The following is a 144,179-nucleotide window of genomic DNA, read 5'->3' as shown; positions in this document are numbered from 1 at the left end:
TCTTGTGACCTGCACGGCTCTTCCAAGGGGCATTTAAACTGTCTTGTTAAGCTTCTGCGACCTCCACCGCTCTTCCAAGAGTCATTTAAACCATATTGTTAAGCTACTGCGACCTGCACGTCTCTTCCAAGGGGCATTTAAACCGTCTTGTAAAGCTACTGCAACCTGCATGTCTCTTCCAAGGGGCATTTAAACCCTCTTATTAAGCTACTGCGACCTGTAGGTCTCTTCCAATGGGCATTTAAACCGTCTTGTTAAGCTACTGCGACCTCCACCGCTCTTCCAAGGGTCATTTAAAACATCTTGTTAAGCTACTGCGACCAGCACGTCTCTTCCAAGTGGCATTTAAACCGTCTTGTTAAGCTACTGTGACCTGCACGTTTCTACCAAGGGGCATTTAAACCGTCTTATTAAGCTACTGCGACCTGCACGTCTCTGCCAAAGGGCATTTAAACCGTCTTGTTAATCTACTGCGACCTGCACGTCCCTTCCAAGGGGCATTTAAACCATCTTGTTAAGCTCCTGCGACCTGCACGTCTCTTCCAAGGGGCATTTAAACCTTCTTGTTAAGCTGCTGTGACCTGCATGTCTCTTCCAAGGGGCATTTAAACCGTCTTGTTAAGCTACTGCGACCTCCTCCACTCTTCCAAGGGGCATTTAAACCGTCTTGGTAAGCTACTGCGACCTGCAAGCCTCTTCCAAGGGGCATTTAAACTGTCTTGTTAAGCTACTGCGACCTGCACGTCTCTTCCAAGGGGCATTTTAACAATCTTGTTAAGCTACTGCGACCTTCACTTATTTTTCAAGGGGCATTTAAACCGTCTTGTTAAGCTACTGCGACCTCCACCGCTCTTCCAAGGGGCATTAAAACCATCTTGTTAAGCTACTGCGACCTGCACGTCTTTTCCAAGGGGCATTTAAACCATCTTGGTAAGCTACTGCGACCTGCAAGCCTCTTCTAAGGGGCATTTAAACGGTCTTGTTAAGCTACTGCGACCTGCACGTCTCTTCCAAGGGGCATTTAAACCGTCTTGTTAAGCTACTGCGACCTCCACTGCTCTTCCAAGGGGCATTTAAACCATCTTATTAAGCTACTACGACCTGCAGGTCTCTTCCAATGGGCACTTAAACCGTCTTGTTAAGCTACTGCCACCTACACCGCTCTTCCAAGGGCATTTAAACCATCTTGTTAAGCTACTGCGACCTGCATGTCTCTTCCAAGTGGCATTTAAACCGTCTTGTTAAGCTACTGTGACCTGCACGTTTCTACCAAGGGGCATTTAAACCGTCTTATTAAGCTACTGCGACCTGCACGTCTCTTGCAAGGGGCATTTAAACCGTCTTATTAAGCTACTGCGACCTGCACATCTCTTCCAAGGGGCATTTAAACTGTCTTGTTAAGCTACTGCGACCTGCACGTCTCTTCCAAAGGGCATTTAAACTGTCTTGTTAAGCTACTGCGACCTGCACGTCTCTTCCAAGGGGCATTTAAACCATCTTGTTAAGCTATTGTGACCTGCATGTGTCTTCCAAGGGGCATTTAAACCGTCTTGTTAAGCTACTGCGAACTCCACCGCTCTTCCAAGGGGCATTTAAACCGTCTTCTTAAGCTACTGCGACCGGCACGTCTCTTCCAAGGGCCATTTAAACCGTCTTGGTAAGCTACTGCGACCTGCAAGCCTCTTCCAACGGGCATTTAAACTGTCTTGTTAAGCTACTGCAACCTGCACGTCTCTTCCAAGGGGCATTTAAGCAATCTTGTTAAGCTACTGCGACCTTCACGTCTTTTCAAAGGGGCATTTAAACCGTCTTGATAAGCTACTGCGACCTCCACCGCTCTTCCAAGGGGCATTTAAACCATCTTGTTAAGCTACTGCGACCTGCACGTCTTTTCCAAGGGGCATTTAAACCATCTTGGTAAGCTACTGCGACCTGCAAGCCTCTTCTAAGGGGCATTTAACCCATCTTGTTAAGCTACTGCGACCTGCACGTCTCTTCAAAAGGGCATTTAAACCGTCTTGTTAAACTACTGCGACCTGCACGTCTCTTCCAAGGGGCATTTAAACTGTCTTGTTAAGCTACTGCGACCTACACCGCTCTTCCAAGGGGCATTTAAACCGCCTTGTTAAGCTACTGCGACCTGCACGTCTCTTCCAAGGGGCATTTAAACCGTCTTGTTAAGCTACTGCGACATGCACGCCTCTTCGAAGGGGAATTTAAACCACCTTATTAAGCTACTGCGACCTGCACATCTCTTCCAAGGGGCATTTAAACTGTCTTATTAAGCTACTGCGACCTGCAAGTCTCTTCCAATGGGCATTTAAACCGTCTTGTTAAGCTACTGCGACCTCCACCGCTCTTCCAAGGGGCATTTAAACCGTCTTCTTAAGCTACTGCGACCGGCACGTCTCTTCCAAGGGCCATTTAAACCGTCTTGGTAAGCTACTGCGACCTGCAAGCCTCTTCCAACGGGCATTTAAACTGTCTTGTTAAGCTACTGCAACCTGCACGTCTCTTCCAAGGGGCATTTAAGCAATCTTGTTAAGCTACTGCGACCTTCACGTCTTTTCAAAGGGGCATTTAAACCTTCTTGTTAAGCTACTGCGACCTCCACCGCTCTTCCAAGGGGCATTTAAACCATCTTGTTAAGCTACTGCGACCTGCACGTATTTTCCAAGGGGCATTTAAACCATCTTGGTAAGCTACTGCGACCTGCAAGCCTCTTCTAAGGGGCATTTAACCCGTCTTGTTAAGCTACTGCGACCTGCACGTCTCTTCAAAAGGGCATTTAAACCGTCTTGTTAAGCTACTGCGACCTGCACGTCTCTTCCAAGGGGCAATTAAACCATCTTATTAAGCTACTGTGACCTGCACGTTTCATCCAAGGGGCATTTAAACTGTCTTATTAAGCTACTGCGTCCTGCACGTCTCTTCCAAGGGGCATTTAAACTGTCTTGTTAAGCTACTGCGACCTACACCGCTCTTCCAAGGGGCATTTAAACCGTCTTTTAAGCTACTGCGACCTACACGTCTTTTCCAAGGGGCATTTAAACTGACTTATTAAGCTACTGAGACCTGCAGGTCTCTTCCAATGGGCATTTAAACCGTCTTGTTAAGCTACTGCGACCTCCACCGCTCTGCCAAGGGGCATTTAAACCATCTTGTTAAGCTACTGCGTCCTGCACGTCTCTTCCAAGTGGCATTTAAACCATCTTGTTAAGCTACTGTGACCTGCACGTCTCTACCAAGGGGCATTTAAACCGTCTTATTAAGCTACTGCGACCAGCACGTCTCTTGCAAGGGGCATTTAAACCGTCTTATTAAGCTACTGCGACCTGCACGTCTCTTCCAAGGGGCATTTAAACTGTCTTGTTAAGCTACTGTGACCTGCACGTCTCTACCAAGGGGCATTTAAACCGTCTTATTAAGCTACTGCGACCAGCACGTCTCTTGCAAGGGGCATTTAAACCGTCTTATTAAGCTACTGCGACCTGCACGTCTCTTCCAAGGGGCATTTAAACTGTCTTGTTAAGCTACTGCGACCTGCACGTCTCTTCCAAAGGGCATTTAAACCATCTTGTTAAGCTACTGCGACCTCCACCGCTCTTCCAAGGGGCATTTAAACCATCTTGTTAAGCTACTGCGACCGGCACGTCTATTCCAAGGGCCATTTAAAACGTCTTGGTAAGCTACTGCGACCTGCAAGCCTCGTCCAAGGGGCATTTAAACTGTCTTGTTAAGCTACAGCGACCTGCACGTCTCTTCCAAGGGGCATTTAAACAATCTTGTTAAGCTACTGCGACCTTCAAGTCTTTTCCAAGGGGCATTTAAACCGTCTTGTTAAGCTACTGCGACCTCCACCGCTCTTTCAAGGGGCGTTTAAACCATCTTGTTAAGCTACTGCGACCTGCACGTCTTTTCCAAGGGGCATTTAAACCATCTTGGTAAGCTACTGCGACCTGCAAGCCTCTTCTAAGGGGCATTTAAACCGTCTTGTTAAGCTACTGCGACCTGCACGTCTCTTCAAAGGGGCATTTAAACCGTCTTGTTAAGCTACTGCGACCTGCACGTCTCTTCCAAGGGGCATTTAAACCATCTTATTAAGCTACTGTGACCTGCACGTTTCTTCCAAGGGGCATTTAAAATGTCTTGTTAAGCAACTGCGACATGCACGTCTCTTCCAAGGGCCATTTAAACTGTCTTGTTAAGCTACTGCGACCTACACCGCTCTTCCAAGGGGCATTTAAACAGTCTTTTAAGCTACTGCGACCTGCACGTCTCTTCCAAGGGGCATTTAAACCGTCTTGTTAAGCTACTGCGACCTGCACGTCTCTTCCAAGGGAAATTTAAACTGTCTTATTAAGCTCTTGTGACCTGCACGGCTCTTCCAAGGGGCATTTAAACTGTCTTGTTAAGCTTCTGCGACCTCCACCGCTCTTCCAAGAGTCATTTAAACCATATTGTTAAGCTACTGCGACCTGCACGTCTCTTCCAAGGGGCATTTAAACCGTCTTGTTAAGCTACTGCAACCTGCATGTCTCTTCCAAGGGGCATTTAAACAATCTTATTAAGCTACTGCGACCTGTAGGTCTCTTCCAATGGGCATTTAAACCGTCTTGTTAAGCTACTGCGACCTCCACCGCTCTTCCAATGGTCATTTAAAACATCTTGTTAAGCTACTGCGACCAGCACGTCTCTTCCAAGTGGCATTTAAACCGTCTTGTTAAGCTACTGTGACCTGCACGTTTCTACCAAGGGGCATTTAAACCGTCTTATTAAGCTACTGCGACCTGCACGTCTCTGCCAAAGGGCATTTAAACCGTCTTGTTAATCTACTGCGACCTGCACGTCCCTTCCAAGGGGCATTTAAACCATCTTGTTAAGCTACTGCGACCTGCACGTCTCTTCCAAGGGGCATTTAAACCTTCTTGTTAAGCTACTGTGACCTGCATGTCTCTTCCAAGGGGCATTTAAACCGTCTTGTTAAGCTACTGCGACCTCCTCCACTCTTCCAAGGGGCATTTAAACCGTCTTGGTAAGCTACTGCGACCTGCAAGCCTCTTCCAAGGGGCATTTAAACTGTCTTGTTAAGCTACTGCGACCTGCACGTCTCTTCCAAGGGGCATTTTAACAATCTTGTTAAGCTACTGCGACCTTCACTTATTTTTCAAGGGGCATTTAAACCGTCTTGTTAAGCTACTGCGACCTGCAAGCCTCTTCTAAGGGGCATTTAAACGGTCTTGTTAAGCTACTGCGACCTGCACGTCTCTTCCAAGGGGCATTTAAACCGTCTTGTTAAGCTACTGCGACCTCCACTGCTCTTCCAAGGGGCATTTAAATCATCTTATTAAGCTACTACGACCTGCAGGTCTCTTCCAATGGGCACTTAAACCGTCTTGTTAAGCTACTGCCACCTACACCGCTCTTCCAAGGGCATTTAAACCATCTTGTTAAGCTACTGCGACCTGCATGTCTCTTCCAAGTGGCATTTAAACCGTCTTGTTAAGCTACTGTGACCTGCACGTTTCTACCAAGGGGCATTTAAACCGTCTTATTAAGCTACTGCGACCTGCACGTCTCTTGCAAGGGGCATTTAAACCGTCTTATTAAGCTACTGCGACCTGCACATCTCTTCCAAGGGGCATTTAAACTGTCTTGTTAAGCTACTGCGACCTGCACGTCTCTTCCAAAGGGCATTTAAACTGTCTTGTTAAGCTACTGCGACCTGCACGTCTCTTCCAAGGGGCATTTAAACCATCTTGTTAAGCTATTGTGACCTGCATGTGTCTTCCAAGGGGCATTTAAACCGTCTTGTTAAGCTACTGCGAACTCCACCGCTCTTCCAAGGGGCATTTAAACCGTCTTCTTAAGCTACTGCGACCGGCACGTCTCTTCCAAGGGCCATTTAAACCGTCTTGGTAAGCTACTGCGACCTGCAAGCCTCTTCCAACGGGCATTTAAACTGTCTTGTTAAGCTACTGCAACCTGCACGTCTCTTCCAAGGGGCATTTAAGCAATCTTGTTAAGCTACTGCGACCTTCACGTCTTTTCAAAGGGGCATTTAAACCGTCTTGTTAAGCTACTGCGACCTCCACCGCTCTTCCAAGGGGCATTTAAACCATCTTGTTAAGCTACTGCGACCTGCACGTCTTTTCCAAGGGGCATTTAAACCATCTTGGTAAGCTACTGCGACCTGCAAGCCTCTTCTAAGGGGCATTTAACCCATCTTGTTAAGCTACTGCGACCTGCACGTCTCTTCAAAGGGGCATTTAAACCGTCTTGTTAAACTACTGCGACCTGCACGTCTCTTCCAAGGGGCATTTAAACTGTCTTGTTAAGCTACTGCGACCTACACCGCTCTTCCAAGGGGCATTTAAACCGCCTTGTTAAGCTACTGCGACCTGCACGTCTCTTCCAAGGGGCATTTAAACCGTCTTGTTAAGCTACTGCGACATGCACGCCTCTTCGAAGGGGAATTTACACCACCTTATTAAGCTACTGCGACCTGCACATCTCTTCCAAGGGGCATTTAAACTGTCTTATTAAGCTACTGCGACCTGCAAGTCTCTTCCAATGGGCATTTAAACCGTCTTGTTAAGCTACTGCGACCTCCACCACTCTTCCAAGGGGCATTTAAACCATCTTGGTAAGCTACTGCGACCTGCAAGCCTCTTCTAAGGGGCATTTAAACCTTCTTGTTAAGCTACTGCGACCTGCACGTCTCTTCACAGGGGCATTTAAACCCTCTTGTTAAGCTACTGCGACCTGCACTTCTCTTCCAAGGGGCATTTAAACCATCTTGTTAAGCTACTGCGTCCTGCACGTCTCTTCCAAGTGGCATTTAAACCATTTTGTTAAGCTACTGTGACCTGCACGTTTCTACCAAGGGGCATTTAAACCGTCTTATTAAGCTACTGCGACCAGCACGTCTCTTGCAAGGGGCATTTAAACCGTCTTATTAAGCTACTGCGACCTGCACGTCTCTTCCAAGGGGCATTTAAACTGTCTTGTTAAGCTACTGCGACCTGCACGTCTCTTCCAAAGGGCATTTAAACTGCCTTGTTAAGCTACTGCGACCTGCACGTCTCTTCCAAGGGGCATTTAAACCGTCTTGTTAAGCTACTGTGACCTGCATGTCTCTTCTAAGGGGCATTTAAACCGTCTTGTTAAGCTACTGCGACCTCCACCGCTCTTCCAAGGGGCATTTAAACCATCTTGTTAAGCTACTGCGACCGGCACGTCTATTCCAAGGGCCATTTAAAACGTCTTGGTAAGCTACTGCGACCTGCAAGCCTCGTCCAAGGGGCATTTAAACTGTCTTGTTAAGCTACTGCGACCTGCACGTCTCTTCCAAGGGGCATTTAAACAATCTTGTTAAGCTACTGCGACCTTCAAGTCTTTTCCAAGGGGCATTTAAACCATCTTGTTAAGCTACTGCGACCTGCACGTCTCTTCCAAGGGGCATTTAAACCTTCTTGTTAAGCTACTGTGACCTGCATGTCTCTTCCAAGGGGCATTTAAACCGTCTTGTTAAGCTACTGCGACCTCCACCACTCTTCCAAGGGGCATTTAAACCGTCTTGGTAAGCTACTGTGACCTGCAAGCCTCTTCCAAGGGGCATTTAAACTGTCTTGTTAAGCTACTGCGACCTGCACGTCTCTTCCAAGGGGCATTTTAACAATCTTGTTAAGCTACTGCGACCTTCACGTATTTTCCAAGGGGCATTTAAACCGTCTTGTTAAGCTACTGCGACCTCCACCGCTCTTCCAATGGGCATTAAAACCATCTTGTTAAGCTACTGCGACCTGCACGTCTTTTCCAAGGGGCATTTAAACCATCTTGGTAAGCTACTGCGACCTGCAAGCCTCTTCTAAGGGGCATTTAAACCGTCTTGTTAAGCTACTGCGACCTGCACGTCTCTTCCAAGGGGCATTTAAACCACCTTGGTAAGCTACTGCGACCTGCAAGCCTCTTCTAAGGGGCATTTAAACCGTCTTGTTAAGCTACTGCGACCTGCACGTCTCTTCAAAGGGGCATTTAAACCGTCTTGTTAAGCTACTGCGACCTGCACGTCTCTTCCAAGGGGCATTTAAACCATCTTATTAAGCTACTGTGACCTGCACGTTTCTTCCAAGGGGCATTTAAAATGTCTTGTTAAGCAACTGCGACATGGACGTCTCTTCCAAGGGGCATTTAAACTGTCTTGTTAAGCTACTGCGACCTACACCGCTCTTCCAAGGGGCATTTAAACAGTCTTTTAAGCTACTGCGACCTGCACGTCTCTTCCAAGGGGCATTTAAACCGTCTTGTTAAGCTACTGCAACCTGCACGTCTCATCCAAGGGAAATTTAAACCATCTTATTAAGCTCCTGTGACCTGCACGGCTCTTCCAAGGGGCATTTAAACTGTCTTGTTAAGCTTCTGCGACCTCCACCGCTCTTCCAAGAGTCATTTAAACCATATTGTTAAGCTACTGCGACCGGCACGTCTCTTCCAAGGGGCATTTAAACCGGCTTGTTAAGCTACTGCAACCTGCATGTCTCTTCCAAGGGGCATTTAAACTGTCTTATTAATCTACTGCGACCTGTAGGTCTCTTCCAATGGCCATTTAAACCGTCTTGTTAAGCTACTGCGACCTCCACCGCTCTTCCAAGGGGCATTTAAACCATCTTGTTAAGCTACTGCGACCAGCACGTCTCTTCCAAGTGGCATTTAAACCGTCTTGTTAAGCTACTGTGACCTGCACGTTTCTACCAAGGGGCATTTAAACCGTCTTATTAAGCTACTGCGACCTGCACGTCTCTGCCAAAGGGCATTTAAACCGTCTTGTTAATCTACTGCGACCTGCACGTCCCTTCCAAGGGGCATTTAAACCATCTTGTTAAGCTACTGCGACCTGCACGTCTCTTCCAAGGGGCATTTAAACCATCTTGTTAAGCTGCTGTGACCTGCATGTCTCTTCCAAGGGGCATTTAAACCGTCTTGTTAAGCTACTGCGACCTCCACCACTCTTCCAAGGGGCATTTAAACCGTCTTGGTAAGCTACTGCGACCTGCAAGCCTCTTCCAAGGGGCATTTAAACTGTCTTGTTAAGCTACTGCGACCTGCACGTCTATTCCAAGGGGCATTTTAACAATCTTGTTAAGCTGCTGTGACCTGCATGTCTCTTCCAAGGGGCATTTAAACCGTCTTGTTAAGCTACTGCGACCTCCACCACTCTTCCAAGGGGCATTTAAACCGTCTTGGTAAGCTACTGCGACCTGCAAGCCTCTTTCAAGGGGCATTTAAACTGTCTTGTTACGCTACTGCGACCTGCACGTCTATTCCAAGGGGCATTTTAACAATCTTGTTAAGCTACTGCGACCTTCACTTATTTTTCAAGGGGCATTTAAACCGTCTTGTTAAGCTACTGCGACCTCCACCGCTCTTCCAAGGGGCATTAAAACCATCTTGTTAAGCTACTGCGACCTGCACGTCTTTTCCAAGGGGCATTTAAACCATCTTGGTAAGCTACTGCGACCTGCAAGCCTCTTCTAAGGGGCATTTAAACGGTCTTGTTAAGCTACTGCGACCTGCACGTCTCTTCCAAGGGGCATTTAAACCGTCTTGTTAAGCTACTGCGACCTCCACTGCTCTTCCAAGGGGCATTTAAACCATCTTATTAAGCTACTACGACCTGCAGGTCTCTTCCAATGGGCACTTAAACCGTCTTGTTAAGCTACTGCGAACTACACCGCTCTTCCAAGGGCATTTAAACCATCTTGTTAAGCTACTGCGACCTGCATGTCTCTTCCAAGTGGCATTTAAACCGTCTTGTTAAGCTACTGTGACCTGCACGTTTCTACCAAGGGGCATTTAAACCGTCTTATTAAGCTACTGCGACCTGCACGTCTCTTGCAAGGGGCATTTAAACCATCTTATTAAGCTACTGCGACCTGCACATCTCTTCCAAGGGGCATTTAAACTGTCTTGTTAAGCTACTGCGACCTGCACGTCTCTTCCAAAGGGCATTTAAACTGTCTTGTTAAGCTACTGCGACCTGCACGTCTCTTCCAAGGGGCATTTAAACCATCTTGTTAAGCTATTGTGACCTGCATGTGTCTTCCAAGGGGCATTTAAACCGTCTTGTTAAGCTACTGCGACCTCCACCGCTCTTCCAAGGGGCATTTAAACCGTCTTCTTAAGCTACTGCGACCGGCACGTCTCTTCCAAGGGCCATTTAAACCGTCTTGGTAAGCTACTGCGACCTGCAAGCCTCTTCCAACGGGCATTTAAACTGTCTTGTTAAGCTACTGCAACCTGCACGTCTCTTCCAAGGGGCATTTAAGCAATCTTGTTAAGCTACTGCGACCTTCACGTCTTTTCAAAGGGGCATTTAAACCGTCTTGTTAAGCTACTGCGACCTCCACCGCTCTTCCAAGGGGCATTTAAACCATCTTGTTAAGCTACTGCGACCTGCACGTCTTTTCCAAGGGGCATTTAAACCATCTTGGTAAGCTACTGCGACCTGCAAGCCTCTTCTAAGGGGCATTTAACCCGTCTTGTTAAGCTACTGCGACCTGCACGTCTCTTCAAAGGGGCATTTCAACCGTCTTGTTAAGCTACTGCGACCTGCACGTCTCTTCCAAGGGGCATTTAAACTGTCTTGTTAAGCTACTGCGACCTACACCGCTCTTCCAAGGGGCATTTAAACCGCCTTGTTAAGCTACTGCGACCTGCACGTCTCTTCCAAGGGGCATTTAAACCGTCTTGTTAAGCTACTGCGACATGCACGCCTCTTCGAAGGGGAATTTAAACCATCTTATTAAGCTACTGCGACCTGCACGTCTCTTCCAAGGGGCATTTAAACTGTCTTATTAAGCTACTGCGACCTGCAAGTCTCTTCCAATGGGCATTTAAACCTTCTTGTTAAGCTACTGCGACCTCCACCGCTCTTCCAAGGGGCATTTAAACCATCTTGGTAGGCTACTGCGACCTGCAAGCCTCTTCTAAGGGGCATTTAAACCGTCTTGTTAAGCTACTGCGACCTGCACGTCTCTTCACAGGGGCATTTAAACCCTCTTGTTAAGCTACTGCGACCTGCACTTCTCTTCCAAGGGGCATTTAAACCATCTTGTTAAGCTACTGCGTCCTGCACGTCTCTTCCAAGTGGCATTTAAACCATCTTGTTAAGCTACTGTGACCTGCACGTTTCTACCAAGGGGCATTTAAACCGTCTTATTAAGCTACTGCGACCAGCACGTCTCTTGCAAGGGGCATTTAAACCGTCTTATTAAGCTACTGGGACCTGCACGTCTCTTCCAAGGGGCATTTAAACTGTCTTGTTAAGCTACTGCGACCTGCACGTCTCTTCCAAAGGGCATTTAAACTGTCTTGTTAAGCTACTGCGACCTGCACGTCTCTTCCAAGGGGCATTTAAACCGTCTTGTTAAGCTACTGTGACCTGCATGTCTCTTCTAAGGGGCATTTAAACTGTCTTGTTAAGCTACTGCGACCTCCACCGCTCTTCCAAGGGGCATTTAAACCATCTTGTTAAGCTACTGCGACCAGCACGTCTATTCCAAGGGCCATTTAAAACGTCTTGGTAAGCTACTGCGACCTGCAAGCCTCGTCCAAGGGGCATTTAAACTGTCTTGTTAAGCTACTGCGACCTGCACGTCTCTTCCAAGGGGCATTTAAACAATCTTGTTAAGCTACTGCAACCTTCAAGTCTTTTCCAAGGGGCATTTAAACCATCTTGTTAAGCTACTGCGACCTGCACGTCTCTTCCAAGGGGCATTTAAACCTTCTTGTTAAGCTACTGTGACCTTCATGTCTCTTCCAAGGGGCATGTAAACCGTCTTGTTAAGCTACTGCGACCTCCACCACTCTTCCAAGGGGCATTTAAACCGTCTTGGTAAGCTACTGCGACCTGCAAGCCTCTTCCAAGGGGCATTTAAACTGTCTTGTTAAGCTACTGCAACCTGCACGTCTCTTCCAAGGGGCATTTTAACAATCTTGTTAAGCTACTGCGACCTTCACGTATTTTCCAAGGGGCATTTAAACCGTCTTGTTAAGCTACTGCGACCTCCACCGCTCTTCCAAGGGGCATTAAAACCATCTTGTTAAGCTACTGCGACCTGCACGTCTTTTCCAAGGGGCATTTAAACCATCTTGGTAAGCTACTGCGACCTGCAAGCCTCTTCTAAGGGGCATTTAAACCGTCTTGTTAAGCTACTGCGACCTGCACGTCTCTTCCAAGGGGCATTTAAACCGTCTTGTTAAGCTACTGCGACCTCCACTGCTCTTCCAAGGGGCATTTAAACCATCTTATTAAGCTACTGCGACCTGCAGGTCTCTTCCAATGGGCACTTAAACCGTCTTGTTAAGCTACTGCGACCTACACCGCTCTTCCAAGGGCATTTAAACCATCTTGTTAAGCTACTGCGACCTGCATGTCTCTTCCAAGTGGCATTTAAACCGTCTTGTTAAGCTACTGTGACCTGCACGTTTCTACCAAGGGGCATTTAAACCGTCTTATTAAGCTACTGCGACCTGCACGTCTCTTGCAACGGGCATTTAAACCGTCTTATTAAGCAACTGCGACCTGCACGTCTCTTCCAAGGGGCATTTAAACTGTCTTGTTAAGCTACTGCGACCTGCACGTCTCTTCCAAAGGGCATTTAAACTGTCTTGTTAAGCTACTGCGACCTGCACGTCTCTTCCAAGGGGCATTTAAACCATCTTGTTAAGCTACTGTGACCTGCATGTCTCTTCCAAGGGGCATTTAAACCGTCTTGTTAAGCTACTGCGACCTCCACCGCTCTTCCAAGGGGCATTTAAACCGTCTTCTTAAGCTACTGCGACCGGCATGTCTCTTCCAAGGGCCATTTAAACCGTCTTGGTAAGCTACTGCGACCTGCAAGCCTCTTCCAACGGGCATTTAAACTGTCTTGTTAAGCTACTGCAACCTGCACGTCTCTTCCAAGGGGCATTTAAGCAATCTTGTTAAGCTACTGCGACCTTCACGTCTTTTCAAAGGGGCATTGAAACCGTCTTTTGAAGCTACTGCGACCTTCACGTATTTTCCAAGGGGCATTTAAACCGTCTTGTTAAGCTACTGCGACCTCCACCGCTCTTCCAAGGGGCATTAAAACCATCTTGTTAAGCTACTGCGACCTGCACGTCTTTTCCAAGGGGCATTTAAACCATCTTGGTAAGCTACTGCGACCTGCAAGCCTCTTCTAAGGGGCATTTAAACCGTCTTGTTAAGCTACTGCGACCTGCACGTCTCTTCCAAGGGGCATTTAAACCGTCTTGTTAAGCCACTGCGACCTCCACTGCTCTTCCAAGGGGCATTTAAACCATCTTATTAAGCTACTGAGACCTGCAGGTCTCTTCCAATGGGCACTTAAACCGTCTTGTTAAGCTACTGCGACCTACACCGCTCTTCCAAGGGCATTTAAACCATCTTGTTAAGCTACTGCGACCTGCATGTCTCTTCCAAGTGGCATTTAAACCGTCTTGTTAAGCTACTGTGACCTGCACGTTTCTACCAAGGGGCATTTAAACCGTCTTATTAAGCTACTGCGACCTGCAAGCCTCTTCTAAGGGGCATTTAACCCGTCTTGTTAAGCTACTGCGACCTGCACGTCTCTTCAAAGGGGCATTTAAACAGTCTTGTTAAGCTACTGCGACCTGCACGTCTCTTCCAAGGGGCATTTGAACCATCTTATTAAGCTACTGTGACCTGCACGTTTCATCCAAGGGGCATTTAAACTGTCTTGTTAAGCTACTGCGTCCTGCACGTCTCTTCCAAGGGGCATTTAAACTGACTTGTTAAGCTACTGCGCCCTACACCGCTCTTCCAAGGGGCATTTAAACCGTCTTTTAAGCTACTGCGACCTACACGTCTTTTCCAAGGGGCATTTAAACTGTCTTATTAAGCTACTGCGAACTGCAGGTCTCTTCCAATGGGCATTTAAACCGTCTTGTTAAGCTACTGCGACCTCCACCGCTCTTCCAAGGGGCATTTAAACCATCTTGTTAAGCTACTGCGTCCTGCACGTCTCTTCCAAGTGGCATTTAAACCATCTTGTTAAGCTACTGTGACCTGCACGTTTCTACCAAGGGGCATTTAAACCGTCTTATTAAGCTACTGCGACCAGCATGTCTCTTGCAAGGGGCATTTAAACCGTCTTATTAAGCTACTGCGACCTGCACGTCTCTTCCAAGGGGCATTTAAACTGTCTTGTTAAGCTACTGCGACCTGCACATCTCTTTCAAAGGGCATTTAAACTGTCTTGTTAAGCTACTGCGACCTGCACGTCTCTTCCAAGGGGCGTTTAAACCGTCTTGTTAAGCTACTGTGACCTGCATGTCTCTTCTAAGGGGCATTTAAACCGTCTTGTTAAGCTACTGCGACCTCCACCGCTCTTCCAAGGGGCATTTAAACCATCTTGTTAAGCTACTGTGACCGGCACGTCTATTCCAAGGGCCATTTAAAACGTCTTGGTAAGCTACTGCGACCTGCAAGCCTCGTCCAAGGGGCATTTAAACTGTCTTGTTAAGCTACTGCGACCTGCACGTCTCTTCCAAGTGGCATTTAAACAATCTTGTTAAGCTACTGCGACCTTCAAGTCTTTTCCAAGGGGCATTTAAACCGTCTTGTTAAGCTACTGCGACCTCCACCGCTCTTCCAAGGGGCGTTTAAACCATCTTGTTAAGCTACTGTGACCTGCACGTCTTTTCCAAGGGGCATTTAAACCATCTTGGTAAGCTACTGCGACCTGCAAGCCTCTTCTAAGGGGCATTTAAACCGTCTTGTTAAGCTACTGCGACCTGCACGTCTCTTCAAAGGGGCATTTAAACTGTCTTGTTAAGCTACTGCGACCTGCACGTCTCTTCCAAGGGGCATTTAAACCATCTTATTAAGCTTCTGTGACCTGCACGTTTCTTCCAAGGGGCATTTAAAATGTCTTGTTAAGATACTGCGACCTGCACGTCTCTTCCAAGGGGCATTTAAACTGTCTTGTTAAGCGACTGCGACCTACACCGCTCTTCCAAGGGGCATTTAAACAGTCTTTTAAGCTACTGCGACCTGCACGTCTCTTCCAAGGGGCATTTAAACCGTCTTGTTAAGCTACTGCGACCTGCACGTCTCTTCCAAGGGAAATTTAAACCGTCTTATTAAGCTCCTGTGACCTGCACGGCTCTTCCAAGGGGCATTTAAACTGTCTTGTTAAGCTTCTGCGACCTCCACCGCTCTTCCAAGAGGCATTTAAACCATATTGTTAAGCTACTGCGACCGGCACGTCTCTTCCAAGGGGCATTTAAACCGTCTTGTTAAGCTACTGCGACCTGCACGTCTCTTCGAAGGGGAATTTAAACCATCTTATTAAGCTACTGCGACCTGCACGTCTCTTCCAAGGGGCATTTAAACTGTCTTATTAAGCTACTGCGACCTGCAGGTCTCTTCCAATGGGCATTTAAACCGTCTTGTTAAGCTACTGCGACCTCCACCGCTCTTCCAAGGGGCATTTAAACCATCTTGTTAAGCTACTGCGACCTGCACGTCTTTTCCAAGGGGGATTTAAACCATCTTGGTAAGCTACTGCGACCTGCAAGCCTCTTCTAAGGGGCATTTAAACCGTCTTGTTAAGCTACTGCGACCTGCACGTCTCTTCACAGGGGCATTTAAACCCTCTTGTTAAGCTACTGCGACCTGCACTTCTCTTCCAAGGGGCATTTAAACCATCCTATTAAGCTACTGCGACCTGCACGTTTCTTCCAAGGGGCATTTAAACTGTCTTGTTAAGCTACTGCGACCTGCACGTCTCTTCCAAGGGGCATTTAAACTGTCTTGTTAAGCTACTGCGACCTACACCGCTCTTCCAAGAGGCATTTATACCGTCTTGTTAAGCTACTGCGACCTGCACGTCTCTTCCAAGGGGCATTTAAACCGTCTTGTTAAGCTACTGCGACATGCACGCCTCTTCGAAGGGGAATTTAAACCATCTTATTAAGCTACTGCGACCTGCACGTCTCTTCCAAGGGGCATTTAAACTGTCTTATTAAGCTACTGCGACCTGCAGGTCTCTTCCAATGGGCATTTAAACCGTCTTGTTAAGCTACTGCGACCTCCACCGCTCTTCCAAGGGGCATTTAAACCATCTTGGTAAGCTACTGCGACCTGCAAGCCTCTTCTAAGGGGCATTTAAACCGTCTTGTTAAGCTACTGCGTCCTGCACGTCTCTTCACAGGGGCATTTAAACCCTCTTGTTAAGCTACTGCGACCTGCACTTCTCTTCCAAGGGGCATTTAAACCATCTTGTTAAGCTACTGCGTCCTGCACGTCTCTTCCAAGTGGCATTTAAACCATCTTGTTAAGCTACTGTGACCTGCACGTTTCTACCAAGGGGCATTTAAACCGTCTTATTAAGCTACTGCGACCAGCACGTCTCTTGCAAGGGGCATTTAAACCGTCTTATTAAGCTACTGCGACCTGCACGTCTCTTCCAAGGGGCATTTAAACTGTCTTGTTAAGCTACTGCGACCTGCACGTCTCTTCCAAAGGGCATTTAAACTGTCTTGTTAAGCTACTGCGACCTGCACGTCTCTTCCAAGGGGCATTTAAACCGTCTTGTTAAGCTATTGTGACCTGCATGTCTCTTCTAAGGGGCATTTAAACCGTCTTGTTAAGCTACTGCGACCTCCAACGCTCTTCCAAGGGGCATTTAAACCATCTTGTTAAGCTACTGCGACCGGCACGTCTATTCCAAGGGCCATTTAAAACGTCTTGGTAAGCTACTGCGACCTGCAAGCGTCTTCTAAGGGGCATTTAAACCGTCTTGTTAAGCTACTGTGACCTGCACGTCTCTTCAAAGGGGCATTTAAACCGTCTTGTTAAGCTACTGCGACCTGCACGTCTCTTCCAAGGGGCATTTAAACCATCTTATTAAGCTACTGTAACCTGCACGTTTCTTCCAGGGGGCATTTAAAATGTCTTGTTAAGCTACTGCGACCTGCCCGTCTCTTCCAAGGGGCATTTAAACAGTCTTTTAAGCTACTGCGACCGGCACGTCTCTTCCAAGGGGCATTTAAACCGTCTTGTTAAGCTACTGCAACCTGCATGTCTCTTCCAAGGGGCATTTAAACCGTCTTATTAAGCTACTGCGACCTGCAGGTCTCTTCCAATGGGCATTTAAACCGTCTTGTTAAGCTACTGCGACCTCCACCGCTCTTACAAGGGGCATTTAAACCATCTTGTTAAGCTACTGCGACCAGCACGTCTCTTCCAAGTGTCATTTAAATCGTCTTGTTAAGCTACTGTGACCTGCACGTTTCTACCAAGGGGCATTTAAACTGTCTTATTAAGCTACTGCGACCTGCACGTCTATTGCAAGGGGCATTTAAACCGTATTATTAAGCTACTGCGACCTGCACGTCTCTGCCAAAGGGCATTTAAACCGTCTTGTTAATCTACTGCGACCTGCACGTCCCTTCCAAGGGGCATTTAAACCATCTTGTTAAGCTACTGCGACCTGCACGTCTCTTCCAAGGGGCATTTAAACCTTCTTGTTAAGCTACTGTGACCTGCATGTCTCTTCCAAGGGGCATTTAAACCGTCTTGTTAAGCTACTGCGACCTCCACCACTCTTCCAAGGGGCATTTAAACCGTCATGGTAAGCTACTGCGACCTACAAGCCTCTTCCAAGGGGCATTTAAACTGTCTTGTTAAGCTACTGCGACCTGCACGTCTCTTCCAAGGAGCATTTTAACAATCTTGTTAAGCTACTGCGACCTTCACGTATTTTCCAAGGGGCATTTAAACCGTCTTGTTAAGCTACTGCGACCTCCACCGCTCTTCCAAGGGGCATTAAAACCATCTTGTTAAGCTACTGCGACCTGCACGTCTTTTCCAAGGGGCATTTAAACCATCTTGGTAAGCTACTGCGACCTGCAAGCCTCTTCTAAGGGGCATTTAAACCGTCTTGTTAAGCTACTGCGACCTGCACGTCTCTTCCAAGGGGCATTTAAACCGTCGTGTTAAGCCACTGCGACCTCCACTGCTCTTCCAAGGGGCATTTAAACCATCTTATTAAGCTACTGCGACCTGCAGGTCTCTTCCAATGGGCACTTAAACCGTCTTGTTAAGCTACTATGACCTACACCGCACTTCCAAGGGCATTTAAACCATCTTGTTAAGCTACTGCGACCTGCATGTCTCTTCCAAGTGGCATTTAAACCGTCTTGTTAAGCTACTGTGACCTGCACGTTTCTACCAAGGGGCATTTAAACCGTCTTATTAAGCTACTGCGACCTGCACGTCTCTTGCAAGGGGCATTTAAACCGTCTTATTAAGCTACTGCGACCTGCACGTCTCTTCCAAGGGGCATTTAAACTGTCTTGTTAAGCTACTGCGACCTGCACGTCTCTTCCAAAGGGCATTTAAACTGTCTCGTTAAGCTACTGCGACCTGCACGTCTCTTCCAAGGGGCATTTAAACCATCTTGTTAAGCTACTGTGACCTGCATGTCTCTTCCAAGGGGCATTTAAACCGTCTTGTTATGCTACTGCGACCTCCACCGCTCTTCCAAGGGGCATTTAAACCGTCTTCTTAAGCTACTGCGACCGGCATGTCTCTTCCAAGGGCCATTTAAACCGTCTTGGTAAGCTACTGCGACCTGCAAGCCTCTTCCAACGGGCATTTAAACTGTCTTGTTAAGCTACTCCAACCTGCACGTCTCTTCCAAGGGGCATTTAAGCAATCTTGTTAAGCTACTGCGACCTTCACGTCTTTTCAAAGGGGCATTTAAACCGTCTTGTTAAGCTACTGCGACCTCCACCGCTCTTCCAAGGGGCATTTAAACCATCTTGTTAAGCTACTGCGACCTGCACGTCTTTTCCAAGGGGCATTTAAACTGTCTTATTAAGCTACTGCGAACTGCAGGTCTCTTCCAATGGGCATTTAAACCGTCTTGTTAAGCTACTGCGACCTCCACCGCTCTTCCAAGGGGCATTTAAACCATCTTGTTAAGCTACTGCGTCCTGCACGTCTCTTCCAAGTGGCATTTAAACCATCTTGTTAAGCTACTGTGACCTGCACGTTTCTACCAAGGGGCATTTAAACCGTCTTATTAAGCTACTGCGACCTGCAGGTCTCTTGAAAGGGGCATTTAAACCGTCATATTAAGCTACTGCGACCTGCACGTCTCTTCCAAGGGGCATTTAAACTGTCTTGTTAAGCTACTGCGACCTGAACGTCTCTTCCAAAGGGCATTTAAACTGTCTTGTTAAGCTACTGCGACCTGCACGTCTCTTCAAAGGGGCATTTAAACCATCTTGTTAAGCTACTGTGACCTGCATGTCTCTACCAAGGGGCATTTAAACCGTCTTGTTATGCTACTGCGACCTCCACCGCTCTTCCAAGGGGCATTTAAACCGTCTTCTTAAGCAACTGCGACCGGCATGTCTCTTCCAAGGGCCAATTAAACCGTCTTGGTAAGCTACTGCGACCTGCAAGCCTCTTCCAATGGGCATTTAAACTGTCTTGTTAAGCTACTGCAACCTGCACGTCTCTTCCAAGGGGCATTTAAGCAATCTTGTTAAGCTACTGCGACCTTCACGTCTTTTCAAAGGGGCATTTAAACCGTCTTGTTAAGCTACTGCGACCTCCACCGCTCTTCCAAGGGGCATTTAAACCATCTTGTTAAGCTACTGCGACCTGCACGTCTTTTCCAAGGGGCATTTAAACCATCTTGGTAAGCTACTGCGACCTGCAAGCCTCTTCTAAGGGGCATTTAACCCGTCTTGTTAAGCTACTGTGACCTGCACGTTTCATCCAAGGGGCATTTAAACTGTCTTGTTAAGCTACTGCGTCCTGCACGACTCTTCCAAGGGGCATTTAAACTGTCTTGTTAAGCTACTGCGACCTACACCGCTCTTCCAAGGGGCATTTAAACCGTCTTTTAAGCTACTGCGACCTACACGTCTCTTCCAAGGGGCATTTAAACTGTCTTATTAAGCTACTGCGACCTGCATGTCTCTTCCAAGTGGCATTTAAACCGTCTTGTTAAGCTACTGTGACCTGCACGTTTCTACCAAGGGGCATTTAAACCGTCTTATTAAGCTACTGCGACCTGCACGTCTCTTGCAAGGGGCATTTAAACCGTCTTATTAAGCTACTGCGACCTGCACGTCTCTTCCAAGGGGCATTTAAACTGTCTTGTTAAGCTACTGCGACCTGCACGTCTCTTCCAAAGGGCATTTAAACTGTCTTGTTAAGCTACTGCGACCTGCACGTCTCTTCAAAGGGGCATTTAAACCATCTTGTTAAGCTACTGTGACCTGCATGTCTCTTCCAAGGGGCATTTAAACCGTCTTGTTATGCTACTGCGACCTCCACCGCTCTTCCAAGGGGCATTTAAACCGTGTTCTTAAGCTACTGCGACCGGCATGTCTCTTCCAAGGGCCAATTAAACCGTCTTGGTAAGCTACTGCGACCTGCAAGCCTCTTCCAACGGGCATTTAAACTGTCTTGTTAAGCTACTGCAACCTGCACGTCTCTTCCAAGGGGCATTTAAGCAATCTTGTTAAGCTACTGCGACCTTCACGTCTTTTCAAAGGGGCATTTAAACCGTCTTGTTAAGCTACTGCGACCTCCACCGCTCTTCCAAGGGGCATTCAAACCATCTTGTTAAGCTACTGCGACCTGCACGTCTTTTCCAAGGGCATTTAAACCATCTTGGTAAGCTACTGCGACCTGCAAGCCTCTTCTAAGGGGCATTTAACCCGTCTTGTTAAGCTACTGTGACCTGCACGTTTCATCCAAGGGGCATTTAAACTGTCTTGTTAAGCTACTGCGTCCTGCACGTCTCTTCCAAGGGGCATTTAAACTGTCTTGTTAAGCTACTGCGACCCACACCGCTCTTCCAAGGGGCATTTAAACCGTCTTTTAAGCTACTGCGACCTACACGTCTCTTCCAAGGGGCATTTAAACTGTCTTATTAAGCTACTGCGACCTGCAGGTCTCTTCCAATGGGCATTTAAACCGTCTTGTTAAGCTACTGCGACCTCCACCGCTCTTCCAAGGGGCGTTTAAACCATCTTGTTAAGCTACTGCGACCAGCACGTCTTTTCCAAGGGGCATTTAAACCATCTTGGTAAGCTACTGCGACCTGCAAGCCTCTTCTAAGGGGCATTTAAACCGTCTTGTTAAGCTACTGCGACCTGCACGTCTCTTCAAAGGGGCATTTAAACCGTCTTGTTAAGCTACTGCGACCTGCACGTCTCTTCCAAGGGGCATTTAAACCATCTTATTAAGCTACTGTGACCTGCACGTTTCTTCCAAGGGGCATTTAAAATGTCTTGTTAATCTACTGCGACCTGCACGTCTCGTCCAAGGGGCATTTAAACTGTCTTGTTAAGCTACTGCGAACTACACCGCTCTCCCAAGGGGCATTTAAACAGTCTTTTAAGCTACTGCGACCTGTACGTCTCTTCCAAGGGGCATTTAAACCGTCTTGTTAAGCTACTGCGACCTGCACGTCTCTTCCAAGGGAAATTTAAACCGTCTTATTAAGCTCCTGTGACCTGCACGGCTCTTCCAAGGGGCATTTAAACTGTCTTGTTAAGCTTCTACGACCTCCACCGCTCTTCCAAGAGGCATTTAAACCATATTGTTAAGCTACTGCGACCGGCACGTCTCTTCCAAGCGGCATTTAAACCGTCTTGTTAAGCTACTGCGACCTGCACGTCTCTTCGAAGGGGAATTTAAACCATCTTATTAAGCTACTGCGACCTGCAGGTCTCTTCCAATGGGCATTTAAACCATCTTGTTAAGCTACTGCCACCTCCACCGCTCTTCCAAGGGGCATTTAAACCATCTTGTTAAGCTACTGCGACCTGCACGTCTTTTCCAAGGGGCATTTAAACCATCTTGGTAAGCTACTGCGACCTGCAAGCCTCTTCTAAGGGGCATTTAAACCGTCTTGTTAAGCTACTGCGACCTGCACGTCTCTTCACAGGGGCATTTAAACCCTCTTGTTAAGCTACTGCGACCTGCACTTCTCTTCCAAGGGGCATTTAAACCATCCTATTAAGCTACTGCGACCTGCACGTTTCTTCCAAGGGGCATTTAAACTGTCTTGTTAAGCTACTGCGACCTGCACGTCTCTTCCAAGGGGCATTTAAACTGTCTTGTTAAGCTACTGCGACCTACACCGCTCTTCCAAGGGGCATTTAAACCGTCTTGTTAAGCTACTGCGACCTGCACGTCTCTTCCAAGGGGCATTTAAACCGTCTTGTTAAGCTACTGCGACATGCACGCCTCTTCGAAGGGGAATTTAAACCATCTTATTAAGCTACTGCGACCTGCACGTCTCTTCCAAGGGGCATTTAAACTGTCTTATTAAGCTACTGCGACCTGCAGGTCTCTTCCAATGGGCATTTAAACCGTCTTGTTAAGCTACTGCGACCTCCACCGCTCTTCCAAGGGGCATTTAAACCATCTTGGTAAGCTACTGCGACCTGCAAGCCTCTTCTAAGGGGCATTTAAACCGTCTTGTTAAGCTACTGCGACCTGCACGTCTCTTCACAGGGGCATTTAAACCCTTTTGTTAAGCTACTGCGACCTGCACTTCTCTTCCAAGGGGCATTTAAAACCATCTTGTTAAGCTACTGCGTCCTGCACGTGTCTTCCAAGTGGCATTTAAACCATCTTGTTAAGCTACTGTGACCTGCACGTTTCTACCAAGGGGCATTTAAACCGTCTTATTAAGCTACTGCGACCAGCACGTCTCTTGCAAGGGGCATTTAAACCGTCTTATTAAGCTACTGCGACCTGCACGTCTCTTCCAAGGGGCATTTAAACTGTCTTGTTAAGCTACTGCGACCTGCACATCTCTTCCAAAGGGCATTTAAACTGTCTTGTTAAGCTACTGCGACCTGCACGTCTCTTCCAAGGGGCATTTAAACCGTCTTGTTAAGCTACTGTGACCTGCATGTCTCTTCTAAGGGGCATTTAAACCATCTTGTTAAGCTACTGCGACCTCCACCGCTCTTCCAAGGGGCATTTAAACCATCTTGTTAAGCTACTGCGACCGGCACGTCTATTCCAAGGGCCATTTAAAACGTCTTGGTAAGCTACTGCGACCTGCAAGCCTCGTCCAAGGGGCATTTAAACTGTCTTGTTAAGCTACTGCGACCTGCACGTCTCTTCCAAGGGGCATTTAAACAATCTTGTTAAGCTACTGCGACCTTCAAGTCTTTTCCAAGGGGCATTTAAACCGTCTTGTTAAGCTACTGCGACCTCCACCGCTCTTCCAAGGGGCGTTTAAACCATCTTGTTAAGCTACTGCGACCTGCACGTCTTTTCCAAGGGGCATTTAAACCATCTTGGTAAGCTACTGCGACCTGCAAGCCTCTTCTAAGGGGCATTTAAACCGTCTTGTTAAGCTACTGCGACCTGCACGTCTCTTCCAAGGGGCATTTAAACCATCTTATTAAGCTTCTGTGACATGCACGTTTCTTCCAAGGGGCATTTAAAATGTCTTGTTAAGCTACTGCGACCTGCACGTCTCTTCCAAGGGGCATTTAAACTGTCTTGTTAAGCTACTGCGACCTACACCGCTCTTCCAAGGGGCATTTAAACAGTCTTTTAAGCTACTGCGACCTGCACGTCTCTTCCAAGGGGCATTTAAACCGTCTTGTTAAGCTACTGCGACCTGCACGTCTCTTCCAAGGGAAATTTAAACCGTCTTATTAAGCTCCTGTGACCTGCACGGCTCTTCCAAGGGGCATTTAAACTGTCTTGTTAAGCTTCTGCGACCTCCACCTCTCTTCCAAGAGGCATTTAAACCATATTGTTAAGCTACTGCGACCGGCACGTCTCTTCCAAGGGGCATTTAAACCGTCTTGTTAAGCTACTGCGACCTGCACGTCTCTTCGAAGGGGAATTTAAACCATCTTATTAAGCTACTGCGACCTGCACGTCTCTTCCAAGGGGCATTTAAACTGTCTTATTAAGCTACTGCGACCTGCAGGTCTCTTCCAATGGGCATTTAAACCTTCTTGTTAAGCTACTGCGACCTCCACCGCTCTTCCAAGGGGCATTTAAACCATCTTGTTAAGCTACTGCGACCTGCACGTCTTTTCCAAGGGGCATTTAAACCATCTTGGTAAGCTACTGCGACCTGCAAGCCTCTTCTAAGGGGCATTTAAACCGTCTTGTTAAGCTACTGCGACCTGCACGTCTCTTCACCAGGGCATTTAAACCCTCTTGTTAAGTTACTGCGACCTGCACTTCTCTTCCAAGGGGCATTTAAACCATCCTATTAAGCTACTGCGACCTGCACGTTTCTTCCAAGGGGCATTTAAACTGTCTTGTTAAGCTACTGCGACCTGCACGTCTCTTCCAAGGGGCATTTAAACTGTCTTGTTAAGCTACTGCGACCTACACCGCTCTTCCAAGGGGCATTTAAACCGTCTTGTTAAGCTACTGCGACCTGCACGTCTCTTCCAAGGGGCATTTAAACCGTCTTGTTAAGCTACTGCGACATGCACGCCTCTTCCAAGGGGAATTTAAACCATCTTATTAAGCTACTGCGACCTGCACGTCTCTTCCAAGGGGCATTTAAACTGTCTTATTAAGCTACTGCGACCTGCAGGTCTCTTCCAATGGGAATTTAAACCGTCTTGTTAAGCTACTGCGACCTCCACCGCTCTTCCAAGGGGCATTTAAACCATCTTGATAAGCTACTGCGACCTGCAAGCCTCTTCTAAGGGGCATTTAAACCGTCTTGTTAAGCTACTGCGACCTGCACGTCTCTTCACAGGGGCATTTAAACCCTCTTGTTAAGCTACTGCGACCTGCACTTCTCTTCCAAGGGGCATTTAAACCATCTTGTTAAGCTACTGCGTCCTGCACGTCTCTTCCAAGTGGCATTTAAACCATCTTGTTAAGCTACTGTGACCTGCACGTTTCTACCAAGGGGCATTTAAACCGTCTTATTAAGTTACTGCGACCAGCACGTCTCTTGCAAGGGGCATTTAAACCGTCTTATTAAGCTACTGCGACCTGCACGTCTCTTCCAAGGGGCATTTAAACTGTCTTGTTAAGCTACTGCGACCTGCACATCTCTTCCAAAGGGCATTTAAACTGTCTTGTTAAGCTACTGCGACCTGCACGTCTCTTCCAAGGGGCATTTAAACCGTCTTGTTAAGCTACTGTGACCTGCATGTCTCTTCTAAGGGGCATTTAAACCGTCTTGTTAAGCTACTGCGACCTCCACCGCTCTTCCAAGGGGCATTTAAACCATCTTGTTAAGCTACTGCGACCGGCACGTCTATTCCAAGGGCCATTTAAAACGTCTTGGTAAGCTACTGCGACCTGCAAGCCTCTTCTAAGGGGCATTTAAACCGTCTTGTTAAGCTACTGCGACCTGCACGTCTCTTCAAAGGGGCATTTAAACCGTCTTGTTAAGCTACTGCGACCTGCACGTCTCTTCCAATGGGCATTTAAACCATCTTATTAAGCTACTGTGACCTGCACGTTTCTTCCAAGGGGCATTTAAAATGTCTTGTTAAGCTACTGCGACCTGCACGTCTCTTCCAAGGGGCATTTAAACTGTCTTGTTAAGCTACTGCGACCTACACGTCTCTTCCAAGGGGCATTTAAACAGTCTTTTAAGCTACTGCGACCGGCACGTCTCTTCCAAGGGGCATTTAAACCGTCTTGTTAAGCTACTGCAACCTGCATGTCTCTTCCAAGGGGCAATTAAACCGTCTTATTAAGCTACTGCGACCTGCAGGTCTCTTCCAATGGGCATTTAAACCGTCTTGTTAAGCTACTGCGACCTCCACCGCTCTTACAAGGGGCATTCAAACCATCTTGTTAAGCTACTGCGACCAGCACGTCTCTTCCAAGTGGCATTTAAATCGTCTTGTTAAGCTACTGTGACCTGCACGTTTCTACCAAGGGGCATTTAAACTGTCTTATTAAGCTACTTCGACCTGCACGTCTATTGCAAGGGGCATTTAAACCTTCTTATTAAGCTACTGCGACCTGCACATCTCTGCCAAAGGGCATTTAAACCGTCTTGTTAATCTACTGCGACCTGCACGTCCCTTCCAAGAGGCATTTAAACCATCTTGTTAAGCTACTGTGACCTGCATGTCTCTTCCAAGGGGCATTTAAACCGTCTTGTTAAGCTGCTGCGTCCTGCACGTCTCTTCCAAGGGGCATTTAAACTGTCTTGTTAAGCTACTGCGACCCACACCGCTCTTCCAAGGGGCATTTAAACCGTCTTTTAAGCTACTGCGACCTACACGTCTCTTCCAAGGGGCATTTAAACTGTCTTGTTAAGCTGCTGCGTCCTGCACGTCTCTTCCAAGGGGCATTTAAACTGTCTTGTTAAGCTACTGCGACCCACACCGCTCTTCCAAGGGGCATTTAAACCGTCTTTTAAGCTACTGCGACCTACACGTCTCTTCCAAGGGGCATTTAAACTGTCTTATTAAGCTACTGCGACCTGCAGGTCTCTTCCAATGGGCATTTAAACCGTCTTGTTAAGCTACTGCGACCTCCACCGCTCTTCCAAGGGGCGTTTAAACCATCTTGTTAAGCTACTGCGACCAGCACGTCTTTTCCAAGGGGCATTTAAACCATCTTGGTAAGCTACTGCGACCTGCAAGCCTCTTCTAAGGGGCATTTAAACCGTCTTGTTAAGCTACTGCGACCTGCACGTCTCTTCAAAGGGGCATTTAAACCGTCTTGTTAAGCTACTGCGACCTGCACGTCTCTTCCAAGGGGCATTTAAACCATCTTATTAAGCTACTGTGACCTGCACGTTTCTTCCAAGGGGCATTTAAAATGTCTTGTTAATCTACTGCGACCTGCACGTCTCTTCCAAGGGGCATTTAAACTGTCTTGTTAAGCTACTGCGAACTACACCGCTCTCCCAAGGGGCATTTAAACAGTCTTTTAAGCTACTGCGACCTGTACGTCTCTTCCAAGGGGCATTTAAACCGTCTTGTTAAGCTACTGCGACCTGCACGTCTCTTCCAAGGGAAATTTAAACCGTCTTATTAAGCTCCTGTGACCTGCACGGCTCTTCCAAGGGGCATTTAAACTGTCTTGTTAAGCTTCTGCGACCTCCACCGCTCTTCCAAGAGGCATTTAAACCATATTGTTAAGCTACTGCGACCGGCACGTCTCTTCCAAGCGGCATTTAAACCGTCTTGTTAAGCTACTGCGACCTGCACGTCTCTTCGAAGGGGAATTTAAACCATATTATTAAGCTACTGCAACCTGCACGTCTCTTCCAAGGGGCATTTAAGCAATCTTGTTAAGCTACTGCGACCTTCACGTCTTTTCAAAGGGGCATTTAAACCGTCTTGTTAAGCTACTGCAACCTCCACCGCTCTTCCAAGGGGCATTTAAACCATCTTGTTAAGCTACTGCGACCTGCACGTCTTTTCCAAGGGGCATTTAAACCATCTTGGTAAGCTACTGCGACCTGCAAGCCTCTTCTAAGGGGCATTTAACCCGTCTTGTTAAGCTACTGTGACCTGCACGTTTCATCCAAGCGGCATTTAAACTGTCTTGTTAAGCTACTGCGTCCTGCACGACTCTTCCAAGGGGCATTTAAACTGTCTTGTTAAGCTACTGCGACCTTCACCGCTCTTCCAAGGGGCATTTAAACCGTCTTTTAAGCTACTGCGACCTACACGTCTCTTCCAAGGGGCATTTAAACTGTCTTATTAAGCTACTGCGACCTGCATGTCTCTTCCAAGTGGCATTTAAACCGTCTTGTTAAGCTACTGTGACCTGCACGTTTCTACCAAGGGGCATTTAAACCGTCTTATTAAGCTACTGCGACCTGCACGTCTCTTGCAAGGGGCATTTAAACCGTCTTATTAAGCTACTGCGACCTGCACGTCTCTTCCAAGGGGCATTTAAACTGTCTTGTTAAGCTACTGCGACCTGCACGTCTCTTCCAAAGGGCATTTAAACTGTCTTGTTAAGCTACTGCGATCTGCACGTCTCTTCAAAGGGGCATTTAAACCATCTTGTTAAGCTACTGTGACCTGCATGTCTCTTCCAAGGGGCATTTAAACCGTCTTGTTATGCTACTGCGACCTCCACCGCTCTTCCAAGGGGCATTTAAACCGTGTTCTTAAGCTACTGCGACCGGCATGTCTCTTCCAAGGGCCAATTAAACCGTCTTGGTAAGCTACTGCGACCTGCAAGCCTCTTCCAACGGGCATTTAAACTGTCTTGTTAAGCTACTGCAACCTGCACGTCTCTTCCAAGGGGCATTTAAGCAATCTTGTTAAGCTACTGCGACCTTCACGTCTTTTCAAAGGGGCATTTAAACCGTCTTGTTAAGCTACTGCGACCTCCACCGCTCTTCCAAGGGGCATTCAAACCATCTTGTTAAGCTACTGCGACCTGCACGTCTTTTCCAAGGGCATTTAAACCATCTTGGTAAGCTACTGCGACCTGCAAGCGTCCTCTAAGGGGCATTTAACCCGTCTTGTTAAGCTACTGTGACCTGCACGTTTCATCCAAGGGGCATTTAAACTGTCTTGTTAAGCTATTGCGTCCTGCACGTCTCTTCCAAGGGGCATTTAAACTGTCTTGTTAAGCTACTGCGACCCACACCGCTCTTCCAAGGGGCATTTAAACCGTCTTTTAAGCTACTGCGACCTACACGTCTCTTCCAAGGGGCATTTAAACTGTCTTATTAAGCAACTGCGACCTGCAGGTCTCTTCCAATGGGCATTTAAACCGTCTTGTTAAGCTACTGCGACCTCCACCGCTCTTCCAAGGGGCGTTTAAACCATCTTGTTAAGCTACTGCGACCAGCACGTCTTTTCCAAGGGGCATTTAAACCATCTTGGTAAGCTACTGCGACCTGCAAGCCTCTTCTAAGGGGCATTTAAACCGTCTTCTTAAGCTACTGCGACCTGCACGTCTCTTCCAAGGGGCATTTAAACCATCTTATTAAGCTACTGTGACCTGCACTTTTCTTCCAAGGGGCATTTAAAATGTCTTGTTAATCTACTGCGACCTGCACGTCTCTTCCAAGGGGCATTTAAACTGTCTTGTTAAGCTACTGCGAACTACACCGCTCTCCCAAGGGGCATTTAAACAGTCTTTTAAGCTACTGCGACCTGTACGTCTCTTCCAAGGGGCATTTAAACCGTCTTGTTAAGCTACTGCGACCTGCACGTCTCTTCCAAGGGAAATTTAAACCGTCTTATTAAGCTCCTGTGACCTGCACGGCTCTTCCAAGGGGCATTTAAACTGTCTTGTTAAGCTTCTGCGACCTCCACCGCTCTTCCAAGAGATATTTCAACCATATTGTTAAGCTACTGCGACCGGCACGTCTCTTCCAAGCGGCATTTAAACCGTCTTGTTAAGCTACTGCGACCTGCAAGTCTCTTCGAAGGGGAATTTAAACCATCTTATTAAGCTACTGCGACCTGCACGTCTCTTCCAAGGGGCATTTAAACTGTCTTATTAAGCTACTGCGACCTGCAGGTCTCTTCCAATGGGCATTTAAACCATCTTGTTAAGCTACTGCGACCTCCACCGCTCTTCCAAGGGGCATTTAAACCATCTTGTTAAGCTACTGCGACCTGCACGTCTTTTCCAAGGGGCATTTAAACCATCTTGGTAAGCTACTGCGAACTGCAAGCCTCTTCTAAGGGGCATTTAAACCGTCTTGTTAAGCTACTGCGACCTGCACGTCTCTTCACAGGGGCATTTAAACCCTCTTGTTAAGCTACTGCGACCTGCACTTCTTTTCCAAGGGGCATTTAAACCATCTTATTAAGCTACTGCGACCTGCACGTTTCTTCCAAGGGGCATTTAAACTGTCTTGTTAAGCTACTGCGACCTGCACGTCTCTTCCAAGGGGCATTTAAACTGTCTTGTTAAGCTTCTGCGACCTCCACCGCTCTTCCAAGAGGCATTTAAACCATATTGTTAAGCTACTGCGACCGGCACGTCCCTTCCAAGGGGCATTTAAACCGTCTTGTTAAGCTACTGCGACCTGCACGTCTCTTCGAAGGGGAATTTAAACCATCTTATTAAGCTTCTGCGACCTGCACGTCTCTTCCAAAGGGCATTTAAACTGTCTTATTAAGCTACTGCGACCTACAGGTCTCTTCCAATGGGCATTTAAACCGTCTTGTTAAGCTACTGCGACCTCCACCGCTCTTCCAAGGGGCATTTAAACCATCTTGTTAAGCTACTGCGACCTGCACGTCTTTTCCAAGGGGCATTTAAACCATCTTGGTAAGCTACTGCGACCTGCAAGCCTCTTCTAAGGGGCATTTAAACCGTCTTGTTAAGCTACTGCGACCTGCACGTCTCTTCACAGGGGCATTTAAACCCTCTTGTTAAGCTACTGCGACCTGCACTTCTCTTCCAAGGGGCATTTAAACCATCTTATGAAGCTACTCCGACCTGCACGTTTCTTCCAAGGGGCAATTAAACTGTCTTGTTAAGCTACTGCGACCTGCACGTCTCTTCCAAGGGGCATTTAAACTGTCTTGTTAAGCTACTGCGACCTGCACGTCTCTTCCAAGGGGCATTTAAACCGTCTTGTTAAGCTACTGCGACCTGCACGTCTCTTCCAAGGGGCATTTAAACCGTCTTGTTAAACTACTGCGACCTGCACGTCTCTTCCAAGGGACATTTAAACCGTCTTATTAAGCTCCTGTGACCTGCACGTCTCTTCCAAGGGGCATTTAAACTGTCTTGTTAAGCTTCTGCGACCTCCACCGCTCTTCCAAGGGGCATTTAAACCATCTTTTTAAGCTACTGCTACCTGCACGTCCCTTCCAAGGGGCATTTAAACCGTCTTGTTAAGCTACTGCGACCTGCACGTCTCTTCCAAGGGGCATTTAAATTGTCTTGTTAAGCTACTGCGACTTGCACGTCTCTTCCAAGGGGCAATTAAACCGTCTTGTTAAGCTACTGCGACCTGCACGTCTCTTCAATGGGGCATTTAAACCGTCTTGTTAAACTACTGCGACCTGCATGTCTCTACCAAGGTGCATTTAAACCGTCTTGTTAAGCTACTGCGACCTGCACGTCTCTTCCAAGGGGCATTTAAACCGTCTTCTTAAGCTACTGCGACCTGCATGTCTCTTCCAAGGGGCATTTAATCCGTCTTAATAAGCTACTGCGACCTGCACCTCTCTTCCAATGGGCATTTAAACCGTCTTGATAAGCTACTGCGACCTGCACGTCTCTTCCAAGTGGCATTTAAACTGTCTTGTTAAGCTACTGTGATCTGCACGTCTCTTGCAAGGGGCATTTAAACCGTCTTAATAAGCTACTGCGACCTGCTTGTCTCTTCCAAGGGGCATTTAAACCGTCTTGATAAGCTACTGTGACCTGCACGTCTCTTGCAAGTGGCATTTAAACCGTATTGTTAAGCAACTGCGACCTGCATGTCTCTTCCAAGGGGCATTTAAACCGTCTTATTAAGCTACTGCGACCTCCAACGCTCTTCCAAGGGGCATTTAAACCATCTTGTTAAGCAACTGCGACCTGCACGTCTCTTCTAAGTGGCATTTAAACTGTCTTGTTAAGCTACTGCGAACTGCATATCTCTTCCAAGGGGCATTTAAACCGTCTTATTAAGCTACTGCAACCTCCAACGCTCTTCCAAGGGGCATTTAAACCATCTTGTTAAGCTACTGCGACCTGCACGTCTCTTCCAAGGGGCATTTAAACCGTCTTGTTAAGCTACTGTGACCTGCATCTCTCTTCCAAGGGGCATTTAAACTGTCTTGTTAAGCTACTGCGACCTGCACGTCTCTTCCAAGGGGCATGTAAACCATCTTGTTAAGCTACTGCGACCGGCACGTCTCTTCCAAGGGCCATTTAAACCGTCTTGGTAAGCTACTGCGACCTGCAAGCCTCTTCCAAGGGGCAGTTAAACCATCTTGTTAAGCTATTGCGACCTGCATGTCTCTTCCAAGGGCCATTTAAACCGTCTTCGTAAGCTACTGTGACCTGCAAGCCTCTTCCAAGGGGCAGTTAAACTGTCTAGTTAAGCTACTGCGACCTCCACCGCTCTTCCAAGGAGCATTTAAACCATCTTGATAAGCTACTGCGACCTTCACATCTTTTCCAAGGGGCATTTAAACCATCTTGGTAAGCTACTGCGACCTGCAAGCCTCTTCTAAGGGGCATTTAAACCGTCTTGTTAAGCCACTGCGACCTGCACGTCTCTTCAAAGGGGCATTTAAACCCTCTTGTTAAGCTACTGCGAACTGCACGTCTCTTCCAAGGGGCATTTAAACCATCTTATTAAGCTACTGCGACCTGCAGGTTTCTTCCAAGGGGCATTTAAACTGTCTTGTTAAGCTACTGCGACCTGCACGTCTCTTCCAAGGGGCATTTAAACTGTCTTGTTAAGCTACTGCGACCTGCAAGTTTCTTCCAAGGGGCATTTAAACTGTCTTGTTAAGCTACTGCGACCTGCATGTCTCTTCCAAGGGGCATTTAAACTGTCTTGTTAAGCTACTGCGACCTGCACGTCTCTTCCAAGGGGCATTTAAATTGTCTTGTTAAGCTTCTGCGACCTCCACCGCTCTTCCAAGGGGCATTTAAACCATCTTTTTAAGCTACTGCGACCTGCACGTCCCTTCCAAGGGGCATTTAAACCGTCTTCTTAAGCTACTGCGACCTGCATGTCTCTTCAAGGGGCATTTAAACCGTCTTATTAAGCTACTGCGACCTGCACCTCTATTCCAATGGGCATTTAAACCGTCTTGTTAAGCTAATGCGACCTCCAACGCTCTTCCAAGGGGCATTTAAACCATCTTGTTAAGCTACTGCGACCTGCACGTCTCTTCCAAGTGGCATTTAAACCGTCTTGTTAAGCTACTGTGACCTGCACGTCTCTTGCAAGGGGCATTTAAACCGTCTTATTAAGCTACTGCGACCTGCACGTCTCTTCAAAGGGGCATTTAAACCATCTTGTTAAGCTACTGTGACCAGCATGTCTATTCCAAGGGGCATTTAAACCGTCTTGTTAAGCTACTGCGACCTCCACCGCTCTTACAAGGGGCATTTAAACTGTCTTGTTAAGCTTCTGCGACCTCCACCGCTCTTCCAAGGGATATTTAAACCGTCTTGTTAAGCTACTGCGACCTGCACGTCTCTTCCAAGGGGCATTTAAACCGTCTTGTTAAGCTACTGCGACCTGCACGTCTCTTCCAAGGGGCATTTAAACTGTCTTGTTAAGCTACTGCGACCTGCACGTCTCTTCCAAAGGGCATTTAATCCGTCTTGTTAAGCTACTGCGACCTCCACCGCTCTTCCCAGGGGCATTTAAACCATCTTGTTAATCTACTGCGACCTGCACGTCTCTTCCAAGTGGCATTTAAACCTTCTTATTAAGATCCTGTGACCTGCACGTCTCTTCCAAGGGGCATTTAAACTGTCTCGTTAAGCTTCTGCAACCTCCACCGCTCTTCCAAGGGACATTTAAACCATCTTGTTAAGCTACTGCGACCGGAACGTCTCTTCCAAGGGCCATTTAAACCGTCTTGGTAAGCTACTGCGACCTGCAAGCCTCTTCCAAGGGGCAGTTAAACCATCTTGTTATGCTACTGCGACCGTAACGTCTCTTCCAAGGGCCATTTAAACCGTCTTGGTAAGCTACTGCGACCTGCAAGCCTCTTCCAAGGGGCAGTTAAACAGTCTTGTTAAGCTACTGCGACCTTCACGTCTTTTAGAAGGGGCATTTAAACCGTCTTGTTAAGCTACTGCGACCTCCACCGCTCTTCCAAGGGGCATTTAAACCATCTTGTTAAGCTACTGCGACCTGCACATCTTTTCCAAGGGGCATGTAAACCATCTTGGTAAGCTACTGCGAACTGCAAGCCTCTTCTAAGGGGCATTTAAAACGACTTGTTAAGCCACTGCGACCTGCACGTCTCTTCAAAGGGGCATTTAAACCCTCTTGTTAAGCTACTGCGAATTGCACGTCTCTTCCAAGGGGCATTTAAACCATGTTATTAAGCTACTGCGACCTGCAGGTTTCTTCCAAGGGGCATTTAAACTGTCTTGTTAAGCTACTGCGACCTGCACGTCTCTTCCAAGGGGCATTTAAACTGTCTTTTTAAGCTACTGCGACCTGCAAGTTTCTTCCAAGGGGCATTTAAACTGTCTTGTTAAGCTACTGCGACCTGCACGTCTCTTCCAAGGGGCATTTAAACCATCTTGTTAAGCTACTGCGACCTCCACCGCTCTTCCAAGGGGCATTTAAACCATCTTGTTAAGCTACTGCGTCCTGCACGTCTCTTCCAAGTGGCATTTAAACCATCTTGTTAAGCTACTGTGACCTGCACGTTTCTACCAAGGGGCATTTAAACAGTCTTATTAAGCTACTGCGACCAGCACGTCTCTAGCAAGGGGCATTTAAACTGTCTTATTAAGCTACTGCGACCTGCACGCCTCTTCTAAGGGGCATTTAAACCGTCTTGTTAAGCTACTGCGACTTGCACGTCTCTTCCAAGGGCCATTTAAACCGTCTTGGTAAGCTACTGCGACCTGCACGTCTCTTCCAAGGGACATTTAAACCGTCTTACTAAGATTCTTTGACCTGCACGTCTCTTCCAAGGGGCATTTAAACTGTCTTGTTAAGCTTCTGCGACCTCCGCCGATCTTCCAAGGGATATTTAAACCGTCTTGTTAAGCTACTGCGACCTGCACGTCTCTTCCAAGGGGCATTTAAACCGTCTTGTTAAGCTACTGCGACCTGCACGTCTCTTCCAAGGGGCATTTAAACTGTCTTGTTAAGCTACTGCGACCTGCACGTCTCTTCCAAAAGGCATTTAAACTGTCTTGTTAAGCTACTGCGACCTGCACGTCTCTTCCAAGGGGCATTTAAACGTCTTGTTAAGCTACTGTGACCTGCATGTCTCTTCTAAGGGGCATTTAAACCGTCTTGTTAAGCTACTGCGACCTCCACCGCTCTTCCAAGGGGCATTTAAACCATCTTGTTAAGCTACTGCGACCGGCACGTCTCTTCCAAGGGCCATTTAAAACGTCTTGGTAAGCTACTGCGACCTGCATGTCTCTTCCAAGGGGCATTTAAACTGTCTTGTTAAGCTACTGCGACCTCCACCGCTCTTCTAAGGGGCATTTAAACTGTCTTGTTAAGCTACTGCGACCTGCACGTCTCTTCCAAGGGGCATTTAAACTGTCTTTTTAAGCTACTGCGACCTGCAAGTTTCTTCCAAGGGGCATTTAAACTGTCTTGTTAAGCCACTGCGTCCTGCACGTCTCGTCCAAGGGGCATTTAAACCATCTTGTTAAGCTACTGCGACCTCCACCGCTCTTCCAAGGGGCATTTAAACCATCTTGTTAAGCTAGTGCGTCCTGCACGTCTCTTCCAAGTGGCATTTAAACCATCTTGTTAAGCTACTGTGACCTGCACGTTTCTACCAAGGGGCATTCAAACCGTCTTATTAAGCTACTGCGACCAGCACGTCTCTTGCAAGGGGCATTTAAACCGTCTTATTAAGCTACTGCGACCTGCACGTCTTTTCCAAGGGGCATTTAAACTGTCTTGTTAAGCTACTGCGACCTGTACGTCTCTTCCAAAAGGCATTTAAACTGTCTTGTTAAGCTACTGCGACCTGCACGTCTCTTCCAAGGGGCATTTAAACGTCTTGTTAAGCTACTGTGACCTGCATGTTTCTTCTAAGGGGCATTTAAACCGTCTTGTTAAGCTACTGCGACCTCCACCGCTCTTCCAAAGGGCATTTCAACCATCTTGTTAAGCTACTGCGACCGGCACGTCTCTTCCAAGGGCCATTTAAAACGTCTTGGTAAGCTACTGCGACCTGCATGTCTCTTCCAAGGGGCATTTAAACTGTCTTGTTAAGCTACTGCGACCTCCACCGCTCTTCTAAGTGGTATTTAAACCATCTTATTAAGCTACTGCGACCTGCAAGCCTCTTCCAAGGGGCATTTAAACTGTCTTGTTAGGCTACTGCGACCTGCACGTCTCTTCCAAGGGGCATTTAAATCGTCTTGGTAAGCTACTGCGACCTGCAAGCCTCTTCCAAGGGGCATTTAAAACCTCTTGTTAAGCTACTGCGACCTGCATGTCTCTTCCAAGGGGCATTTAAACTGTCTTTTTATGCTACTGCGACCTCCACCGCTCTTCCAAGGGGCATTTAAACCATCTTGTTAAGCTACTGCGACCTACACGTCTCTTCCAAGGGGCATTTAAACCGTCTTGGTAAGCTACTGCGACCTGCAAGCCTCTTCCAAGGGGCATTTAAATCGTCTTTATAAGCTGCTGCGAACTGCATGTCTCTTCCAAGGGGCATTTAAACCGTCTTGTTAAGCTTCTGCGACCTCCACCGTTCTTCCAATGGACATTTAAACCATCTTGTTAAGCTACTGCGACCTGCTCGTCTCTTTCAAGGGGCATTTAAACCGTCTTGTTAAGCTACTGCGACCTGCACGTCTCTTCCAAGGGGCATTTAAACCGTCTTGTTAAGCTACTGCGACCTGCATGTTTCTTCCAAGTGGCATTTAAACTGTCTTGTTAAGCTACTGCGACCTCCACCGCTCTTCCAAGGGACATTTAAACTGTCTTGTTAAGTTACTGCGACCTGCACTTCTCTTCCAAGGGGCATTTAAATCGTCTTGGTAAGCTACTGCGACCTGCAAGCCTATTCCAAGGGGCATTTAAACCGTCCTATTAAGCTACTGTGACCTGCACGTCTCTTCCAAGGCGTATTTAAACCCTCTTGTTAAGCTACTGCAACCTGCACATCTCTTCCAAGGGGCATTTAAACTGTCTTCTTAAGCTACTGCGACCTCCACCGCTCTTCCAAGGGGCATTTAAACCATCTTGTTAAGCTACTGCGACCTGCACGTCTCTTCCAAGGGGCATTTAAACTGTCTTGTTTAGCTTCTGCCACCTGCACGTCTCTTCTAAGGGGCATTTAAACAGTCTTGTTAAGCTACTGCGACTTGCACGCGTCTTCCAAGGAGCATTTAAACCGTCTTCTTAAGCTACTGTAAATTCCACCACTTTTCCAAGGGGCATTTAAACCATCTTGTTAAGCTACTGCGACCTGCATGTCTCTTCCAAGGGGCATTTAAACAGTCTTGTTAAGCTACTGCGACCTCCACGTCTCTTCCAAGGGGCATTTAAACCGTCTTGTTAAGCTTCTGCGACCTGCACGTCTCTTCTAAGGGGCATTTAAACAGTCTTGTTAAGCTACTGCGACTTGCACGTCTCCTCCAAGGGGCATTTAAACCGTCTTCTTAATCTACTGTTATCTCCACCACTTTTCCAAGGGGCATTTAAACCGTCTTCTTAAGCTACTGCGACCTGCATGTCTCTTCCAAGGGGCATTTAAATCGTCTTGTTAAGCTACTGCGACCTCCACGTCTCTTCCAAGGGACATTTAAACCGTCTTGTTAAGCTCCTGCGACATGCATGTCTCTTCCAAGGGGCATTTAAACCGTCTTGTTAAGCTACTGCGACCTCCACCGCACTTCGAAGGGGCATTTAAACTGTCTTGCTAAGCTACTGCGACCTGCACGTCTCTTTCAAGGGGCATTTAAACCGTCTTGTTAAGCTACTGCGACCTCCACCGCTCTTCCAAGGGGCATTTAAACCGTCTTGTTAAGCTATTGTGACTTGCATGTCTCTTCCAAGTGGCATTTAAACCGTCTTGTTAAGCTACTGCGACCTGCACGTCTCTTCCAAGGGGCATTTAAACTGTCTTGTTAAGCTACTGCGACCTCCACCTCTCTTCCAAGGGGCATTTAAACCGTCTTATTAAGCTACTGCGACCTGCACATCTCTTCCAAGGGGCATTTAAACCGTCTTATTAAGCTACTGCGAACTGCATGTCTCTTCCAAGGGGCATTTAAACTGTGTTGTTAAGCTACTGCGGCCTCCACCACTCTTCCAAGGGGCATTTAACCCGTCTTGTTAAGCTACTGCGACCTGCAAGCCTTTTCCAAGGGGCATTTAAACCGTCGTTGTAAGCTACTGCGACCTGCAAGCCTATTCCAAGGGGCATTTAAACCCTCTTGTTAAGCTTCTGCGACGTGCACGTCTCTTCCAAGGGGGATTTAAACCATCTTTTTAAGCTACTGCGACCTGCATGTCTCTACCAAGGGACACTTAAAACGTCTTTTAAGCTGCTGCGACCTGCACGGCTCTTCCAAGGGATATTTAAACAGTCTTGTTAAGTTGCTCCGACCTGCATGTCTCTTCCAAGGGGCATTTAAAGTGTCTTGTTAAGCTACTGCGAACTCCACCGCTCTTCCAAGGGGCATTTAAACTGTCTTGTTAAGCTGTACTGTGAGCTGCACGTCTCTTCCAAGGGACATTTTAATCGTCTTGGTAAGCTACTGCGACCTGCAAGCCTCTTCCAAGGGGCATTTAAACTGTCTTGTTAAGCTACTGCGACCTCCACCTCTCTTCCAAGGGGCATTTAAACTGTCTTATTAAGCTACTGCGAACTGCATGTCTCTTCCAAGGGGCATTTAAACCGTCTTGTTAAGCTACTGCGACCTGCAAGCCTCTTCCAAGGGGCATTTAAACCGTCTTGGTAAGCTACTGCGACCTGCAAGCCTATTCCAAGGGGCATTTAAACCCTCTTGTTCAACTGCTGCGACCTGCACGTCTCTTCCAAGGGGGATTTAATCCATCTTGTTAAGCTACTGCGACCTGCATGTCTCTACCAAGGGACATTTAAAATGTCTTTTAAGCTACAGCGACCTGCACGTCTCTTGCAAGGGATATTTAAACAGTCTTGTTAAGGTGCTGCGACCTGCATGTCTCTTCCAAGGGGCATTTAAACAGTCTTGTTAAGCTACTGCGACCTCCACCGCTCTTCCAAGGGGCATTTAAACAGTCTTGTTAAGCTACTGCGAGCTGCACGTCTCTTCCAAGGGGCATTTAAACCGTCTTGTTAAGCTACTGCGACCTGCAAGCCTCTTCCAAGGGACATTTAAACTGTCTTGTTAAGCTACTGCGACCTGCACGTCTCTTCCAAGGGGCATTTAAATCGTCTTGGTAAGCTACTGCGACCTGCAAGCCTCTTCCAAGGGGCATTTAAACCCTCTTGTTAAGCTGCTGCGACCTGCATATCTCTTCCAAGGGGCATTTATACTGTCTTTTTAAGCTACTGCGACCTCCACCGCTCTTCCAAGGGGCATTTAAACCATCTTGTTAAGCTACTGCGACCTGCACGTCTCTTCCAAGGGGCATTTAAACCGTCTTGGTAAGCTACTGCGACCTGCAAGCCTCTTCCAATGGGCATTTAAACTGTCTTTATAAGCTGCTGCGAACTGCATGTCTCTTCCAAGGGGCATTTAAACCATCTTGTTAAGCTACTGCGACCTCCACGTCTCTTGCAAGGGATATTTAAACAGTCTTGTTAAGGTGCTGCGACCTGCATGTCTCTTCCAAGGGGCATTTAAACAGTCTTGTTAAGCTACTGCGACCTCCACCGCTCTTCCAAGGGGCATTTAAACTGTCTTGTTAAGCTACTGCGAGCTGCACGTCTCTTCCAAGGGGCATTTAAACCGTCTTGTTAAGCTACTGCGACCTGCAAGCCTCTTCCAAGGGGCATTTAAACTGTCTTGTTAAGCTACTGCGACCTGCACGTCTCTTCCAAGGGGCATTTAAATTGTCTTGGTAAGCTACTGCGACCTGCAAGCCTCTTCCAAGGGGCATTTAAACCCTCTTGTTAAGCTGCTGCGACCTGCATATCTCTTCCAAGGGGCATTTAAACTGTCTTTTTAAGCTACTGCGACCTCCACCGCTCTTCCAAGGGGCATTTAAACCATCTTGTTAAGCTACTGCGACCTGCACGTCTCTTCCAAGGGGCATTTAAACCGTCTTGGTAAGCTACTGCGACCTGCAAGCCTCTTCCAATGGGCATTTAAACTGTCTTTATAAGCTGCTGCGAACTGCATGTCTCTTCCAAGGGGCATTTAAACCATCTTGTTAAGCTACTGCGACCTGCACGTCTCTTCCAAGGGGCATTTAAACTGTCTTGTTAAGCTACTGCTACCTCCACCGCACTTCGAAGGGGCATTTAAACTGTCTTGTTAAGCTACTGCGACCTGCACGTCTCTTTCAAGGGGCATTTAAACCGTCTTGTTAAGCTACTGCGACCTCCACCGCTCTTCCAAGGGACATTTAAACTGTCTTGTTAAGTTACTGCGACCTGCACGTCTCTTCCAAGGGGCATTTAAATCGTCTTGGTAAGCTACTGCGACCTGCAAGCCTTTTCCAAGGGGCATTTAAACCGTCTTATTAAGGTACTGTGACCTGCACGTCTCTTCCAAGGGGCATTTAAACCCTCTTGTTAAGCTACTGCAACCTGCACATCTCTTCCAAGGGGCATTTAAACTGTCTTCTTAAGCTACTGCGACCTCCACCGCTCTTCCAAGGGGCATTTAAACCATCTTGTTAAGCTACTGCGACCTGCACGTCTCTTCCAAGGGGCATTTAAACTGTCTTGTTTAGCTTCTGCCACCTGCACGTCTCTTCTAAGGGGCATTTAAACAGTCTTGTTAAGCTACTGCGACTTGCACGCCTCTTCCAAGGAGCATTTAAACCGTCTTCTTAAGCTACTGTAAATTCCACCACTTTTCCAACTGGCATTTAAACCATCTTGTTAAGCTACTGCGACCTGCATGACTCTTCCAAGGGGCATTTAAACAGTCTTGTTAAGCTACTGCGACCTCCACGTCTCTTCCAAGGGGGATTTAAACCGTCTTGTTAAGCTTCTGCGACCTGCACGTCTCTTCTAAGGGGCATTTAAACAGTCTTGTTAAGCTACTGCGACTTGCACTTCTCCTCCAAGGGGCATTTAAACCGTCTTCTTAATCTACTGTAACCTCCACCACTTTTCCAAGGGGCATTTAAACCGTCTTCTTAAGCTACTGCGACCTGCATGTCTCTTCCAAGGGGCATTTAAACCGTCTTGTTAAGCTACTGCGACCTCCACGTCTCTTCCAAGGGGCATTTAAACCATCTTGTTAAGCTCCTGCGACCTGCATGTCTCTTCCAAGGGGCATTTAAACCGTCTTGGTAAGCTACCGCGACATCCACCGCACTTCGAAGGGGCATTTAAACTGTCTTGTTAAGCTACTGCGACCTGCATGTCTCTTCCAAGGGGCATTTAAACCGTCTTGTTAAGCTACTGCGACCTCCACCGCACTTCGAAGGGGCATTTAAACCATCTTATTAATCTACTGCGACCTTGTCATCTCTTCCAAGGGGCATTTAAAACGTCTTATTAAGCTACTGCGAACTGCATGTCTCTTCCAAGGGGCATTTAAACTGTCTTGTTAAGCTACTGCGACCTGCAAGCCTTTTCCAAGGGGCATTTAAACCGTCTTGGTAAGCTACTGCGACCTGCAAGCCTATTCCAAGGGGATTTTAAACCCTCTTGTTAAGCTGCTGCGACCTGCAAGTCTCTTCCAAGGGGGATTTAAACCATCTTTTTAAGCTACTGCGACCTGCATGTCTCTACCAAGGGACACTTAAAACGTCTTTTAAGCTACTGCGACCTGCACGTCTCTTCCAAGGGATATTTAAACAGTCTTGTTAAGTTGCTGCGACCTGCATGTGTCTTCCAAGGGGCATTTAAACTGTCTTGTTAAGCTACTGCGAACTCCACCGCTCTTCCAAGAGGCATTTAAACTGTCTTGTTAAGCTATACTGCGAGCTGCACGTTTCTTCCAAGGGACATTTTAATCGTCTTGGTAAGCTACTGCGACCTGCAAGCCTCTTCCAAGGGGCATTTAAACTGTCTTGTTAAGCTACTGCGACCTGCACGTCTCTTCCAAGGGGCATTTAAATCGTCTTGGTAAGCTACTGCGACCTGCAAACCTCTTCCAAGGGTCATTTAAACCCTCTTGTTAAGCTGCTTCGACCTGCACGTCTCTTCCAAGGGGCATTTAAACTGCTTTCTTAAGCTACTGCGACCTCCACCGCTCTTCCAAGGGGCATTTAAACCATCTTGTTAAGCTACTGCGACATGCACGTCTCTTCCAAGGGGCATTTAAACTGTCTTGTTTAGCTTCTGCGACCTGCACGTCTCTTCTAAGGGGCATTTAAACAGTCTTGTTAAGCTACTGCGACTTGCACGTCTCTTCCAAGGGGCATTTAAACCATCTTCTTAAGCTACTGTAACCTCCACCACTTTTCCAAGGGGCATTTAAACCGTCTTCTTAAGCTACTGCGACCTGCACGTCTCTTTCAAGGGGAATTTAAAACGCTTTGTTAAGCTACTGCGACCTGCATGTCTCTTCCAAGGGGCATTTAAACCGTCTTGTTAAGCTACTGCGACCTCCATGTCTGTTCCAAGGGTTATTTAAACCGTCTTGTTAAGCTGCTGCGACCTGCATGTCTCTTCCAAGCGGCATTTAAACCGTCTTGTTAAGCTACTGCGACCTCCACCTCCCTTCCAATGGGCATTTAAACCGTCTTGTTAAGCTTCTGCGACCTGCACGTCTCTTCCAAGGGGCATTTAAACCGTCTTTTTAAGCTACTGCGACTTGCATGTCTGTTCCAAGGGGCATTTAAACTGTCTTCTTAAGCTACTGTAACCTCCACCACTTTTCCAAGGGGCATTTAAACCGTCTTGTTAAGCTACTGCGACATCCACCGCACCACCAAGGGGCATTTAAACGGTCTTGTTAAGCTACTGCGACCTGTACGTCTCTTTCAAGGGGCATTTAAACTGTCTTCTTAAGCTACTGCGACCTCCACCGCTCTTCCAAGGGGCATTTAAACCGTCTTGTTAAGCTACTGCGCCCTGCACGTCTCTTCCAAGTGGCATTCAAACCGTCTTGTTCAGCTACTGCGACCTGCACGTATCTTCCAAGGGGCATTTAATCTGTCTTGTTAAGCTACTGCGACCTCCACCTCTCTTCCATGGGGCATTTAAACCGTCTTATTAAGCTACTACGAACTGCATGTCTCTTCCAAGGGTCAATGAAACTGTCTTGTTAAGCTACTGCGACCTCCACCACTCTTCCAAGGGGCATTTAAACCGTCTTGTTAAGCTACTGCGACCTGCAAGCCTCTTCCAAGGGGCATTTAAACCGTCTTGGTAAGCTACTGCGACCTGCAAGCCTATTCCAAGGGGCTTTTAAACCCTCTTGTTAAGCTGCTGCGACCTGCACGTCTCTTCCAAGGGGGATTTAAGCCATCTTGTTAAGCTACTGCGACCTGCATGTCTCTACCAAGGGACATTTAAAATGTCTTTTAAGCTACTGCGACCTGCACGTCTCTTCCAAGGGATATTTAAACAGTCTTGTTAAGGTGCTGCGACCTGCATGTCTCTTCCAAGGGGCATTTAAACAGTCTTGTTAAGCTACTGCGACCTCCACCGCTCTTCCAAGGGGCATTTAAACTGTCTTGTTAAGCTACTGCGAGCTGCACGTCTCTTCCAAGGGGCATTTAAACCGTCTTGTTAAGCTACTGCGACCTGCATATCTCTTCCAAGGGGCATTTAAACTGTCTTTTTAAGCTACTTCGACCTCCACCGCTCTTCCAAGGGGCATTTAAACCATCTTGTTAATCTACTGCGACCTGCACGTCTCTTCCAAGGGGCATTTAAACCGTCTTGGTAAGCTACTGCGACCTGCAAGCCTCTTCTAAGGGGCATTTAAACCGTCTTTATAAGCTGCTGCGAACTGCATGTATCTACCAAGGGGCATTTAAACCATCTTGTTAAGCTACTGCGACCTCCACCGCTCTTCCAAGGGGCATTTAAACCATCTTGTTAGGATACTGCGACCTGCACGTCTCTTCCAAGGGGCATTTAAACCGTCTTGTTAAGCTACTGCGACCTGCACGTCTCTTCCAAGGGGCATTTAAACTGTCTTGTTAAGCTACTGCGACCTCCACCGCTCTTCCAAGGGGCATTTAAACCATCTTGTTAAGCTACTCCGACCTGCACGTCTCTTCCAAGAGGGATTTAAACTGTCTTGTTAAGCTACTGCGACCTCCACGTCTCTTCCAAGGGGGATTTAAACCGTCTTGTTAAGCTACTGCGACCTGCATGTCTCTTCCAAGGGGCATTTAAACCGTGTTGGTAAGCTACTGCGACCTGCAAGCCTATTCCAAGGGGCTTTTAAACCCTCTTGTTAAGCTGCTGCGACCTGCACGTCTCTTCCAAGGGGGATTTAAGCCATCTTGTTAAGCTACTGCGACCTGCATGTCTCTACCAAGGGACATTTAAAATGTCTTTTAAGCTACTGCGACCTGCACGTCTCTTCCAAGGGATATTTAAACAGTCTTGTTAAGGTGCTGCGACCTGCATGTCTCTTCCAAGGGGCATTTAAACAGTCTTGTTAAGCTACTGCGAACTCCACCGCTCTTCCAAGGGGCATTTAAACTGTCTTGTTAAGCTACTGCGAGCTGCACGTCTCTTCCAAGGGGCATTTAAACCGTCTTGTTAAGCTACTGCGACCTGCATATCTCTTCCAAGGGGCATTTAAACTGTCTTTTTAAGCTACTGCGACCTCCACCGCTCTTCCAAGGGGCATTTAAACCATCTTGTTAATCTACTGCGACCTGCACGTCTCTTCCAAGGGGCATTTAAACCGTCTTGGTAAGCTACTGCGACCTGCAAGCCTCTTCTAAGGGGCATTTAAACCGTCTTTATAAGCTGCTGCGAACTGCATGTATCTTCCAAGGGGCATTTAAACCATCTTGTTAAGCTACTGCGACCTCCACCGCTCTTCCAAGGGGCATTTAAACCATCTTGTTAAGCTACTGCGACCTGCACGTCTCTTCCAAGGGGCATTTAAACCGTCTTGTTAAGCTACTGCGACCTGCACGTCTCTTCCAAGGGGCATTTAAACTGTCTTGTTAAGCTACTGCGACCTCCACCGCTCTTCCAAAGGGCATTTAAACCATCTTGTTAAGCTACTCCGACCTGCACGTCTCTTCCAAGAGGGATTTAAACTGTCTTGTTAAGCTACTGCGACCTCCACGTCTCTTCCAAGGGGGATTTAAACTGTCTTGTTTAGCTTCTGCGACCTGCACGTCTCTTCTAAGGGGCATTTAAACAGTCTTGTTAAGCTACTGCGACTTGCACGTCTCTTCCAAGGGGCATTTAAACTGTCTTCTTAAGCTACTGTAACCTCCACCACTTTTCCAAGGGGCATTTAAACCGTCTTATTAAGCTACTGCGACCTGCAAGTCTCTTTCAAGGGGAATTTAAAATGCTTTGTTAAGCTACTGCGACCTGCACGTCTCTTTCAAGGGGCATTTAAACCGTCTTGTTAAGCTACTGTGACCTGCATGTCTCTTCCAAGGGGCATTTAAACCGTCTTGTTAAGCTACTGCGACCTCCACCACACTCCCAATGGGCATTTAAACCGTCTTGTTAAGCTACTGCGACCTCCACGTCTGTTCCAAGGGTTATTTAAATCGTCTTGTTAAGCTGCTGCGACCTGCATGTCTCTTCCAAGGGGCATTTAAACCGTCTTGTTAAGCAACTGCGACCTCCACCACACTTCCAATGGGCATTTAAACCGTCTTGTTAAGTTTCTGCGACCTGCACGTCTCTTCCAAGGGGCATTTAAACTGTCTTTTTAAGCTACTGCGACTTGCATGTCTGTTCCAAGGGGCATTTAAACTGTCTTGTTAAGCTACTGTAACCTCCACCACTTTTCCAAGGGGCATTTAAACTGTCTTGTTAAGCTACTGCGACTGCATGTCTCTTCCAAGGGGCATTTAAACCATCTTGTTAAGCCACTGCTACCTGCAAGCCTCTTCCAAGGGGCATTTAAATTGTCTTGGTAAGCTACTGCGACCTGCAAGCCTCTTCCATGGGGCATTTAAACCCTCTTGTTAAGCTACTGTAACCTCCACCACTTTTCCAAGGGGCATTTAAACTGTCTTTTTAAGCTACTGCGACTTGCATGTCTGTTCCAAGGGGCATTTAAACTGTCTTGTTAAGCTACTGTAACCTCCACCACTTTTCCAAGGGGCATTTAAACTGTCTTGTTAAGCTACTGCGACTGCATGTCTCTTCCAAGGGGCATTTAAACCATCTTGTTAAGCCACTGCTACCTGCACGTCTCTTCCAAGGGGCATTTAAACCATCTTGTTAAGCTGCTGCGACCTGCATGTCTCTTCCAAGGGGCATTTAAACCGTCTTGATAAGCTACTGCGACATCCACCGCACTTCCAAGGGGCATTTAAACTGTCCTGTTAAGCTACTGCGACCTGCACGTCTCTTTCAAGGGGCATTTAAACTGTCTTGTTAAGCTACTGCGACCTCCACCTCTCTTCCAAGGGGCATTTAAACCGTCTTATTAAGCTACTGCGAACTGCATGTCTCTTCCAAGGGGCATTTAAACCGTCTTGTTAAGCTACTGCGACCTGCAAGCCTCTTCCAAGGGGCATTTAAACCGTCTTGGTAAGCTACTGCGACCTGCAAGCCTATTCCAAGGGGCATTTAAACCCTCTTGTTCAACTGCTGCGACCTGCACGTCTCTTCCAAGGGGGATTTAATCCATCTTGTTAAGCTACTGCGACCTGCATGTCTCTACCAAGGGACATTTAAAATGTCTTTTAAGCTACAGCGACCTGCACGTCTCTTGCAAGGGATATTTAAACAGTCTTGTTAAGGTGCTGCGACCTGCATGTCTCTTTCAAGGGGCATTTAAACAGTCTTGTTAAGCTACTGCGACCTCCACCGCTCTTCCAAGGGGCATTTAAACTGTCTTGTTAAGCTACTGCGAGCTGCACGTCTCTTCCAAGGGGCATTTAAACCGTCTTGTTAAGCTACTGCGACCTGCAAGCCTCTTCCAAGGGGCATTTAAACTGTCTTGTTAAGCTACTGCGACCTGCACGTCTCTTCCAAGGGGCATTTAAATCGTCTTGGTAAGCTACTGCGACCTGCAAGCCTCTTCCAAGGGGCATTTAAACCCTCTTGTTAAGCTGCTGCGACCTGCATATCTCTTCCAAGGGGCATTTAAACTGTATTTTTAAGCTACTGCGACCTCCACCGCTCTTCCAAGGGGCATTTAAACCATCTTGTTAAGCTACTGCGACCTGCACGTCTCTTCCAAGGGGCATTTAAACCATCTTGGTAAGCTACTGCGACCTGCAAGCCTCTTCCAATGGGCATTTAAACTGTCTTTATAAGCTGCTGCGAACTGCATGTCTCTTCCAAGGGGCATTTAAACCATCTTGTTAAGCTACTGCGACCTCCACCGCTCTTCCAAGGGGCATTTAAACCATCTTGTTAAGCTACTGCGACCTGCACGTCTCTTCCAAGGGGCATTTAAACTGTCTTGTTAAGCTACTGCGACCTCCACCGCACTTCGAAGGGGCATTTAAACTGTCTTGTTAAGCTACTGCGACCTGCACGTCTCTTTCAAGGGGCATTTAAACCGTCTTGTTAAGCTACTGCGACCTCCACCGCTCTTCCAAGGGACATTTAAACTGTCTTGTTAAGTTACTGCGACCTGCACGTCTCTTCCAAGGGGCATTTAAATCGTCTTGGTAAGCTACTGCGACCTGCAAGCCTTTTCCAAGGGGCATTTAAACCGTCTTATTAAGGTACTGTGACCTGCACGTCTCTTCCAAGGGGCTTTTAAACCCTCTTGTTAAGCTACTGCAACCTGCACATCTCTTCCAAGGGGCATTTAAACTGTCTTCTTAAGCTACTGCGACCTCCACCGCTCTTCCAAGGGGCATTTAAACCATCTTGTTAAGCTACTGCGACCTGCACGTCTCTTCCAAGGGGCATTTAAACTGTCTTGTTTAGCTTCTGCCACCTGCACGTCTCTTCTAAGGGGCATTTAAACAGTCTTGTTAAGCTACTGCGACTTGCACGCCTCTTCCAAGGAGCATTTAAACCGTCTTCTTAAGCTACTGTAAATTCCACCACTTTTCCAACTGGCATTTAAACCATCTTGTTAAGCTACTGCGACCTGCATGACTCTTCCAAGGGGCATTTAAACAGTCTTGTTAAGCTACTGCGACCTCCACGTCTCTTCCAAGGGGGATTTAAACCGTCTTGTTAAGCTTCTGCGACCTGCACGTCTCTTCTAAGGGGCATTTAAACAGTCTTGTTAAGCTACTGCGACTTGCACTTCTCCTCCAAGGGGCATTTAAACCGTCTTCTTAATCTACTGTAACCTCCACCACTTTTCCAAGGGGCATTTAAACCGTCTTCTTAAGCTACTGCGACCTGCATGTCTCTTCCAAGGGGCATTTAAACCGTCTTGTTAAGCTACTGCGACCTCCACGTCTCTTCCAAGGGGCATTTAAACCATCTTGTTAAGCTCCTGCGACCTGCATGTCTCTTCCAAGGGGCATTTAAACCGTCTTGGTAAGCTACCGCGACATCCACCGCACTTCGAAGGGGCATTTAAACTGTCTTGTTAAGCTACTGCGACCTGCATGTCTCTTCCAAGGGGCATTTAAACCATCTTGTTAAGCTACTGCGACCTCCACCGCACTTCGAAGGGGCATTTAAACTGTCTTGTTAAGCTACTGCGACCTGCCCGTCTCTTTCAAGGGGCATTTAAACCGTCTTGTTAAGCTACTGCGACTTGCACGTCTCTTCCAAGTGGCATTTAGACCGTCTTGTTAAGCTACTGCGACCTGCACGTCTCTTCCAAGGGGCATTGAAACTGTCTTGTTAAGCTACTGCGACCTCCACCTCTCTTCCAAGGGGCATTTAAACCATCTTATTAAGCTACTGCGACCTGTACATCTCTTCCAAGGGGCATTTAAAACGTCTTATTAAGCTACTGCGAACTGCATGTCTCTTCCAATGGGCATTTAAACTGTCTTGTTAAGCTACTGCGACCTGCAAGCCTTTTCCAAGGGGCATTTAAACCGTCTTGGTAAGCTACTGCGACCTGCAAGCCTATTCCAAGGGGCATTTAAACCCTCTTGTTAAGCTGCTGCGACCTGCACGTCTCTTCCAAGGGGGATTTAAACCATCTTTTTAAGCTACTGCGACCTGCATGTCTCTACCAAGGGACACTTAAAACGTCTTTTAAGCTACTGCGACCTGCACGTCTCTTCCAAGGGATATTTAAACAGTCTTGTTAAGTTGCTGCGACCTGCATGTGTCTTCCAAGGGGCATTTAAACTGTCTTGTTAAGCTACTGCGAACTCCACCGCTCTTCCAAGAGGCATTTAAACTGTCTTGTTAAGCTATACTGCGAGCTGCACGTTTCTTCCAAGGGACATTTTAATCGTCTTGGTAAGCTACTGCGACCTGCAAGCCTCTTCCAAGGGGCATTTAAACTGTCTTGTTAAGCTACTGCGACCTGCACGTCTCTTCCAAGGGGCATTTAAATCGTCTTGGTAAGCTACTGCGACCTGCAAACCTCTTCCAAGGGTCATTTAAACCCTCTTGTTAAGCTACTTCGACCTGCACGTCTCTTCCAAGGGGCATTTAAACTGCTTTCTTAAGTTACTGCGACCTCCACCGCTCTTCCAAGGGGCATTTAAACCATCTTGTTAAGCTACTGCGACATGCACGTCTCTTCCAAGGGGCATTTAAACTGTCTTGTTTAGCTTCTGCGACCTGCACGTCTCTTCTAAGGGGCATTTAAACAGTCTTGTTAAGCTACTGCGACTTGCACGTCTCTTCCAAGGGGCATTTAAACCATCTTCTTAAGCTACTGTAACCTCCACCACTTTTCCAAGGGGCATTTAAACCGTCTTCTTAAGCTACTGCGACCTGCACGTCTCTTTCAAGGGGAATTTAAAACGCTTTGTTAAGCTACTGCGACCTGCATGTCTCTTCCAAGGGGCATTTAAACCGTCTTGTTAAGCTACTGCGACCTCCATGTCTGTTCCAAGGGTTATTTAAACCGTCTTGTTAAGCTGCTGCGACCTGCATGTCTCTTCCAAGCGGCATTTAAACCGTCTTGTTAAGCTACTGCGACCTCCACCACCCTTCCAATGGGCATTTAAACCGTCTTGTTAAGCTTCTGCGACCTGCACGTCTCTTCCAAGGGGCATTTAAACCGTCTTTTTAAGCTACTGCGACTTGCATGTCTGTTCCAAGGGGCATTTAAACTGTCTTGTTAAGCTACTGTAACCTCCACCACTTTTCCAAGGGGCATTTAAACCGTCTTGTTAAGCTACTGCGACATCCACCGCACCACCAAGGGGCATTTAAACGGACTTGTTAAGCTACTGCGACCTGTACGTCTCTTTCAAGGGGCATTTAAACTGTCTTCTTAAGCTACTGCGACCTCCACCGCTCTTCCAAGGGGCATTTAAACCATCTTGTTAAGCTACTGCGCCCTGCACGTCTCTTCCAAGTGGCATTCAAACCGTCTTGTTCAGCTACTGCGACCTGCACGTATCTTCCAAGGGGCATTTAATCTGTCTTGTTAAGCTACTGCGACCTCCACCTCTCTTCCAAGGGGCATTTAAACCGTCTTATTAAGCTACTACGAACTGCATGTCTCTTCCAAGGGGCAATGAAACTGTCTTGTTAAGCTACTGCGACCTCCACCACTCTTCCAAGGGGCATTTAAACCGTCTTGTTAAGCTACTGCGACCTGCAAGCCTCTTCCAAGGGGCATTTAAACCGTCTTGGTAAGCTACTGCGACCTGCAAGCCTATTCCAAGGGGCTTTTAAACCCTCTTGTTAAGCTGCTGCGACCTGCACGTCTCTTCCAAGGGGGATTTAAGCCATCTTGTTAAGCTACTGCGACCTGCATGTCTCTACCAAGGGACATTTAAAATGTCTTTTAAGCTACTGCGACCTGCACGTCTCTTCCAAGGGATATTTAAACAGTCTTGTTAAGGTGCTGCGACCTGCATGTCTCTTCCAAGGGGCATTTAAACAGTCTTGTTAAGCTACTGCGACCTCCACCGCTCTTCCAAGGGGCATTTAAACTGTCTTGTTAAGCTACTGCGAGCTGCACGTCTCTTCCAAGGGGCATTTAAACCGTCTTGTTAAGCTACTGCGACCTGCATATCTCTTCCAAGGGGCATTTAAACTGTCTTTTTAAGCTACTGCGACCTCCACCGCTCTTCCAAGGGGCATTTAAACCATCTTGTTAATCTACTGCGACCTGCACGTCTCTTCCAAGGGGCATTTAAACCGTCTTGGTAAGCTACTGCGACCTGCAAGCCTCTTCTAAGGGGCATTTAAACCGTCTTTATAAGCTGCTGCGAACTGCATGTATCTTCCAAGGGGCATTTAAACCATCTTGTTAAGCTACTGCGACCTCCACCGCTCTTCCAAGGGGCATTTAAACCATCTTGTTAAGCTACTGCGACCTGCACGTCTCTTCCAAGGGGCATTTAAACCGTCTTGTTAAGCTACTGCGACCTGCACGTCTCTTCCAAGGGGCATTTAAACTGTCTTGTTAAGCTACTGCGACCTCCACCGCTCTTCCAAGGGGCATTTAAACCATCTTGTTAAGCTACTCCGACCTGCACGTCTCTTCCAAGAGGGATTTAAACTGTCTTGTTAAGCTACTGCGACCTCCACGTCTCTTCCAAGGGGGATTTAAACCGTCTTGTTAAGCTACTGCGACCTGCATGTCTCTTCCGAGGGGCATTTAAACCGTCTTGTTAAGCTACTGCGACCTGCTCGTCTCTTCCAAGGGGCATTTAAACCGTCTTGTTAAGCAACTGCGACCTGCACGTCTCTTCCAAGGGGCATTTAAACCGTCTTGTTAAGCTACTGCGACCTGCATGTTTCTTCCAAGTGGCATTTAAATGTCTTGTTAAGCTACTGCGACCTCCACCGCTCTTCCAAGGGACATTTAAACTGTCTTGTTAAGTTACTGCGACCTGCACGTCTCTTCCAAGGGGCATTTAAATCGTCTTGGTAAGCTACTGCGACCTGCAAGCCTTTTCCAAGGGGTCATTTAAACCGTCTTATTAAGCTACTGTGACCTGCACGTCTCTTCCAAGGGGCATTTAAACCCTCTTTTTAAGCTACTGCAACCTGCACATCTCTTCCAAGGGGTATTTAAACTGTCTTCTTAAGCTACTGCGACCTCCACCGCTCTTCCAAGGGGCATTTAAACCATCTTGTTAAGCTACTGCGACCTGCACGTCTCTTCCAAGGGGCATTTAAACTTTCTTGTTTAGCTTCTGCCACCTGCACGTCTCTTCTAAGGGGCATTTAAACAGTCTTGTTAAGCTACTGCGACTTGCACGCCTCTTCCAAGGAGCATTTAAACCGTCTTCTTAAGCTACTGTAAATTCCACCACTTTTCCAAGGGGCATTTAAACCATCTTTTTAAGCTACTGCGACCTGCATGTCTCTTCCAAGGGGCATTTAAACAGTCTTGTTAAGCTACTGCGACCTCCACGTCTCTTCCAAGGGGCATTTAAACCGTCTTGTTAAGCTACTGCGACCTGCATATCTCTTCCAAGGGGCATTTAAACTGTCTTTTTAAGCTACTGCGACCTCCACCGCTCTTCCAAGGGGCATTTAAACCATCTTGTTAAGCTACTGCGACCTGCACGTCTCTTCCAAGGGGCATTTAAACCGTCTTGGTAAGCTACTGCGACCTGCAAGCCTCTTCCAAGGGGCATTTAAACCGTCTTTATAAGCTGCTGCGAACTGCATGTCTCTTGAAAGGGGCATTTAAACCATCTTGTTAAGCTACTGCGACCTCCACCGCTCTTCCAAGGGGCATTTAAACCATCCTGTTAAGCTACTGCGACCTGCACGTCTCTTCCAAAGGGCATTTAAACCGTCTTGTTAAGCTACTGCGACCTGCACGTCTCTTCCAAGAGGGATTTAAACTGTCTTGTTAAGCTAATGCGACCTCCACGTCTCTTCCAAGGGGGATTTAAACCGTCTTGTTAAGCTACTGCGACCTGCACGTCTCTTCCGAGGGGCATTTAACCGTCTTGTTAAGCTACTGCGACCTGCTCGTCTCTTCCAAGGGGCATTTAAACCGTCTTGTTAAGCTACTGCGACCTGCACGTCTCTTCCAAGGGGCATTTAAACCGTCTTGTTAAGCTACTGCGACCTGCATGTTTCTTCCAAGTGGCATTTAAACTGTCTTGTTAAGCTACTGCGACCTCCACCGCTCTTCCAAGGGACATTTAAACTGTCTTGTTAAGTTACTGCGACCTGCACGTCTCTTCCAAGGGGCATTTAAATCGTCTTGGTAAGCTACTGCGACCTGCAAGCCTTTTCCAAGGGGTCATTTAAACCGTCTTATTAAGCTAATGTGACCTGCACGTCTCTTCCAAGGGGCATTTAAACCCTCTTGTTAAGCTACTGCAACCTGCACATCTCTACCAAGGGGCATTTAAACTGTCTTCTTAAGCTACTGCGACCTCCACCGCTCTTCCAAGGGGCACTTAAACCATCTTGTTAAGCTACTGCGACCGGCACGTCTCTTCCAAGGGGCATTTAAACAGTCTTGTGAAGCTTCTGCGACCTGCACGTCTCTTCCAAAGGGCATTTAAACCGTCTTTTTAAGCTACTGCGACTTGCATGTCTGTTCCAAGGGGCATTTAAACTGTCTTGTTAAGCTACTGTAACCTCCACCACTTTTCCAAGGGGCATTTAAACTGTCTTGTTAAGCTACTGCGACCTGCATGTCTCTTCCAAGTGGCATTTAAACCATCTTGTTAAGCCACTGCTACCTGCACGTCTCTTCCAAGGGGCATTTAAACCATCTTGTTAAGCTGCTGCGACCTGCATGTCTCTTCCAAGGGGCATTTAAACCGTCTTGTTAAGCTACTGCGACATCCACCGCACTACCAAGGGGCATTTAAACGGTCTTGTTAAGCTACTGCGACCTGTACGTCTCTTTCAAGGGGCATTTAAACTGTCTTCTTAAGCTACTGCGACCTCCACCGCTCTTCCAAGGGGCATTTAAACCGTCTTGTTAAGCTACTGCGCCCTGCACGTCTCTTTCAAGGGGAATTTAAAACGCTTTGTTAAGCTACTGCGACCTGCATGTCTCTTCCAAGGGGCATTTAAACCATCTTCTTAAGCTACTGTAACCTCCACCACTTTTCCAACGGGCATTTAAACCGTCTTCTTAAGCTACTGCGACCTGCACGTCTCTTTCAAGGGGAATTTAAAACGCTTTGTTAAGCTACTGCGACCTGCATGTCTCTTCCAAGGGGCATTTAAACCGTCTTGTTAAGCTACTGCGACCTCCATGTCTGTTCCAAGGGTTATTAAAACCGTCTTGTTAAGCTGCTGCGACCTGCATGTCTCTTCCAAGCGGCATTTAAACCGTCTTGTTAAGCTACTGCGACCTCCACCACCCTTCCAATGGGCATTTAAACCGTCTTGTTAAGCTTCTGCGACCTGCACGTCTCTTCCAAGGGGCATTTAAACCGTCTTTTTAAGCTACTGCGACTTGCATGTCTGTTCCAAGGGGCATTTAAACTGTCTTGTTAAGCTACTGTAACCTCCACCACTTTTCCAAGGGGCATTTAAACCATCTTGTTAAGCTACTGCGACATCCACCGCACCACCAAGGGGCATTTAAACGGTCTTGTTAAGCTACTGCGACCTGTACGTCTCTTTCAAGGGGCATTTAAACTGTCTTCTTAAGCTACTGCGACCTCCACCGCTCTTCCAAGGGGCATTTAAACCGTCTTGTTAAGCTACTGCGCCCTGCACGTCTCTTCCAAGTGGCATTCAAACCGTCTTGTTCAGCTACTGCGACCTGCACGTATCTTCCAAGGGGCATTTAATCTGTCTTGTTAAGCTACTGCGACCTCCACCTCTCTTCCAAGGGGCATTTAAACCGTCTTATTAAGCTACTACGAACTGCATGTCTCTTCCAAGGGGCAATGAAACTGTCTTGTTAAGCTACTGCGACCTCCACCACTCTTCCAAGGGGCATTTAAACCGTCTTGTTAAGCTACTGCGACCTGCAAGCCTCTTCCAAGGGGCATTTAAACCGTCTTGGTAAGCTACTGCGACCTGCAAGCCTATTCCAAGGGGCTTTTAAACCCTCTTGTTAAGCTGCTGCGACCTGCACGTCTCTTCCAAGGGGGATTTAAGCCATCTTGTTAAGCTACTGCGACCTGCATGTCTCTACCAAGGGACATTTAAAATGTCTTTTAAGCTACTGCGACCTGCACGTCTCTTCCAAGGGATATTTAAACAGTCTTGTTAAGGTGCTGCGACCTGCATGTCTCTTCCAAGGGGCATTTAAACAGTCTTGTTAAGCTACTGCGACCTCCACCGCTCTTCCAAGGGGCATTTAAACTGTCTTGTTAAGCTACTGCGAGTTGCACGTCTCTTCCAAGGGGCATTTAAACCGTCTTGTTAAGCTACTGCGACCTGCATATCTCTTCCAAGGGGCATTTAAACTGTCTTTTTAAGCTACTGCGACCTCCACCGCTCTTCCAAGGGGCATTTAAACCATCTTGTTAATCTACTGCGACCTGCACGTCTCTTCCAAGGGGCATTTAAACCGTCTTGGTAAGCTACTGTGACCTGCAAGCCTCTTCTAAGGGGCATTTAAACCGTCTTTATAAGCTGCTGCGAACTGCATGTATCTTCCAAGGGGCATTTAAACCATCTTGTTAAGCTACTGCGACCTCCACCGCTCTTCCAAGGGGCATTTAAACCATCTTGTTAAGCTACTGCGACCTGCACGTCTCTTCCAAGGGGCATTTAAACCGTCTTGTTAAGCTACTGCGACCTGCACGTCTCTTCCAAGGGGCATTTAAACTGTCTTGTTAAGCTACTGCGACCTCCACCGCTCTTCCAAGGGGCATTTAAACCATCTTGTTAAGCTACTCCGACCTGCACGTCTCTTCCAAGAGGGATTTAAACTGTCTTGTTAAGCTACTGCGACCTCCACGTCTCTTCCAAGGGGGATTTAAACCGTCTTGTTAAGCTACTGCGACCTGCATGTCTCTTCCGAGGGGCATTTAAACCGTCTTGTTAAGCTACTGCGACCTGCTCGTCTCTTCCAAGGGGCATTTAAACCGTCTTGTTAAGCTACTGCGACCTGCACGTCTCTTCCAAGGGGCATTTAAACCGTCTTGTTAAGCTACTGCGACCTGCATGTTTCTTCCAAGTGGCATTTAAACTGTCTTGTTAAGCTACTGCGACCTCCACCGCTCTTCCAAGGGACATTTAAACTGTCTTGTTAAGTTACTGCGACCTGCACGTCTCTTCCAAGGGGCATTTAAATCGTCTTGGTAAGCTACTGCGACCTGCAAGCTTTTTCCAAGGGGTCATTTAAACCGTCTTATTAAGCTACTGTGACCTGCACGTCTCTTCCAAGGGGCATTTAAACCCTCTTTTTAAGCTACTGCAACCTGCACATCTCTTCCAAGGGGTATTTAAACTGTCTTCTTAAGCTACTGCGACCTCCACCGCTCTTCCAAGGGGCATTTAAACCATCTTGTTAAGCTACTGCGACCTGCACGTCTCTTCCAAGGGGCATTTAAACTTTCTTGTTTAGCTTCTGCCACCTGCACGTCTCTTCTAAGGGGCATTTAAACAGTCTTGTTAAGCTACTGCGACTTGCACGCCTCTTCCAAGGAGCATTTAAACCGTCTTCTTAAGCTACTGTAAATTCCACCACTTTTCCAAGGGGCATTTAAACCATCTTTTTAAGCTACTGCGACCTGCATGTCTCTTCCAAGGGGCATTTAAACAGTCTTGTTAAGCTACTGCGACCTCCACGTCTCTTCCAAGGGGCATTTAAACCGTCTTGTTAAGCTACTGCGACCTGCATATCTCTTCCAAGGGGCATTTAAACTGTCTTTTTAAGCTACTGCGACCTCCACCGCTCTTCCAAGGGGCATTTAAACCATCTTGTTAAGCTACTGCGACCTGCACGTCTCTTCCAAGGGGCATTTAAACCGTCTTGGTAAGCTACTGCGACCTGCAAGCCTCTTCCAAGGGGCATTTAAACCGTCTTTATAAGCTGCTGCGAACTGCATGTCTCTTCCAAGGGGCATTTAAACCATCTTGTTAAGCTACTGCGACCTCCACCGCTCTTCCAAGGGGCATTTAAACCATCCTGTTAAGCTACTGCGACCTGCACGTCTCTTCCAAAGGGCATTTAAACCGTCTTGTTAAGCTACTGCGACCTGCACGTCTCTTCCAAGAGGGATTTAAACTGTCTTGTTAAGCTAATGCGACCTCCACGTCTCTTCCAAGGGGGATTTAAACCGTCTTGTTAAGCTACTGCGACCTGCACGTCTCTTCCGAGGGGCATTTAACCGTCTTGTTAAGCTACTGCGACCTGCTCGTCTCTTCCAAGGGGCATTTAATCCGTCTTGTTAAGCTACTGCGACCTGCACGTCTCTTCCAAGGGGCATTTAAACCGTCTTGTTAAGCTACTGCGACCTGCATGTTTCTTCCAAGTGGCATTTAAACTGTCTTGTTAAGCTACTGCGACCTCCACCGCTCTTCCAAGGGACATTTAAACTGTCTTGTTAAGTTACTGCGACCTGCACGTCTCTTCCAAGGGGCATTTAAATCGTCTTGGTAAGCTACTGTGACCTGCACGTCTATTCCAAGGGGCATTTAAACCCTCTTGTTAAGCTACTGCAACCTGCACATCTCTACCAAGGGGCATTTAAACTGTCTTCTTAAGCTACTGCGACCTGCACGTCTCTTCCAAGGGGCATTTAAACCATCTTGTTAAGCTACTGCGACCGGCACGTCTCTTCCAAGGGGCATTTAAACAGTCTTGTGAAGCTTCTGCGACCTGCACGTCTCTTCCAAAGGGCATTTAAACCGTCTTTTTAAGCTACTGCGACTTGCATGTCTGTGCCAAGGGGCATTTAAACTGTCTTGTTAAGCTACTGTAACCTCCACCACTTTTCCAAGGGGCATTTAAACTGTCTTGTTAAGCTACTGCGACCTGCATGTCTCTTCCAAGTGGCATTTAAACCATCTTGTTAAGCCACTGCTACCTGCACGTCTCTTCCAAGGGGCATTTAAACCATCTTGTTAAGCTGCTGCGACCTGCATGTCTCTTCCAAGGGGCATTTAAACCGTCTTGTTAAGCTACTGCGACATCCACCGCACTACCAAGGGGCATTTAAACGGTCTTGTTAAGCTACTGCGACCTGTACGTCTCTTTCAAGGGGCATTTAAACTGTCTTCTTAAGCTACTGCGACCTCCACCGCTCTTCCAAGGGGCATTTAAACCGTCTTGTTAAGCTACTGCGCCCTGCACGTCTCTTCCAAGTGGCATTCAAACCGTCTTGTTCAGCTACTGCGACCTGCACGTCTCTTCCAAGGGGCATTTAATCTGTCTTGTTAAGCTACTGCGACCTCCACCTCTCTTCCAAGGGGCATTTAAACCGTCTTATTAAGCTACTACGAACTGCATGTCTCATCCAAGGGGCATTGAAACTGTCTTGTTAAGCTACTGCGACCTCCACCACTCTTCCAAGGGGCATTTAAACCGTCTTGTTAAGCTACTGCGACCTGCAAGCCTCTTCCAAGGGGCATTTAAACCGTCTTGGTAAGCTACTGCGACCTGCAAGCCTATTCCAAGGGGCTTTTAAACCCTCTTGTTAAGCTGCTGCGACCTGCACGTCTCTTCCAAGGGGGATTTAAGCCATCTTGTTAAGCTACTGCGACCTGCATGTCTCTACCAAGGGACATTTAAAATGTCTTTTAAGCTACTGCGACCTGCACGTCTCTTCCAAGGGATATTTAAACAGTCTTGTTAAGGTGCTGCGACCTGCATGTCTCTTCCAAGGGGCATTTAAACAGTCTTGTTAAGCTACTGCGACCTCCACCGCTCTTCCAAGGGGCATTTAAACTGTCTTGTTAAGCTACTGCGAGCTGCACGTCTCTTCCAAGGGGCATTTAAACCGTCTTGTTAAGTTACTGCGACCTGCATATCTCTTCCAAGGGGCATTTAAACTGTCTTTTTAAGCTACTGCGACCTCCACCGCTCTTCCAAGGGGCATTTAAACCATCTTGTTAATCTACTGCGACCTGCACGTCTCTTCCAAGGGGCATTTAAACCGTCTTGGTAAGCTACTGCGACCTGCAAGCCTGTTCCAAGGGGCATTTAAACCGTCTTTATAAGCTGCTGCGAACTGCATGTATCTTCCAAGGGGCATTTAAACCATCTTGTTAAGCTACTGCGACCTCCACCGCTCTTCCAAGGGGCATTTAAACCATCTTGTTAAGCTACTGCGACCTGCACGTCTCTTCCAAGGGGCAATTAAACCGTCTTGTTAAGCTACTGCGACCTGCACGTCTCTTCCAAGGGGCATTTAAACTGTCTTGTTAAGCTACTGCGACCTCCACCGCTCTTCCAAGGGGCATTTAAACCATCTTGTTAAGCTACTGCGACCTGCACGTCTCTTCCAAGAGGGATATAAACTGTCTTGTTAAGCTACTGCGACCTCCACGTCTCTTCCAAGGGGGATTTAAACCGTCTTGTTAAGCTACTGCGACCTGCATGTCTCTTCCGAGGGGCATTTAAACCGTCTTGTTAAGCTACTGCGACCTGCTCGTCTCTTCCAAGGGGCATTTAAACCGTCTTGTTAAGCTACTGCGACCTGCACGTCTCTTCCAAGGGGCATTTAAACCGTCTTGTTAAGCTACTGCGACCTGCATGTTTCTTCCAAGTGGCATTTAAACTGTCTTGTTAAGCTACTGCGACCTCCACCGCTCTTCCAAGGGACATTTAAACTGTCTTGTTAAGTTACTGCGACCTGCACGTCTCTTCCAAGGGGCATTTAAATCGTCTTGGTAAGCTACTGCGACCTGCAAGCCTTTTCCAAGGGGTCATTTAAACCGTCTTATTAAGCTACTGTGACCTGCACGTCTCTTGAAAGGGGCATTTAAACCCTCTTGTTAAGCTACTGCAACCTGCACATCTCTTCCAAGGGGTATTTAAACTGTCTTCTTAAGCTACTGCGACCTCCACCGCTCTTCCAAGGGGCATTTAAACCATCTTGTTAAGCTACTGCGACCTGCACGTCTCTTCCAAGGGGCATTTAAACTGTCTTGTTTAGCTTCTGCTACCTGCACGTCTCTTCTAAGGGGCATTTAAACAGTCTTGTTAAGCTACTGCGACTTGCACGCCTCTTCCAAGGAGCATTTAAACCGTCTTCTTAAGCTACTGTAAATTCCACCACTTTTCCAAGGGGCATTTAAACCATCTTTTTAAGCTACTGCGACCTGCATGTCTCTTCCAAGGGGCATTTAAACAGTCTTGTTAAGCTACTGCGACCTCCACGTCTCTTCCAAGGGGCATTTAAACCGTCTTGTTAAGCTACTGCGACCCGCATATCTCTTCCAAGGGGCATTTAAACTGTCTTTTTAAGCTACTGCAACCTCCACCGCTCTTCCAAGGGGCATTTAAACCGTCTTGTTAAGCTACTGCGCCCTGCACGTCTCTTCCAAGTGGCATTCAAACCGTCTTGTTCAGCTACTGCGACCTGCACGTCTCTTCCAAGGGGCATTTAATCTGTCTTGTTAAGCTACTGCGACCTCCACCTCTCTTTCAAGGGGCATTTAAACCGTCTTATTAAGCTACTACGAACTGCATGTCTCATCCAAGGGGCATTGAAACTGTCTTGTTAAGCTACTGCGACCTCCACCACTCTTCCAAGGGGCATTTAAACCGTCTTGTTAAGCTACTGCGACCTGCAAGCCTCTTCCAAGGGGCATTTAAACCGTCTTGGTAAGCTACTGCGACCTGCAAGCCTATTCCAAGGGGCTTTTAAACCCTCTTGTTAAGCTGCTGCGACCTGCACGTCTCTTCCAAGGGGGATTTAAGCCATCTTGTTAAGCTACTGCGACCTGCATGTCTCTACCAAGGGACATTTAAAATGTCTTTTAAGCTACTGCGACCTGCACGTCTCTTCCAAGGGATATTTAAACAGTCTTGTTAAGGTGCTGCGACCTGCATGTCTCTTCCAAGGGGCATTTAAACAGTCTTGTTAAGCTACTGCGACCTCCACCGCTCTTCCAAGGGGCATTTAAACTGTCTTGTTAAGCTACTGCGAGCTGCACGTCTCTTCCAACGGGCATTTAAACCGTCTTGTTAAGTTACTGCGACCTGCATATCTCTTCCAAGGGGCATTTAAACTGTCTTTTTAAGCTACTGCGACCTCCACCGCTCTTCCAAGGGGCATTTAAACCATCTTGTTAATCTACTGCGACCTGCACGTCTCTTCCAAGGGGCATTTAAACCGTCTTGGTAAGCTACTGCGACCTGCAAGCCTGTTCCAAGGGGCATTTAAACCGTCTTTATAAGCTGCTGCGAACTGCATGTATCTTCCAAGGGGCATTTAAACCATGTTGTTAAGCTACTGTGACCTCCACCGCTCTTCCAAGGGGCATTTAAACCATCTTGTTAAGCTACTGCGACCTGCACGTCTCTTCCAAGGGGCAATTAAACCGTTTTGTTAAGCTACTGCGACCTGCACGTCTCTTCCAAGGGGCATTTAAACTGTCTTGTTAAGCTACTGCGACCTCCACCGCTCTTCCAAGGGGCATTTAAACCATCTTGTTAAGCTACTGCGACCTGCACGTCTCTTCCAAGAGGGATATAAACTGTCTTGTTAAGCTACTGCGACCTCCACGTCTCTTCCAAGGGGGATTTAAACCGTCTTGTTAAGCTACTGCGACCTGCATGTCTCTTCCGAGGGGCATTTAAACCGTCTTGTTAAGCTACTGCGACCTGCTCGTCTCTTCCAAGGGGCATTTAAACCGTCTTGTTAAGCTACTGCGACCTGCACGTCTCTTCCAAGGGGCATTTAAACCGTCTTGTTAAGCTACTGCGACCTGCATGTTTCTTCCAAGTGGCATTTAAACTGTCTTGTTAAGCTACTGCGACCTCCACCGCTCTTCCAAGGGACATTTAAACTGTCTTGTTAAGTTACTGCGACCTGCACGTCTCTTCCAAGGGGCATTTAAATCGTCTTGGTAAGCTACTGCGACCTGCAAGCCTTTTCCAAGGGGTCATTTAAACCGTCTTATTAAGCTACTGTGACCTGCACGTCTCTTGAAAGGGGCATTTAAACCCTCTTGTTAAGCTACTGCAACCTGCACATCTCTTCCAAGGGGTATTTAAACTGTCTTCTTAAGCTACTGCGACCTCCACCGCTCTTCCAAGGGGCATTTAAACCATCTTGTTAAGCTACTGCGACCTGCACGTCTCTTCCAAGGGGCATTTAAACTGTCTTGTTTAGCTTCTGCTACCTGCACGTCTCTTCTAAGGGGCATTTAAACAGTCTTGTTAAGCTACTGCGACTTGCACGCCTCTTCCAAGGAGCATTTAAACCGTCTTCTTAAGCTACTGTAAATTCCACCACTTTTCCAAGGGGCATTTAAACCATCTTTTTAAGCTACTGCGACCTGCATGTCTCTTCCAAGGGGCATTTAAACAGTCTTGTTAAGCTACTGCGACCTCCACGTCTCTTCCAAGGGGCATTTAAACCGTCTTGTTAAGCTACTGCGACCCGCATATCTCTTCCAAGGGGCATTTAAACTGTCTTTTTAAGCTACTGCGACCTCCACCGCTCTTCCAAGGGGCATTTAAACCATCTTGTTAAGCTACTGCGACCTGCACGTCTCTTCCAAGGGGCATTTAAACCGTCTTGGTAAGCTACTGCGACCTGCAAGCCTATTCCAAGGGGCATTTAAACCCTCTTGTTAAGCTGCTGCGACCTGCACGTCTCTTCCAAGGGGGATTTAAACCATCTTTTTAAGCTACTGCGACCTGCATGTCTCTACCAAGGGACACTTAAAACGTCTTTTAAGCTACTGCGACCTGCACGTCTCTTCCAAGGGATATTTAGACAGTCTTGTTAAGTTGCTGCGACCTGCATATGTCTTCCAAGGGACATTTAAACTGTCTTGTTAAGCTACTGCGAACTCCACCGCTCTTCCAAGTGGCATTTAAACTGTCTTTTTAAGCTATACTGCGAGCTGCACGTCTCTTCCAAGGGACATTTTAGTCATCTTGGTAAGCTACTGCGACCTGCAAGCCTCTTCCAAGGGGCATTTAAACTGTCTTGTTAAGCTACTGCGACCTGCACGTGTCTTCCAAGGGGCATTTAAATCGTCTTGGTAAGCTACTGCGACCTGCAAACCTCTTCCAAGGGTCATTTAAACCCTCTTGTTAAGCTACTGCGACCTGCACGTCTCTCCCAAGGGGCATTTAAACTGACTTCTTAAGCTACTGCGACCTCCACCGCTCTTCCAAGGGGCATTTAAACCATCTTGTTAAGCTACTGCGACATGCACGTCTCTTCCAAGGGGCATTTAAACTGTCTTGTTTAGCTTCTGCGACCTGCACGTCTCTTCTAAGGGGCATTTAAACAGTCTTGTTAAGCTACTGCGACTTGCACGTCTCTTCCAAGGGGCATTTAAACCGTCTTCTTAAGCTACTGTAACCTCCACCACTTTTCCAAGGGGCATTTAAACCGTCTTCTTAAGCTACTGCGACCTGCACGTCTCTTTCAAAGGGAATTTAAAACGCTTTGTTAAGCTACTGCGACCTGCATGTCTCTTCCAAGGGGCATTTAAACCGTCTTGTTAAGCTACTGCGACCTCCACGTCTGTTCCAAGGGTTATTTAAACCGTCTTGTTAAGCTGCTGCGACCTGCATGTCTCTACCAAGGGACACGTAAAACGTCTTTTAAGCTACTGCGACCTGCACGTCTCTTCCAAGGGTTATTTAAACAGTCTTGTTAAGTTGCTGCGACCTGCATGTGTCTTCCAAGGGGCATTTAAACTGTCTTGTTAAGCTATACTGCGAGCTGCACGTCTCTTCCAAGGGACATTTTAATCGTCTTGGTAAGCTACTGCGACCTGCATGTCTCTACCAAGGGACATTTAAAATGTCTTTTAAGCTACTGCGACCTGCACGTCTCTTCCAAGGCATATTTAAACAGTCTTGTTAAGGTGCTGCGACCTGCATGTCTCTTCCAAGGGGCATTTAAACTGTCTTGTTAAGCTACTGCGACCTCCACCGCTCTTCCAAGGGGCATTTAAACTGTCTTGTTAAGCGACTGCGAGCTGCACGTCTCTTCCAAGGGACATTTAAATCGTCTTGCTAAGCTACTGCGACCTGCAAGCCTCTTCCAAGGGGCATTTAAACTGTCTTGTTAAGCTACTGCTACCTGCACGTCTCTTCCAAGGGGCATTTAAATCGTCTTGGTAAGCTACTGCGACCTGCAAGCCTCTTCCAAGGGGCATTTAAACCCTCTTGTTAAGCTACTGCGACCTGCATGTCTCTTCCATGGGGCATTTAAACTGTCTTTTTAAGCTACTGTGACCTCCTCCGCTCTTCCAAGGGGCATTTAAACCATCTTTTTAAGCTACTGCGACCTGCACGTCTCTTCCAAGGGGCATTTAAACCGTCTTGGTAAGCTACTGCGACCTGCAAGCCTCTTCCAAGGCGCATTTAAACCGTCTTTATAAGCTGCTGCGAACTGCATGTCTCTTCCAAGGGGCATTTAAACCATCTTGTTAAGCTACTGCGACCTCCACCGCTCTTCCAAGGGGCATTTAAACCATCTTGTTAAGCTACTGCGACCTGCACGTCTCTTCCAAGGTGCATTTAAACCGTCTTGTTAAGCTACTGCGACCTGCACGTCTCTTCCAAGGGGCATTTAAACTGTCTTGTTATGCTACTGCGACCTCCACCGCTCTTCCAAGGGGTATTTAAACCATCTTGTTAAGCTACTGCGACCTGCACGTCTCTTCCAAGGGGGATTTAAACTGTCTTGTTAAGCTACTGCGACCTCCACGTCTCTTCCAAGGGGCATTTAAACCGTCTTGTTAAGCTACTGCGACCTGCTCGTCTCTTCCAAGGAGCATTTAAACTGTCTTGTTAAGCTACTGCGACTTGCACTTCTCTTCCAAGGCGCATTTAAACCGTCTTTTTAAGCTTCTGCGACTTGCACGTCTCTTCCAAGGGTCATTTAAACCGTTTTGTTAAGCTACTGCGACCTGCACGTCTCTTCCATGGGGCATTTAAACAGTCTTGTTAAGCTACTGCGACCTTCATGTCTCTAGCAAGGGACATTTAAACCGTCTTGTTAAGCTACTGCGACCTGCATGTCTCTTCCAAGGGGCATTTAAACTGTCTTATTAAGCTAATGCGACCTCCACCGCTCTTCCAAGGGTCATTTCAACTGTCTTGTTAAGCTACTGCGACCTGCACGTCTCTTCCTAGGGGCATTTAAATCGTCTTGGTAAGCTACTGCTTCCTGCAAGCCTCTGCCAAGGGGCATTTAAACCATCTTGTTAAGCTACTGCGGCCAGCACGTCTCTTCCAAGGGGCATTTACACCATCTTGTTAAGCTACTGCGACTTGCACGTCTCTTCCAAGGGGCATTTAAACGGTCTTGTTAAGCTACTGTAACCTCCACCACTTTTCCAAGGGGCATTTAAACCGTCTTGTTAAGCTACTGCGACCTGCATGATTCTTCCATGGGGCATTTAAACCGTCTTGTTAACCTACTGCGACCTGCATGTCTCTACTAAGAGACATTTAAAACGTCTTTTAAGCTACTGCGACCTGCACGTCTCTTCCAAGGGGTATTTAAACAGTCTTGTTAAGGTGCTGCGACCTGCATGTCCTTCCAAGGGGCATTTAAACTGTCTTGTAAAGCTACTGCGACCTCCACCGCTCTTCCAAGGGGCATTTAAACTGTCTTGTTAAGCTACTGCGACCTGCAGGTCTCTTCCAAGGGACATTTAAATCGTCTTGGTAAGCTACTGCGGCCTGCAAGCCTCTTCCAAGAGGCATTTAAACAGTCTTGTTAAGCTACTGCGACCTGCAAGTCTCTTCCAAGGGGCATTTAACCTGTCTTGTTAAGCTACTGCGACCTCCACCGCTCTTCCAAGGGTCATTTAAACCATCTTGTTAAGCTACTGCGACCTGCACGTCTCTTCCAAGGGGCATTTAAACTGTCTTGTTAAGCTTCTGTGACCTGCACGTCTCTTCTAAGAGGCATTTAAACTGTCTTGTTAAGCTACTGCAACTTGCACGTTTCTTCCAAGGGGCATTTAAACCGTCTTGTTAAGCTACTGTAACCTCCACCAATTTTCAAAGGGGCATATAAACCATCTTGTTAAGCTACTGTGACCTGCACGTCTCTTCCAAGGGGCTTTTTCTAACGCTTTATTAAGCTACTGCGACCTGCATGTCTCTTCCAAGGGGCATTTAAACCGTCTTGTTAAGCTACTGCGACCTGCACGTCTCTTCCAAGGGGCATTTAAACCATCATGTTAAGCTGCTGCGACCTGCGTGTCTCTTCCAAGGGGCATTGAAACCGTCTTGTTAAGCTACTGCGACCTCCTCCGCACTTCCAAGGGGCATTTAAACCGTCTTGTTAAGCTACTGCGACCAGCACGTCTCTTCCAAGTGGCATTTAAACCGTCTTGTTAACCTACTGCGACCTGCATGTCTCTACTAAGAGACATTTAAAACGTCTTTTAAGCTACTGCGACCTGCACGTCTCTTCCAAGGGGTATTTAAACAGTCTTGTTAAGGTGCTGCGACCTGCATGTCCTTCCAAGGGGCATTTAAACTGTCTTGTAAAGCTACTGCGACCTCCACCGCTCTTCCAAGGGGCATTTAAACTGTCTTGTTAAGCTACTGCGACCTGCAGGTCTCTTCCAAGGGACATTTAAATCGTCTTGGTAAGCTACTGCGGCCTGCAAGCCTCTTCCAAGAGGCATTTAAACAGTCTTGTTAAGCTACTGCGACCTGCACGTCTCTTCCAAGGGGCATTTAACCTGTCTTGTTAAGCTACTGCGACCTCCACCGCTCTTCCAAGGGTCATTTAAACCATCTTGTTAAGCTACTGCGACCTGCACGTCTCTTCCAAGGGGCATTTAAACTGTCTTGTTAAGCTTCTGTGACCTGCACGTCTCTTCTAAGAGGCATTTAAACTGTCTTGTTAAGCTACTGCAACTTGCACGTTTCTTCCAAGGGGCATTTAAACCGTCTTGTTAAGCTACTGTAACCTCCACCAATTTTCAAAGGGGCATATAAACCATCTTGTTAAGCTACTGTGATCTGCACGTCTATTCCAAGGGGCTTTTTCTAACGCTTTGTTAAGCTACTGCGACCTGCATGTCTCTTCCAAGGGGCATTTAAACCGTCTTGTTAAGCTACTGCGACCTGCACGTCTCTTCCAAGGGGCATTTAAACCATCATGTTAAGCTGCTGCGACCTGCGTGTCTCTTCCAAGGGGCATTGAAACCGTCTGTTAAGCTACTGCGACCTCCTCCGCACTTCCAAGGGGCATTTAAACCGTCTTGTTAAGCTACTGCGACCAGCACGTCTCTTCCAAGTGGCATTTAAACCATCTTGTTAAGCTACTGCGACATGCACGTCTCTTCCAAGAGGCATTTAAACTACTTTGTTTTTCTACTGCGACCTCCACCTATCTTCCAAGGGGCATTTAAACTGTCTTATTAAGCTACTGCGACCTGCACATCTCTTCCAAGGGGCATTTAAACAGTCTTATTAAGCTACTGCGACCAGCACGTCTCTTCCAAGTGGCATTTAAACTGTCTTGTTAAGCTTCTGCGACCTCCACCGCTCTTCCAATGGACATTTAAACCGTCTTGTTAAGCTACTGCGACCTGCACGGCTCTTCCAAGGGGCATTTAAACCGTATTGGTAAGCTACTGCGACCTGCAAGCCTATTCCAAGGGGCATTTAAACCCTCTTGTTAAGCTACTGCGACCTGCACGTCTCTTCCTAGGGGGATTTAAACAGTCTTGTTAAGCTACTGCGACCTGCACGTCTCTTCCAAGGGGCATTTAAACTGTCTTGTTAAGATACTGTAACCTCCACCACTTTTCCAAGGGGCATTTAAACCGTCTTGGTAAGCTAATGCGGCCTGCAAGCCTATTCCAAGGGGCATTTAAACACTCTTGTTAACTACTGCGACCTGCACGTCTCTTCCAAGGGGGATTTAAACCGTCTTGTTAATCTACTGCGACCTGCACGTCTCTTCCAAGGGGCATTTAAACCGTCTTGTTAAGCTACTGCGACCTGCACGTCTCTTCCAAGGGGCATTTAAACTGTCTTGTTATGCTACTGCGACCTCCACCGCTCTTCCAAGGGGTATTTAAACCATCTTGTTAAGCTACTGCGACCTGCACGTCTCTTCCAAGGGGGATTTAAACTGTCTTGTTAAGCTACTGCGACCTCCACGTCTCTTCCAAGGGGCATTTAAACCGTCTTGTTAAGCTACTGCGACCTGCTCGTCTCTTCCAAGGAGCATTTAAACTGTCTTGTTAAGCTACTGCGACTTGCACGTCTCTTCCAAGGCGCATTTAAACCGTCTTTTTAAGCTTCTGCGACTTGCACGTCTCTTCCAAGGGTCATTTAAACCGTTTTGTTAAGCTACTGCGACCTGCACGTCTCTTCCATGGGGAATTTAAACAGTCTTGTTAAGCTACTGCGACCTTCATGTCTCTAGCAAGGGACATTTAAACCGTCTTGTTAAGCTACTGCGACCTGCATGTCTCTTCCAAGGGGCATTTAAACTGTCTTATTAAGCTAATGCGACCTCCACCGCTCTTCCAAGGGTCATTTCAACTGTCTTGTTAAGCTACTGCGACCTGCACGTCTCTTCCTAGGGGCATTTAAATCGTCTTGGTAAGCTACTGCTTCCTGCAAGCCTCTGCCAAGGGGCATTTAAACCATCTTGTTAAGCTACTGCGGCCAGCACGTCTCTTCCAAGGGGCATTTACACCATCTTGTTAAGCTACTGCGACTTGCACGTCTCTTCCAAGGGGCATTTAAACGGTCTTGTTAAGCTACTGTAACCTCCACCACTTTTCCAAGGGGCATTTAAACCGTCTTGTTAAGCTACTGCGACCTGCATGATTCTTCCATGGGGCATTTAAACCGTCTTGTTAACCTACTGCGACCTGCATGTCTCTACTAAGAGACATTTAAAACGTCTTTTAAGCTACTGCGACCTGCACGTCTCTTCCAAGGGGTATTTAAACAGTCTTGTTAAGGTGCTGCGACCTGCATGTCCTTCCAAGGGGCATTTAAACTGTCTTGTAAAGCTACTGCGACCTCCACCGCTCTTCCAAGGGGCATTTAAACTGTCTTGTTAAGCTACTGCGACCTGCAGGTCTCTTCCAAGGGACATTTAAATCGTCTTGGTAAGCTACTGCGGCCTGCAAGCCTCTTCCAAGAGGCATTTAAACAGTCTTGTTAAGCTACTGCGACCTGCAAGTCTCTTCCAAGGGGCATTTAACCTGTCTTGTTAAGCTACTGCGACCTCCACCGCTCTTCCAAGGGTCATTTAAACCATCTTGTTAAGCTACTGCGACCTGCACGTCTCTTCCAAGGGGCATTTAAACTGTCTTGTTAAGCTTCTGTGACCTGCACGTCTCTTCTAAGAGGCATTTAAACTGTCTTGTTAAGCTACTGCAACTTGCACGTTTCTTCCAAGGGGCATTTAAACCGTCTTGTTAAGCTACTGTAACCTCCACCAATTTTCAAAGGGGCATATAAACCATCTTGTTAAGCTACTGTGACCTGCACGTCTCTTCCAAGGGGCTTTTTCTAACGCTTTATTAAGCTACTGCGACCTGCATGTCTCTTCCAAGGGGCATTTAAACCGTCTTGTTAAGCTACTGCGACCTGCACGTCTCTTCCAAGGGGCATTTAAACCATCATGTTAAGCTGCTGCGACCTGCGTGTCTCTTCCAAGGGGCATTGAAACCGTCTTGTTAAGCTACTGCGACCTCCTCCGCACTTCCAAGGGGCATTTAAACCATCTTGTTAAGCTACTGCGACCAGCACGTCTCTTCCAAGTGGCATTTAAACCGTCTTGTTAACCTACTGCGACCTGCATGTCTCTACTAAGAGACATTTAAAACGTCTTTTAAGCTACTGCGACCTGCACGTCTCTTCCAAGGGGTATTTAAACAGTCTTGTTAAGGTGCTGCGACCTGCATGTCCTTCCAAGGGGCATTTAAACTGTCTTGTAAAGCTACTGCGACCTCCACCGCTCTTCCAAGGGGCATTTAAACTGTCTTGTTAAGCTACTGCGACCTGCAGGTCTCTTCCAAGGGACATTTAAATCGTCTTGGTAAGCTACTGCGGCCTGCAAGCCTCTTCCAAGAGGCATTTAAACAGTCTTGTTAAGCTACTGCGACCTGCACGTCTCTTCCAAGGGGCATTTAACCTGTCTTGTTAAGCTACTGCGACCTCCACCGCTCTTCCAAGGGTCATTTAAACCATCTTGTTAAGCTACTGCGACCTGCACGTCTCTTCCAAGGGGCATTTAAACTGTCTTGTTAAGCTTCTGTGACCTGCACGTCTCTTCTAAGAGGCATTTAAACTGTCTTGTTAAGCTACTGCAACTTGCACGTTTCTTCCAAGGGGCATTTAAACCGTCTTGTTAAGCTACTGTAACCTCCACCAATTTTCAAAGGGGCATATAAACCATCTTGTTAAGCTACTGTGATCTGCACGTCTCTTCCAAGGGGCTTTTTCTAACGCTTTGTTAAGCTACTGCGACCTGCATGTCTCTTCCAAGGGGCATTTAAACCGTCTTGTTAAGCTACTGCGACCTGCACGTCTCTTCCAAGGGGCATTTAAACCATCATGTTAAGCTGCTGCGACCTGCGTGTCTCTTCCAAGGGGCATTGAAACCGTCTGTTAAGCTACTGCGACCTCCTCCGCACTTCCAAGGGGCATTTAAACCGTCTTGTTAAGCTACTGCGACCAGCACGTCTCTTCCAAGTGGCATTTAAACCATCTTGTTAAGCTACTGCGACATGCACGTCTCTTCCAAGAGGCATTTAAACTACTTTGTTTTTCTACTGCGACCTCCACCTATCTTCCAAGGGGCATTTAAACTGTCTTATTAAGCTACTGCGACCTGCACATCTCTTCCAAGGGGCATTTAAACAGTCTTATTAAGCTACTGCGACCAGCACGTCTCTTCCAAGTGGCATTTAAACTGTCTTGTTAAGCTTCTGCGACCTCCACCGCTCTTCCAATGGACATTTAAACCGTCTTGTTAAGCTACTGCGACCTGCACGGCTCTTCCAAGGGGCATTTAAACCGTATTGGTAAGCTACTGCGACCTGCAAGCCTATTCCAAGGGGCATTTAAACCCTCTTGTTAAGCTACTGCGACCTGCACGTCTCTTCCTAGGGGGATTTAAACAGTCTTGTTAAGCTACTGCGACCTGCACGTCTCTTCCAAGGGGCATTTAAACTGTCTTGTTAAGATACTGTAACCTCCACCACTTTTCCAAGGGGCATTTAAACCGTCTTGGTAAGCTAATGCGGCCTGCAAGCCTATTCCAAGGGGCATTTAAACACTCTTGTTAACTACTGCGACCTGCACGTCTCTTCCAAGGGGGATTTAAACCGTCTTGTTAATCTACTGCGACCTGCACGTCTCTTCCAAGGGGCATTTAAACCGTCTTGTTAAGCTACTGCGACCTGCTCGTCTCTTCCAAGGGTCATTTAAACCGTCTTGTTAAGCTACTGCGACCTGCACGTCTCTTCCAAGGCGCATTTAAACCGTCTTTTTAAGCTACTGCGACTTGCACGTCTCTTCCTAGGGGCATTTAAACCGTCTTGTTAAGCTACTGCGACCTGCACGTCTCTTCCAAGGGGCATTGAAACCGTCTTGTTAAGCTACTGCGACCTGCACGTCTCTTCCAAGGGCATTTAAACCATCTTGTTAAGCTACTGCGACCTGCATGTCTCTTCCAAGGGGCATTTAAACAGTCTTGTTAAGCCACTGCGACCTGCACGTCTCTTCCAAGGGGCATTTAAACAGTCTTTTTAAGCTGCTGCGAACTGCATGTCTCTTCCAAGGGGCATTTAAGCTGTCTTGTTAAGCTACTGCGACCTGCACGTCTCTTCCAAGGGGCATTTAAACCGTCTTGGTAAGCTACTGCGACCTGCAAGCCTCTTCCAAGGGGCATTTATACGGTCTTGTTAAGCTACTGCGACCTGCACGTCTCTTCCAAGGGGCATTTAAACTGTCTTGTTAAGCTACTGTAACCTCAACCACTTTTCCAAGGGGCATTTAAACCGTCTTGTTAAGGTACTGCGACCTGCATGTCTCTTCCAAGGGGCATTTAAATTGTCTTGTCAAGCTACTGCGACCTGCATGTCTCTTCCAAGGGGCATTTAAACTGTCTTGTTAAGCTACTGCGACCTGCATGTCTCTTCCAAGGGGCATTTAAACCGTCTTTTTAAGCTGCTGCGAACTGCATGTCTCTTCCAAGGGGCATTTAAACCAACTTGTTAAGCTACTGCGACCTCCACCGCTCTTCCGAGGGGCATTTAAACCATCTTGTTAAGCTTCTGCCACCTGCACGTCTCTTCCAAGGGGCATTTAAACCGTCTTGGTAAGCTTCTGCGACCTTCAAGCCTATTCCAAGGGGCATTTAAACCCTCTTGTTAAGCTACTGCGACCTGCACGTCACTTCCAAGGGGCATTTAAACCGTCTTATTAAGCTTCTGCGACCTGGACGTCTTTTCCAAGGGGCATTTAAGCTGTCTTGTTAAGCTACTGCGACCTCCACCTCTCTTCCAAGGTGCATTTAAACCGTCTTATTAAGCAACTGCGACCTGCAAGTCTCTTCCAAGGGGCATTTAAACTGTCTTTTTAAGCTACTGCGACCTGCACGTCTCTTCCAAGGGGGATTTAAACCGTCTTGTTAAGCTACTGCGACCTCCACCTCTCTTCCAAGGGGCATTTAAACCAACTTATTAAGCTACAGCGACTTGCACGTCTCTTCCAATGGACATTTAAACCTTCTTGTTAAGCTAATGCGACCGCACGTCTCTTCCATGGGGCATTTAAACCGTCTTGTTAAGCTACTGAGACCTGCTCGTCTTTTTCAAGGGGCATTTAAACCGTCTTGTTAAGCTGCTGCGAGCTGCATGTCTCTTCCAAGGGGCATTTAAACTCTCTTTTTAAGCTACTGCGACCTCCACCGCTCTTCCAAGGGGCATTTAAACTGTGTTGCTAAGCTACTGCGACCTGCACGTCTCTTCCAAGGGGCATTGAAACAGTATTGTTAAGCTTCTGCGACCTCCACCGCTCTTCCAAGGGGCATTTAAACCGTCTTCTTAAGCTACTGCGACTTGCATGTCTCTTCCAAGGGGCATTTAAACTGTCTTGTTAAGCTACTGTAACCTCCAACACTTTTCCAAGGGGCATTTAAACTGTCTTCTTAAGCTACTGCAACCTCCACCCCAATTCCAAGGGGCATTTAAACCGTCTTGTTAAGCTACTTCGACCTGCACGTCTCTTCCAAGGGGCATTGAAACCATCTTGTTAAGCTACTGCAACCTGCACGTTTCTTCCAAGTGGCATTTAAACCGTCTTGTTAAGCTACTGCGACCTGCACATCTCTTCCAAGGGGCATTTAAACCATCTTATAAAGCTACTGCAACCTGCACGTCTCTTCCAAGGGGCATTTAAACTGTTTTGTTAAGCTACTGCGACCTGCACGTCTTGTCCAAGGGGCATTTAAACCGTCTTGGTAAGCTACTGCGACCTGCAAGCCTATTCCAAGGGGGCATTTAAACCGTCTTTTTAAGCTACTGCGACTTGCACGTCTCTTCCAAGGGGCATTTAAACTGTCTTGTTAAGCTACTGTAACCTCCACCACTTTTACAAGGGGCATTTAAACCGTCTTGTTAAGTTACTGCAACCTGCACGTCTCTTCCACGGGGCATTTAAACTGTCTTTTTAAGCTACTGCGACCTGCACGTCTCTTCCAAGGTGCATTTAAACCGTCTTATTAAGCTACTGCGACCTGCAAGTCTCTTCCAAAGGGCATTTAAACTGTCTTGTTAAGCTACTGCGACCTGCACGTCTCTTCCAAGGGGGATTTAAACCGTCTTGTTAAGCTACTGCGACCTCCACCTCTCTTCTAAGGGGCATTTAAACCATATTATTAAGCTACTGCGACCTGCACATCTCTTCCAAGGGGCATTTAAACCGTCTTATAAAGCTACTGCAACCTACACGTCTCTTCCAAGGGGCATTTAAACTGTCTTGTTAAGCTACTGCGACCTGCACGTCTTGTCCAAGGGGCATTTAAACCGTCTTGGTAAGCTACTGCGACCTGCAAGCCTATTCCAAGGGGGCATTTAAACCGTCTTTTTAAGCTACTGCGACTTGCACGTCTCTTCCAAGGGGCATTTAAACTGTCTTGTTAAGCTACTGCGACCTGCACGTCTCTTCCAAGGGGGATTTAAACCGTCTTGTTAAGCTACTGCGACCTCCACCTCTCTTCCAAGGGGCATTTAAACCGTCTATTTAAGCTACTGCGACTTGCACGTCTCTTTCAAGGGACATTTAAACCTTCTTGTTAAGCTACTGCGACCGGCACGTCTCTTCCAAGGGGCATTTAAACCGTCTTTTTAACCTACTGCGACTTGCATGTCTCTTCCAAGGGGCATTTAAACTGTCTTGTTAAGCTACTGTAACCTCCACCACTTTTCCAAGGGGCATTGAAACCGTCTTGTTAAGCTACTGCGACCTGCACGTCTCTTCCAAGGGCATTTAAACCATCTTGTTAAGCTACTGCGACCTGCATGTCTCTTCCAAGGGGCATTTAAACCGTCTTGTTAAGCCACTGCGACCTGCACGTCTCTTCCAAGGGGCATTTAAACAGTCTTTTTAAGCTGCTGCGAACTGCATGTCTCTTCCAAGGGGCATTTAAGCTGTCTTGTTAAGCTACTGCGACCTGCACGTCTCTTCCAAGGGGCATTGAAACAGTATTGTTAAGCTTCTGCGACCTCCACCGCTCTTCCAAGGGGCATTTAAACCGTCTTTTTAAGCTACTGCGACTTGCATGTCTCTTCCAAGGGGCATTTAAACTGTCTTGTTAAGCTACTGTAACCTCCAACACTTTTCCAAGGGGCATTTAAACTGTCTTCTTAAGCTACTGCGACCTCCACCCCAATTCCAAGGGGCATTTAAACCGTCTTGTTAAGCTACTTCGACCTGCACGTCTCTTCCAAGGGGCATTGAAACCATCTTGTTAAGCTACTGCAACCTGCACGTTTCTTCCAAGTGGCATTTAAACCGTCTTGTTAAGCTACTGCGACCTGCACATCTCTTCCAAGGGGCATTTAAACCGTCTTTTTAAGCTACTGCGACTTGCACGTCTCTTCCAAGGGGCATTTAAACTGTCTTGTTAAGCTACTGTAACCTCCACCACTTTTACAAGGGGCATTTAAACCGTCTTGTTAAGTTACTGCAACCTGCACGTCTCTTCCACGGGGCATTTAAACTGTCTTTTTAAGCTACTGCGACCTGCACGTCTCTTCCAAGGTGCATTTAAACCGTCTTATTAAGCTACTGCGACCTGCAAGTCTCTTCCAAAGGGCATTTAAACTGTCTTGTTAAGCTACTGCGACCTGGACGTCTCTTCCAAGGGGGATTTAAACCGTCTTGTTAAGCTACTGCGACCTGCAAGCCTATTCCAAGGGGGCATTTAAACCGTCTTTTTAAGCTACTGCGACTTGCACGTCTCTTCCAAGGGGCATTTAAACTGTCTTGTTAAGCTACTGTAACCTCCACCTCTTTTACAAGGGGCATTTAAACCGTCTTGTTAAGTTACTGCGACCTACACGTCTCTTCCACGGGGCATTTAAACTGTCTTGTTAAGCTACTGCGACCTGCACATCTCTTCCAAGGGGCATTTAAAACATCTTGTTAAGCTACTGCGACCTGCTCGTCTCTTCCAAGGGGCATTTAAACTGTCTTGTTAAGCTACTGCGACCTGCACGTCTCTTCCAAGGGGGATTTAAACCGTCTTGTTAAGCTACTGCGACCTCCACCTCTCTTCCAAGGGGCATTTAAACCGTCTATTTAAGCTACTGCGACTTGCACGTCTCTTTCAAGGGACATTTAAACCTTCTTGTTAAGCTACTGCGACCGGCACGTCTCTTCCAAGGGGCATTTAAACCGTCTTTTTAACCTACTGCGACTTGCATGTCTCTTCCAAGGGGCATTTAAACTGTCTTGTTAAGCTACTGTAACCTCCACCACTTTTCCAAGGGGCATTGAAACCGTCTTGTTAAGCTACTGCGACCTGCACGTCTCTTCCAAGGGCATTTAAACCATCTTGTTAAGCTACTGCGAATTGCATGTCTCTTCCAAGGGGCATTTAAACCGTCTTGTTAAGCCACTGCGACCTGCACGTCTCTTCCAAGGGGCATTTAAACAGTCTTTTTAAGCTGCTGCGAACTGCATGTCTCTTCCAAGGGGCATTTAAGCTGTCTTGTTAAGCTACTGCGACCTGCATGTCTCTTCCAAGGGGCATTTAAACCGTCTTGGTAAGCTACTGCGACCTGCAAGCCTCTTCCAAGGGGCATTTAAACGGTCTTGTTAAGCTACTGCGACCTGCACGTCTCTTCCAAGGGGCATTTAAACTGTCTTGTTAAGCTACTGTAACCTCAACCACTTTTCCAAGGGGCATTTAAACCGTCTTGTTAAGGTACTGCGACCTGCATGTCTCTTCCAAGGGGCATTTAAATTGTCTTGTCAAGCTACTGCGACCTGCATGTCTCTTCCAAGGGGCATTTAAACTGTCTTGTTAAGCTTCTGCCACCTGCACGTCTCTTCCAAGGGGCATTTAAACCGTCTTGGTAAGCTTCTGCGACCTTCAAGCCTATTCCAAGGGGCATTTAAACCCTCTTGTTAAGCTACTGCGACCTGCACGTCTTTTCCAAAGGGGATTTAAACCGTCTTTTTAAGCTAATGCGACCTGCACGTCACTTCCAAGGGGCATTTAAACCGTCTTATTAAGCTTCTGCGACCTGGACGTCTTTTCCAAGGGGCATTTAAGCTGTCTTGTTAAGCTACTGCGACCTCCACCTCTCTTCCAAGGTGCATTTAAACCGTCTTATTAAGCTACTGCGACCTGCAAGTCTCTTCCAAGGGGCATTTAAACTGTCTTGTTAAGCTACTGCGACCTGCACGTCTCTTCCAAGGGGGATTTAAACCGTCTTGTTAAGCTACTGCGACCTCCACCTCTCTTCCAAGGGGCATTTAAACCGACTTATTAAGCTACAGCGACTTGCACGTCTCTTCCAAGGGACATTTAAACCTTCTTGTTAAGCTAATGCGACCGCACGTCTCTTCCATGGAGCATTTAAACCGTCTTGTTAAGCTACTGAGACCTGCTCGTCTTTTTCAAGGGGCATTTAAACCGTCTTGTTAAGCTGCTGCGAGCTGCATGTCTCTTCCAAGGGGCATTTAAACTCTCTTTTTAAGCTACTGCGACCTCCACCGCTCTTCCAAGGGGCATTTAAACTGTGTTGTTAAGCTACTGCGACCTGCACGTCTCTTCCAAGGGGCATTGAAACAGTATTGTTAAGCTTCTGCGACCTCCACCGCTCTTCCAAGGGGCATTTAAACCGTCTTTTTAAGCTACTGCGACTTGCATTTCTCTTCCAAGGGGCATTTAAACTGTCTTGTTAAGCTACTGTAACCTCCAACACTTTTCCAAGGGGCATTTAAACTGTCTTCTTAAGCTACTGCGACCTCCACCCCAAATTCCAAGGGGCATTTAAACCGTCTTGTTAAGCTACTTCGACCTGCACGTCTCTTCCAAGGGGCATTGAAACCATCTTGTTAAGCTACTGCAACCTGCACGTTTCTTCCAAGTGGCATTTAAACCGTCTTGTTAAGCTACTGCGACCTGCACGTCTCTTCCAAGGGGCATTTAAACTGTCTTGTTAAGCTACTGCGACCTCCACCTCTCTTCTAAGGGGCATTTAAACCATATTATTAAGCTACTGCGACCTGCACATCTATTCCAAGGGGCATTTAAACCGTCTTATAAAGCTACTGCAACCTGCACGTCTCTTCCAAGGGGCATTTAAACTGTCTTGTTAAGCTACTGCGACCTGCACGTCTTGTCCAAGGGGCATTTAAACCGTCTTGGTAAGCTACTGCGACCTGCAAGCCTATTCGAAGGGGGCATTTAAACCGTCTTTTTAAGCTACTGCGACTTGCACGTCTCTTCCAAGGGGCATTTAAACTGTCTTGTTAAGCTACTGTAACCTCCACCACTTTTACAAGGGGCATTTAAACCGTCTTGTTAAGTTACTGCGACCTGCACGTCTCTTCCACGGGGCATTTAAACTGTCTTTTTAAGCTACTGCGACCTGCACGTCTCTTCCAAGGTGCATTTAAACCGTCTCATTAAGCTACTGCGACCTGCAAGTCTCTTCCAAAGGGCATTTAAACTGTCTTGTTAAGCTACTGCGACCTGCACGTCTCTTCCAAGGGGGATTTAAACCGTCTTGTTAAGCTACTGCGACCTCCACCTCTCTTCTAAGGGGCATTTAAACCATATTATTAAGCTACTGCGACCTGCACATCTCTTCCAAGGGGCATTTAAACCGTCTTATAAAGCTACTGCAACCTGCACGTCTCTTCCAAGGGGCATTTAAACTGTCTTGTTAAGCTACTGCGACCTGCACGTCTTGTCCAAGGGGCACTTAAACCGTCTTGGTAAGCTACTGCGACCTGCAAGCCTATTCCAAGGGGGCATTTAAACCGTCTTTTTAAGCTACTGCGACTTGCACGTCTCTTCCAAGGGGCATTTAAACTGTCTTGTTAAGCTACTGCGACCTGCACGTCTCTTCCAAGGGGGATTTAAACCGTCTTGTTAAGCTACTGCGACCTCCACCTCTCTTCGAAGGGGCATTTAAACCGTCTATTTAAGCTACTGCGACTTGCACGTCTCTTTCAAGGGACAATTAAACCTTCTTGTTAAGCTACTGCGACCGGCACGTCTCTTCCAAGGGGCATTTAAACCGTCTTTTTAACCTACTGCGACTTGCATGTCTCTTCCAAGGGGCATTTAAACTGTCTTGTTAAGCTACTGTAACCTCCACCACTTTTCCAAGTGGCATTTAAACTGTCTTGTTAAGCTACTGCGACCTGCACGTCTCTTCCAAGAGGCATTTAAACCGTCTTGTTAAGCTACTGCGACCTGCATGTCTCTTCCAAGGGGCATTTAAACCATCTTGTTTAGCTTCTGCGACATGCATGTCTCTTCCAAAGGGCATTTAAACCGTCTTGTTAAGCCACTGCTACCTGCAAGTCTCTTCCAAGGGGCATTTAAACCATCTTGTTAAGCTGCTGCGACCTGCATGTCTCTTCCAAGGGGCATTTAAACCTTCATATTAAGCCATTGCTACCTGCACGTCTCTTCCAAACGGTATTTAAACCATCTTGTTAAGCTACTGTAAACAGCATGTCTCTTCCAAGGGGCATTGAAACCATCTTGTTAAGCTACTGCAACCTGCACGTTTCTTCCAAGTGGCATTTAAACCGTCTTGTTAAGCTACTGCGACCTGCACATCTCTTCCAAGGGGCATTTAAACCGTCTTATAAAGCTACTGCAACCTGCACGTCTCTTCCAAGGGGCATTTAAACTGTTTTGTTAAGCTACTGCGACCTGCACGTCTTGTCCAAGGGGCATTTAAACCGTCTTGGTAAGCTACTGCGACCTGCAAGCCTATTCCAAGGGGGCATTTAAACCGTCTTTTTAAGCTACTGCGACTTGCACGTCTCTTCCAAGGGGCATTTAAACTGTCTTGTTAAGCTACTGTAACCTCCACCACTTTTACAAGGGGCATTTAAACCGTCTTGTTAAGTTACTGCAACCTGCACGTCTCTTCCACGGGGCATTTAAACTGTCTTTTTAAGCTACTGCGACCTGCACGTCTCTTCCAAGGTGCATTTAAACCGTCTTATTAAGCTACTGCGACCTGCAAGTCTCTTCCAAAGGGCATTTAAACTGTCTTGTTAAGCTACTGCGACCTGCACGTCTCTTCCAAGGGGGATTTAAACCGTCTTGTTAAGCTACTGCGACCTCCACCTCTCTTCTAAGGGGCATTTAAACCATATTATTAAGCTACTGCGACCTGCACATCTCTTCCAAGGGGCATTTAAACCGTCTTATAAAGCTACTGCAACCTGCACGTCTCTTCCAAGGGGCATTTAAACTGTCTTGTTAAGCTACTGCGACCTGCACGTCTTGTCCAAGGGGCACTTAAACCGTCTTGGTAAGCTACTGCGACCTGCAAGCCTATTCCAAGGGGGCATTTAAACCGTCTTTTTAAGCTACTGCGACTTGCACGTCTCTTCCAAGGGGCATTTAAACTGTCTTGTTAAGCTACTGTAACCTCCACCACTTTTACAAGGGGCATTTAAACCGTCTTGATAAGTTACTGCGACCTGCACGTCTCTTCCACGGGGCATTTAAACTGTCTTGTTAAGCTACTGCGACCTGCACATCTCTTCCAAGGGGCATTTAAAACATCTTGTTAAGCTACTGCGACCTGCTCGTCTCTTCCAAGGGGCATTTAAACTGTCTTGTTAAGCTACTGCGACCTGCAGGTCTCTTCCAAGGGGGATTTAAACCGTCTTGTTAAGCTACTGCGACCTCCACCTCTCTTCGAAGGGGCATTTAAACCGTCTATTTAAGCTACTGCGACTTGCACGTCTCTTTCAAGGGACAATTAAACCTTCTTGTTAAGCTACTGCGACCGGCACGTCTCTTCCAAGGGGCATTTAAACCGTCTTTTTAACCTACTGCGACTTGCATGTCTCTTCCAAGGGGCATTTAAACTGTCTTGTTAAGCTACTGTAACCTCCACCACTTTTCCAAGGGGCATTTAAACTGTCTTGTTAAGCTACTGCGACCTGCACGTCTCTTCCAAGAGGCATTTAAACCGTCTTGTTAAGCTACTGCGACCTGCATGTCTCTTCCAAGGGGCATTTAAACCATCTTGTTTAGCTTCTGCGACATGCATGTCTCTTCCAAAGGGCATTTAAACCGTCTTGTTAAGCCACTGCTACCTGCAAGTCTCTTCCAAGGGGCATTTAAACCATCTTGTTAAGCTGCTGCGACCTGCATGTCTCTTCCAAGGGGCATTTAAACCTTCATATTAAGCCATTGCTACCTGCACGTCTCTTCCAAACGGTATTTAAACCATCTTGTTAAGCTACTGTAAACAGCATGTCTCTTCCAAGGGGCATTGAAACCATCTTGTTAAGCTACTGCAACCTGCACGTTTCTTCCAAGTGGCATTTAAACCGTCTTGTTAAGCTACTGCGACCTGCACATCTCTTCCAAGGGGCATTTAAACCGTCTTATAAAGCTACTGCAACCTGCACGTCTCTTCCAAGGGGCATTTAAACTGTTTTGTTAAGCTACTGCGACCTGCACGTCTTGTCCAAGGGGCATTTAAACCGTCTTGGTAAGCTACTGCGACCTGCAAGCCTATTCCAAGGGGGCATTTAAACCGTCTTTTTAAGCTACTGCGACTTGCACGTCTCTTCCAAGGGGCATTTAAACTGTCTTGTTAAGCTACTGTAACCTCCACCACTTTTACAAGGGGCATTTAAACCGTCTTGTTAAGTTACTGCAACCTGCACGTTTCTTCCACGGGGCATTTAAACTGTCTTTTTAAGCTACTGCGACCTGCACGTCTCTTCCAAGGTGCATTTAAACCGTCTTATTAAGCTACTGCGACCTGCAAGTCTCTTCCAAAGGGCATTTAAACTGTCTTGTTAAGCTACTGCGACCTGCACGTCTCTTCCAAGGGGGATTTAAACCGTCTTGTTAAGCTACTGCGACCTCCACCTCTCTTCTAAGGGGCATTTAAACCATATTATTAAGCTACTGCGACCTGCACATCTCTTCCAAGGGGCATTTAAACCGTCTTATAAAGCTACTGCAACCTGCACGTCTCTTCCAAGGGGCATTTAAACTGTCTTGTTAAGCTACTGCGACCTGCACGTCTTGTCCAAGGGGCATTTAAACCGTCTTGGTAAGCTACTGCGACCTGCAAGCCTATTCCAAGGGGGCATTTAAACCGTCTTTTTAAGCTACTGCGACTTGCACATCTCTTCCAAGGGGCATTTAAACTGTCTTGTTAAGCTTCTGTAACCTCCACCACTTTTACAAGGGGCATTTATATCGTCTTGTTAAGTTACTGCGACCTGCACGTCTCTTCCACGGGGCATTTAAACTGTCTTGTTAAGCTACTGCGACCTGCACATCTCTTCCAAGGGGCATTTAAAACATCTTGTTAAGCTACTGCGACCTGCTCGTCTCTTCCAAGGGGCATTTAAACTGTCTTGTTAAGCTACTGCGACCTGCACGTCTCTTCCAAGGGGGATTTAAACCGTCTTGTTAAGCTACTGCGACCTCCACCTCTCTTCCAAGGGGCATTTAAACCGTCTATTTAAGCTACTGCGACTTGCACGTCTCTTTCAAGGGACATTTAAACCTTCTTGTTAAGCTACTGCGACCGGCACGTCTCTTCCAAGGGGCATTTAAACCGTCTTTTTAACCTACTGCGACTTGCATGTCTCTTCCAAGGGGCATTTAAACTGTCTTGTTAAGCTACTGTAACCTCCACCACTTTTCCAAGGGGCATTGAAACCGTCTTGTTAAGCTACTGCGACCTGCACGTCTCTTCCAAGGGCATTTAAACCATCTTGTTAAGCTACTGCGACCTGCATGTCTCTTCCAAGGGGCATTTAAACCGTCTTGTTAAGCCACTGCGACCTGCACGTCTCTTCCAAGGGGCATTTAAACAGTCTTTTTAAGCTGCTGCGAACTGCATGTCTCTTCCAAGGGGCATTTAAGCTGTCTTGTTAAGCTACTGCGACCTGCATGTCTCTTCCAAGGGGCATTTAAACCGTCTTGGTAAGCTACTGCGACCTGCAAGCCTCTTCCAAGGGGCATTTAAACGGTCTTGTTAAGCTACTGCGACCTGCACGTCTCTTCCAAGGGGCATTTAAACTGTCTTGTTAAGCTACTGTAACCTCAACCACTTTTCCAAGGGGCATTTAAACCGTCTTGTTAAGGTACTGCGACCTGCATGACTCTTCCAAGGGGCATTTAAATTGTCTTGTCAAGCTACTGCGACCTGCATGTCTCTTCCAAGGGGCATTTAAACTGTCTTGTTAAGCTACTGCGACCTGCATGTCTCTTCCAAGGGGCATTTAAACCGTCTTTTTAAGCTGCTGCGAACTGCATGTCTCTTCCAAGGGGCATTTAAACCAACTTGTTAAGCTACTGCGACCTCCACCGCTCTTCCGAGGGGCATTTAATCCATCTTTTTAAGCTTCTGCCACCTGCACGTCTCTTCCAAGGGGCATTTAAACCGTCTTGGTAAGCTTCTGCGACCTTCAAGCCTATTCCAAGGGGCATTTAAACCCTCTTGTTAAGCTACTGCGACCTGCACGTCTTTTCCAAGGGGGATTTAAACCGTCTTTTTAAGCTAATGCGACCTGCACCTCACTTCCAAGGGGCATTTAAACCGTCTTATTAAGCTTCTGCGACCTGGACGTCTTTTCCAAGGGGAATTTAAGCTGTCTTGTTAAGCTACTGCGACCTCCACCTCTCTTCCAAGGTGCATTTAAACCGTCTTATTAAGCTACTGCGACCTGCAAGTCTCTTCCAAGGGGCATTTAAACTGTCTTGTTAAGCTACTGCGACCTGCACGTCTCTTCCAAGGGGGATTTAAACCGTCTTGTTAAGCTACTGCGACCTCCACCTCTCTTCCAAGGGGCATTTAAACCGACTTATTAAGCTACAGCGACTTGCACGTCTCTTCCAAGGGACATTTAAACCTTCTTGTTAAGCTAATGCGACCGCACGTCTCTTCCATGGGGCATTTAAACCGTCTTGTTAAGCTACTGAGACCTGCTCGTCTTTTTCAAGGGGCATTTAAACCGTCTTGTTAAGCTGCTGCGAGCTGCATGTCTCTTCCAAGGGGCATTTAAACTCTCTTTTTAAGCTACTGCGACCTCCACCGCTCTTCCAAGGGGCATTTAAACTGTGTTGTTAAGCTACTGCGACCTGCACGTCTCTTCCACGGGGCATTTAAACTGTCTTGTTAAGCTACTGCGACCTGCACATCTCTTCCAAGGGGCATTTAAAACATCTTGTTAAGCTACTGCGACCTGCTCGTCTCTTCCAAGGGGCATTTAAACTGTCTTGTTAAGCTACTGCGACCTGCACGTCTCTTCCAAGGGGGATTTAAACCGTCTTGTTAAGCTACTGCGACCTCCACCTCTCTTCCAAGGGGCATTTAAACCGTCTATTTAAGCTACTGCGACTTGCACGTCTCTTTCAAGGGACATTTAAACCTTCTTGTTAAGCTACTGCGACCGGCACGTCTCTTCCAAGGGGCATTTAAACCGTCTTTTTAACCTACTGCGACTTGCATGTCTCTTCCAAGGGGCATTTAAACTGTCTTGTTAAGCTACTGTAACCTCCACCACTTTTCCAAGGGGCATTGAAACCGTCTTGTTAAGCTACTGCGACCTGCACGTCTCTTCCAAGGGCATTTAAACCATCTTGTTAAGCTACTGCGACCTGCATGTCTCTTCCAAGGGGCATTTAAACCGTCTTGTTAAGCCACTGCGACCTGCACGTCTCTTCCAAGGGGCATTTAAACAGTCTTTTTAAGCTGCTGCGAACTGCATCTCTCTTCCAAGGGGCATTTAAGCTGTCTTGTTAAGCTACTGCGACCTGCATGTCTCTTCCAAGGGGCATTTAAACCGTCTTGGTAAGCTACTGCGACCTGCAAGCCTCTTCCAAGGGGCATTTAAACGGTCTTGTTAAGCTACTGCGACCTGCACGTCTCTTCCAAGGGGCATTTAAACTGTCTTGTTAAGCTACTGTAACCTCAACCACTTTTCCAAGGGGCATTTAAACCGTCTTGTTAAGGTACTGCGACCTGCATGTCTCTTCCAAGGGGCATTTAAATTGTCTTGTCAAGCTACTGCGACCTGCATGTCTCTTCCAAGGGGCATTTAAACTGTCTTGTTAAGCTACTGCGACCTGCATGTCTCTTCCAAGGGGCATTTAAACCGTCTTTTTAAGCTGCTGCGAACTGCATGTCTCTTCCAAGGGGCATTTAAACCAACTTGTTAAGCTACTGCGACCTCCACCGCTCTTCCGAGGGGCATTTAATCCATCTTTTTAAGCTTCTGCCACCTGCACGTCTCTTCCAAGGGGCATTTAAACCGTCTTGGTAAGCTTCTGCGACCTTCAAGCCTATTCCAAGGGGCATTTAAACCCTCTTGTTAAGCTACTGCGACCTGCACGTCTTTTCCAAGGGGGATTTAAACCGTCTTTTTAAGCTAATGCGACCTGCACGTCACTTCCAAGGGGCATTTAAACCGTCTTATTAAGCTTCTGCGGCCTGGACGTCTTTTCCAAGGGGAATTTAAGCTGTCTTGTTAAGCTACTGCGACCTCCACCTCTCTTCCAAGGTGCATTTAAACCGTCTTATTAAGCTACTGCGACCTGCAAGTCTCTTCCAAGGGGCATTTAAACTGTCTTGTTAAGCTACTGCGACCTGCACGTCTCTTCCAAGGGGCATTTAAACCGTCTTGTTAAGCTACTGCGACCTCCACCTCTCTTCCAAGGGGCATTTAAACCGACTTATTAAGCTACAGCGACTTGCACGTCTCTTCCAAGGGACATTTAAACCTTCTTGTTAAGCTAATGCGACCGCACGTCTCTTCCATGGGGCATTTAAACCGTCTTGTTAAGCTACTGAGACCTGCTCGTCTTTTTCAAGGGGCATTTAAACCGTCTTGTTAAGCTGCTGCGAGCTGCATGTCTCTTCCAAGGGGCATTTAAACTCTCTTTTTAAGCTACTGCGACCTCCACCGCTCTTCCAAGGGGCATTTAAACTGTGTTGTTAAGCTACTGCGACCTGCACGTCTCTTCCAAGGGGCATTGAAACAGTATTGTTAAGCTTCTGCGACCTCCACCGCTCTTCCAAGGGGCATTTAAACCGTCTTTTTAAGCTACTGCGACTTGCATGTCTCTTCCAAGGGGCATTTAAACTGTCTTGTTAAGCTACTGTAACCTCCAACACTTTTCCAAGGGGCATTTAAACTGTCTTCTTAAGCTACTGCGACCTCCACCCCAATTCCAAGGGGCATTTAAACCGTCTTGTTAAGCTACTTCGACCTGCACGTCTCTTCCAAGGGGCATTGAAACCATCTTGTTAAGCTACTGCAACCTGCACGTTTCTTCCAAGTGGCATTTAAACCGTCTTGTTAAGCTACTGCGACCTGCACGTCTCTTCCAAGGGGCATTTAAACTGTCTTGTTAAGCTACCGCGACCTCCACCTCTCTTCTAAGGGGCATTTAAACCATATTATTAAGCTACTGCGACCTGCACATCTCTTCCAAGGGGCATTTAAACCGTCTTATAAAGCTACTGCAACCTGCACGTCTCTTCCAAGGGGCATTTAAACTGTCTTGTTAAGCTACTGCGACCTGCACATCTTGTCCAAGGGGCATTTAAACCGTCTTGGTAAGCTACTGCGACCTGCAAGCCTATTCGAAGGGGGCATTTAAACCGTCTTTTTAAGCTACTGCGACCTGCACGTCTCTTCCAAGGGGCATTTAAACTGTCTTGTTAAGCTACTGTAACCTCCACCACTTTTACAAGGGGCATTTAAACCGTCTTGTTAAGTTACTGCGACCTGCACGTCTCTTCCACGGGGTATTTAAACTGTCTTTTTAAGCTACTGCGACCTGCACGTCTCTTCCAAGGTGCATTTAAACCGTCTTATTAAGCTACTGCGACCTGCAAGTCTCTTCCAAAGGGCATTTAAACTGTCTTGTTAAGCTACTGCGACCTGCACGTCTCTTCCAAGGTGGATTTAAACCGTCTTGTTAAGCTACTGCGACCTCCACCTCTCTTCTAAGGGGCATTTAAACCATATTATTAAGCTACTGCGACCTGCACATCTCTTCCAAGGGGCATTTAAACCGTCTTATAAAGCTACTGCAACCTGCACGTCTCTTCCAAGGGGCATTTAAACTGTCTTGTTAAGCTACTGCGACCTGCACGTCTTGTCCAAGGGGCATTTAAACCGTCTTGGTAAGCTACTGCGACCTGCAAGCCTATTCCAAGGGGGCATTTAAACCGTCTTTTTAAGCTACTGCGACTTGCACGTCTCTTCCAAGGGGCATTTAAACTGTCTTGTTAAGCTACTGTAACCTCCACCACTTTTACAAGGGGCATTTAAACCGTCTTGATAAGTTACTGCGACCTGCACGTCTCTTCCACGGGGCATTTAAACTGTCTTGTTAAGCTACTGCGACCTTCACATCTCTTCCAAGGGGCATTTAAAACATCTTGTTAAGCTACTGCGACCTGCTCGTCTCTTCCAAGGGGCATTTAAACTGTCTTGTTAAGCTACTGCGACCTGCACGTCTCTTCCAAGGGGGATTTAAACCGTCTTGTTAAGCTACTGCGACCTCCACCTCTCTTCCAAGGGGCATTTAAACCGTCTATTTAAGCTACTGCGACTTGCACATCTCTTTCAAGGGACATTTAAACCTTCTTGTTAAGCTACTGCGACCGGCACGTCTCTTCCAAGGGGCATTTAAACCGTCTTTTTAACCTACTGCGACTTGCATGTCTCTTCCAAGGGGCATTTAAACTGTCTTGTTAAGCTACTGTAACCTGCACGTCTCTTCCAAGAGGCATTTAAACCGTCTTGTTAAGCTACTGCGACCTGCATGTCTCTTCCAAGGGGCATTTAAACCATCTTGTTTAGCTGCTGCGACATGCATGTCTCTTCCAAAGGGCATTTAAACCGTCTTGTTAAGCCACTGCTACCTGCAAGTCTCTTCCAAGGGGCATTTAAACCATCTTGTTAAGCTGCTGCGACCTGCATGTCTCTTCCAAGGGGCATTTAAACCTTCATATTAAGCCATTGCTACCTGCACGTCTCTTCCAAACGGCATTTAAACCATCTTGTTAAGCTACTGTAAACAGCATGTCTCTTCCAAGGGGCATTTAAACCGTCTTGTTAAGCCACTGCTACCTGCACATCTCTTCAAAGGGGCATTTAAACCATCTTGTTAAGCTGCTGCGACCTGCATGTCTCTTCCAAGGGGCATTTAAACCGTCTTGTTAAGCTACTGCGACCTCCACCGCACTTCCAAGGGGCATTTACACCATCTTGTTAAACTACTGCGACCTGCAAGTTTATTTCAAGGGGCATTTAAACTGTCTTGTTAAGCTACTGCGACCTCCACCGCTCTTCCTAGGGGCATTTAAACCATCTTGTTAAGCTACTGCAACCTGCACGTCTCTTCCAAGGGGCATTTAAACCATCTTGTTAAGCTACTGCGACCTGTACGTCTCTTCCAAGGGGCATTTAAACTGTCTTGTTAAGCTACTGCTACCTCCACCTCTCTTCCAAGGGGCATTTAAACCGTCTTGTTAAGCTACTGCAACCTGCACGTCTCTTCCAAATGGCATTTAAACTGTCTTGTTAAGCTACTGTGACCTGCACGTCTCTTCCAAGGGGCATTTAAACCATCTTGGTAAGCTACTGCGACCTGCAAGCCTATTCCAAGAGGGCATTTAAACCCTCTTGTTAAGCTACTGTGACCTGCACGTCTCTTCCAATGTGGATTTAAACTGTCTTGTTAAGCTACTGTGACCTGCACGTCTCTTCCAAGGGGCATTTAAACCATCTTGTTAAGCTATTGCGACCTGCTCGTCTCTTCCAAGGGGCATTTAAACCGTTTTGGTAAGCTACTGCGACCTGCACGTCTCTTCCAAGGCGCATTTAAACCGTCTTTTTAAGCTACTGCGACTTGCATGTCTCTTCCAAGGGGCATTTAAACTGTCTTGTTAAGCTACTGCAACCTCCACCACTTTTACAAGGGGCATTTAAATCGTCTTGTTAAGCTACTGCGACCTGCACGTCTCTTCCAAGGGGCATTTAAACAATCTTGTTAAGCTACTGCGACCTGCACGTCTCTTCCAAGGGGCATTTAAGCAATCTTGTTAAGCTACTGCGACCTGCACGTCTCTTCCAAGGGCATTTAAACAATCTTGTTAAGCTACTGCCACCTGCACGTCTCTTCCAAGGGGCATTTAAACCGTCTTTTTAAGCTGCTGCGAACTGCATGTCTCTTCTAAGGGACAATTAAACCATCTTGTTAAGCTACTGCGACATCCACCGCTCTTCCAAGGGGCATTTAAACCATCTTGTTAAGCTACTGCGACCTGCACGTCTCTTCCAAGGGGCATTTAAACCGTCTTGGTAAGCTACTGCGACCTGCAAGCCTCTTCCAAGGGGCATTTAAACCGTCTTGTTAAGCTACTGCGACCTTCAGGTCTCTTCCAAGGGGCATTTAAACCGTCTTGTTAAGCTACTGCGAACTGCTCGTCTATTCCAAGGGGCATTTAAACCGTCTTGTTAAGCTACTGCGACCTGCATGTCTCTTCCAAGGGGCATTTAAACCATCTTGTTAAGCTGCTGCGACCTGCATGTCTCTTCCAAAGGGCATTTAAACCGTCTTGTTAAGCCACTGCTACCTGCACGTCTCTTCCAAGGGGCATTTAAACCATCTTGTTAAGCTGCTGCGACCTGCATGTCTCTTCCAAGGGGCATTTAAACCGTCTTGTTAAGCCACTGCTACCTGCACGTCTCTTCCAAACGGCATTTAGACCATCTTGTTAAGCTACTGTAACCAGCATGTCTCTTCCAAGGGGCATTTAAACCGTCTTGTTAAGCCACTGCTACCTGCACATCTCTTCCAAGGGGCATTTAAACCATCTTGTTAAGCTGCTGCGACCTGCATGTCTCTTCCAAGGGGCACTTAAACCGTCTTGTTAAGCTACTGCGACCTCCACCGCACTACCAAGGGGCATCTAAACCGTCTTGTTAAGCTACGGCGACCTGCACGTCTCTTTCAAAGGGCATTTAAACTGTCTTGTTAAGCTACTGCGACCTCCACCGCTCTTCCAAGGGGCATTTAAACCATCTTGTTAAGCTACTGTAACCTGCACGTCTCTTCCAAGGGGCATTTAAACCATCTTGTTAAGCTACTGCGACCTGCACTTCTATTCCAAGGGGCATTTAAACTGTCTTGTTAAGCTACTGCTACCTCCACATCTCTTCCAAGGGGCATTTAAACCACATTATTAAGCTACTGCGACCTGCACATCTCTTCCAAGGGGCATTTAAACCGTCTTGTTAAGCTACTGCAACCTGCACGTCTCTTCCAAGGGGCATTTAAACTGTCTTGTTAAGCTACTGCGACCTGCACGTCTCTTCCAAGGGGCATTTAAACATTCTTGGTAAGCTACTGCGACCTGCAAGCCTATTCCAAGGGGGCATTTAAACCCTCTTGTTAAGCTACTGTGACCTGCGCGTCACTTCCAAGGGGGATTTAAACCGTCTTGTTAAGCTACTGCGACCTGCACGTCTCTTCCAAGGGGCATTTAAACCATCTTGTTAAGCTACTGTGACCTGCACGTCTCTTCCAAGGCGCATTTAAACCGTCTTTTTAAGCTACTGCGACTTGCACGTCTCTTCCAAGGGACATTTAAACTGTCTTGTTAAGCTACTGCAACCTCCACCACTTTTACAAGGGGCATTTAAACAATCTTGTTAAGCTACTGCGACCTGCACGTCTCTTCCACGGGGCATTTAAACAATCTTGTTAAGCTACTGCTACCTGCACGTCTCTTACAAGGGGCATTTAAACCGTCTTTTTAAGCTACTGCGACTTGCACGTCTCTTCCAAGGGACATTTAAACTGTCTTGTTAAGCTACTGCAACCTCCACCACTTTTACAAGGGGCATTTAAACAATCCTGTTAAGCTACTGCGACCTGCACGTCTCTTCCAAGGGGCATTTAAACAATCTTGTTAAGCTACTGCGACCTGCACGTCTCTTCCAAGGGTCATTTAAACCGTCTTTTTAAGCTGCTGCGAACTGCATGTCTCTTCCAAGGGGCAATTAAACCATCTTGTTAAGCTACTGTGACATCCACCGCTCTTCCAAGGGGCATTTAAACCATCTTATTAAGCTACGGCGACCTGCACGTCTCTTCCAAGGAGCATTTAAACCGTCTTTGTAAGCTACTGCGACCTGCAAGCCTCTTCCAAGGTGCATTTAAACCGTCTTGTTAAGCTACTGCGACTTGCAAGCCTCTTCCAATGGGCATTTAAACTGTCTTGTTAAGCTACTGCGACCTGCATGTCTCTTCCAAGGGGCATTTAAATCGTCTTGGTAAGCTACTGCGACCTGCACGTCTCTTCCATGGGGCATTTAAACAGTCTTGTTAAGCTACTGCGACCTGCATGTCTCTACCAAGGGACATTTAAACCGTCTTTTAAGCTACTGCGACCTGCACTTCTCTTCCAAGCGGCATTTAAACCGTCTTTTTAAGCTGCTGCGACTTGCATGTCTCTTCCAAGGGGCATTTAAACCAACTTAATATGCTACTGCGACCTCCACCGCTCTTCCAAAGGGCATTTAAACCATCTTGTTAAGCTTCTGCGACCTGCACGTCTCTTCCAAGGGGCATTTAAACCTTCTTGGTAAGCTACTGCGACCTGCAAGCCTATTCCAAGGGGCATTTAAACCCTCTTGTTAAGCTACTTCAACCTGCATGTCTCTTCCAAGGGGGATTTAAACCGTCTTGTTAAGCTCCTGCGACCTGCACGTCTCTTCCAAGGTGCATTTAAACCGTCTTGTTAAGCTACTGCGACCTGCACGTCTTTTCCAAGGGGCATTTAAACTGTCTTGTTAAGCTACTGCGACCTCCACCTCTCTTCCAAGGTGCATTTAAACCGTCTTATTAAGCTATTGCGACCTGCACATCTCTTCCAAGGGGCATTTAAACTGTCTTGTTAAGCTACTGCAACCTGCACGTCTCTTCAAAGGGGCATTTAAGGCCTCTTGTTAAGCTCCTGTGACCTGCACGTCTCTTCCAAGGGGCATTTAAACTGTCTTGTTAAGCTACTGCGACCTCCACCTTTCTTCCAAGGGGCATTTAAAGCGTCTTATTAAGCTACTGCGACCTGCACATCTCTTCCAAGGCGCATTTAAACCGTCTTTTAAGCTACTGTGACTTGAACGTCTCTTCCAAGGGGCATTTAAACCGTCTTGTTAAGTTACTGTAAAATCCACCACTTTTCCAAGGGGCATCTCAACAGTCTTGTTAAGCTACTGCGACCTGCACCTCTCTTCCAAGGGGCATTTAAACAGTCTTGTTAAGCTACTGCAACCTGCATGTCTCTTCCAAGGGGCATTTAAACTGTCTTGTTAAGCTACTGCAACCTCCACCACTTTTACAAGGGGCATTTAAATCGTCTTGTTAAGCTACTGCGACCTGCACGTCTCTTCCAAGGGGCATTTAAACAATCTTGTTAAGCTACTGCGACCTGCACGTCTCTTCCAAGGGGCATTTAAGCAATCTTGTTAAGCTACTGCGACCTGCACGTCTCTTCCAAGGGGCATTTAAACAATCTTGTTAAGCTACTGCCACCTGACGTCTCTTCCAAGGGGCATTTAAACCGTCTTTTTAAGCTGCTGCGAACTGCATGTCTCTTCTAAGGGGCAATTAAACCATCTTGTTAAGCTACTGCGACATCCACCGCTCTTCCAAGGGGCATTTAAACCATCTTGTTAAGCTGCTGCGACCTGCATGTCTCTTTCAAAGGGCATTTAAACCGTCTTGTTAAGCCACTGCTACCTGCACGTCTCTTCCAAGGGGCATTTAAACCATCTTGTTAAGCTGCTGCGACCTGCATGTCTCTTCCAAGGGGCATTTAAACCGTCTTGTTAAGCCACTGCTACCTGCACGTCTCTTCCAAACGGCATTTAAACCATCTTGTTAAGCTACTGTAACCAGCATGTCTCTTCCAAGGGGCATTTAAACCGTCTTGTTAAGCCACTGCTACCTGCACATCTCTTCCAAGGGGCATTTAAACCATCTTGTTAAGCTGCTGCGACCTGCATGTCTCTTCCAAGGGGCACTTAAACCGTCTTGTTAAGCTACTGCGACCTCCACCGCACTACCAAGGGGCATCTAAACCGTCTTGTTAAGCTACGGCGACCTGCACGTCTCTTTCAAAGGGCATTTAAACTGTCTTGTTAAGCTACTGCGACCTCCACCGCTCTTCCAAGGGGCATTTAAACCATCTTGTTAAGCTACTGTAACCTGCACGTCTCTTCCAAGGGGCATTTAAACCATCTTGTTAAGCTACTGCGACCTGCACGTCTATTCCAAGGGGCATTTAAACTGTCTTGTTAAGCTACTGCTACCTCCACATCTCTTCCAAGGGGCATTTAAACCACATTATTAAGCTACTGCGACCTGCACATCTCTTCCAAGGGGCATTTAAACCGTCTTGTTAAGCTACTGCAACCTGCACGTCTCTTCCAAGGGGCATTTAAACTGTCTTGTTAAGCTACTGCGACCTGCACGTCTCTTCCAAGGGGCATTTAAACCATCTTGGTAAGCTACTGCGACCTGCAAGCCTATTCCAAGGGGGCATTTAAACCCTCTTGTTAAGCTACTGTGACCTGCACGTCTCTTCCAAGGGGGATTTAAACCGTCTTGTTAAGCTACTGCGACCTGCACGTCTCTTCCAAGGGGCATTTAAACCATCTTGTTAAGCTACTGTGACCTGCACGTCTCTTCCAAGGCGCATTTAAACCGTCTTTTTAAGCTACTGCGACTTGCACGTCTCTTCCAAGGGACATTTAAACTGTCTTGTTAAGCAACTGCAACCTCCACCACTTTTACAAGGGGCATTTAAACAATCTTGTTAAGCTACTGCGACCTGCACGTCTCTTCCAAGGGGCATTTAAACAATCTTGTTAAGCTACTGCTACCTGCACGTCTCTTACAAGGGGCATTTAAACCGTCTTTTTAAGCTACTGCGACTTGCACGTCTCTTCCAAGGGACATTTAAACTGTCTTGTTAAGCTACTGCAACCTCCACCACTTTTACAAGGGGCATTTAAACAATCCTGTTAAGCTACTGCGACCTGCACGTCTCTTCCAAGGGGCATTTAAACAATCTTGTTAAGCTACTGCGACCTGCACGTCTCTTCCAAGGGGCATTTAAACCGTCTTTTTAAGCTGCTGCGAACTGCATGTCTCTTCCAAGGGGCAATTAAACCATCTTGTTAAGATACTGTGACATCCACCGCTCTTCCAAGGGGCATTTAAACCATCTTGTTAAGCTACGGCGACCTGCACGTCTCTTCCAAGGAGCATTTAAACCATCTTTGTAAGCTACTGCGACCTGCAAGCCTCTTCCAAGGGGCATTTAAACTGTCTTGTTAAGCTACTGCGACCTGCATGTCTCTTCCAAGGGGCATTTAAATCGTCTTGGTAAGCTACTGCGACCTGCACGTCTCTTCCATGGGGCATTTAAACAGTCTTGTTAAGCTACTGCAACCTGCATGTCTCTACCAAGGGACATTTAAACCGTCTTTTAAGCTACTGCGACCTGCACTTCTCTTCCAAGCGGCATTTAAACCGTCTTTTTAAGCTGCTGCGACTTGCATGTCTCTTCCAAGGGGCATTTAAACCAACTTGATATGCTACTGCGACCTCCACCGCTCTTCCAAAGGGCATTTAAACCATCTTGTTAAGCTTCTGCGACCTGCAAGCCTATTCCAAGGGGCATTTAAACCCTCTTGTTAAGCTACTTCAACCTGCATGTCTCTTCCAAGGGGGATTTAAACCGTCTTGTTAAGCTACTGCGACCTGCACGTCTCTTCCAAGGTGCATTTAAACCGTCTTGTTAAGCTACTGCGACCTGCACGTCTTTTCCAAGGGGCATTTAAACTGTCTTGTTAAGCTTCTGCGACCTCCACCTCTCTTCCAAGGTGCATTTAAACCGTCTTATTAAGCTACTGCGACCTGCACATCTCTTCCAAGGGGCATTTAAACTGTCTTGTTAAGCTACTGCAACCTGCACGTCTCTTCAAAGGGGCATTTAAGCCCTCTTGTTAAGCTCCTGTGACCTGCACGTCTCTTCCAAGGGGCATTTAAACTGTCTTGTTAAGCTACTGCGACCTCCACCTCTCTTCCAAGGGGCATTTAAAGCATCTTATTAAGCTACTGCGACCTGCACATCTCTTCCAAGGCGCATTTAAACTGTCTTTTTCAGCTACTGTGACTTGAACGTCTCTTCCAAGGGGCATTTAAACCGTCTTGTTAAGTTACTGTAAAATCCACCACTTTTCCAAGGGGCATCTCAACAGTCTTGTTAAGCTACTGCGACCTGCACGTCTCTTCCAAGGGGCATTTAAACAGTCTTGTTAAGCTACTGCAACCTGCATGTCTCTTCCAAGGGGCATTTAAACTGTCTTGTTAAGCTACTGCAACCTCCACCACTTTTACAAGGGGCATTTAAATCGTCTTTTTAAGCTACTGCGACCTGCACGTCTCTTCCAAGGGGCATTTAAACAATCTTGTTAAGCTACTGCGACCTGCACGTCTCTTCCAAGGGGCATTTAAGCAATCTTGTTAAGCTACTGCGACCTGCACGTCTCTTCCAAGGGGCATTTAAACAATCTTGTTAAGCTACTGCCACCTGACGTCTCTTCCAAGGGGCATTTAAACCGTCTTTTTAAGCTGCTGCGAACTGCATGTCTCTTCTAAGGGGCAATTAAACCATCTTGTTAAGCTACTGCGACATCCACCGCTCTTCCAAGGGGCATTTAAACCATCTTGTTAAGCTACTGCGACCTGCACGTCTCTTCCAAGGGGCATTTAAACCGTCTTGGTAAGCTACTGCGACCTGCAAGCCTCTTCCAAGGGGCATTTAAACCGTCTTGTTAAGCTACTGCGACCTTCAGGTCTCTTCCAAGGGGCATTTAAACCGTCTTGTTAAGCTACTGCGACCTGCATTTCTCTTCCAAGGGGCATTTAAACCATCTTGTTAAGCTGCTGCGACCTGCATGTCTCTTCCAAAGGGCATTTAAACCGTCTTGTTAAGCCACTGCTACCTGCACGTCTCTTCCAAGGGGCATTTAAACCATCTTGTTAAGCTGCTGCGACCTGCATGTCTCTTCCAAGGGTCATTTAAACCGTCTTGTTAAGCCACTGCTACCTGCACGTCTCTTCCAAACGGCATTTAAACCATCTTGTTAAGCTACTGTAACCAGCATGTCTCTTCCAAGGGGCATTTAAACCGTCTTGTTAAGCCACTGCTACCTGCACATCTCTTCCAAGGGGCATTTAAACCATCTTGTTAAGCTGCTGCGACCTGCATGTCTCTTCCAAGGGGCACTTAAACCGTCTTGTTAAGCTACTGGGACCTCCACCGCACTACCAAGGGGCATCTAAACCGTCTTGTTAAGCTACGGCGACCTGCACGTCTCTTTCAAAGGGCATTTAAACTGTCTTGTTAAGCTACTGCGACCTCCACCGCTCTTCCAAGGGGCATTTAAACCATCTTGTTAAGCTACTGTAACCTGCACGTCTCTTCCAAGGGGCATTTAAACCATCTTGTTAAGCTACTGCGACCTGCACGTCTATTCCAAGGGGCATTTAAACTGTCTTGTTAAGCTACTGCTACCTCCACATCTCTTCCAAGGGGCATTTAAACCACATTATTAAGCTACTGCGACCTGCACATCTCTTCCAAGGGGCATTTAAATCGTCTTGTTAAGCTACTGCAACCTGCACGTCTCTTCCAAGGGGCATTTAAACTGTCTTGTTAAGCTACTGCGACCTGCACGTCTCTTCCAAGGGGCATTTAAACCATCTTGGTAAGCTACTGCGACCTGCAAGCCTATTCCAAGGGGGCATTTAAACCCTCTTGTTAAGCTACTGTGACCTGCACGTCTCTTCCAAGGGGGATTTAAACCGTCTTGTTAAGCTACTGCGACCTGCACGTCTCTTCCAAGGGGCATTTAAACCATCTTGTTAAGCTACTGTGACCTGCACGTCTCTTCCAAGGCGCATTTAAACCGTCTTTTTAAGCTACTGCGACTTGCACGTCTCTTCCAAGGGACATTTAAACTGTCTTGTTAAGCTACTGCAACCTCCACCACTTTTACAAGGGGCATTTAAACAATCTTGTTAAGCTACTGCGACCTGCACGTCTCTTCCAAGGGGCATTTAAACAATCTTGTTAAGCTACTGCTACCTGCACGTCTCTTACAAGGGGCATTTAAACCGTCTTTTTAAGCTACTGCGACTTGCACGTCTCTTCCAAGGGACATTTAAACTGTCTTGTTAAGCTACTGCAACCTCCACCACTTTTACAAGGGGCATTTAAACAATCCTGTTAAGCTACTGCGACCTGCACGTCTCTTCCAAGGGGCATTTAAACAATCTTGTTAAGCTACTGCGACCTGCACGTCTCTTCCAAGGGGCATTTAAACCGTCTTTTTAAGCTGCTGCGAACTGCATGTCTCTTCCAAGGGGCAATTAAACCATCTTGTTAAGATACTGTGACATCCACCGCTCTTCCAAGGGGCATTTAAACCATCTTGTTAAGCTACGGCGACCTGCACGTCTCTTCCAAGGAGCATTTAAACCGTCTTTGTAAGCTACTGCGACCTGCAAGCCTCTTCCAAGGGGCATTTAAACCGTCTTGTTAAGCTACTGCGACTTGCAAGCCTCTTCCAAGGGGCATTTAAACTGTCTTGTTAAGCTACTGCGACCTGCATGTCTCTTCCAAGGGGCATTTAAATCGTCTTGGTAAGCTACTGCGACCTGCACGTCTCTTCCATGGGGCATTTAAACAGTCTTGTTAAGCTACTGCGACCTGCATGTCTCTACCAAGGGACATTTAAACCGTCTTTTAAGCTACTGCGACCTGCACTTCTCTTCCAAGCGGCATTTAAACCGTCTTTTTAAGCTGCTGCGACTTGCATGTCTCTTCCAAGGGGCATTTAAACCAACTTGATATGCTACTGCGACCTCCACCGCTCTTCCAAAGGGCATTTAAACCATCTTGTTAAGCTTCTGCGACCTGCACGACTCTTCCAAGGGGCATTTAAACCTTCTTGGTAAGCTACTGCGACCTGCAAGCCTATTCCAAGGGGCATTTAAACCCTCTTGTTAAGCTACTTCAACCTGCATGTCTCTTCCAAGGGGGATTTAAACCGTCTTGTTAAGCTACTGCGACCTGCACGTCTCTTCCAAGGTGCATTTAAACCGTCTTGTTAAGCTACTGCGACATGCACGTCTTTTCCAAGGGGCATTTAAACTGTCTTGTTAAGCTACTGCGACCTCCACCTCTCTTCCAAGGTGCATTTAAACCGTCTTATTAAGCTACTGCGACCTGCACATCTCTTCCAAGGGGCATTTAAACTGTCTTGTTAAGCTACTGCAACCTGCACGTCTCTTCAAAGGGGCATTTAAGCCCTCTTGTTAAGCTCCTGTGACCTGCACGTCTCTTCCAAGGGGCATTTAAACTGTCTTGTTAAGCTACTGCGACCTCCACCTCTCTTCCAAGGGGCATTTAAACCGTCTTTTTAAGCTACTGTGACTTGAACGTCTCTTCCAAGGGGCATTTAAACCGTCTTGTTAAGTTACTGTAAAATCCACCACTTTTCCAAGGGGCATCTCAACAGTCTTGTTAAGCTACTGCGACCTGCACGTCTCTTCCAAGGGGCATTTAAACAGTCTTGTTAAGCTACTGCAACCTGCATGTCTCTTCCAAGGGGTATTTAAACCGTCTTTTTTTAGCTTCTGTGACCTGCACATCTCTTCCAAGGGGCATTTAAACCGTCTTGTTAAGCTACTGCGACCTCCACCGCTCTTCCAAGGGGCATTTAAACCATCGTGTTAAGCTACTGCGACCTGCACGTCTCTTCCAAGGGGCATTTAAACCCTCCTGTTAAGCTCCTGCGACCTGCACGTCTCTTGAAAGGGGCATTTAAACCGTCTTGTTAAGCTACTGCGACCTGCACGTCTTTTTCAAGGGGCATTTAAACTGTCTTGTTAAGCTACTGCGACCTCCACCTCTCTTCCAAGGGGCATTTAAACCATCTTATTAAGCTACTGCGACCTGCACGTCTCTTCCAAGGGGCATTTAAACCGTCTTGTTAAGCTACTGCGTTCTGCATGTCTCTTCTAAGGGGCATTTAAACCGTCTTGTTAAGCCTCTGCGACCTGCACGTCTTTTCTAAGGGGCATTTAAACAGTCTTGTTAATCTGCTTCGACCTGCATGTTTCTTCCAAGTGGCATTTAAACCGTCTTGTTAAGCTACTGCGACCTTCACGTCTCTTCCTAGGGGCATTTAAACAGTCTTGTTAAGCTACTGCGACCTCCACCTCTCTTCCAAGGCGCATTTAAACCGTCTTTTTAAGCTACTGTGACTTGAACGTCTCCTCCAAGGGGCATTTAAACCGTCTTGTTAAGTTACTGTAACCTCCACCACTTTTCCAAGGGGCATCTCAACAGTCTTGTTGAGCTAATGCGACCTGCACGTCTCTTCCAAGGGGCATTTAAACAGTCTTGTTAAGCTACTGCGACCTGCATGTCTCTTCCAAGGGGCAGTTAAACCATCTTGTTAAGCTACTGCGACCTCCACCGCTCTTCCAAGGGGCATTTACACCATCTTGTTAAGCTACTGCGACCTGCACGTCTCTTTCAAGGCGCATTTAAACCCTCTTGTTAAGCTCCTGCGACCTGCACGTCTCTTGAAAGGGGCATTTAAAACGTCTTGTTAAGCTACTGCGACCTGCACGTCTCTTCCAAGGGGCATTTAAACTGTCTTGTTAAGCTACTGCGACCTCCACCTCTCTTCCAAGGGGCATTTAAACCATCTTATTAAGCTACTGCGACCTGCACATCTCTTCCAAGGGGCATTCAAACCGTCTTATTAAGCTACTGCGACCTGCACGTCTATTCTAAGGGGCATTTAAACCATCTTGTTAAGCTACTGCGACCTGCACGTCTCTTCCAAGGGGCATTTATACGGTCTGGTTAAGCTTCTGCGACCTGCAAGCCTATTCCAAGGGGCATTTAAACACGCTTGTTAAGCTACTGCGACCTGCACGTCTCTTCAAAGGGGCATTTAAGCCCTCTTGTTAAGCTCCTGTGACCTGCACGTCTCTTCCAAGGGGCATTTAAACTGTCTTGTTAAGCTACTGCGACCTCCACCTCTCTTCCAAGGGGCATTTAAAGCGTCTTATTAAGCTACTGCGACCTGCACATCTCTTCCAAGGCGCATTTAAACCATCTTTTTAAGCTACTGTGACTTGAACGTCTCTTCCAAGGGGCATTTAAACCGTCTTGTTAAGTTACTGTAAAATCCACCACTTTTCCAAGGGGCATCTCAACAGTCTTGTTAAGCTACTGCGACCTGCACGTCTCTTCCAAGGGGCATTTAAACCATCTTGTTAAGCTACTGCAACCTGCATGTCTCTTCCAAGGGGCATTTAAACTGTCTTGTTAAGCTACTGCAACCTCCACCACTTTTACAAGGGGCATTTAAATCGTCTTGTTAAGCTACTGCGACCTGCACGTCTCTTCCAAGGGGCATTTAAACAATCTTGTTAAGCTACTGCGACCTGCACGTCTCTTTCAAGGGGCATTTAAGCAATCTTGTTAAGCTACTGCGACCTGCACGTCTCTTCCAAGGGGCATTTAAACAATCTTGTTAAGCTACTGCCACCTGACGTCTCTTCCAAGGGGCATTTAAACCGTCTTTTTAAGCTGCTGCGAACTGCATGTCTCTTCTAAGGGGCAATTAAACCATCTTGTTAAGCTACTGCGACATCCACCGCTCTTCCAATGGGCATTTAAACCATCTTGTTAAGCTACTGCGACCTGCACGTCTCTTCCAAGGGGCATTTAAACCGTCTTGGTAAGCTACTGCGACCTGCAAGCCTCTTCCAAGGGGCATTTAAACCGTCTTGTTAAGCTACTGCGACCTTCAGGTCTCTTCCAAGGGGCATTTAAACCGTCTTGTTAAGCTACTGCGAACTGCTCGTCTATTCCAAGGGGCATTTAAACCGTCTTGTTAAGCTACTGCGACCTGCATGTCTCTTCCAAGGGGCATTTAAACCATCTTGTTAAGCTGCTGTGACCTGCATGTCTCTTCCAAAGGGCATTTAAACCGTCTTGTTAAGCCACTGCTACCTGCATGTCTCTTCCAATCGGCATTTAAACCATCTTGTTAAGCTACTGCGACCTGCATGTCTCTTCCAAGGGGCATTTAAACCGTCTTGTTAAGCCACTGCTACCTGCACGTCTCTTCCAAACGGCATTTAAACCATCTTGTTAAGCTACTGTAACCAGCATGTCTCTTCCAAGGGGCATTTAAACCGTCTTGTTAAGCCACTGCTACCTGCACATCTCTTCCAAGGGGCATTTAAACCATCTTGTTAAGCTGCTGCGACCTGCATGTCTCTTCCAAGGGGCACTTAAACCGTCTTGTTAAGCTACTGCGACCTCCACCGCACTACCAAGGGGCATCTAAACCGTCTTGTTAAGCTACGGCGACCTGCACGTCTCTTTCAAAGTGCATTTAAACTGTCTTGTTAAGCTACTGCGACCTCCACCGCTCTTCCAAGGGGCATTTAAACCATCTTGTTAAGCTACTGTAACCTGCACGTCTCTTCCAAGGGGCATTTAAACCATCTTGTTAAGCTACTGCGACCTGCACGTCTATTCCAAGGGGCATTTAATCTGTCTTGTTAAGCTACTGCTACCTCCACATCTCTTCCAAGGGGCATTTAAACCACATTATTAAGCTACTGCGACCTGCACATCTCTTCCAAGGGGCATTTAAACCGTCTTGTTAAGCTACTGCAACCTGCACGTCTCTTCCAAGGGGCATTTAAACTGTCTTGTTAAGCTACTGCGACCTGCACGTCTCTTCCAAGGGGCATTTAAACCATCTTGGTAAGCTACTGCGACCTGCAAGCCTATTCCAAGGGGGCATTTAAACCCTCTTGTTAAGCTACTGTGACCTGCACGTCTCTTCCAAGGGGGATTTAAACCGTCTTGTTAAGCTACTGCGACCTGCACGTCTCTTCCAAGGGGCATTTAAACCATCTTGTTAAGCTACTGTGACCTGCACGTCTCTTCCAAGGCGCATTTAAACCGTCTTTTTAAGCTACTGCGACTTGCACGTCTCTTCCAAGGGACATTTAAACTGTCTTGTTAAGCTACTGCAACCTCCACCACTTTTACAAGGGGCATTTAAACAATCTTGTTAAGCTACTGCGACCTGCACGTCTCTTCCAAGGGGCATTTAAACAATCTTGTTAAGCTACTGCTACCTGCACGTCTTTTACAAGGGGCATTTAAACCGTCTTTTTAAGCTACTGCGACTTGCACGTCTCTTCCAAGGGACATTTAAACTGTCTTGTTAAGCTACTGCAACCTCCACCACTTTTACAAGGGGCATTTAAACAATCCTGTTAAGCTACTGCGACCTGCACGTCTCTTCCAAGGGGCATTTAAACAATCTTGTTAAGCTACTGCGACCTGCACGTCTCTTCCAAGGGGCATTTAAACCGTCTTTTTAAGCTGCTGCGAACTGCATGTCTCTTCCAAGGGGCAATTAAACCATCTTGTTAAGATACTGTGACATCCACCGCTCTTCCAAGGGGCATTTAAACCATCTTGTTAAGCTACGGCGACCTGCACGTCTCTTCCAAGGAGCATTTAAACCGTCTTTGTCAGCTACTGCGACCTGCAAGCCTCTTCCAAGGGGCATTTAAACCGTCTTGTTAAGCTACTGCGACTTGCAAGCCTCTTCCAAGGGGCATTTAAACTGTCTTGTTAAGCTACTGCGACCTGCATGTCTCTTCCAAGGGGCATTTAAATCGTCTTGGTAAGCTACTGCGACCTGCACGTCTCTTCCATGGGGCATTTAAACAGTCTTGTTAAGCTAATGCGACCTGCATGTCTCTACCAAGGGACATTTAAACCGTCTTTTAAGCTACTGCGACCTGCACTTCTCTTCCAAGCGGCATTTAAACCGTCTTTTTAAGCTGCTGCGACTTGCATGTCTCTTCCAAGGGGCATTTAAACCAACTTGATATGCTACTGCGACCTCCACCGCTCTTCCAAAGGGCATTTAAACCATCTTGTTAAGCTTCTGCGACCTGCACGTCTCTTCCAAGGGGCATTTAAACCTTCTTGGTAAGCTACTGCGACCTGCAAGCCTATTCCAAGGGGCATTTAAACCCTCTTGTTAAGCTACTTCAACCTGCATGTCTCTTCCAAGGGGGATTTAAACCGTCTTGTTAAGCTACTGCGACCTGCACGTCTCTTCCAAGGTGCATTTAAACCGTCTTGTTAAGCTACTGCGACCTGCACGTCTTTTCCAAGGGGCATTTAAACTGTCTTGTTAAGCTACTGCAACCTCCACCTCTCTTCCAAGGTGCATTTAAACCGTCTTATTAAGCTACTGCGACCTGCACATCTCTTCCAAGGGGCATTTAAACTGTCTTGTTAAGCTACTGCAACCTGCACGTCTCTTCAAAGGGGCATTTAAGCCCTCTTGTTAAGCTCCTGTGACCTGCACGTCTCTTCCAAGGGGCATTTAAACTGTCTTGTTAAGCTACTGCGACCTCCACCTCTCTTCCAAGGGGCATTTAAAGCGTCTTTTTAAGCTACTGCGACCTGCACATCTCTTCCAAGGCGCATTTAAACCGTCTTTTTAAGCTACTGTGACTTGAACGTCTCTTCCAAGGGGCATTTAAACCGTCTTGTTAAGTTACTGTAAAATCCACCACTTTTCCAAGGGGCATCTCAACAGTCTTGTTAAGCTACTGCGACCTGCACGTCTCTTCCAAGGGGCATTTAAACAGTCTTGTTAAGCTACTGCAACCTGCATGTCTCTTCCAAGGGGCATTTAAACTGTCTTTTTTAGCTTCTGTGACCTGCACATCTCTTCCAAGGGGCATTTAAACCGTCTTGTTAAGCTACTGCGACCTCCACCGCTCTTCCAAGGGGCATTTAAACCATCGTGTTAAGCTACTGCGACCTGCACGTCTCTTCCAAGGGGCATTTAAACCCTCCTGTTAAGCTCCTGCGACCTGCACGTCTCTTGAAAGGGGCATTTAAACCGTCTTGTTAAGCTACTGCGACCTGCACGTCTTTTCCAAGGGGCATTTAAACTGTCTTGTTAAGCTACTGCGACCTCCACCTCTCTTCCAAGGGGCATTTAAACCATCTTATTAAGCTACTGCGACCTGCACGTCTCTTCCAAGGGGCATTTAAACCGTCTTGTTAAGCTACTGCGTCCTGCATGTCTCTTCTAAGGGGCATTTAAACCGTCTTGTTAAGCCTCTGTGACCTGCACGTCTTTTCTAAGGGGCATTTAAGCAGTCTTGTTAATCTGCTTCGACCTGCATGTTTCTTCCAAGTGGCATTTAAACCGTCTAGTTAAGCTACTGTGACCTGCACGTCTCTTCCTAGGGGCATTTAAACAGTCTTGTTAAGCTACTGCGACCTCCACCTCTCTTCCATGGGGCATTTAAACAATCTTGTTAAGCTACTGCGACCTGCACGTCTCGTCCAAGGGGCATTTAAACCCTCTTGTTAAGCTACTGCGACCTGCACGTCTCTTCCAAGGGGCATTTAAACTGTCTTGTTAAGCTACTGCGACCTCCACCTCTCTTCCAAGGCGCATTTAAACCGTCTTTTTAAGCTACTGTGACTTGAACGTCTCTTCCAAGGGGCATTTAAACCGTCTTGTTAAGTTACTGTAACCTCCACCACTTTTCCAAGGGGCATCTCAACAGTCTTGTTGAGCTAATGCGACCTGCACGTCTCTTCCAAGGGGCATTTAAACAGTCTTGTTAAGCTACTGCGACCTGCATGTCTCTTCCAAGGGGCATTTAAACTGTCTTGTTAAGCTACTGCGACCTGCACGTCTCTTCCAAGGGGCATTTAAACCATCTTGTTAAGCTACTGCAACCTCCACCACTTTTACAAGGGGCATTTAAATCGTCTTGTTAAGCTACTGCGACCTGCACGTCTCTTCCAAGGGGCATTTAAACAATCTTGTTAAGCTACTGCGACCTGCACGTCTCTTCCAAGGGGCATTTAAGCAATCTTGTTAAGCTACTGCGACCTGCACGTCTCTTCCAAGGGGCATTTAAACAATCTTGTTAAGCTACTGCCACCTGACGTCTCTTCCAAGGGGCATTTAAACCGTCTTTTTAAGCTGCTGCGAACTGCATGTCTCTTCTAAGGGGCAATTAAACCATCTTGTTAAGCTACTGCGACATCCACCGCTCTTCCAAGGGGCATTTAAACCATCTTTTAAGCTACTGCGACCTGCACGTCTCTTCCAAGGGGCATTTAAACCGTCTTGGTAAGCTACTGCGACCTGCAAGCCTCTTCCAAGGGGCATTTAAACCGTCTTGTTAAGCTACTGCGACCTTCAGGTCTCTTCCAAGGGGCATTTAAACCGTCTTGTTAAGCTACTGCGAACTGCTCGTCTATTCCAAGGGGCATTTAAACCGTCTTGTTAAGCTACTGCGACCTGCATGTCTCTTCCAAGGGGCATTTAAACCATCTTGTTAAGCTGCTGTGACCTGCATGTCTCTTCCAAAGGGCATTTAAACCGTCTTGTTAAGCCACTGCTACCTGCATGTCTCTTCCAAGGGGCATTTAAACCATCTTGTTAAGCTACTGCGACCTGCATGTCTCTTCCAAGGGGCATTTAAACCGTCTTGTTAAGCCACTGCTACCTGCACGTCTCTTCCAAACGGCATTTAAACCATCTTGTTAAGCTACTGTAACCAGCATGTCTCTTCCAAGGGGCATTTAAACCGTCTTGTTAAGCCACTGCTACCTGCACATCTCTTCCAAGGGGCATTTAAACCATCTTGTTAAGCTGCTGCGACCTGCATGTCTCTTCCAAGGGGCACTTAAACCGTCTTGTTAAGCTACTGCGACCTCCACCGCACTACCAAGGGGCATCTAAATCGTCTTGTTAAGCTACGGCGACCTGCACGTCTCTTTCAAAGGGCATTTAAACTGTCTTGTTAAGCTACTGCGACCTCCACCGCTCTTCCAAGGGGCATTTAAACCATCTTATTAAGCTACTGTAACCTGCACGTCTCTTCCAAGGGGCATTTAAACCATCTTGTTAAGCTACTGCGACCTGCACGTCTATTCCAAGGGGCATTTAATCTGTCTTGTTAAGCTACTGCTACCTCCACATCTCTTCCAAGGGGCATTTAAACCACATTATTAAGCTACTGCGACCTGCACATCTCTTCCAAGGGGCATTTAAACCGTCTTGTTAAGCTACTGCAACCTGCACGTCTCTTCCAAGGGGCATTTAAACTGTCTTGTTAAGCTACTGCGACCTGCACGTCTCTTCCAAGGGGCATTTAAACCATCTTGGTAAGCTACTGCGACCTGCAAGCCTATTCCAAGGGGGCATTTAAACCCTCTTGTTAAGCTACTGTGACCTGCACGTCTCTTCCAAGGGGGATTTAAACCGTCTTGTTAAGCTACTGCGACCTGCACGTCTCTTCCAAGGGGCATTTAAACCATCTTGTTAAGCTACTGTGACCTGCACGTCTCTTCCAAGGCGCATTTAAACCGTCTTTTTAAGCTACTGCGACTTGCACGTCTCTTCCAAGGGACATTTAAACTGTCTTGTTAAGCTACTGCAACCTCCACCACTTTTACAAGGGGCATTTAAACAATCTTGTTAAGCTACTGCGACCTGCACGTCTCTTCCAAGGGGCATTTAAACAATCTTGTTAAGCTACTGCTACCTGCACGTCTTTTACAAGGGGCATTTAAACCGTCTTTTTAAGCTACTGCGACTTGCACGTCTCTTCCAAGGGACATTTAAACTGTCTTGTTAAGCTACTGCAACCTCCACCACTTTTACAAGGGGCATTTAAACAATCCTGTTAAGCTACTGCGACCTGCACGTCTCTTCCAAGGGGCATTTAAACAATCTTGTTAAGCTACTGCGACCTGCACGTCTCTTCCAAGGGGCATTTAAACCGTCTTTTTAAGCTGCTGCGAACTGCATGTCTCTTCCAAGGGGCAATTAAACCATCTTGTTAAGATACTGTGACATCCACCGCTCTTCCAAGGGGCATTTAAACCATCTTGTTAAGCTACGGCGACCTGCACGTCTCTTCCAAGGAGCATTTAAACCGTCTTTGTAAGCTACTGCGACCTGCAAGCCTCTTCCAAGGGGCATTTAAACCGTCTTGTTAAGCTACTGCGACTTGCAAGCCTCTTCCAAGGGGCATTTAAACTGTCTTGTTAAGCTACTGCGACCTGCATGTCTCTTCCAAGGGGCATTTAAATCGTCTTGGTAAGCTACTGCGACCTGCACGTCTCTTCCATGGGGCATTTAAACAGTCTTGTTAAGCTAATGCGACCTGCATGTCTCTACCAAGGGACATTTAAACCGTCTTTTAAGCTACTGCGACCTGCACTTCTCTTCCAAGCGACATTTAAACCGTCTTTTTAAGCTGCTGCGACTTGCATGTCTCTTCCAAGGGGCATTTAAACCAACTTGATATGCTACTGCGACCTCCACCGCTCTTCCAAAGGGCATTTAAACCATCTTGTTAAGCTTCTGCGACCTGCACGTCTCTTCCAAGGGGCATTTAAACCTTCTTGGTAAGCTACTGCGACCTGCAAGCCTATTCCAAGGGGCATTTAAACCCTCTTGTTAAGCTACTTCAACCTGCATGTCTCTTCCAAGGGGGATTTAAACCGTCTTGTTAAGCTACTGCGACCTGCACGTCTCTTCCAAGGTGCATTTAAACCGTCTTGTTAAGCTACTGCGACCTGCACGTCTTTTCCAAGGGGCATTTAAACTGTCTTGTTAAGCTACTGCAACCTCCACCTCTCTTCCAAGGTGCATTTAAACCGTCTTATTAAGCTACTGCGACCTGCACATCTCTTCCAAGGGGCATTTAAACTGTCTTGTTAAGCTACTGCAACCTGCACGTCTCTTCAAAGGGGCATTTAAGCCCTCTTGTTAAGCTCCTGTGACCTGCACGTCTCTTCCAAGGGGCATTTAAACTGTCTTGTTAAGCTACTGCGACCTCCACCTCTCTTCCAAGGGGCATTTAAAGCGTCTTATTAAGCTACTGCGACCTGCACATCTCTTCCAAGGCGCATTTAAGCCGTCTTTTTAAGCTACTGTGACTTGAACGTCTCTTCCAAGGGGCATTTAAACCGTCTTGTTAAGTTACTGTAAAATCCACCACTTTTCCAAGGGGCATCTCAACAGTCTTGTTAAGCTACTGCGACCTGCACGTCTCTTCCAAGGGGCATTTAAACAGTCTTGTTAAGCTACTGCAACCTGCATGTCTCTTCCAAGGGGCATTTAAACTGTCTTTTTTAGCTTCTGTGACCTGCACATCTCTTCCAAGGGGCATTTAAACCGTCTTGTTAAGCTACTGCGACCTCCACCGCTCTTCCAAGGGGCATTTAAACCATCGTGTTAAGCTACTGCGACCTGCACGTCTCTTCCAAGGGGCATTTAAACCCTCCTGTTAAGCTCCTGCGACCTGCACGTCTCTTGAAAGGGGCATTTAAACCGTCTTGTTAAGCTACTGCGACCTGCACGTCTTTTCCAAGGGGCATTTAAACTGTCTTGTTAAGCTACTGCGACCTCCACCTCTCTTCCAAGGGGCATTTAAACCATCTTATTAAGCTACTGCGACCTGCACGTCTCTTCCAAGGGGCATTTAAACCATCTTGTTAAGCTACTGCGTCCTGCATGTCTCTTCTAAGGGGCATTTAAACCGTCTTGTTAAGCCTCTGTGACCTGCACGTCTTTTCTAAGGGGCATTTAAGCAGTCTTGTTAATCTGCTTCGACCTGCATGTTTCTTCCAAGTGGCATTTAAACCGTCTAGTTAAGCTACTGCGACCTGCACGTCTCTTCCTAGGGGCATTTAAACAGTCTTGTTAAGCTACTGCGACCTCCACCTCTCTTCCATGGGGCATTTAAACAATCTTGTTAAGCTACTGCGACCTGCACGTCTCGTCCAAGGGGCATTTAAACCCTCTTGTTAAGCTACTGCGACCTGCACGTCTTTTCCAAGGGGCATTTAAACTGTCTTGTTAAGCTACTGCGACCTCCACCTCTCTTCCAAGGCGCATTTAAACCGTCTTTTTAAGCTACTGTGACTTGAACGTCTCTTCCAAGGGGCATTTAAACCGTCTTGTTAAGTTACTGTAACCTCCACCACTTTTCCAAGGGGCATCTCAACAGTCTTGTTGAGCTAATGCGACCTGCACGTCTCTTCCAAGGGGCATTTAAACAGTCTTGTTAAGCTACTGCGACCTGCATGTCTCTTCCAAGGGGCAGTTAAACCATCTTGTTAAGCTACTGCGACCTCCACCGCTCTTCCAAGGGGCATTTACACCATCTTGTTAAGCTACTGCGACCTGCACGTCTCTTTCAAGGCGCATTTAAACCCCCTTGTTAAGCTCCTGCGACCTGCACGTCTCTTGAAAGGGGCATTTAAAACGTCTTGTTAAGCTACTGCGACCTGCACGTCTCTTCCAAGGGGCATTTAAACTGTCTTGTTAAGCTACTGCGACCTCCACCTCTCTTCCAAGGGGCATTTAAACCATCTTATTAAGCTACTGCGACCTGCACATCTTTTCCAAGGGGCATTCAAACCGTCTTATTAAGCTACTGCGACCTGCACGTCTATTCCAAGGGGCATTTAAACCATCTTGTTAAGCTACTGCGACCTGCACGTCTCTTCCAAGGGGCATTTATACGGTCTGGTTAAGCTTCTGCGACCTGCAAGCCTATTCCAAGGGGCATTTAAACACTCTTGTTAAGCTACTGCGACCTGCACGTCTCTTTCAAGGGGGATTTAAAACGTCTTGTTAAGCTACTACGACCTGCACGTCTCTTCCAAGGGGCATTTAATCCGTCTTGTTAAGCTACTGTGAACTGCTCGTCTCTTCCAAGGGGCATTTAAACCGTCTTGTTAAGCTACTGTAACCTCCACCACTTTTCCAAGGGGCATTTAAACCGTCTTGTTAAGCTACTGCGACCTGCACTTCTCTTCCAAGGGTCATTTAAACCGTCTTGTTAAGCTACTGCGACCTGCATGTCTCTTCCAAGGGGCATTTAAACCGTCTTGCTAAGCTACTGCGACCAGCAAGCCTATTCCAAGGGGCATTTAAACCCTCTTGTTAAGCTACTGCGACCTGCACATTTCTTCCAAGGGGCATTTAAACCGTCTTGGTAAGCTACTGCGACCAGCAAGCTTATTCCAAGGGGCATTAAACCCTCTTGTTAAGCTACTGCGACCTGCACATCTCTTCCAAGGGGGATTTAAACCGTCTTGTTAAGCTACTGCGACCTGCACGTCTCTTCCAAGGGGCATTTGAACCGTCTTGTCAAGCTACTGCGACCTGCTCGTCTCTTCCAAGGGGCATTTAAACCATCTTGTTAAGCTACTGCGACCTGCAAGCCTCTTCTAAGGGGCATTTAAACCGTCTTGTTAAGCTATTGCGACCTGCATATCTCTTCCAAGGAGCACTTAAACCATCTTTTTAAGCTACTGCGACCTGCACGTCTCTTCCAAGGTGCATTTAAACCGTCTTTATAAGCTACTGGGACCTGCACGTCTCTTCCAAGGTGCATTTAAACCGTCTTGTTAATCTACTGTAACCTCCACCACTTTTCCAAGGGGAATTTAAACCGTCTTGTTAAGCTGCAGCGACCTGCACGTCTCTTCCAAGGGGCATTTATCCGTCTTGTTAAGCTACTGCGACCTGCACGTCTCTTCCAAGGGGCATTTAAACCGTCTTATTAAGCTACTGCGACCTGCACGTCTCTTCCAAGGGGCATTTAAACTGTCTTGTTAAGCTACTGCGACCTCCACCGCTCTTCCTAGGGGCATTTAAACCATCTTGTTAAGCTACTGCGACCTGCACGTCTCTTCCAAGGGGCATTTAAACCGTCTGGTCAAGCTACTGCGACCTGCAAGCCTATTCCAAGGGGCATTTAAACACTCTTGTTAAGCTACTGCGACCTGCACGTCTCTTCCAAGGGGGATTTAAACCGTCTTGTTAAGCTACTACGACCTGCACGTCTCTTCCAAGGGGCATTTAAACCGTCTTGTTAAGCTACTGTGACCTGCTCGTCTCTTCCAAGGGGCATTTAAACCGTCTTGTTAAGCTACTGTAACCTCCACCACTTTTCCAAGGGGCATTTAAACCGTCTTGTTAAGCTACTGCGACCTGCACTTCTCTTCCAAGGGGCATTTAAATCGTCTTGTTAAGCTACTGCGACCTGCACGTCTCTTCCAAGGGGCATTTAAAACGTCTTGTTAAGCTACTGCGACCTGCACGTCTCTTCCAAGGGGCATTTAAACAGTCTGGTTAAGCTACTGCGACCTGCAAGCCTATTCCAAGGGGCATTTAAACACTCTTGTTAAGCTACTGCGACCTCCACCTCTCTTCCAAGGGGCATTTAAAGCGTCTTGTTAAGCTTCTGCGACCTGCACATCTCTTCCAAGGCGAATTTAAACCATCTTTTTAAGCTACTGCGACCTGCACGTCTCTTGAAAGGGGCATTTCAACCCTCTTGTTAAGCTACTGCGACCTGCACGTCTCTTCCAAGGGGCATTTAAACTGTCTTGTTAAGCTACTGCGACCTCCTCTTGTGTTATCCTGCCTGGATGCCACAAATGTAATTAAAGCTGTGTCTGAGAGCAAGGGGGAGGTTCTCTGGCCAGGGGAACATTAGCATGCAATGCCTCCTGTCTCAGGCCAGTAGGGGGAGCAGGCTGCCCCTATAAAAGCTGGTACTGGGGACAGGGTTAGGGAGAACTGGATTGCCTGTCTCAGCTTTGAGACGTGTCCCAGAGTGGAGCAGGGACAGAAAGTTGAATGCACCTAAGAGGAAGTATGGCAGTAGGAGAGTGCCACAAGCCAGAGACAAGAGGCAAAGAGAGCCTGTCTTGGCAGAGAAAAGACTTAACCAGACTTTGGTGTCTGAGGCTGGAAGGATTCCACATCCCCCAGCAGAGAACCAGCCCGCAAGGGACTGTACATTCCTTGGCCTAAGAAGCCTGGAAGCCCTGCCACAACCGAAGGGACCAGTAAAGCCGTACAAGGCTGGGAGCAGAAAGGAACCCACGTCGCAGGCCATACAGGCGAGAAAGCACGGAAAGCTCGGAAACGTGGGCTGTTATCCTATCAGGAGGAGATAGTCAGAAGGAGCGGAGAAAGCACGGTAGGCCTACACCCTCACCCTGACCAGGGCCAATTTCCCCGTTGCTCTCAGACATCCAGGTCCCCTCCTAGCTGGGACTGTTTGTGTGTCAGTTTACCTGTTTAGTAAAGACCCTGGACTGCAACCTGTTGTCTGTGTGCTCCTTGCTCCTCCAGCACTACCATCACTTCCAACATCCACTATACTGCCCTGGGGCCGCACTCTTCCCGTGGGGAGTCACACTACCATAGCTGCACACCTCATCAGCCCCAGCGGTCTGCATGCAGCGGCGGTTCCTAATAACCGCAATCCACAGGTGGCGTAGTCGGACATAATCAATATAACGGACTACCACTGGCCTGACCACCCTGAGCCACGGAACCGGGTTGCCACTACTACTCCCATCATTCCCTATTGACCGGATCCGAGTGCCCCACGGCCCAGGGGGCGAGTCAGCTTTGGCGTAGTCGGCAGGATTTCGTGCCCGCAACCACCGGGTACTGCGTGCCTGAAAAAGACTTTTGTAACTTACCTGTGGAGTCGTTTCCCGCCATCCGGAGCCGATTCCCGCCATCAGACGCCATCTTGGACCGTTTCCCGCCGTCTTCTGCCGTCTTCCCGCCATCCACAGCTGTTTCCCACCATCGGACGCCATCTTCAGGACGCCGCGCGGGAAGAAGAGGGGCGTGGACGTCAAAACCGCGCGAGATCCGAAGCTCCGCCCCACGCACCGACGCTGCGCAAGGTCCTGGAAGGGAGAGAGAGCGACGCTGACGTCATCGGAGTGCGACGCCAGGTCCTCGTCCAGAGCAGCAGCGGAGCCGCGGCCTACAGAAGAGGATCGTCGGAAGGTAGGCCACACTTCACTAGGGGGGGAAGAAGATGTCGTACACAGAGGCGCCCACTACCACCAACGCAGCTGCAGCAGCGGTTATGCCCTTTTCCTTACCCTACATCCCGGGAGCGGCCTGGCTGCCCAAGTACTCAGGGGAGCCCCATGCCCTAACTGACTTCAAAGAAAGGCTATACAGTTTGTTCCACGTTTACCCCCTGACAGAGGAACAGAAGGTCAGCATATTGACAGGGCAGTTAACTGGCGCAGCCCAAAGGGAGGTAAAATCATGGCCCATTGAGGAGGAAGGGACTGTGAAGGGTATTCTGGCCCGGCTGCGGGGTACCTTTGATACACGTACCTCCGCTGAAATTAAAATGAGGTTCTATGGATGTAAGCAGCGGGCACAGGACAGCATCAGAGACTATGCCCTAAATCTGCAGGAAGCCTTGAGGGCTATTCAACAAACTGACCCTGGCAGTGTGCAGGAAACCGATAAGCTGCTAACAGAACAATTCATAGAGGGTCTGCTGTCCAGCGCCCACAGGGCCCAGCTGCGCCTCATGTTCTTCCAGAACCCCGACCTGACCTTTGCCCAATTTAAGGACAGGGCCATAAGGGTGCTCCGTGAATCTGCAACCAGTGGCGCTATAAACCCCCGACGCCCTGCTATCACCTACCACCAGGAGGCGGCGCCCTCCTCTATGGACTCCGTGGAGGCTGATGCACAGGCCCTGAACCAAGCTCCGTCGAAAGGCCTGCACCACCAAGTCCAGGAGCTGACCAGGAGCGTCGCGGCGTTGACCAGGACCGTCCAGGCGTTGCAAGTGGACCCGTCAAGACCCATCAAGCTGGCTTCAAGTCCGGAGGATGTCCCGTGGCGTCGACAGAGGAGGATCCCGTCATTCCGAGGGAGGCCCACAGACCGCTACGCAGAGGATGGACAGCCCATTTGCCGTCAATGCAACCAGCCCGGACACATTTCCAGGTACTGTAATTTAAACGGGTCCAACCTGGGGCAGAGGGCCGACCCCCAGGCATAAGATCACCAGGCCCTTATAATTGGCGTGATAAGTACGTTGGGGGGCGCCCGGTTTTACCCGAGGTGCTGGACGGTATCCCCATGAGCGCCTTGCTGGATACTGGGTCGCAAGTAACCACAATCCCTTATGTACTTTTTAAGCAGTATTGGACTGATGCTGATATCACACGGTATCCAGACAGTAACTTGAGCATCATCGCCAGTAATGGCTTACCCGTGCCGCAGATGGGGTTCAAGGAGATGACCATTAAAATTGGTAAAGTTGAACTGCCGGCACAGGGAGTGATTATTGTGGACATTGACCGTCATGAAAGTCACCCTAAAATAACTGTGGGTACTAACATAATTGAAAATTGTCTTTCAGAGGTAATTGTAATTCTACAACAGGTGGCGGTGAATGCTAGTTCCAGCCAACAGAGGGTCCTCAACAAGGAGATAAAAGCCCTGATGAGACGGCAGCAGGTAGAACTGTCTGGTGGTGAGATCGGTAGCGTAAGACTCAGTGATCCATTCCCCATTTCTATGCCTCCCAAAAGTGAAATGATGATCTGGTGTCGGACTGCAATCGGGTTGAGAGGTAGAGACTACCAAGCCATGGTAGAACCCGTGTACTCAGACAGCAGGCCCACCATTTTGACAGCCCGGGGGGTGGTTGATGTCCGTCATGGGAGGGTGCCCGTCCGCATCCTCAACATTGGGGAGAGGGAAGTACACTTACCCAGGTACGCTACACTCGCCAAACTGTTTGTTGTCGAACACCAAGCTATCAGGGCCGTGGAACCCTTGCCTCCATCTCCACAGGCGGAGGGTAATGGCTCCCAGAAACAAAAGGAGGACTGGTGCCAGAAACTCCATGTGGGTGCTGACTCCACTCCCCTGCACCAAAAACAAGGAGTCTACCGGGTGGTACAGGAGTACGAGAGAGTCTTTAGTAAGCACCCGCTAGACTTCGGCAGAGTAAAGGGGATAGAACACCACATCCCCACCGGGAGCCAACCACCAATAAAAGAGAGACACAGGCCTGTACCCCCAGCACATTATCAGAACGCAAAGGGCATGCTAAGAGAGATGAAAGAAGCTGGGGTTATTAGAGACAGCTGTAGCCCCTGGGCAGCCCCTTTGGTTCTGGTCAAAAAGAAAGACGGCACCATGAGAATGTGCGTGGACTATAGACAAATCAACCGTATCACCCACAAAGACGCATATCCGCTGCCTAGAATAGAGGAGTCTTTAGCCGCACTAAAATCTGCTAACTTCTTTTCTACTTTGGACCTTACTAGCGGGTACTGGCAGGTTCCTGTGGCAGAGGCTGACAAGGAGAAGACCGCCTTCACCACCCCAATGGGACTGAGCGAATTCAACTGTATGCCTTTCGGGCTCTGCAACGCACCAGGGACCTTCCAGCGGCTGATGGAATGCTGTCTAGGGCACCGAAACTTCGAGACGGTCCTCCTTTACTTGGACGACGTGATCGTCTATTCGAAAACCTACGAGGACCACCTAAAGCACCTGGCCGAGGTGTTCGAAGCCCTGGCAGGCTATGGCCTGAAGGTAAAACCATCGAAGTGTCACCTGCTGAAACCAAAGGTCCAGTACCTAGGGCACGTGGTAAGCGCGGAAGGAGTGGCCCCCGACCCTGACAAGGTCACGGCAATCAAGAGCTGGCCAAGCCCCTCGAACATCAAAGAGGTGAGACAGTTTCTCGGGTTGGTAGGCTACTACCGAAGGTTCATCCCCAGGTTCACTAAGATGGCAGCTCCTATGCAGGACCTCGTGATCGGACAGTCCAAGTCCAGAAGTCAAAAGCCACCCTTCAGGTGGGATAAACCGGAAGAGGAGTCCTTCCGCCAGCTAAAGTTGGCCCTCACTGGGGATGAGATCCTGGCCTACCCTGATTATGGCCAGCCTTTCATTCTCCACATAGATGCCAGTAATGTGGGACTGGGAGCCGTACTGTCCCAAAACCAACAGGGCAGAGAACGGGTGATCGCATACGCCAGCCGGAAGCTGAGGCCCACCGAGAGGAACCCGGAGAATTACAGCTCCTTCAAGCTAGAATTCTTGACAGTGGTGTGGGCCGTGACGGAACGCTTCAAGCATTACCTGGCCTCTGCAAAGTTCACCGTGTACACGGACAACAACCCGTTGACACACCTGGACAATGCAAGACTGGGTGCCCTGGAACAGCGGTGGATGGCCCGTCTCTCCAACTATGACTTCGTGATCAAGTACCGGGCAGGCAAAACCAACGCCAACGCGGACGCCCTATCAAGGATGCCTCACTTACCTGAAGGTGACGAAGACCCAGAAGACCCGGAGGAGGTAGAACTGCCCGCGTTTCACCGGTATGGAGCCACTCAACACTCTCACCGCGTGAAGGAGGAGGATCTAACAACTGTGATGATGAATCCCCTACCTCACCACAGCTGGGCCGAAACCCAAGATAGTGACCCTGCTGTCCGCCTGGTGAAAGATCTGCTGACCCGGGAAGACGCCCGCCTAGATCCAGATGCCCCAGAGGAAGCCAAGCAGCTATGGAAGGAGAAGAGCAAACTGTTCTTCTACGAAGGCAAGTTGTGCAGAAGGATTGTCAACCACCGGACGCACGAGCTGACCTGGCAAGTCGTGGTCCCAAGGCGAGATGCAGCTATGGTCCTGGGGGCTTACCATGACAGAGCAGGACACTTCGGTTGGAAGAAACTGGAGTTCCTACTAAGAGGAAGGTTCTTTTGGGTCGGCATGAGAGGAGCTGTGGAAAAATGGTGCAGAGACTGTGGCCCTTGTCACCTGAGGAGGAAGGACCGCACCAGCCAGAAGACACCCTTGAGGCCCATCGTCACCACGCAGCCTCTTGAGCTGGTAGCTCTAGACCACGTCAAATTGGCTCCAAGCTGGTCTGGATACATCTATGCCCTGACAATCGTGGACCACTATTCCCGTTTTCTAGTGGTGGTCCCGGTAAAGGACTTGACAGCCCAAACAGCGGCCCGTGCCTTCCAGCAATACTTCTGCCGTCCACACGGGTATCCGGAACAGGTCCTGACAGACCAGGGTCCAGCGTTCGAGGCTGAAATCTTCCAGGAGTTCTGCAACCTCTATGGCTGTAAGAAGATTCGGACAACGCCTTACCACCCCCAAACCAACGGGATGTGTGAGAAGATGAACAATATAGTCATTGATCTTCTGAAGACGTTGCCCCTGGAGGAACGCAGCCTCTGGCCAGAAAAATTGCCGGACCTGGTAGACATGTACAACAATATCCCGGTGAATGCTACAAACTGCACCCCGGCTTACCTGATGCGAGCCAGACCGGGTAAGCTGCCCGTAGACCTGGAGATGGGAGTCCTAATACCTGAGGACACCTCCCCGGATGCGGACTGGGATACGGAAAGGAAACTGCAGTACAAGAAGGTACAGGAGAGTGTGGAGAAGAGCCTGGCCCAGGTGAGAGAGAGGCAAGAAAAACTCTTCAATCAACACGCCCCTGCTGGTCCCCTAGAACCTGGTGAGCAAGTCCTAAAGCGAAAAAGAAGGCTACATAAGTTGGACGACCAGTGGGAAAGGGAACCCTACACCGTACTGCAGTCTGACTACGACAACCCAAAGGTGTGCGTAATCACCAAGGACGGAGGAGAAACCACTAGTGTCGTCTCCAGAGACCACCTCAAAAGATGCCCCGAGCAACTCCGTAGTGCAGAAGAGGATCAGAGTGACCTTGAACCCGCAGAGGACAAGGAAGAAATGATCAGCACCGTTCTCGGAGAGTTCCCTCAGTCCTGGACTCGCATAAATGATGCCATAGTGGTACCTGTCCTGCATTTCCTGCAACCGGCACAGCAACAACCAACACCAGAGCCGGAAGGTGAAGAGGAGCAAGCGGTTCCAGAGGCAGAAGAGCCTGTTCCAGCAGCCCAGGAGAGTCAACCCTCTGCTGACAGTGAGCCTGCCATGCCTGTGGTAAGCCAAAGAACCCGCAGACAGCTGCCTGCCCTACCTGTACATTCAGCTGGTAGCTGTACCCCTAACGCTAGTGGGGAAAGCCAGGTTGGTCCACCACCAGACAGTGGGTTAAGGAGGTCAACCAGGAGCACAAAGGGGCAGATACCCGCTCGCTGGAGAATATAGTGTGCAATAAGATTGTAAATAACCCTGTTGCCAAATGTTAAAATGTTTGCCAAAGTTACCTGCATGTTTATTGATAGTGTGTTTCAGTTTCTTGCAGCTACCGTAAGGACTCACAGGTTATGGACTTTTTTATAACCGGGACCTTGTATGGACTGCGTTTGGAGCCTAACCAAGGAAGGAACTAAGACTGTGAAGGACTTGGGGTAGGACAGACCCCCACCTGGTTAAGGCTCCCCGTTGTGCTGGTGATATGGACACCCGGTCACAGGCCACACTGTGACCTAAAGAACTCAATTTGTGCGTCGTCTGTCTATTAATGTTTTATGGTTATGCATATTGTCTTTGTTTATTGTTTAGTCCCGGAGTACTAAATTTCACTAGGGGGGAATGTGTCACCCTGCCTGGATGCCACAAGTGTAATTAAAGCTGTGTCTGAGAGCAAGGGGGAGGTTCTCTGGCCAGGGGAACATTAGCATGCAATGCCTCCTGTCTCAGGCCAGTAGGGGGAGCAGGCTGCCCCTATAAAAGCTGGTACTGGGGACAGGGTTAGGGAGAACTGGATTGCCTGTCTCAGCTTTGAGACGTGTCCCAGAGTGGAGCAGGGACAGAAAGTTGATTGCACCTAAGAGGAAGTGTGGCAGTAGGAGAGAGCCACAAGCCAGAGACAAGAGGCAAAGAGAGCCTGTCTTGGCAGAGAAAAGACTTAACTTTACCAGACTTTGGTGTCTGAGGCTGGAAGGATTCCACATCCCCCAGCAGAGAACCAGCCCGCAAGGGACTGTACATTCCTTGGCCTAAGAAGCCTGGAGGCCCTGCCACAACCGAAGGGACCAGTAAAGCCGTACAAGGCTGGGAGCAGAAAGGAACCCACGTCGCAGGCCATACAGGCAAGAAAGCACGGAAAGCTCGGAAACGTGGGCTGTTATCCTATCAGGAGGAGATAGTCAGAAGGAGCGCAGAAAGCACGGTAGGCCTACACCCTCACCCTGACCAGGGCCAATTTCCCCGTTGCTCTCAGACATCCAGGTCCCCTCCTAGCTGGGACTGTTTGTGGGTCAGTTTACCTGTTTAGTAAAGACCCTGGACTGCAACCTGTTGTCTGTGTGCTCCTTGCTCCTCCAGCACTACCATCACTTCCAACATAAACTATACTGCCCTGGGGCCGCACTCTTCCCGTGGGGAGTCACACTACCATAGCTGCACACCTCATCAGCCCCAGCGGTCTGCATGCAGCGGCGGTTCCTAATAACCGCAATCCACGGGTGGCGTAGTCGGACATAATCAATATAACGGACTACCACTGGCCTGACCACCCTGAGCCACGGAACCGGGTTGCCACTACTTCTCCCATCGTTCCCTATTGACCGGATCCGAGTGCCCCACGGCCCAGGGGGCGAGTCAGCTTTGGCGTAGTCGGCAGGATTTCGTGCCCGCAACCACCGGGTACTGCGTGCCTGAAAAAGACTTTTGTAACTTACCTGTGGAGTCGTTTCCCGCCATCCGGAGCCGATTCCCGCCATCAGACGCCATCTTGGACCGTTTCCCGCCGTCTTCTGCCGTCTTCCCGCCATCCGCAGCTGTTTCCCGCCATCGGACGCCATCTTCAGGACGCCGCGCGGGAAGAAGAGGGGCGTGGACGTCAAAACCGCGCGAGATCCGAAGCTCCGCCCCACGCACCGACGCTGCGCAAGGTCCTGGAAGGGAGAGAGAGCGACGCTGACGTCATCGGAGTGCGACGCCAGGTCCTCGTCCAGAGCAGCAGCGGAGCCGCGGCCTACAGAAGAGGATCGTCGGAAGGTAAGCCACACTTCACTAGGGGGGGAAGAAGATGTCGGACACAGAGGCGCCCACTACCACCAACGCAGCTGCAGCAGCGGTTATGCCCTTTTCCTTACCCTACATCCCGGGAGCGGCCTGGCTGCCCAATTACTCAGGGGAGCCCCATGCCCTAACTGACTTCAAGGAAAGGCTATACAGTTTGTTCCACGTTTACCCCCTGACAGAGGAACAGAAGGTCAGCATATTGACAGGGCAGTTAACTGGCGCAGCCCAAAGGGAGGTAAAATCATGGCCCATTGAGGAGAAAGGGACTGTGAAGGGTATTCTGGCCCAGCTGCGGGGTACCTTTGATACACGTACCTCCGCTGAAATTAAAATGAGGTTCTATGGATGTAAGCAGCGGGCACAGGACAGCATCAGAGACTATGCCCTAAATCTGCAGGAAGCCTTGAGGGCTATTCAACAAACTGACCCTGGCAGTGTGCAGGAAACCGATAAGCTGCTAACAGAACAATTCATAGAGGGTCTGCTGTCCAGCGCCCACAGGGCCCAGCTGCGCCTCATGTTCTTCCAGAACCCCGACCTGACCTTTGCCCAATTTAAGGACAGGGCCATAAGGGTGCTCCGTGAATCTGCAACCAGTGGCGCTATAAACCCCCGGCGCCCTGCTATCACCTACCACCAGGAGGCGGCGCCCTCCTCTATGGACTCCGTGGAGGCTGATGCACAGGCCCTGAACCAAGCCCCGTCGAAAGGCCTGCACCACCAAGTCCAGGAGCTGACCAGGAGCGTCGCGGCGTTGACCAGGACCGTCCAGGCGTTGCAAGTGGACCCGTCTAGACCCATCAAGCTGGCTTCAAGTCCGGAGGATGTCCCGTGGCGTCGACAGAGGAGGATCCCGTCATTCCGAGGGAGGCCCACAGACCGCTACGCAGAGGATGGACAGCCCATTTGCCGTCGATGCAACCAGCCCGGACACATTTCCAGGTACTGTAATTTAAACGGGTCCAACCTGGGGCAGAGGGCTGACCCCCAGGCATAAGATCACCAGGCCCTTATAATTGGCGTGATAAGTACGTTGGGGGGCGCCCGGTTTTACCCGAGGTGCTGGACGGTATCCCCATGAGCGCCTTGCTGGATACTGGGTCGCAAGTAACCACAATCCCTTATGTACTTTTTAAGCAGTATTGGACTGATGCTGATATCACACGGTATCCAGACAGTAACTTGAGTATCATCGCCAGTAATGGCTTACCCGTGCCGCAGATGGGGTTCAAGGAGATGACCATTAAAATTGGTAAAGTTGAACTGCCGGCACAGGGAGTGATTATTGTGGACATTGACCGTCATGAAAGTTACCCTAAAATAACTGTGGGTACTAACATAATTGAAAATTGTCTTTCAGAGGTAATTGTAATTCTACAACAGGTGGCGGTGAATGCTAGTTCCAGCCAACAGAGGGTCCTCAACAAGGAGATAAAAGCCCTGATGAGACGGCAGCAGGTAGAACTGTCTGGTGGTGAGATCGGTAGCGTAAGACTCAGTGATCCATTCCCCATTTCTATGCCTCCCAAAAGTGAAATGATGATCTGGTGTCGGACTGCAATCGGGTTGAGAGGTAGAGACTACCAAGCCATGGTAGAACCCGTGTACTCAGACAGCAGGCCCACCATTTTGACAGCCCGGGGGGTGGTTGATGTCCGTCATGGGAGGGTGCCCGTCCGCATCCTCAACATTGGGGAGAGGGAAGTACACTTACCCAGGTACGCTACACTCGCCAAACTGTTTGTTGTCGAACACCAAGCTATCAGGGCCGTGGAACCCTTGCCTCCATCTCCACAGGCGGAGGGTAATGGCTCCCAGAAACAAAAGGAGGACTGGTGCCAGAAACTCCATGTGGTTGCTGACTCCACTCCCCTGCACCAAAACAAGGAGTCTACTGGGTGGTACAGGAGTACGAGAGAGTCTTTAGTAAGCACCCGCTAGACTTCGGCAGAGTAAAGGGGATAGAACACCACATCCCCACCGGGAGCCACCCACCAATAAAAGAGAGACACAGGCCTGTACCCCCAGCACATTATCAGAACGCAAAGGGCATGCTAAGAGAGATGAAAGAAGCTGGGGTTATTAGAGACAGCTGTAGCCCCTGGGCAGCCCCTTTGGTTCTGGTCAAAAAGAAAGACGGCACCATGAGAATGTGCGTGGACTATAGACAAATCAACCGTATCACCCACAAAGACGCATATCCGCTGCCTAGAATAGAGGAGTCTTTAGCCGCACTAAAATCTGCTAACTTCTTTTCTACTTTGGACCTTACTAGCGGGTACTGGCAGGTTCCTGTGGCAGAGGCTGACAAGGAGAAGACCGCCTTCACCACCCCGATGGGACTGAGCGAATTCAACTGTATGCCTTTCGGGCTCTGCAACGCACCAGGGACCTTCCAGCGGCTGATGGAATGCTGTCTAGGGCACCGAAACTTCGAGACGGTCCTCCTTTACCTGGACGACGTGATCGTCTATTCGAAAACCTACGAGGACCACCTAAAGCACCTGGCCGAGGTGTTCGAAGCCCTGGCAGGCTATGGCCTGAAGGTAAAACCATCGAAGTGTCACCTGCTGAAACCAAAGGTCCAGTACCTAGGGCACGTGGTAAGCGCGGAAGGAGTGGCCCCCGACCCTGACAAGGTCACGGCAATCAAGAGCTGGCCAAGCCCCTCGAACATCAAAGAGGTGAGACAGTTTCTTCGGTTGGTAGGCTACTACCGAAGGTTCATCCCCAGGTTCACTAAGATGGCAGCTCCTATGCAGGACCTCCTGATCGGACAGTCCAAGTCCAGAAGTCAAAAGCAACCCTTCAGGTGGGATAAACCGGAAGAGGAGTCCTTCCGCCAGCTAAAGTTGGCCCTCACTGGGGATGAGATCCTGGCCTACCCTGATTATGGCCAGCCTTTCATTCTCCACACAGATGCCAGTAATGTGGGACTGGGAGCCGTACTGTCCCAAAACCAACAGGGCAGAGAACGGGTGATCGCATACGCCAGCCGGAAGCTGAGGCCCACCGAGAGGAACCCGGAGAATTACAGCTCCTTCAAGCTAGAATTCTTGGCGGTGGTGTGGGCCGTGACGGAACGCTTCAAGCATTACCTGGCCTCTGCAAAGTTCACCGTGTACACGGACAACAACCCGTTGACACACCTGGACAATGCAAGACTGGGTGCCCTGGAACAGCGGTGGATGGCCCGTCTCTCCAACTATGACTTCGTGATCAAGTACCGGGCAGGCAAAACCAACGCCAACGCGGACGCCCTATCAAGGATGCCTCACTTACCTGAAGGTGACGAAGACCCAGAAGACCTGGAGGAGGTAGAACTGCCCGCGTTTCACCGGTATGGAGCCACTCAACACTCTCACCGCGTGAAGGAGGAGGATCTAACAACTGTGATGATGAATCCCCTACCTCACCACAGCTGGGCCGAAACCCAAGATAGTGACCCTGCTGTCCGCCTGGTGAAAGATCTGCTGACCCGGGAAGACGCCCGCCTAGATCCAGATGCCCCAGAGGAAGCCAAGCAGCTATGGAAGGAGAAGAGCAAACTGTTCCTCTACGAAGGCAAGTTGTGCAGAAGGATTGTCAACCACCGGACGCACGAGCTGACCTGGCAAGTCGTGGTCCCAAGGCGAGATGCAGCTATGGTCCTGGGGGCTTACCATGACAGAGCAGGACACTTCGGTTGGAAGAAACTGGAGTTCCTACTAAGAGGAAGGTTCTTTTGGGTCGGCATGAGAGGAGCTGTGGAAAAATGGTGCAGAGACTGTGGCCCTTGTCCCCTGAGGAGGAAGGACCGCACCAGCCAGAAGACACCCTTGAGGCCCATCGTCACCACGCAGCCTTTTGAGCTGGTAGCTCTGGACCACGTCAAATTGGCTCCAAGCCGGTCTGGATACATCTATGCCCTGACAATCATGGACCACTATTCCCGTTTTCTAGTGGTGGTCCCGGTAAAGGACTTGACAGCCCAAACAGCGGCCCGTGCCTTCCAGCAATACTTCTGCCGTCCACACGGGTATCCGGAACAGGTCCTGACAGACCAGGGTCCAGCGTTCGAGGCTGAAATCTTCCAGGAGTTCTGCAACCTCTATGGCTGTAAGAAGATTCGGACAACGCCTTACCACCCCCAAACCAACGGGATGTGTGAGAAGATGAACAATATAGTCATTGATCTTCTGAAGACGTTGCCCCTGGAGGAACGCAGCCTGTGGCCAGAAAAATTGCCGGACCTGGTAGACATGTACAACAATATCCCGGTGAATGCTACAAACTGCACCCCGGCTTACCTGATGCGAGCTAGACCAGGTAAGCTGCCCGTGGACCTGGAGATGGGAGTCCTAATACCTGAGGACACCTCCCCGGATGCGGACTGGGATACGGAAAGGCAACTGCAGTACAAGAAGGTACAGCAGAGTGTGGAGAAGAGCCTGGCCCAGGTGAGAGAGAAGCAAGAAAGACTCTTCAATCAACACGCCCCTGCTGGTCCCCTAGAACCTGGTGAGCAAGTCCTAAAGCAAAAAAGAAGGCTACATAAGTTGGACGACCAGTGGGAAAGGGAACCCTACACCGTACTGCAGTCTGACCACGACAACCCAAAGGTGTGCGTAATCACCAAGGACGGAGGAGAAACCACTAGTGTCGTCTCCAGAGACCACCTCAAAAGGTGCCCCGAGCAACTCCGTAGTGCAGAAGAGGATCAGAGTGACCTTGAACCCGCAGAGGACAAGGAAGAAATGATCAGCACCGTTCTCGGAGAGTTCCCTCAGTCCTGGACTCGCATATATGATGCCATAGTGGTACCTGTCCTGCATTTCCTGCAACCGGCACAGCAACAACCAACACCAGAGCCGGAAGGTGAAGAGGAGCAAGCGGTTCCAGAGGCAGAAGAGCCTGTACCAGCAGCCCAGGAGAGTCAACCCTCTGCTGACAGTGAGCCTGCCATGCCTGTGGTAAGCCAAAGAACCCGCAGACAGTTGCCTGCCCTACCTGTACACCCAGCTGGTAGCTGTACCCCTAACGCTAGTGGGGAAAGCCAGGTTGGTCCACCACCAGACAGTGGGTTAAGGAGGTCAACCAGGAGCACAAAGGGACAAATACCCGCTCACTGGAGAATATAGAGTGTACTAAAATTGTAAATAACCCTGTTGCCAAATGTTGAAATGTTTGCCAAGTTACATGCATGTTTGGTAATTCTATGTTTCAGTTTCTTGCAGCTACCGTAAGGACTCACAGGTTATGGACTTTTTTATAACCGGGACCTTGTATGGACTGCATTCTGAGCCTAACCCAGGAATGAACTAAGACTGTGAAGGACTTGGGGTAGGACAGACCCCCACCTGGTTAAGGCTCCCCGTTGTATTGGTGATATGGACACCCGGTCACAGACCACACTGTGACCTTAAGAACTCAATTTGTGCGTCGTCTGTCTATTAATGTTTTATTGTTATGCATATTGTTTAAATTTCACTAGGGGGGAATGTGTCACCCTGACCTGGATGCCACAAGTGTAATTAAAGCTGTGTCTGAGAGCAAGGGGGAGGTTCTCTTGTCAGGGGAACTTTAGCATGCAATGCCTCCTGTCTCAGGCCAGTAGGGGGAGCTGGCTGCCCCTATAAAAGCTGGTACTGAGGGCAGGGTTAGAGAGAACTGGACGACCTGCCTCAGCACTGAGAGGTGTCCCAGAGCAGGGACAGAAAGTTGCACTGCACCTAAGAGGAAGTGTGGCAGGAGGAGAGCCACAAGCCAGAGACAAGAGGCGAAGAGAGCCTGTCTTGGCAGAAAGAGGACTTAATCTACCAGACTTTGGTGTCTGAGGCTGGAAGGATTCCACACCCCCCAGTAAAGCCGTAAAAGGCTGGGAGCAGAAAGGAACCCACGTCGCAGGCCATACAGGCGAGAATACACGGAAAGCTTGGAAACGTGGGCTGTTACCTTATAACGAGGAGATAGCCAGAAGGAGCGCAGAAAGCACGGTAGGCCTACACCCTCACCCTGACCAGGGCCAATTTCCCCGTTGCTCTCAGACATCCAGGTCCCCTCCTAGCTGGGACTGTTTGTGGGTCAGTTTGCCTGTTTAGTAAAGACCCTGGACTGCAACCTGTTGTCTGTGTGCTCCTTGCTCCTCTAGCACTACCAGCACTGGGACTCTCACTACCATCACTCCCACCATCCACTATACTGCCCTGGGGCCGCACTCTTCCCGTGGGGAGTCACACTACCATAGCTGCACACCTCATCAGCCCCAGCGGTCTGCATGCAGCGGCGGTTCCTAATAACCGCAAATCCACGGGTGGCGTAGTCGGACATAATCAACAACACATAACGGACTACCACTGGCCTGACCACTCTGAGCCACGGAACCGGGTTGCCACTACTACTCCCATCGTTTCCCTAATTGCCCGGATCCGAGTGCCCAGCGGCCCAGGGGGCGCGTCAGCAGTAGCTTAACAAGACGGTTTAAATGCCCCTTGGAATACACGTGCAGGTCGCAGTAGCTTATCAAAAGAGTTTAAATGCCCCTTAGAAAAGGCTTGCAGGTCGTAGTAGCTTACCAAGACGGTTTAAATGCCCCTTGGAAGAGACGTGCAGGTCGCAGTAGCTTAACAAGATGGTTTATATGCCCTTTGGAAGAGCGGTGGAGGTCGCAGTAGCTTAACAAGACGGTTTAAATGGCCCTTGGAAAAGACGTGCAGGTTGCAGTAGCTTAACAAGATGTTTTAAATGCCCCTTGGAAGAGACGTGCAGGTCGCAGTAGCTTAACAAGACGGTATAAATGCCCCTTGGAAGAGGCTTGCAGGTCGCAGTAGCTTACTAAGAAGGTTTAAATGGCCCTTGGAAGAGACGTGCAGGTCGCTGTAGCTTAACAAGACGGTTTAAATGCCCATTGGAAGAGCGGTGGAGGTCCAGTAGCTTAACAAGACAGTTTAAATGCCCCTTGGAAGAGACATGCAGGTCGTAGCAGCTTAACAAGACTGTTTAAATGCCCCTTGGAAGAGACGTGCAGGTCGCAGTAGCTTAACAAGACTGTTTAAATGCCCTTTGGAAGAGACGTGCAGGTCGCAGTAGCTTAACAAGACGGTTTAAATACCGCTTGGAAGAGCGGTGGAGGTCGCAGAAGCTTAACAAGACAGTTTAAATGCCCCTTGGAAGAGACGTGCAGGTCGCAGTAGCTTAACAAGATGGTTTAAATGCCCTTGGAAGAGACGTGCAGGTCGCAGTAGCTCAACAAGATGGTTTAAATGCCACTTGGAGGAGCGGTGGAGGTCGCAGTAGCTTAACAAGACAGTTTAAATGCCCCTTGGAAGAGACGTGCAGGTCGCAGTTGCTTAACAAGACGGTTTAAATGCCCCTTGGAAAAGACGTGCAGGTCGCAGTAGCTTAACAAGATGGTTTAAATGCCCCTTGGAAGAGACGTGCAGGTCGCAGTAGCTTACCAAGACGTTTTAAATGCCCCTTGCAAGAGACGTGCAGGTCGCAGAAGCTTAACAAAAGGGTTTAAATGCCCCTTAGAAAAGGCTTGCAGGTCGCAGTATCTTACCAAGATGGTTTAAATGCCCCTTGGAAGAGACGTGCAGGTCGCATTAGCTTAACAATATGGTTTAAATGCCCCTTGGAAGAGCGGTGGAGGTCGCAGTAGCTTAATAAGACGGTTTAAATGCCCCTTGGAAAAGACGGGCAGGTTGCAGTAGCTTAACAAGATGTTTTAAATGCCCCTTGGAAGAGACATGCAGGTCGCAATAGCTTAACAAGACAGTTTAAATGCCCCTTGGAAAAGACGTGCAGGTTGCAGTAGCTTAACAAGATGTTTTAAATGCCCCTTGGAAGAGACATTCAGGTCGTAGCAGCTTAACAAGATGGTTTAAATGCCCTTTGGAAGAGACATGCAGGTCGCAGCAGCTTATCAATACTGTTTAAATGCCGCTTGGAAGAGAAGTGCAGGTCGCAGTAGCTTAACAAGACGATTTAAATGCCCCTTGGAAGAGACGTGCAGGTCGCAGTAGCTTAACAAGACGGTTTAAATGCCCCTTGTAAGAGCGGTGTAGGTCGCAGTAGCTTAACAAGACAGTTTAAGTGCCCTTTGGAAGAGACATGCAGGTCGCAGCAGCTTAACAAGACTGTTTAAATGCCACTTGGAAGAGACTTGCAGGTCGCAGTAGCTTAACAAGACGGTTTAAATGCACCTTGGAAAAGTGGTGGAGGTTACAGTAGCTTAACAAGATGATTTAAATGCCCCTTGGAAGAGACGTGCAAGTCGTAGTAGCTTAACAAGACGATATAAATGCCCCTTGGAAGAGACGTGCAGGTCGCAGTAGCTTAACAAGACTATTTAAATGCCGGTTGGAAGAGACATGCAGGTTGCAGTAGCTTAACAAGACGGTTTAAATGCCCCTTGGTAGAGACATGCAGGTTGCAGTAGCTTAACAAGACGGTTTAAATGCCCCATTGAAGAGACGTGCAGGTCGCAGTAGCTTAACAAGACGGTTTAAATGCCCCTTGGAAAAGTGGTGGAGGTTACAGTAGCTTAACAAGATGATTTAAATGCCCCTTGGAAGAGACGTGCAAGTCGCAGTAGCTTAACAAGACGATTTAAATGCCCCTTGGAAGAGACGTGCAGGTCGCAGTAGCTTAACAAGACGGTTTGAATGCCCCTTGGAAGAGACGTGCAGGTCGCAGTAGCTTAACAAGATGGTTTAAATGCCCCTTGGAAGAGCGGTGGAGGTCGCAGTAGCTTAACAAGACGGTTTAAATGCCCCTTGGAAGAGCGGTGGAGGTCGCAGTAGCTTAACAAGACTGTTTAAATGCCCTTTGGAAAAGTGGTGGAGATTACAGTAGCTTAACAAGACGGTTTAAATGCCCCTTGGAAGAGACGTGCAAGTCGTAGTAGCTTAACAAGACTGTTTAAATGCCCCTTGGAAGAGACGTGCAGGTCGCAGTAGCTTAACAAGGCTGTTTAAATGCCCCTTGTAAGAGCGGTGTAGGTCGCAGTAGCTTAACAAGACAGTTTAAATGCCCCTTGTAAGAGCGGTTTAGGTCGCAGTAGCTTAACAAGACAGTTTAAATGCCATTTGGAAGAGACATGCAGGTCGCAGAAGCTTACCAAGACTGTTTAAATGCCGCTTTGAAGAGACGTGCAGGTCGCAGTAGCTTAACAAGACGATTTAAATGCCCCTTGGAAGAGACATGCAGGTCGCAGTAGCTTAACAAGACGGTTTAAATGCCCCTTGTAAGAGCGGTTTAGGTCGCAGTAGCTTAACAAGACAGTTTAAATGCCATTTGGAAGAGACATGCAGGTCGCAGCAGCTTAACAAGACTGTTTAAATGCCGCTTGGAAGAGACGTGCAGGTCGCAGTAGCTTAACAAGACGATTTAAATGCCCCTTGGAAGAGACGTGCAGGTCACAGTAGCTTAACAAGACTGTTTGAATGCCCCTTGGAAGAGACGTGCAGGTCGCAGTAGCTTATTAAGATGGTTTAAATGCCCCTTGGAAGAGCGGTGGAGGTCGCAGTAGCTTAACAAGACGATTTAAATGCCCCTTGGAAGAGCGGTGGAGGTCGCAGTAGCTTAACAAGACGGTTTAAATGCCCCTTGGAAGAGACGTGCAGGTTGCAGTAGCTTAAAAAGACGGTTTAAATGCCCCTTGGTAGAGCGGTGGAGGTCGCGGTAGCTTAACAAGGCAGTTTAAATGCCCCTTGTTAGAGACGTGCAGGTCGTAGTAGCTTAACAAGACGATTTAAATGCCCCTTGGTAGAGACATACAGATCGCAGTAGCTTAAAAAGACGGTTTAAATGCCCCTTGTAAGAGCGGTGTAGGTCGCAGTAGCTTAACAAGACAGTTTAAATGCCCTTTGGAAGAGACATGCAGGTCGCAGCAGCTTAACAAGACGGTTTAAAAGCCGGTTGGAAGAGACATGCAGGTTGCAGTAGCTTAAAAAGACGGTTTAAATGCCCCTTGGTAGAGACATGCAGGTTGAAGTAGCTTAACAAGACCGTTTAAATAGCCCCATTGAAGAGACGTGCAGGTCGCAGTAGCTTAACAAGACGGTTTAAATGCCCCTTGGAAAAGTGGTGGAGGTTACAGTAGCTTAACAAGATGATTTAAATGCCCCTTGGAAGAGACGTGCAAGTCGAAGTAGCTTAACAAGACGGTTTGAATGCCCCTTGGAAGATGCGTGCAGGTCGCAGTAGCTTAACAAGATGGTTTAAATGCCCCTTGGAAGAGCGGTGGAGGTCGCAGTAGCTTAACAAGATGGTTTAAATGCCCCTTGGAAGAGAGGTGGAGGTCGCAGTAGCTTAACAAGACTGTTTAAATGCCCTTTGGAAAAGTGGTGGAGATTACAGTAGCTTAACGAGACGGTTTAAATGTCCCTTGGAAGAGACGTGCAAGTCGCAGTAGCTTAACAAGACTGTTTAAATGCCCCTTGGAAGAGACGTGCAGGTCGCAGTAGCTTAACAAGACTGTTTAAATGCCCCTTATAAGAGCGGTGTAGGTCGCAGTAGCTTAACAAGACAGTTTAAATGCCCCTTGTAAGAGCGGTTTACGTCGCAGTAGCTTAACAAGACAGTTTAAATGCCCTTTGGAAAAGACATGCAGGTCGCAGCAGCTTAACAAGACTGTTTAAATGCCGCTTGGAAGAGAAGTGCAGGTCGCAGTAGCTTAACAAGACGATTTAAATGCCCCTTGGAAGAGACGTGCAGGTCGCAGTAGCTTAACAAGACGGTTTAAATGCCCCTTGTAAGAGCTTTGTAGGTCGCAGTAGCTTAACAAGGCAGTTTAAATGCCCTTTGGAAGAGACATGCAGGTCGCAGCAGCTTAACAAGACTGTTTAAATCCCGCTTGGAAGAGATTTGCAGGTCGCAGTAACTTAACAAGACTGTTTAAATGCACCTTGGAAAAGTGATGGAGGTTACAGTAGCTTAACAAGATGATTTAAATGCCCCTTGGAAGAGACGAGCAAGTCACAGTAGCTTAACAAGACGATTTAAATGCCCCTTTGAAGAGACGTGCAGGTCGCAGTAGCTTAACAAGACGGTTTGAATGCCCCTTGGAAGAGACGTGCAGGTCGCAGTAGCTTATCAAGATGGTTTAAATGCCCCTTGGAAGAGCGGTGGAGGTCGCAGTAGCTTAACAAGACGGTTTAAATGCCCCTTGGAAGAGCGGTGGAGGTCGCAGTAGCTTAACAAGACGGTTTAAATGCCCCTTGGAAGAGACGTTCAGGTTGCAGTAGCTTAAAAAGACAGTTTAAATGCCCTTTGGTAGAGCGGTGGAGGTTGCGGTAGCTTAACAAAACAGTTTAAATGCCCCTTGTTAGAGACGTGCAGGTCGGAGTAGCTTAACAAGACGATTTAAATGCCCCTTGGTAGAGACATGCAGGTCGCAGTAGCTTAACAAGACGGTTTAAATGCTCCTTGTAAGAGCGGTGTAGGTCGCAGTAGCTTAACAAGACAGTTTAAATGCCCTTTGGAAGAGACGTGCAGGTTGCAGCAGCTTAAAAAGACAGTTTAAATGCCCTTATTTAGAGCGGTGGATGTCGCGGTAGCTTAACAAAACAGTTTAAATGCCCCTTGTTAGAGACGTTCAGGTTGGAGTAGCTTAACAAGACGATTTAAATGCCCCTTGGTAGAGACATGCAGGTCGCAGTAGCTTAACAAGACGGTTTAAATGCCCCTTGTAAGAGTGGTGTAGGTCGCAGTAGCTTAACAAGACAGTTTAAATGCCCTTTGGAAGAGACATGCAGGTCGCAGCAGCTTAACAAGACTGTTTAAATGCCGGTTGGAAGAGACATGCAGGTTGCAGTAGCTTAACAAGACGGTTTAAATGCCCCTTGGTAGAGACATGCAGGTTACAGTAGCTTAACAAGACGGTTTAAATGCCCCATTGAAGAGACGTGCAGGTCGCAGTAGCTTAACAAGACGGTTTAAATGCCCCTTGGAAAAGTGGTGGAGGTTACAGTAGCTTAACAAGATGATTTAAATACCCCTTGAAAGAGACGTGCAAGTCGCAGTAGCTTAGCAAGACGATTTAAATGCCCCTTGGAAGAGACGTGCAGGTCGCAGTAGCTTAACAAGACGGTTTGAATGCCCCTTGGAATAGACGTGCAGGTCGCAGTAGCTTAACAAGATGGTTTAAATGCCCCTTGGAAGAGCGTTGGAGATTGCAGTAGCATAACAAGACGGTTTAAATGCCCCTTGGAAGAGCGGTGGAGGTCGCAGTAGCTTAACAAGATGGTTTAAATGCCCCTTGGAAAAGTGGTGGAGGTTACAGTAGCTTAACAAGATGGTTTAAATGCCCCTTGGAAGAAACGTGCAAGTCGCAGTAGCTTAACAAGACGATTTAAATGCCTCTTGGAAGAGACGTGCAGGTCACAGTAGCTTAAAAAGACGGTTTAAATGCCCCTTGGAAGAGACGTGCAGGTCGCAGTAGCTTAACAAGACGGTTTAAATGCCCCTTGGAAGAGCGGTGGAGGTCGCAGAAGCTTAACAAGACAGTTTAAATGCCCCTTGGAAGAGACGTGCAGGTCACAGGAGCTTAATAAGACGGTTTAAATGTCCCTTGGAAGTGACGTGCAGGTCGCAGTAGCTTAACAAGACGATTTAAATGCCCCTTGGAAGAGACGTGCAGGTCGCAGTAGCTTAACAAGACGGTTTGAATGCCCCTTGGAATAGACGTGCAGGTCGCAGTAGCTTAACAAGACGGTTTAAATGCCCCTTGGTAGAGACATGCAGGTTACAGTAGCTTAACAAGACGGTTTAAATGCCCCATTGAAGAGACGTGCAGGTCGCAGTAGCTTAACAAGACGGTTTAAATGCCCCTTGGAAAAGTGGTGGAGGTTACAGTAGCTTAACAAGATGATTTAAATACCCCTTGAAAGAGACGTGCAAGTCGCAGTAGCTTAGCAAGACGATTTAAATGCCCCTTGGAAGAGACGTGCAGGTCGCAGTAGCTTAACAAGACGGTTTGAATGCCCCTTGGAATAGACGTGCAGGTCGCAGTAGCTTAACAAGATGGTTTAAATGCCCCTTGGAAGAGCGTTGGAGATTGCAGTAGCATAACAAGACGGTTTAAATGCCCCTTGGAAGAGCGGTGGAGGTCGCAGTAGCTTAACAAGATGGTTTAAATGCCCCTTGGAAAAGTGGTGGAGGTTACAGTAGCTTAACAAGATGGTTTAAATGCCCCTTGGAAGAAACGTGCAAGTCGCAGTAGCTTAACAAGACGATTTAAATGCCTCTTGGAAGAGACGTGCAGGTCACAGTAGCTTAAAAAGACGGTTTAAATGCCCCTTGGAAGAGACGTGCAGGTCGCAGTAGCTTAACAAGACGGTTTAAATGCCCCTTGGAAGAGCGGTGGAGGTCGCAGAAGCTTAACAAGACAGTTTAAATGCCCCTTGGAAGAGACGTGCAGGTCACAGGAGCTTAATAAGACGGTTTAAATGTCCCTTGGAAGTGACGTGCAGGTCGCAGTAGCTTAACAAGACGATTTAAATGCCCCTTGGAAGAGACGTGCAGGTCGCAGTAGCTTAACAAGACGGTTTGAATGCCCCTTGGAATAGACGTGCAGGTCGCAGTAGCTTAACAAGATGGTTTAAATGCCCCTTGGAAGAGCGTTGGAGGTCGCAGTAGCATAACAAGACGGTTTAAATGCCCCTTGGAAGAGCGGTGGAGGTTGCAGTAGCTTAACAAGACGGTTTAAATGCCCCTTGGAAAAGTGGTGGAGGTTACAGTAGCTTAACAAGATGGTTTAAATGCCCCTTGGAAGAAACGTGCAAGTCGCAGTAGCTTAACAAGATTATTTAAATGCCTCTTGGAAGATACGTGCAGGTCGCAGTAGCTTAACAAGACGGTTTAAATGCCCCTTGGAAGAGACGTTCAGGTCGCAGTAGCTTAACAAGACGGTTTAAATGCCCCTTGGAAGAGCGGTGGAGGTCGCAGAAGCTTAACAAGACAGTTTAAATGCCCCTTGGAAGAGACGTTCAGGTCACAGGAGCTTAATAAGACATTTTAAATGTCCCTTGGAAGTGACGTGCAGGTCGCAGTAGGTTAACAAAACGGTTTAAATGCCCCTTGGAAGACACCTGCAGGTGGCAGTAGCTTAACAAGACAGTTTAAATGCCCCTTGGAAGAGACGTGCAGGTTGCAGTAGCTTAATAAGACGGTTTAAATGCCCCTTGGAAGAGACGTGCAGGTCGCAGTAGCTTAACAAGATGGTTTAAATGCCCCTTGGAAAAGACGTGCCGGTCGCAGTAGCTTAACAAGACGGTTTAAATGCCCCTTGGAAAAGTTGTGGAGGTTACAGTTAGTGTTGAGCCACCCCCGTAGTGTTCGAGTTCGGTTCGGTACGTCGAACACCCGTGTGTTCGCCGAACTGTTCGTCGAACTGTTCGTCGAACACCTTCGAACACCCTTAAAACCAATGGCAGGCAAACAAAAACACATAGAAACACATAGAAAACACCTTCAAAGGTGTCCAAAAGCTGACAAACTGCTCAGAAGACACAACTAACACATGGAAAAGTGACAAGTACATATAGTCATGCGAAAAGAAAAGAGGTGGAGGAGTAAAAGGAGGGGGAGACACAGATATAGGCATGTCATGCCCTTCTAAAATCCAAAAAGTGAGAAGCCGACACGTTCAGTCCGCTCCTGCCCGTGCCACCTCCGTGTCGCCGGGTTTGTGCCAGAGCCGCAGTGAACCCTGACGGCCAGCCCCCCTCTCCCAATACTGGTGCCTGTCCGCTGGTGGGTCGAGCGAGCCCCCCTGTGGTGGAGGCAGCTCTAAGCTTTTTAATTTAAATTGTCTCTCTAATTTGAATGAATACACTTTAAATCCATTTACAAGGATCTATTGGAGGGCAAGTCTCACGCCAGCAGCCGCGTAATTCCAGCTCCAGTAGCGTCCACTAAAGCTGCTGCAGTTAAAAAGCTTTAATAAGGAACGAGCTCGGCTGTCCACCGCAAGGCATCCTACTGCCAGTCCCAGCCCCTATGCTTTGGGGTGCCTCCTGATGCTCTTCACTGAGTATCCCGTGGTCCCGAAGCAATTCCTTTGAAAAAATTAAGTGTCCAAACTACAGGTGGTGTAGCTTGCTTACCAGCCGGGATAATCCGCTGACTAGCAGACACTGCTACTAGGCACAAAGTATTTCCTGGGCTAGATGTAGTTAAAAATTTGTAATTAGATACTCTCGTTGGATGCTGAGAAAGCATTCCATAGAGTCTCCTGGCACGCCATATATGATTCTCTTAAAAAGCTTAGGGGTCTAGGGGACCCTTTTATAGCCAAAATCACGGCCCTGTATCACAATACGTCACCTAGGCTGAAGATAAATGGAACTGTAGCACCCTGAGGGCTCGGTTGCTACAGAGGTATTGCACCTCACCCAGAGGTGTGATATCTCACTCTCAGGTAAGGATGGAGTGTGGATCAGGACCCGACACCTGCATGCATTACACCACATTGCCGTGGGGCAGGGCGACCAATATGCCTCTGAGATGGGCACGACAGTCCCTGTCCCTGGCTGGAGTGGGGGGAGGGAACACTGAGGAAGGGGAACCCTGTAGTTCAGGAGCAGGGAGGAAGCAGTTCCTGGGTGCATTGAGAAGGGAGTATAAAAGGTGGGCACCATCTTAGTTCAGTGCAGAGAAGTCTGAGCAGAAGTGGCAGGGAGCAGGGGCTCTGCATGAGCTCTGCTCCGGAGGCGGGCCTAGTAACAGAGGACCAGGCCTGGAAGAGGGAGAAGGAAGGAAGAGGAGCGGAGAAGGCTCCAGGAACGAGGAATGAAGGGATCCCAGGGGTGCGGACGGGCGAGTCGCCACCGCACGCCCGAATCCACCTGCATGGAGGGGTCAGGCCAAAGGGGGAGAACGGTCCCCGAAACTAGTGGAGGCGGGAAACGACCCTCAGCTAGAAACCGGAGACTGTGATATTTTATGTGGCGCAGCCCCTCGCTACACCCGCTAGGAAGGCACCACATAGGGTCAGGGAAACTGGCGCCAAGTTTACCAAGAGGAGGCCCGAGGCAGCCGGACAGAAGGGTTGGTAAGAAAGGCCAGACAAAGGACACACAAAGGGGGTCCTGTGAAGCGCTCCAAAGTTATCTGGGAGTTGTCTGAGCCCCTCACCTGGTGAGCACAGTACGACGTGGGCAGCCGTTACCTGCAGACGTGGTCTGGATAATAAGAACTGTGAGTAAAGGCCCTGGACTGCATCACTGACTCCGTGTCGTTACTGCTGCTGCCCTGCACCATCACCCCCATCCTCCGCATACACTGCCCTGAGGCTATACTCCTCCCGTGGGGAGTTTTGCTATGCTCTGCTGCACCCACAACACCAGCCTCAGCGGTCTGCCCTGCAGCGGCGGTTCACTCTGACCGCAATCCACGGGTGGCGTAGTCGGACATTTAAACATCAAAACCACATAAATAGTTCCGCCACTGGTTTGACCACCCTGAGCCACGGAACCGGGTCGCCGCCACGAAGACTACAACCACCAGCATCCACCAAAAAGGGTCCGGCTCCGGGTGTCCCAAGGCCCAGGGGGTGCATCAGAACATTTTCATCACCTTTCACAATCACCAATGGGACAAGGCAGGGATGTCCTCTGTCCCCTCTCTTATACATCCTAGTGACGGAGCACCTGCTCTCATCAATTCGCCATAACCCCAATATTAGGTGGATTGAGGTGGGAGGCACTGAGTACAAGTGCTCTCTATTTGCTGATGATGTCCTAGTATATATCCCTCAATCACATATATCCATCCATGCTGTTATGGCTGAAATAGATCACTTTGTTACATGGTCAAATTTTAAAATCAATGCAGCGAAGTCTGAGGCCCTCGATGTCTCCCTCCCCAAATCCATATAGGATTCCATCCAGTCCAACTTTCCCTTTGCCTGGCCCTCACAGGGTATCAAATACTTAGGAATTCCTATTCATAGAGACCTCTCCCATCTATGTTATCTTAATTTTGGGCCCTTTATTGAACAACTCCATGCAGACCACGGTTGGCAAGTTAGAACTGTAAGATTCACTACGTGAACCACTGGTGTTTTGTGGAAAAGCACATGTACACTGTGTTCCAAATTATTATGCAAAAAGTGTTTAGGAGTGATAAGGGAAGAATTTGTTTGTTTGTCAGTTAAACTCATTGATGGTGATGTGTGTCAGGGCTCTTTATATCACTGTAAGCAATTGCAGACACCTGTGCTAATTAGTTTGGCAGGTGTGTCCAATGAAAGGCAAGACTACTTAAGAAGGCTGTCTCACATTATTAAGCAGCCTACATTTTCTGCCAAAATGGGAAAGAAAAAGGATGTGTCGGCTGCTGAGAAGCAACAAATTGTGGAGTGTTTAGGTCAAGGCATGACTACAATCAACATTGTGCGATGATCAGGATGAAGTGTCTTGGCAATCAAGAAGTATGTAGCTGATTCACAGTACACACGTGTGCGTGCTGATAAGGGCAAATTGAGGACTCTTTCCTACAGGCAATTACATCAGGTTAAAACAGCAGCGGCAAAAAAGCCTTGTCATGGCAGCAGACAAGTTTTTGAAGCTGCTGGTGCCTCCAACGTCCCCCGAACAACAAGATGCAGGGTCCTTCAGAGGTTTGCAGCTGTGCATACGCCATCCTGTCGACCTCCTCTATCCACTTCACACAAGCAGAAACGGCTCCAGTGGGCCAAACATTACATGAAGACTGATTTCAAAACTGTTTTGTTCACGGATGAGTGCCGTGCAGCGCTCGATGGTCCAGATGGATGGAGTGGAGGATGGCTGGTTGATGGACACCCCACGCAAACACGGCTACAGCGCCAACAAGGAGGAGGTGGAGTAATGTTTTGGGCTGGAATCATGGGGAGAGAGATTGTCGGCCCCTTTAGGATCCCTGAAGGCGCTAAAGATGAACTCCATAATGTATGTGGATTTTCTCAAACAGCACTTCCTGCCATGGTTCAAGAAGAAGAACCGTGTATTTCACAGCAAGATCATTTTTTTGCATGATAATGCACCATCTCATGCTGCTCATAAAACATCTGCATCTCTGGCTGATATTTGCATAAAAGGGGACAAACTTATGGTGTGACCCCCATGCTCCCCTGACCTCTACCCCATTCAGAACCTCTGGAGCATCATCAAAAGGAGTGTCTATGATGGCGGGAGGCAGTTCACATCTAAGCAACAGCTCTGGGAGGGTATTCTGTCCTCATGCAAAACAATTGAAGCAGAAACCATCCAAAACCTGACAAATTCAATGGACGAGAGAGTTCAGAAGCTACTTTCGAACAAGGGGTCCTATGTGAAAATGTAACATCACCTATGTGATGAACCTGTAGCCGCCATCTTGGTAATGATAAATCATATCCAGGGATGGCCACACTTCAGCAGCCCCCACCCTTGGGACCTTCTGTTAAAACGTCAACTAGATAGTTTCCCCCCATCCAGGCTCCTGTAAGATAAGAAGCCTACTTAACACTTGAATGCTAGGAGCTTCAAAGACTTCGAGAGGAAACACAGCCAGCAGGGGGGGGGTGCTTCGTCCATCTGTAACTGACCATTTGTCCCATAGGACTAGTTTCTTTGTCTGTCACAAGCATGGAGGCATAAGATATAGAAACATGAAAAGTACACGCATGTTGCGTGGGATGGGCCAATAAAAAAATATCACGGCGTCCCGGAGCCATTGCGCACACAAGCCTCCGCGGTAGACGTTTGTACGTGCTCTGGAAGCCAAGATATAGCGCTGAGCCATTCCTGAGGACCGTATGGTATCATAATTGATATCAAAAGGTCGGTTACGGCGGCCCGAATCCGTGGGAACCCCTGTGGGTATCCTGAGACCATCCCAGAAGAAGTTATTGGGTTCCTTAGAATTTGGGCTTCTGATCGAAGTTAGACCTGAGGGTGGAGACTGAGTCAGCTGACCTCACCAGCAGTGGGCGGGACAGGGCAGGTAAGATAGCAGGACAGACAAGAGACAAGTCAGTCTTGACCCAAGAGTGGGGTGCTGAACATCTGAGCACCAGCTGAGGCCACCAAGGGGAGGAGCAGTTTGACCATGCGGTGGTAGGCCTCAGCCTGTAACAAAGAACCGTGCCTGCGATCGCAGAATCCTCTCCCTGCGTCACAAGAAAATCAAGAAACCGGTAACTGATATGCTGTGGTGATTCTGTGTGTTGTATTCCATTGTTGTATAGTTTAGCCTGACCTTATACCTGTGTATATTTAGTTGTATATCGTGTATCTAGTGTATTATTATAATCAATTACCTCAAGTAATTGTGGGCCTGCCTTTTATTCTGCATAACGAACGCACGTCCGTGTGAGCTCGGCTCAAGCCAAAAACGCTACCCAGGGTTGGTTCCTGACCCGATATAGGCCCATTCACGGACTGGGCGTATATCTAAAATAGGGACTGGTGGCAGCATACCAACTGGGGATTGGGGAAGGCTGGTAGTGACGGTCGGAGGTTCAGATATATATATTCCTGGCGCGGCCAAGGAAGATATATATACCGCCCTCACTACAGAGGGCCCCGATACCCAGTAGGTTACAGGACAGTCTCTCTGGCGACCGCTTATCCTAGGTGCAGTTCCTTGACTGACCTGAGGCTAAGAGGGCGCTAGCGAGTTGTGCTGTGTAGTGACGTTGAAGGGATAACACACTACCGTGTTCCCTGCGCTGGTTGCAGCTACCTGGCACTACTTTCTCTAGGTGCAGTACCTTGACTGACCTGAGAGGTAAGGGGGCGCCAGAGAGCTGCACCCACCGGCCGGCTTTCATCACATTGGTGGCAGCGGTGGGATTGCAGAATAATAGTGTTGTGGGACCCCTACTCCCAGGCACTAAAGACTGCCAGTGGTAACTTCCACTGCTGGAGTCTTAAGGTCAGCCCAACGTTAGACGGTCAGGCTAAAAGTATAACAAGGTGTGTGCAAACTCAGGGTTGCAGCGGTGTCGGTTACCAAGATGGCAGACGGCACCAGGAGCAAGACCCTGCAAGAGGCTAATGCTACGGTCCGTGTGGCAGGAGGGGAGGACATTGTTACTCATGGCGAGGAGGAGTCCAGCCCGGGCACCTCAGGGAGCCAGTCCCCAGTATACGGTCCCGCAGTGGGCTGCCCACCACCTACCCAGCCCAGCCTGTCCAGATCACAAGCCCTTTTACAAGCGGCTATGGCAAGTCTCCAGTCTCATGGCGATGCCGTCTACAAAACCCTCCTGGCAGCATCAGAGAAGGCAGCGGAGGAGGAGCGTGCAGAGCGGGCTGCGGAGCGGGCTGCGGAGCGGGCTGCGGAGCGTGAAGCTGCAGAGCACCGGGAGGCTGCGGAGCGTGAAGCTGCAGAGCGCCGGGAGGCTGCGGAGCGTGCAGAGCGAGCTGCGGAGCGCCAGCACCAACTGGACCTGGCCCAGCGGGGGCTTCCGCTAGAGCAACCAACCCATCAGGAGACCAAGTCGTCCAAAGTCCGAGCTGAGGACTTCCCTCTACTGGAGAAGGATGGGGACCTGGACTCCTTTCTGGTGGCATTTGAACGGACCTGTCTTCAGCACCATCTGGCCCGGGATCAGTGGGCCAGATACCTGACCCCCCGTTTGAGGGGTAAGTCCCTGGATGCCTTGGGGGACTTACCTGCCGGGGAGGTACAGAACTACGACTGCATCAAGCGGGCCCTGATCCGGCAGTACAACCTCACTCCCGAGTCGTACCGCCAGAAGTTCCGGAGCCTGCTGCGTGGCCCCAAGGACACCTGGACCGATCATATGCGGGCGCTGTTGAGAGCCGCAGAGCACTGGACCTCGGGTCTAGCGCTTACTACCCGCCAGGAGGTCCAGGAACTGTTCGTCACGGAGCAGTTCTTGTGGAACTGCCCAGAGGACCTCCGACAGTTCCTCCGTGACCGAAAACCAACAGGGGCTTCTGCTACAGCCGCCCTGGCAGACGAGTATGCCAATAACAGGGCGCCTGAGCTGAAGAAGTCTGCCAGCAGCACCTGGAGAGGGGGTAAGCCCAGTCATGCCCCTGTTTCCCCGGCCCCTAGAACACAAGGGGTGTATCCCCCTGTTGCCCTCTCCAGGCAAGGACCAGACGTAAGACGTTGTCATCTATGCAACAAACCAGGACACTTTAGGGCTGAGTGTCCCCAGCGCCAAAAGACCCCATCCCAGTCCCAGAGAGCGCCCAATGTTTTGTGTGTGGGAGGGGGTGGTGGTAGGTCCCTGGACAACATCCAACCCGTCACCATAGGCCGTTCTGCGGTCATGGGACTGCGGGACACGGGCGCTGAACGAACACTGGTACGGCCTGAGGTGGTGTCCCCCCAGGACTTGGTACCAGGAAAGACTCTTTCCGTCTCCGGGGTTGGAGGCGTGGAGCCGGCACTTCCCGTTGCCATGGTGTATTTGGACTGGGGTGCCGGAAGGGGGATGCGGGAGGTGGGAGTAACGCCAAATATTCCCGCAAATGTTTTATTAGGGACCGACTTGGGGCGTCTAGTATCGCAGTATGTACCCTCTGAACCCCCAAGTTCGGCCCCCCAAGAGTGTATTGATTTGTCTGCTGCTAATGCCAACCATGTTGTATGTAGTGTGTGTCCTGCTGAGGAGGAGGGAGTGAAACCTGAGGGTAACACCTGCACAGACACAACACAAACAGGGTTAGTGAAAGCAGGTGGGGAGTGTGGGGATGCCCGCAGAGGTGCTCAGCCGGCGTGCCGTGACCTCTTGTCCTCCGGTGAGGGAGGGGGCGGGCAGGATTCTGTAGAGGGAAGCTCAGGGATGGAGAGGGGGGCAGCTACCGGCAGTGTAGGGCTCCCAGGGGTATCCAGGCTGCTGAGTATAGGCCCACTGCAGGGGGAGGAACAGGCCATGGGAGGTGGGGGTGTCCCAAGAGAGGAGCCGCCAGGTAAGACCCCAGGGCAGGAGTTCCCCACATCCGAGATGTCCAAAGGCCTAGGAAGCCTGCCTGATCGGGCGGCTTGGTCAGAAACAGAGGGGAAGCAGGCACTACCCACGGTCACAGCGGTCATAGCCGCTGTCACCAGGAGTGGGAGCGTCGGAGCCCAAGGAGCCTTCCAGAGGTCCGACGGCTTCCCCACTTCTGACCAAGTGTCTGCCGGGTCAGACAGCGGCCAGGTGACATGCCCGGAGGGGCTGACAGAGGATGTGGCAGTTTCGTCGATTCTGGCCACATCAAGTCAGGAATTTCAGGCTGCGTTGGAAGCAGACGACAGCCTGAAAGCTCTCAAGGAACAGGCGGCACAGCCTCCCATGGAGTCAGACTGCGAGCGTGTGGTCTGGGACCAGGGACGGCTGTACCGGGTAACGGTCCAGCAGGGTTCACCGGAGGCGTGGCCCAGGGACCGACAGTTAGTGGTACCCTATCCGTTCAGGGCGGAATTGTTGCGGATCGCACACGAGATTCCGATGGCCGGACACCTAGGGATCGCTAAAACCAAGGCCAGGATAGCTCAGCATTTCTACTGGCCTGGGATGGGAGCCGCGGTGGGTGCCTACTGCCGTTCGTGTGACACCTGTCAGAGGGTGGGGAAGGCGGGGCCGCTCCCCAAAGCCCCACTGGTAACTCTGCCAATCATCGAAGAGCCTTTCTCGAGGGTCGCTGTGGATCTTATTGGACCTCTGTCCACTCCCAGCCACTCCGGGAAATGCTTCATACTCACGGTAGTGGACTATGCCACCCGGTACCCGGAAGCGGTAGCTTTGTCGTCCATTCGGGCCGACAAGGTGGCTACCGCCTTACTGGAGATCTTCTCCAGAGTGGGTTTCCCCCAAGAAATGCTCACCGACCGAGGGACCCAGTTCATGTCGCGGCTGATGGAGTCCCTCTGTAAGCAAATGCAGGTGCAACATCTGGTGGCCAGCCCGTATCACCCACAGACTAATGGCCTGTGTGAGCGGTTCAATGGCACCTTAAAGCAGATGCTTAAGATGTTGGTCGACTCCCACGGGAGAGACTGGGAGCGTTACCTCCCACACCTCCTATTTGCTTACCGGGAGGTTCCGCAGGCCTCAACGGGGTTCTCCCCCTTTGAGCTCCTGTACGGGCGACGGGTACGGGGCCCCCTGGCTCTGGTGAAGGAAGCATGGGAAGGGGATTTGGCCACCCCCGAGGTGTCGGTCATCGAGTATGTCGTGCGCCACCGGGACAGGATGATGGCCTTGGCAAAGCTGGTGCAGGACAATATGGCCCAGGCCCAGGCCGACCAGAAGCGGTGGTACGACCAGAATGCTTGTGAGAGGACCTACCAGGTGGGTCAAAAGGTGTGGGTACTGGTCCCCGTACCACAGAACAAGCTTCAGGCAGCCTGGGAAGGTCCCTACTTCGTGCACCAGAAACTCAATGCCGTCACCTATCTGGTCACCCTGGATCACGCCCGTGGAAGGAGGAAGGCCTTCCACGTGAACATGATGAAGGCTCATCATGAGCGGGAAGCGACTGCCCACCCAGTGTGCAACCTTCCCGAGGAAGGAGAGGTAGAAACCCTCCTGGATCTGCTCACCCAAGCCAAGGCGGGTGGGTCCATCGAGGATGTGGGGGTTGGCCACCAGCTCACGGAGGACCAACGGTCCCAGCTGGGGACCACCCTGCACCCCTTCCGGGGGCTGTTCAGCAGCCTGCCCGGAAGGACTGAGATGGCTGTCCACGACGTGGACACTGGCGATCACCCGCCGATCCGGCGTTCAGCATATCGGGTCTCTTTCGAGGTGCAGGGAAACATGCGCCAAGAGATAGACGAGATGCTGAAGCTGGGGGTGATCCAGGCATCCAGCAGCGCGTGGGCCTCGCCTGTAGTCCTCGTACCAAAGAAGGACCGAACTACACGGTTCTGCGTGGACTACCGGGGGCTCAACGCTGTAACGGCCACCGATGCGTTCCCCATACCACGCATCGATGACCTGCTCGATCGGATGGCCGGGGCTAAGTACCTGACCATCATGGATCTGAGCCGGGGGTACTGGCAGATTCCTCTGACCCCCGCGGCAAGGGAACGCTCTGCCTTTATCACCCCTTTTGGACTGTACGAGTCCACAGTGATGCCATTCGGCATGAAGAATGCCCCTGCCACTTTTCAGCGGATGGTCAATACGCTGCTTGAGGGACTTGAAGGGTACGCGGCTGCGTACTTGGACGATATTGCAGTCTTCAGTCCCACTTGGGAGGATCACCTAGAGCACCTGCGGCAGGTGCTCGGTCGGATCCACCGGGCAGGCTTGACCATCAAGCCGGAAAAGTGCCAGCTGGGCATGAGTGAGGTCCTCTACCTGGGTCACCGGGTAGGCGGGGGGGTTCTGAAGCCAGAACCTGGGAAAGTGGATGCCATCGCATCCTGGCCCACTCCTAGGACCAAAAAGCAGGTGATGTCCTTCTTGGGGACCGCC

This window comes from Phyllobates terribilis, unplaced genomic scaffold (assembly GCF_046119375.1).
Source record: "Phyllobates terribilis strain yellow unplaced genomic scaffold, ASM4611937v1 Scaffold_3__8_contigs__length_932513732, whole genome shotgun sequence".
Taxonomy (NCBI): Eukaryota; Metazoa; Chordata; class Amphibia; order Anura; family Dendrobatidae; genus Phyllobates; species Phyllobates terribilis.
This window is presented reverse-complemented; position numbering follows the sequence as displayed.